The sequence below is a fragment of the Triticum urartu genome, chromosome 6 (genome assembly GCF_003073215.2).
Source record: "Triticum urartu cultivar G1812 chromosome 6, Tu2.1, whole genome shotgun sequence".
Classification (NCBI taxonomy): domain Eukaryota; kingdom Viridiplantae; phylum Streptophyta; class Magnoliopsida; order Poales; family Poaceae; genus Triticum; species Triticum urartu.
The window spans coordinates 65,260,788-65,391,587 of record NC_053027.1 but is presented as its reverse complement, the minus strand read 5'-3'; the positions used below and the strand labels follow the sequence as shown (position 1 = coordinate 65,391,587).

The following is a 130,800-nucleotide window of genomic DNA, read 5'->3' as shown; positions in this document are numbered from 1 at the left end:
AAAACCGATAAAGAAACAAAAAAAAGGATGAAAACCATGAAAGAATAAAGAAGATGGAACAAAAATAGGAAAATAAAAAACAGTGGGAACGGAGAAAAGAAACAAAGAAAACTAAAGAAAAACAAGAAATGAAGAAAATAACCAGTAAACACCGAGAAAGAACGAAGACAACCGTTTAAAAACAAAGAAAATAGAAAACCAAAGAAAACCATGAATAATCAAAGAAACTGAAAGAAAAAAATAATAGAAAAAGATAAATGAAAGAAAAAACAGAAGAAAACTAGATCAAAAGAATTCGAGCGACCAGAACCAGCAACCGTAAAACACAGCAAAACCGATCGGCTCAGAAACAACGGGAGACGGGAATATTCGCGCGAGAGCTGCTTTCTCCAAGGTCTCCAGATGGACTGCGAGCAAACTCGCAGCCACGCTCGCTGTGGCACGCCCCGACGCGCGGCTCACTCGCATGGCTTTGGGCCGGCCCACCGCAGGACGTTGGGCGCATTTTTTCATTCTTTTTCATATTTTTTCTTTTCTTTTCTTACAAAATTCATAAAATGTTCACCAAGAATTGATAAATGTATAAGAATTTGAAAATGTTAATGATTTCAAAAAATGTTTACGAATTCTAAAACTTATCATGAGTTTGAAAAAAAAATGTTTCTGGTTTCAAAAATTGTTCATGAATTGGAAAAATGTTCACGAGTTTGAAAAATTTCGTGATTTCAAAATATAAAAATGGACAATGAAAACAAAAAAGGAGCAGGAAAAGGATTAACTAGAATAAAGCCTAACAAAAAGACATGGCCAAGTGTAAATAGACTGAAAAAAAGCATAAAATGGGACGGCCCATATAACTGTGCACCAAGTGTTCGGTATGCATTACGTCGCTAACCAAAGACCTACACGGTGAATATGAAGCGCCAGAGTGGGGGTGGCGCAGCAACACAACAATTATCATGTACATGAAACTATGGGATCCATGGTATAATTTCCTTTATATATTTATGTTTGTACAATGATTTCGCTCTTCATTTTTAGGATTCCCTGGTCCCCGATGCACCGACGTCAGTGGTACAAGGAGAGGCAACATGCCAGGAAGAGTGGAAGTCTACCAAACTCCAGTGAAGAGTCAGAGAATTCGAATTATCAAATTCCATATCTCGGTCGGACGCATGTTCAAAAAGCGACAACAATGCACCCTCGGGATCGACATCACTTGCCTCGGAATCACCCATCACACTATAGATAAATGATGTTGCATTGAGTCCCCCCCCCCCCCCCCCCCCCCCCCCCACACACACACACGCAAAATCATCGCCAAATCACAAACATTGCACATTTGCCAACAAATTTCTACGGCCACCTCAATTCAACCGAATAAAAGGCAAAGGATTATCTTTTTTACATCATCGCCATTTCTGGTCTGACATGGGACTGGAAGGCGCTCTAGTTTTGACCATCAGCCGCCGGCCCAGTAGTGTCGTGAACATTGATTTATATCTTCAACATTTTTTAAAATTTACTCAAAAGGATAAGCATTGTATGAACATTTTCCTAAAAGTCATCAGCATAATTTTAAAAGCACCTGAAGATTTTTAAAATTTCATGAATAATTTTTGAAATGGTAAAATATATTTTTCAAAAATTTTAAACTAATGTTTACATTTTTATGAACATTTTAGAAATGTCATGGACATATATTTAAACATTTGAGAATTTTAAAACTTTTATATTTTTTGAAATGTTTTTTTTCAAAACTGAATGAACAAATTTTGACATTCCATTATTTTTTTCAATGCGAGTAAAAACATAAGTTGGAATAAACCTAGAAACAAAAAGATAATGCAAGAAGAAAACAAACTACATTTTTTTTGTACAAAGTGTGTAACTAACATCGCAGAAAACCGATGCTAAGGAAAAACATTGTACACGGTACTGTGGGCTGGCCCACTAAGAAAACTCTGTCGGCAAGCTCAAACTCTGGCTCGCTACAAGAGAAACCTCAGAGCAACTAACTTTTCCCTCAAGTTAGGGTTTCCTCTCCTCTCGGGCGGCGACGGCGGTCGCTCCCCGTAGAGAACCAACCCCCTCCGACGTACCTACCGTCGCTGATCGGAGCCTGGTGCCCCGGCAGTACGGGGGCGGTGCAAGCGGTTGGGAACCCCCCGCCCGCGATAGTTTTCTCACGGGCAAGAGATCCAATGGCGTCTATGGCTTCAGGGTCGGGGGTGCCCGATCTGGAAACCATGATGGAAGAGCTCGGGTTGAACGAAGAGAATATTCAAGATGTGATTGTTGAGGATGACGATCTACCGGAAGAATCTGTCAGATGGATGGCGATTGCTAGGGTACATACAGATAAAACTTACAGTCAGTACTGGTTCTACCGCAATATGAGGGCCGCGTGGGATCTTGCTCGAGAAGTTAAGATCCGCCCGCTAGAAGATAATCTATATACTATGCAGTTCATGTGCCTCGGTGACTGGGAGAGAGTCATGGAGGAGGGACCCTGGTAATACAAAGGTAAAGCAGTGGTGATCGAGCCCTATGATGGATTCACTAGGCCGTCGGCAGTCGCGTTGGACAAGATGGAAATCTGGGCCCAAATCCATGATTTCCCAGATGGCTATTTCCCCTTGATCAAATCACTAGCAGCCACCATTGGTGAATACATCTACCATGAACCGAGGTCTCAAGACTTCGAGGGGAACTTCGTGCGAGTCCGAGTAAAGATTAATGTTACCGAGTCTCTGAAGAATGCAGTCTCGATCGTCAAGAAGAAGAAACGGGAGATCTTCCGAGTAAAATACGAGAGATTACTGGACTGGTGCGCGGTCTGCGGCCACCTAGGTCACATGCACAAAGAATGTGGGGATGGTGTCCATGCCCCCAAAGCCCTGGTTTTCAAAGAGTTGCGTGCCTCTTGGTTCCGAGGTCCTGGTCAGGGTCCGGGTGAGGGCAAAGCTGGTCGTGGAGGCAGAGGTACAGGTGGCAGAGGAGGCCGTTTAGGTGGCCGTTCGAGTGGGCGCTCCGAGGGAGGCCGAGGCAACATGACAGACTCTCTTGGCGCATACCATGTTCAAGTGGACCCGAGCAGGATGGCTAGTGATGCAGACATGGAGGAGGTTAATAGAAAAAGGAATGCGGGAGCTGAGCTGGGCGCTAAGGGTGCAATGCCTCAACAGATTTTTGAAACAGCAGAGACCAACACCAGCTCACTTGCCATTGTTCCGGTGGGCTTGACGGGTGCGAGTCCACCACCGCGAAGGGACCTGAAGAGAACCAAGAAGACGGGTGAGGATTCCGAGGATGTAATCTCAACAGTGAAGAATTTGGCGGGCTCCTTCGAGGAGCACTGCCGTGCCCAATGAGTGCGCTGTGTTGGAACTGTCGGGGCGTGGGCAGTGCCGCGACAGTTCGAGAGGTTCGCGAGTTTGCGAACAAATTTGCCCCTACCCTCTTATGTATTGTTGAAACTCAGCTAGAAGGCACGAGGGTAGAAGCGCTAGCAGGCACCTTTGGGTATGATAATAGCTTTGCGATTGATAGTCGTGGTAGAAGTGGAGGTATTGGAATTTTTTGGAACAATGAAATAAAATTGGAAATTCTTGGTTATTTGGATTACCATGTTGATTGCTCGGTTGAGGAGGTAGGCCATGATCCATGGAGAGTTACAGTGGTTTATGGTGAGGCGCAAACACATCTTCGTTATAAAACATGGGATACCTTGAAAAATATCAGTACTTTGAGTAGCCTCCCTTGGCTCTGCATTGGTGATTTTAACGAAGTTTTGCGTCCGGATGAACATGAGGGGGTGGGAGAAAGGAGCAACGCACAGATACATCACTTTCGTGACGCGGTTGACGTCTGCATGTTGCTAGACATAGGCTATTCGGGCCGTTTCTGGACTTTTGAAAAGAAAGTTAGGGGAGGATCCTATACTAAGGTCCGGCTGGATCGTGCACTTGCCAATGCGGACTGGAGAGCAAGGTTTCCTCTTGCTGATTTGACACACCTCACAGCAGCCTCTTCTGACCACAGTCCTATTCTGATGCGTTTGAACAAAGAGCAGCCCAGCGTACGACAACCAAAACCCTTCCGATATGAGGTAATGTGGGAAGGACATGAGTCGTGGAGCGACACCATTAATTCAGCATGGACAGATGGGGGGTCAGCAATAGAGCGGAGGAGTTGCGGGCTAAACTGCAAGCAATATCTCATGATTTGGGGAGCTGGAACAACGATACCTTCGGGAACGTTAGGAAAGAGATAAAAAAAGCTGAAAACAGAGCTGGAGATGCTTCGCGCTGATCCAAGTCGAACGGCTCCTTCCCATGTTGAGCAGAAGATAAACGAAAATCTAGTTGAACTGTACCATCGGGAGGAGATTCTATGGAGGCAGCGGTCCAGGATAGAGTGGCTAATGTCGAGCGATAAAAATACAAGATTTTTCCACCTGAGAGCCAGCATTCGGAGAAAGAAGAATATGATAAAGGCCCTACAAAATTCCCTTGGTGTCATGTCAGATGATCCGGAGGAGCTGAAAGCATTGGTACAGGAATTTTATGAAACTTTGTACACTTCATAGGGTGTGAACAATATGGAAGCGGTCCTCAACTGTGTACGAACCGAAGTTACCAATGAGATGAACGAGTTACTCACTGCACCGTACAAGGGAGAAGAAGTTAAAGCAGCCCTTTTTCAGATGTTTCCCACCAAAGCACCGGGACCTGATGGATTTGCAGCTCATTTCTATCAGCACCATTGGGATCTTTGCGGTGCCGAGGTTACAGAGGCAGTCCTCAGGATAATTCGGGGAGAGGATAGCCCAGAAAGCATAAATGACACGGTACTGGTCCTTATCCCTAAGGTAATGAACCCTTCCATGCTCACTCAATTCCGACCAATCAGTTTATGTAACATGTTATATAAGATTGCATCCAAGGTGATTGCGAACAGACTGAAGCAGATTCTTCCGAACATTATTTCATAGGAGCAATCGGCCTTTGTGCCAGGCATGAATATTACAGACAATATCATTAGTGCATACGAGTGTCTTCATTTTATGAAACGCAGCCAGGCCAGGGCCAACTCCTTCTGTGCCCTAAAACTCGATATGATGAAGGCATATGATCGGCTAGAGTGCGAGTATCTACAGGCAATGATGATAAAACTTGGCTTTGCTACATCATGGGTCCAGATAGTAATGAACATGGTGAGGTCAGTTTATTTTTCAATGCTCTTTAATGGTGAGAGACTCGACACCTTTTACCCATCCAGAGGTATACGGCAGGGAGATCCGATATCCCCATATCTCTTTTTAATCGCAGCAGAGGGCCTTTCGTGTCTACTGAAATCCAGTTCCTTGTCATCTCAGTTAGAAGGGATCAAGGTGGCAGCCACGGCTCCAGTCGTGAACCACCTCCTTTTTGCCGACGATAGCCTGCTGATGTTTAAATCGAGTGTTGAATGGGCTGTTGCAGCATCAAACTTGTTGGAACGCTACTGTATGGCATCAGGACAGCGAATAAATCATGAGAAGTCTTCCATCTTCTTTAGCAGAGGTTGCCCTCAGGCCATGAGAGACAGTATCAAGAACACTCTGAACGTGCATAATGAATCTATAAGTGACAGGTACTTGGGGATGCCTACTGATGTTGGGCATGCAAAGAATGGCACTTTTCGGTATTTGAGAGACCGGGTGTGGGAGAAAATTAGAGGGTGGATGGAAAAACTTTTGTCTGCAGCAGGAAAGGGGTGCTCATTAAGGCAGTGGCGCAGTCTATCCCGATTTTCTCTATGTCATGTTTCCGCCTCCCAAGGGGATTATGCGAGAACATCACCTCCCTGATCAGGCAATTTTGGTGGGGAAGCAAGCAGGGGAAGCGCAAGCCAAATTGGGTAGCCTGGGACGAGATGACAAAGCCAAAACACCTTGGTGGGCTCGGTTTTAGGGACTTGGAGATCTTTAACCTTGCCCTACTGTCGAAACAGGCGTGGAAGTTGCTTCAGAACCCCATGTCGCTTAGTACCCGCATCCTCAAGGGTGTCTATTTCCCAGAAGACTCTCTGTTTGCAGCTCGGCTGGGCAGTCATCCATCACAAATTTGGCGAGCTATCTTGGATGACCGTGACATAATGGTGCAAGGACTAGTGAGGAGGATAGGAAACGGGGAAACCACGGATATATGGCATGATAACTAGCTACCCCGCACGGTGATGAAGAGACCGATAACATCTCTGGCCCATGATCCACCTCATCTAGTCTCAGAACTCATCAACCACACCACAGGATCTTGGAATGAGCCGCTGGTTCGGGCAACCTTTATTCCAATCGATGCGGAGACAATCTTAAAAGTTCCTCTTTGCACTAGACAAATTGAGGACTTTTGGGCTTGGAGTGAGGACATGAGGGGTATCTTCACTGTAAGAACTGCGTACCGTATGATTCAGCAGAAGAAACTAAGCAGAGAGGCATGGCTGTATGAGCAAGGAGGGTCATCTCATTCACTTGGAGATAGCGAGGGCTGGACTAAGCTTTGGGGGATTAGAGTACCCTCGAAGCTGAAAATTTTCCTATGGAGATTTGCGAAGAACACCACCCCGACTGCGGCACTTCTGCATCATCGTAATATGGTAGATACACCTGCGTGTTGCCTTTGTGGAGCTGAAGATACTTGGAGGCATGCTCTGCTTAATTGCACAGTATCCCGAAGCACTTGGGCCATGTCCTCTGAGCAGATCATCGATGTGGTGAGTAGGAACGAAGAAACTGATGCAAAGAGCTGGCTTTTTGCCATGCACAATGCTCTACCGCATGAAGAGTTTACTACCCTGGTGGTTACACTATGGGCTTTGTGGGTTGCTCGACGCAAGGCGATCCATGAGCACATTTACCAGAGTCCTTTTTCAGTCCATGCTTTCGTCCAGTCTTATATAAATGAGCTCAAGGCTGTTCATTCGGAAACGGCGAGGCAACCTGGCGCTCCTGTGCAGCGACCAACGGGCTGGATCGCTCCACCGGCGGGGCTGACAAAAATAAACGTTGATGCTGCAGTGGGGAGGGGACGGAAACATGGAGCTGTTGCGACGATATCGAGAGATAGCACTGGCCAGTTTTTGGGGGCATCGACTATGGTCTTTGGTGGCATATCTGATCCAGCGACACTCGAATGCATGTCGGTCAGGGAGGCACTAGCCCTCGCTGATGATCTGAATGTTACAGACATAAAAGTGGCATCGAACTTGAAGGTGGTGGTTGACGACATCCGAGAGAAGAACCCAACGGAGTATGGAGCGGTTATACATGAAATAATAGAGCATAGTTCATATTTCCACTTTTGTAATTTTTGTCATGAATTTAGGAGCTCGAATATCGAGGCTCACAAGCTCGCGAGGCATGCTTTATCCCTTCCGGCTGGCTGACATGTTTGGTTGGGCCAGCCGGACGGACTCTCTTTCGTCCATGTAAACATTGTGACGTCATAAATAAAGCTTCGGAGTTTGTCTCAAAAAAAAAACTAACTGGAGGTGCGAAACAACATGAGGTGGGATGGTTAAAGGGACTGTGGTATCCTCAGCCCACCAGAGTTTAAGTCCTGATGCTCACATTATTTCTAGATTTATTTTAGAATTTATGGCGATGTGCTTTTAGTGGAAGGAGATGCTCCCGTCAACGACGAGACGCTTACGGTGGCTTCGAAAATCTCGAGATGATATGCCAGCTAAGTCTCTCGAAGGTGCTCATAGGGATAGGGTGTGCATATGCACGTTCATAGGGGTAAGTGTATGCGCGTATGTATGAGCGTTTGTGTCTGACTGTATTGAAAAAAAAGCAACTAACCGGAGGTAACCTTTTGTGGGGGCCTTCAGGGTCATTTTGATGGCTTGAGAGCATGTCAAGTGGTATGTTTAGCCGCGTCACATGTCACGTGCTGGGTGTTTGCTCTGTTTTTTTCTGTACGTTTTTTTGAGGGTTTTAGATGGGTTATTTTCTAGTTTTTTTTTGTTTTTTGATTGTTTTTGCCCGGTTTTTCCTAGGTTTTGAAGGACACAAATTGCTTATCTTCTGTTCTCAGAAAAAAATTATTCTTTCACGAATGTGCTTCTTATATCGCAAAAAATAAGAGTGTGCTTCACAGAAAAGGATAAAAAAAATGTGTTTTCACAAGAAACATATATTTGCTTCTTGTGGAGGCACAAATTTATTTCCGTGAGAAGCAAATCTTGGAAAGGAAATATCTGTGTTTTCACAAGAAGCATAGATTTGCTTCATGTGGAGGCATATATTTACTTTCGTGAGAAGTATAGATTTGTTTCCATGAAAAGCATAATTGTGCTTCAAAATGGAAGAAGGTGAAAACCCCGCAACCATACTTCCTGCTTCGGTTTTTTTCTAACTTTTCTTGTCTTTTATATTATTTTGATTGCTTGTTTTTATTTTTGTTTTTATTAGGGTTTTTCGTAAGTTCATCGTAACCTATTAACGTGGATTTAGTTTTGAAAATCTCGACAAAATTATATCCATCATGAGCTAAACGCAGGGCTCATGCTTGAGATGTCCATATCGCATCGATGCACTGTTCAGTCGCTGATCCCTGATTGGTTCGTCGGCTCTCTTTGTTATTGGTCCATGTCATCCCGCAACGAGAGACTCGGGTACTCCTCCAGATACGCTCCACCCCCAACTCACTTTTCCAGTTTTCCTCCCCACGCACGCCACCTTCCTTTCTCCTCTCTTTCTCTTATTTGCTCACGGAAAATGGGACGGCCTCCTCGAGCCATGAGTGTGTCCATCGCGCCGAAAAGGGAGGAGCTAGGGTGACTAGGCGTAGTGGATGTGGGGTGCTTCTTCTAGCGCCATTGCCGCGTCTGCAGGGGCGGACAGGGGCGGAGCTATGTAGAACCCTGCAGGGGCCATCCCCCCCCCCCCCCCCCCACCCCCCCCAACCTTTGTAAAAAGCATGAAGAAATGTTTTAGGGCTGCTCAAATTGGAACAAAATGAGCTTTTAGCCCCTTCAAACATCTATACTTTGATTTTGCCCCCCATGAATATAATGTCTAGCTCCGCCACTGCGCGTCTGTAGCAGCGGCGGGGTCCTTGGCCCGTTTGTCTTCGTCTCGCTGCTCATTGTCCAGAGGTTGCACGCAGAGGGGACTACTTGTGCTCGCCCTACCTTGCCATCCTCCGGCGCCAAACCAGCTCCACCATTTTATGGTGAAATGGCGCTGATCGCTCATGGTGTGTTCGATGAAATGATTTTGTTACTTATTCTGGGAGGCTCGCCTTGGCGAGTTGGCGTTCGGGATCATCGCCGCGCCCATCCGCGTGTTCAAGAAACTTCGGGGTGTGTGCTGGCTCGCATCCGATCCACGTGAAGTCCTGACGCTGCAGCACCTTGATCCTGACATGTTATTTCTTCCATTGTTGTTGCAGGCGCTCGCTGCTCATGTGTGGCGGCGGACGCGATGGTTTCCTTCGACATGAATGACCGCACGAGTACGTGAATCTGCAACTGCCCTTCTCCCTCTCTCTTTCCTGTGCAATTCATGATTCATGCGTTGCGACTTGAAATATAGGGAGGTGTTTGCTCTCTGGTGTGCCCTACAAACTTTTTGTATCAGATTTGGCCCCTTCTGCTACTCTAGTATTCACATATTGCTTGTTACGAATTCTGCTCAGCTTGATGAATGGCGTTTTGTTTTGATCATGATGCAAGGTTCTAGCTTGTCTAAGAACTGGGATTTGGGCAAGCAGATTGGTAATGAACACAGTGTCCTTGTGGATTGTGGGGATGTGCATAAGCCCTTTGGGGACAAGCGTGTACTGCAAGGCGTCAGCTTCAAGGTGAGTCCTGGTAGGAGCCTTTGCATTTCTTTTTCACCTCTTGCTGATTGTTCTGACTCCATACCTGTCACGCTGCATCTTCGTTACTAGGTTTCCGTTTGCATGTTCAGATTATTGCTAATAGTGCCTAAATTCTGAACTTCTCTAACTGTTGATATTAGGAGCCAAAACAAATTTGCTTCAGTCTGAAACATGTTTGTTTCTTCCCTACATTTGGTGTAATATATAGTGCGCGCCTGTTAAATGATCCAGCAGGGATTTTTCAAGATATGCTGGAGGTTGTAACGAGAGACATAATGAAGGACCAACTTCCTAGGTACAGATGGTTTTTTAAGCACGTACAAATATCATTGACGATGATGTATTGTACCCCGCCAACTTACTGTTTAGAGCTCACCCAATGAGGAGCTTGTATTTTTTTTTTTTGGTTTGTCATTACTTCTTTTACAACATGACACTATTTTCGGGTCATGATGCTTTTTTTGTTTTTGCGAGGATCGTCTCACACCACATCACATGATGCTGATGTTGCCATTGTTCTTTCTTTTCTGAAGAAGAGACGCAGCCATTTGTCTTGACGAACAAGGCATATTTTAGCATCACTTTGTTGGGAGGAAAGACATACATAATGGCCACGTGCTGCGAGTTATCTTGAAGAAGAAGAAATATTTATCCTGTAACGAATCACGTTTTGTGATCGGAAGAGGAAAGGCCTAGGAATACCAGCAAGAAACAGATCTACAATGATTCTTTGCCTCCCTCGATTTGGTCCCGAAGTAGGGGCGAGCTGGTAGGCATCCATGGAAGGCAGGGGCAGCGACCCACCATATGAGCTACCGTCATCTGCATCATTGCGTTGCAAGAGTGAGCAGAGTCCAGAGAGGTGGCAACGATGGCGGAGGCCGTCATTGGGGCGCTGGTGGGGAAGCTGCAGGAGCTGGCGATGAGCGAAGCCCGGGCAATGGTGGCGGTGAACGAAGACATACGGAGCCTCCGGGACAAGCTCATGTGGATGCAGGCCTTCCTCCGCGACGTCGAGCCACGGCGGCGCCTACAGAACGACGAGCTCATCAGGGTTTGGCTCATTGGCTGCAACAGACCCGCAGCGCGGTCTTCGAGAGGATGCCGTCGACCAGTACATCCTCCAGGTCGACCTCTCCAGGTGTGTGTGCTTTGCTCGCCGCTCCAAATTAAACCGCCCGGCCCTTTCCATGCAAAATAAAGAAACTACATAATCCCTCCGTTTTTATTTATTTACTCTGCATATTGAAGTTGACTGGCAAGTTTGTAGAAAATAATATGAACATTTACAGTAACAAATCTATATGATGTGAAAATATATGCAATGATAAATCTAATGGTGTTGATTTGTTGTTGTATTGGTTAATATTTTTATTTATAAACTTTGTCAAAGTTTACAAAGCTTGACTTTGACCAAAGCTAATATACGGACTAAATACAGTAGCGCCAACACCTAGCTCGAGATGGCCCCTCTCGCTGATCTCCTTGCCCAGTCATCTCCGCTTAGATTCCGGTAAGGGGCGCCCTCACCAAGGGAACGAGGGGGTTGCCCTAGTCGACACATAATAAGGCGGCTGTGGCACTGTACCGCGGGAAGGGTTGGGCGGCAACAACACTGCTACGCGTCAGTGACGCTAGCCTCGGTGGTGATGCAATGGTCGGGAGAAAATAAAGGAGGTAGCGGCCCGTACCGCCTCCGAAGAGACTAGTCAAATAGGTCTACGTGATGTGGTAATACATGATTGGACTCCTCTCCTCCTCTCCCGTGGCGCTCCCGCGGGTGCCGGGGAGGAAACCCTAGCCCCTAGCCGAGCTTCCCCACCTCTCCCTCCCTTCCCTCGCCACCGCCGGTGGTGCGTGCTGAAATTTGAGATGGGCTCTAGGTCCATATAGCAATTTCTGAAAAATCTCTAAGGGCCCATGTGGGTTATATGGCACTAGGTGTAGTGGGAAGTTTAGTCCCACCCCGGAAGTGGAAGAGGAGTTGGACCTCCTTATAAGGGTTTCTCTTCTACATGCTATTGGAGCTTGAGAAGAGAAGAGGCCCTCGCACACTCCTCCTCCGCCGCCCGCCTCGCCACGCCGCGCCGCGCAACGCCGCGGGTTGGGGGATTGAGCCGAGCCGAGCTCACACCTATGCGCTTATTTTTGCCAGTCACTAACGGAGAGTTCTCTGACAGCTGGGCCACGATCTGAGACGTCATATCGTGGGTTGTCACGGACTCGGACGTGGGTCGAACCCACGTCTCTCCACGCGACTGCGCCTATATAAGTGTGCGGTGTCTCCTAACCCTAGCCGCCACGAACAGATCACATCTTCTCCATGTGCACGCCCACCGTCATTCCTTTGCTGCTGCTGCCGCCGGTGACTCCACCCCGTCCGCCGCGTACACGGTCGATGGGAGAGCAGGTCTCCGAAACCACGCCCTTCTGGTTCCTGTACGGGGTGAGGGGCGAATAGGTTTTTGGGCAGCGATTACGCGGCTGCTCGCTTCCGATCATCTACTTCTTCTACGTCTGCGGCGCCTTCATCATCACCATATCCACCGATGCCGAACATGCCGCCGCCGAGAAAACTGAAGCCGACAAGAAGGCCGCCGAGGACGCCGCTGCTGCCCCCAAAGCCGCGGCCTCTGCATGGCCTACTGGAGGGTATAACTCGTTTATCCTGCTCCTACTGTTTTCTGTTTTAGCCATGCTAGCGTTATACGTAGATCTTTCTGCACTTAGCGTAGTATGTGCTAGCTTGACTGAATATCAGTATATGTTTATTTGTGTCAATGCCATGCTAGTGATTTACTCGTGGATTAATTTAATCGAGAAATTGCCTATTTACTCAATAATCCAAAAACCTATTATATGTAGGAATTTTTCGGCAAGTGGCTTTGCCGCTGCACTAAAACCGGATAAGTTTACCGGTTCATATTTTAAGCGTTGGCAGACTAAGACCACTTTATGGCTTACGGCTATGAACGTGTTCTGGGTCACCGGTGTCTCCACGGGAACGATTGCTCCTGAACAGGAGAAGGCGTTCAAGGAGGCCACCGTTGTGTTCCTTGGAGCAGTTCTTAGCGTGATCGGAGATAAACTGGTCGACGCATATTTACATGTGCATGTCGCCAAGGACTTGTGGGAGGCGCTCGAATCTAAGTTCGGGGCAGCCGATGCCGGGAGCGAGATGTATATTATAGAGCAGTTCCACGATTACAAGATGGTTGAAAACCGTCCTGTATTGGAGCAGGCTCATGAGATAATATGCATTGTTAAGGAGCTTGAACTTCTTAAGTGCGAGTTACCGGGCAAGTTTGTCGCGGGCTGCATAATCGCTAAGCTCCCTAATTCCTAGAGGAACTTTGCCACCACTCTGAAACATCAGAGGCGTGAATTCTCTGTGGAGGATGTCATTGGCCATCTGAGTGTTGAGCAGAATTCAAGGGCAAAGGACTCGCACGGAAAAGGGGCCGAAGGGACTTCTGTCGCCAATATGGTGAACCAGAAGAACTTCAACTCCCACAAGCCCAAGGGAAAGAATGGTGTCCAACACAATACCGACTTTAAGAAGAAGGGTCAGAAGACTTTCAAGAAGAACAAGAAGGATGAGGACTGCTTTACTTGTGGTTCGATTGAACATTGGGCCAACAAGTGCCCAAACAAGTGCAAGAAGTCAGGACAGGACTTCAAGTCCGTCAACATGATTGTGGACAACAATGAGAATGGGGCACCTGGGTACGGTAATTTATTTACTGTTTTTTCAGTGTTCCAGCCCACCGATTGGTGGGTGGACACAGGTGCATGTGTACATGTGTGTGTGCTGACATTTCATTGTTCACTTCTTACCAGGTCACAGGCCACGGGTCCGTATTGATGGGGAATGGTGCGCGTGCTTCTGTTCATGGTGTTGGCACGGTCGATCTGAAGTTTACTTCGGGAAGGATCGTGCAGCTGAAGAATGTGCAGCATGTCCCCGCCATCAAGAAGAACCTCGTTAGTGGCTCCCTTCTATGTAAAGAAGGGTTTAAGTTGGTTTTCGAGTCTAATAAATTAGTTGTTATGAAATATGGACTCTTTGTTGGAAAAGGTTATGAAAGCGGAGGGATGTTCCGCCTTTCCCTCGCAGATTTTTGTAATAAAGTCGTGAACCATATTCATTCGAATGTTAATGAATCTAAAGTTTGGCATTCACGTCTTTGTCACATTAGTTTCGGTGTTATGACGCGGCTAGCCAAGTTGGATTTAATCCCGAGTTTCACCTTAGCCAAAGGTTCTAAGTGCCTTTCATGTGTGCAAGCTAAGCAACCTCGCAAGCCTCACAAGGCCGCGGAGGAAAGATACTTGGCACCATTAGAACTCATACATTCTGATCTTTGTGAGATGAATGGTGTGTTAACTAAAGGTGGAAATAAATACTTCATGACATTGATAGATGACTACACTAGATATTGCTATGTGTATCTGTTAAACACTAAAGATGAGGCTCTACACTACTTTAAAATCTATAAGGCAGAAGTTGAGAATCAACTTGAAAATAAAATTAAACGAGTCCGGTCAGATCATGGTGGAGAGTACTTCTCGAGTGAGTTTGATTTTTTCTGCGCGGAACACAAGATTATTCATGAGAGGACGCCTCCCGATTCACCCCAGTCAAATGGGGTTGCCGAGCGGAAAAACCGTACTCTAACTGATTTGGTTAACGCCATGTTAGATACATCGGGTTTATCCAAGGCATGGTGGGGGGAGGCTATATTGATGGCATGTCATGTCCTGAATAAAGTTCCGACAAAGAATAATGAGATCACTCCCTATGAGAAATGGGCAAAGAGAAGGACAACACTCTCGTACTTGCGTACTTGGGGCTGTTTGGCGAAAGTCAATGTGCCGATCCCCAAAAAGCGTAAGCTTGGACCAAAGACTATGGACTGCGTTAATTTGGGCTACGCTAAGAACAACGTTGGCTATAGATTTCTAGTAGTGAAATCTGAGGTACCTGACCAGAAGGTCGGTACAATTATGGAGTCTAAGGATGCTACATTCTTCGAGGATATTTTTCCTATGAGAGATATGCAAAGCACTTCTAGACAGGAATCTGAGGAGACTCCTAAACCTGCCAACCCTATGGAATATTATGAACAAACACATGATGAAAATCCCGAGGAGGAAGACGAGGAAACCCTTGGTAGGGGCAAGAGACAAAGGACTGCAAAGATCTTTGGTGATGATTTCTTCGTGTACCTCATGGATGATACTCCTACTTCTATTTCAGAAGCGTATGCCTCTCCAGAAGCTGACTACTGGAAGGATGCGGTCCGTAGAGAGATGGATTCCATCATGGCTAACAGGACATGGGAGATCACTGAGCGTCCCTATGGTTGCAAACCATTGCGATGTAAGTGGGTGTTCAAAAAGAAGCTTAGGCCCGATGGTACGATTGAAAAGTACAAGGCTAGGCTTGTGGCCAAGGGTTATGACCAAAAAGAAGAGGAAGATTTCTTTGATACTTATTCACCTGTGGCTAGACTGACCACCATTAGAGTATTACTCTCGTTGGCGGCCTCGCATGGTCTTCTCGTCCACCAGATGGATGTTAAGACGGCTTTTCTGAATGGAGAGCTAAATGAGGAAATCTATATGGAACAACCACATGGCTTTGTGATAGATGGTCAACAAAGAAAGGTGTGTAGGTTGCTGAAATCTTTATATGGCCTGAAGCAAGCACCTAAGCAATGGCATGATAAGTTTAATACAACTCTGACATCTGTTGGTTTCGTTGTTAATGAGGCTGACAAATGTGTACACTATCGCCATGGTGGGGGCGAAGGAGTTATACTGTGCTTGTATGTTGATGACATACTGATATTCGGAACCAACCTCAAAGTCATTGAGGAGGTCAAGTCGTTTCTGTCTCAGAACTTTGAGATGAAATACCTTGGTGTGGCTGATGTTATCCTGAACATCAAGCTACTAAGAGATAATGAGGGTGGGATTACACTTCTGCAATCCCACTATGTTGAGAAGGTGTTGAGTCGTTTTGGATATTCAGACTGCACACCATCGCAAACACCATATGATCCTAGCGTGTTGGTTCGAAAGTCCAAAGGCACGGCTATAGATCAATTGAGATACTCTCAAATCATTGGTTCACTGATGTACCAAGCGAGTGCAACGAGGCCTAACATCGCGTTTGCTGTGAGCAAACTGAGCCGGTTTGTTTCCAAACCGGGTGATGTACATTGGCATGCTGTTGAAAGAGTTATGCGCTATCTGAAAGGTACTATGAACTATGGACTTCACTATACTGGATACTCGTCGGTACTTGAAGGGTATAGTGATGCAAACTGGATCTCTGATGCTGATGAGATGAAGGCCACAACTGGGTATATGTTTACTCTTGGAGGTGGCGCTGTTTCCTGGAAGTCTTGCAAGCAAACGATCTTAACGAGATCGACTATGGAAGCAGAATTAACAGCATTAGACACATCTGGTGTCGAAGCAGGATGGCTTTGAGATCTTTTGATGGACTTGCCATTGGTTGATAAACCGGTTCCGGCTATCCTTATAAACTGCGATAATCAAACTGTCATCACCAAGGTGAAAAGTTCAAAGGACAACATGAAGTCCAACAAACACATACGAATGAGATTAATGGCTGTCAGAAAATTAAGAAACTCCGGAGTGATAGCATTGGAGTATGTCCATACGGCTAAGAATCTGGCAGATCCCTTTACAAAAGGGCTATCACGTGTAGTGATAGATAATGCATCAAGGGAGATGGGTATGAGACCCACATAAGTTGCCATGGTAGTAACCCAACCTATGTGATCGGAGATCCCGTGAATTAGGACCTGGGAAAACAAGCCAGTGGTGAACTGAGGAGAGTAACTATACTAACCCACTCCGTTGGAGATGCAATACTCTTGATACTGTATGGTAGGATGACTACTATCTTAATGTGTTCCGAAGCTTATATAAGCAAGATGCTATCCTACACAGCGATCTTTGGAGGAACACACCTATATGAGCCCGACTGCTGGTCACAGTCTATGAGATTGGGGTGATGTCTAGTAAGCTCATGAATAGGCTAGGAGTGTGACTTATATGCTCCACCCGAGGGGTCAGCCTTCGGCAGCCTAGTACTAGTAAGACATGTGGTGAAACTTCTTTATGCGAAACTGACAATTCAAGGCATAGTCCATTGTTCAGTTGTGAAGCAGTGTAACTACTTGCTCTAGGTGAAGCTCAACCTTAACAGGTCTTCACTGAAACACTGGTATATCTAAACAGTAATTGGATCAGAGGACACAGTGGGCCCTCGAGATTTGGTGGGGGATTGCTGAAATTTGAGATGGTCTCTAGTCCCATATAGCAATTTCTGAAAAATCTCTGAGGGCCCATGTGGGTTATATGGCACTAGGTATAGTGGGAAGTTTAGTCCCACCCCGGAAGTAGAAGAGGAGTTGGACCTCCTTATAAGGGTTTCTCTTCTACATGCTATTGGAGCTTGAGAAGAGAAGAGGCCCTCGCGCACTCCTCCTCCGCCGCCTGCATCGCCACGCCTTGCCTCGCCTCGCCTCGTCACGACGCGCAGCGGGTTGCGGGATTGAGCCGAGCCGAGCTCACACTTACGCGATTATTTTGGCCAGTCACTAACGGAGAGTTCTCTGACAGCTGGGCCATGATCTGAGACGTCAGATCGTGGGCTGTCACGGACTCGGACGTGGGTCGAGCCCATGTCTCTCCACGCGGCTGCGCCTATATAAGTGTGCGGTGTCTCCTAACCCTAGCTGCCACGAACAGATCACTTCTGCTCCACGCGCACGCCCACCGTCGTTCCTTTGCTGCTGCTGCCGCCGGTGACTCCATCCCGTCCGCCACGTACATGGTTGACGGGAGAGCAGGTCTCCGAAACCACGCCCTTCTGGTTCCTCTACGGGGTGAGGGACGAATAGGTTTTTGGGCAGCGATTACGCGACTGCTCGCTTCCGATCGTCTACTTCCTCTACGTCCACGGCGCCTTCATCATCACCATGTCCATCGACGTCGAACGTGCCGCCGCCGAGAAAGCTGAAGCCGACAAGAAGGCCGCCGAGGACGCCACTGCTGCCACCAAAGCCGCGGCCTCTGCATGGCCTACCGGAGGGTATAACTCGTTTATCCTGCTCCTACTGTTTTCTGTTTTAGCCATGCTAGCGTTATACGTAGATCTTTCTGCAATTAGCATAGTATGTGCTAGCTTGACTGAATATCAGTATGTGTTTATTTGTGTCAATGCCATGCTAGTGATTTACTCGTGGATTAATTTAATTGAGAAATTGCCTTTACTGAACAGTGCATTGGTGGGCGAAGCCCCTCCAACGTCGGCTGGGGCGGGCCTCTCTTCTTCCCCCTCTCCGGTGGTGTGCGGCGCGGGCCGGGGCCAACGGGGGTGGCGCGTCACTGAGAACGGCGCGCAGCGGCGCGACTGCAGGAGTTGTTGGGACGACGGCCCTCTAGTGATGGTGCGAAGGGCTATGGGCGGCGGTGCGCGCCGTGGCTGGGCCCGCGGATTGGGGGGGGGAGATCCCTCCCCCCGTCGTCTCTCGTGCCTCCGCCCTCGGTGTCTGCGTCGATCCCGTGGGTTGGGCGCCAGATCCGGCCTCCCCGATGTTTGGTGGTGCCGCTCGTAGCCCACAACGGGCTAGTTCGTCGGCGACCAGGGGCTCCAAGGTGGGGCCTTTCCGTCCTTCCGGTGTTAGCGTGATGCTTGGGGGTGGGGCGGGTTGGGAAGTGGCCCGTGGTGGCCGCTGCGTCGGCCGTGGATGGCTCCATGGTGGCTTGGCATGTTGGCTACGACGGCGGCTGGCGTGTCCTGGCGTCGGTTTGTCCGTAGGGTGTCGGCCTTCGACCCTCCTCGTCGTCGTCCGGACGCTTCGTCCGTCGAAGGGTTGGCCTTCTCCCAGCTGCGGTCCATGGCTCGTCTCGCGCTCGGTTCGCAACACCGAGCTCGTCTCGCACACGGTGTCGCGGGACTGAGCTCGTCTCGCACACGGTGTTGCAGGACCGAGCTCGCCTCGCGCCCGATGATGCAGGACGGGTCGATGGAGGCCAGTTGTGGCCAGCCTATTGGGTCTCGACGCCCAGGGGTGCGAAAGGGGGGACCTTTCCGCTCGTCTCTTTGGTTGGGGTAGCGGAAGGTCTCGGGTGAGGTGGTGTCAAGGTCTTGGATGCCGGGGCGGCGGCCCTGGTGGTGGTTGTGCGGTGCTCTCGGGAAAAGGCCATGTCGTGGTGTTGCTCGGTGGCCATGGCCGTGTGGGCGGCATAGTCGTCGGGGTGTGGCGTTCGGTGGCGGTGAGTTTTGGCCAGGGTGAAAACCTGTTCTATTTTCGGACGGACCGGCGGCAGCGAAGCTCGTTCCCTTCTTAAAGGCGTCGTCGCGGCTCTCATTGCTCGTCGTGCAGCTTTGGGGGAAACTCTGATCATTGGATTAGGCGGTGGCGGCGCTTCGGTGTCATATCCTTCCTGAAGGCACCGCCTTGGAGCCCACGATTCGTCGTATGCAGCTTCATCTCTTCTTGGCGGTAGTGCTAGGGATGGTGTTGCCGTGCTCACCGCCGATGTATCATGCCTTGGATGTGTGCATGTGTTGTGATGGCGTGCGTTTGTACCAGTTGATGATCATGGCTTTATATATAAAACGAGGCGAAAGCCCAGGCCCGTATGTGGACAGGTGCAGCCGGAGCAGCTACACAGGGCCCCCAAAATCTGAGGGGCCCAATTATTATTATTATCATCATCATCATTATTATTATTATTTAGCTAATCAGGTATTAATAAGAGACTAAGCAAGTTCTGGCCCAACTTGCTGATGTGAGCCCACGACACAAGTCATGTCACGGTCTCACTTTCACGGGACTCGAAGGAGTCTGCATACGCTCCAGTCCTTCGTCTCCTCCCTCGATTCTTAGAGCATCTCCAACAGCCGCCCAACGCGTGGCGCGTTAAAAAGCAGTTTGCGGCGCGCCCATCATCTGGAAAAGCGCGGCGGGCAGCGCTGGCTCCAGCAGCCGCGCTAAAATTTAGCGCGCGCGCATAACTCCAGCAGCCGCGCTAAAATGCAGCGCGCGCTATCGTGCGCACATTGCATACATATTTTTAAATATAATCGATACAAATAAAATTCATAGATAAAAATGATACATAGATATTTTACATAGTTCCACAGCATAGATAGATAAAACTACGATGCAACAACATAAACTACTAGATAGCGCAACTAGATAAACTACAACCTACTCCCAGTCGTCATCATCATCATCGTCATCCTCGCTAGTCTGGTCCGAGGTATCGAGCCACATGTCGTCCCAACGAGGATCATTAGCCGAAAAGATCAACTGCCCATCATTTTCAACGATCTCGCACTGCAATAACGCCAGGGCCCATTCGTCCTCCTCGGCGATGAGGAGGCGGCACTGCCGCTCAGCGTGCTCCACACGGTCTTGTGTCATGATAAGACGAGGCAGAGGGGCGACGTCCAGCGCCTGCTGGAGCGTGTAGACGTCCTGGAAGTTCATCTGCGGGCGCGGCCTGCCTAGGCGCCACGCCGCCGTGTCGTACGCGCAGACGGCCTCGTGCACCATCTCGAAGGTGCCGAGGGTGAGCCGGACATCGTCGGACCAGATTTCGGAGTAGTACGAGCCGTTGGGGCGCTAGCGGACGCCGCGTGTAACACCCCGGATATGACTTTCCAATATGTACTCCAACTCTTGCCGTTTCCGGCGTTAAGTTATTTTATTTTCTCGGGTTTGAATTTTTGTCTCCGTGTGTTGTTGTCATTGTCATGCATCTCATATCATGTCATCATGTGCATTGCATTTGCATACGTGTTCATCTCATGCATTCGAGCATTTTCTCCATTGTCCGTTTTGCATTCTGGCGCTTCGTTCTCCTCCGGTGGTCATTTCTACCTTTCTTTCGTGTGTGGGGATTAAACATTTCCGGATTGGACCGAGACTTGCCAAGCGGCCTTGGTTTACTACCGGTAGACCGCCTGTCAAGTTTCATACCATTTGGACTTCGTTTGATACTCCAATGGTTAACCGAGGGACCGAAAAGGCCTCGTGTGTGTTGCAGCCCAACACCCCTTCAAGTTGGCCCAAAACCCACCAAAACCCTCTCCATCATCTAGAGCGTTCGATCACGATCGCGTGGCCGAAAACCGCACCTCATTTGGACTCTCCTAGCTCCTCCTATGCCTATATATAGGTCCTCCTCCGAAATTCACGGGTCTCCCCTCCCCCCTAAACCCTAGATCCACTCCTCCGCGCGGCCGGACACGTCTGCCGGCCGCCGGACACTGTCCGCCGCTCGCCCGGACCAACCAGGGCACACCACGTCAGCCAGCCGCGCCCATTTCGCCGCCCCCGCGCCGCCGGCCCTCCCGGGCCCATGCGGGGCCCTCCCGGCCCAGTCGACCGCGCGCGCCCCGCGCCCTCTTCTCCCCGCGCTCCGGCGGCCACCACCACCGACGCCCACCGGCCGCCGTGCCGCCGCAGCTCCCCATCGCCGGCCGCTGCCTCCTCAAGGTCGCGCCACCGCGATGCCGCAGCTCCCCATCGCCGGCGCCGCGCCACCCGGAGCTCGCCGGCCCATCTCCGGCGTCCTCCACCTCCTCCCCGAAGCTACTCTGGCGGGCTACAGGGTTTTCCGGCCGACCTCGAATTCCATGCATGTTCTGGATCTGGATCTGAGATCCCCTCCTCGGTTGACCTTTGCCCCGAAACCCTAACTATTTTTCATATTTCATCGTGCCGTAACTTTGCATCCGTAGACCCGTTTCGGGCATATAGCGTATCAAAATGTTCATCTCAGAGAGTACATAATTTCATTCCATTGCATCATTTTCATTTGAGTTTATCTTGATGCCCGAAATGCTGTTAGAAGAGGGCTACTTGAGATAATTGTCAGATCTGCTACTCCATTTAGATTTTTGTCATTTTTGCCATGATTATTGTGTGCATGATATGCCCATAAGCTCTACATATGTTTTGTTAAGGGTTTTGCCATCTTTCCAGAGGTGCAACCCATGTATTTTTGTGATGTGTGTGGTGACTACCACGAGCTTGCAAAGTGGTGCACTTGGTAATGCTGATTTCAGGGACTTAGCATTTCCACTGAGTCCTTGAGCTATTTATCTCATATGGCCATATGTTCATGTTGTTTCCTAGTGATCCGTGCCTCTTTTGAGGATGATCAGTAAGGGTGTTTTGTTAATCTTGTAATGCTCTATCCATCCATGTCTTTGTTTGCAATTATGGAGCATCCTAGCTTGAGTCAATCGAGCTCTACTTTTCTACTTCGTGAATCTGGGTAGATTGTCTACTTGTTAGCAATTTTGCCAATGATGTTGTAGTTGATCCATGCATGCTATGCTATTGTTCGTGCCATGTCTAGCTTGAATTTTGTGTATTCTTGATGGTTGTATGCTTATCTTTTCATGAATTGCTCCGTAGTGAGTGCATCGAGCTCGTAAACATGCCTACTTGATATCTGTTTTCAGCATGCTCCAGTTTTTCACTAAGTCTGAGAACTGATTATGTTTTTGCCATGTTCACATGCTTGCAATTGTATTTTTTGATCCCTTTTGGCTCAAGGTCACTAAGGGACTTTTGTTAAGCTATTTGAGTAGCTCCATGCCATGCTTTACTTTGCCATGTTCAGGTCCTGTAGCATATAGTTTTGTTGCTCCGAAGAGTGCTATCTGATCTGAATTCCAGACAAGTGTTAATTTCACTAAGTCTGAGATCTGTTTACCATATGCATTTTTGCCATGCTTGTTTGAACCTGTTAATGGATGAATTGGACGTAGCTCAGTGCTAGACTTTTGTTAAGCATCTTGAATACATCCTTTCCATGTATTTTGATGCCATGTTTGGGTGTTGTAGCTTGTTCATCTCATTGCATTTAGATGGCTACTTGCTGTAAATCGCAGACCGGTGTCATATTCGAATTGCTTGCCATTTCCAAACCGTAACTCCGATTCCGGCGTTCTTTATATCGTTTTCAAGCGATTTCATCTCATATTTCTAGTGGCATACTTGGATTCCCAAGTTGAGGCCAGGTTCATGCATCCCTTGTCAAATTTTGCATATGCATCCCGCATCGCATCCCGCATGGCATACCATCCTTGCATCATATTGTTTGATCCTTGCTCGTGGTTGATTGTGTCCTTGTTGCTTGTTTGTTTTGTTTGGGTAGAGCCGGGAGACGAGTTCGCTAACGAGGATCCCGTTGAGTTTGCTTTCGAGGATCCAGTCAACTCTGACAACTTTGTAGGCAAGATGATCATACCCTCGAAATCACTACTATCTTTGCTTTGCTAGATGCTCGCTCTTTCGCTATGCCAATGCTACGATGCCTACCACTTGCTTTCAAGCCTCCCAAATTGCCATGTCAAACCTCTAACCCACCATGTCCTAGCAAACCGTTGATTGGCTATGTTACCGCTTTGCTCAGCCCTTCTTATAGCGTTGCTAGTTGCAGGTGAAGCTTGGATGCCGTTCCTTGTTGGAACATTATTTACTTGTTGGGATATCACTATATTATCTTGTTATCTTAATGCATCTATATACTTGGTAAAGGGTGGAAGGCTCGGCCTCTCGCCTAGTGTTTTGTTCCACTCTTGCCGCCTTAGTTTCCGTCATATCGGTGTTATGTTCCCGGATTTTGCGTTCCTTACGCGGTTGGGTTATAATGGGAACCCCTTGACAGTTCGCCTTGATTAAAGCTTTTCCAGCAATGCCCAACCTTGGTTTTACCATTTGCCACCTAGCCTCTTTTTCCCTTGGGTTTCCGGAGCCCGAGGGTCATCTTATTTTAACCCCCCCGGGCCAGTGCTCCTCTGAGTGTTGGTCCACCTCGTCAGCCGCCGGTGGCCACCAGGGGCAACTCTGGGCTGGCCTACCAGAAGTTTGGACAATCTGAGTGTGCCCTGAGAACGAGATATGTGCAGGTCCTATCGGGATTTGTCGGCACATTCGGGCGGTGTTGCTGGTCTTGTTTTAACCTGTCGAAGTATCTTGAAGAACCGAGATACCGAGTCTGATCGGAACGTCTCGGGAGGAGGTCTATTCCTTCGTGGACCGTGAGAGCTTGTCATGGGATAAGTTGGGACTCCCCTGCAGGGATTTAAACTTTCGAAAGCCGTGCCCGCGGTTATGTGCAGATGGGAATTTGTTAATGTCCGGTTGTAGATAACTTGAACCTTAACTTAATTAAAATGAGTCAACAGTGTGAGTTACCGTGATGGCCTCTTCTCGGCGGAGTCCGGGAAGTGGACACGGTGTTGGAGTAATGTTTGCGCAGGTTGTCCTTTAGTTTTTCGCTCGCGCTTTGCCTCCTCTTCTCGCTCTCTTTTGCGAACAGGATAGCCACCATATATGCTAGTCGCTTGCTGCAGCTCCACATATATTTACCTTGCCATACCTATTAAGCTTAAATAGTCTTGATCGCGAGGGTGCGAGATTGCTGAGTCCCTGTGGCTCACGGATTACTATTACACCAGATGCAGGGCCTGATGATTCCGCTCCAGGTGACGCGCTTGAGCTCAAGTGGGAGTTCGACGAGGACTCTCAACGATACTATGTTTCCTTTCCTGATGATCAGTAGTGGTGCCCAGTTGGGGGTGATCGGGACCGTGTCGCATGTTGGGTTATCTTTTATTTTTGGCGCCGTAGTCGGGCCATGAGTGTTTGGATGATGTAATGTTATTTATGTACCTTGATTGACGTGGCGAGTGTAAGCCAACTATATTATCTCCCCTTTGATTATCTATATTACATGGGATGTTGTGAAGATTGCCTAACTTGCGACATATGCCTTCAATGCGATTATGCCTCTAAGTCGTGCCTCGACACGTGGGAGATATAGTCGCACCGAGGGTGTTACAAAGTTGGTATCAAAGCCTTCCCCGACCTTAGGAGCCCCATTGGTTGATCGTTTTTAGCAGCCGAGTTGTGTCTAGAAAAATGTTTTGAGTCATTTAGGAATTATATATCAGAGAGTTTAGGAATTCTTTTTACTTCCCAGTCTCCTCATCGCTCTGGTAAGGCATCCCGACGTAGAATTTTGACTCTTCTCTTCTCAAATTTTACTAAAATTTTTTTTAGGATCACGCGGGTATCTTGGAATCGTTCCGATGGTTTTATGATGAGAACATTGTCTTGGTGCGTCCTGTCAGGGGTTTTGTGGAAGTGTCCCGGGGAGTTGAGCTCTGAGGTGTTATCGTCATAATTTTATCGTTGCAGTTCTGGAATACCTGAGTTTAGTACACCGACATCGAAAATCTCTTTTATGCAGTTCGTTGGTGAGATAACCTCGACGCCACCCAGTACTGGGGCGGGAGTTCGGGAGTATCGCCATAACTTGTATAACGGATGCTTTTCGAAGGTTGAGGTAGATGGTTTCCGAAGTTTTCTCGGTTATGTGTTGAAGGATGGATACAGCTGGATGTAGGATTTGCTAGATTTGGGTGAGATATTATGCTTCCCCTGTATCCCCAACACCTGATTGCATAACCGAAAAGGTTCGGGAGTTTCATAGGTGGGAATTCAAGTAGCTCTAGTTCTTCTTCCACGGATATTTGGTTTGAGATTGGGATTTCTTACCGAGTATTCGTTCTTGATCCGTACCTTGTTTATTTACTTCTCTACCTTAATTCTACGTGGCTTCTCAATTTATGGATATGTGACCATTTCAAGAGGAATGCATTCGTTCATTTTGTTCGGATGTGAAGACTATATGTTGCAATTTTCATTCCGTTGGATTCAGCTTCAATATTTGTCTATCAATGTGCTAATGGATGTCAACCTCTTCAGGATGGCTCCTCCAACGCGCACGACTCCGAATCCTAATCCGCCACCACCTCCACCTCCTCTGGAGGCGTGGCAAGCTGTGATGGCCGCAACCAATGCAAACACACAGTTGATCATGCAAATTCTTCAAGAGCGTAATCAAGGCAACCAAGGGAACCAAGGCAACAATCAGAATTACTTTGCTACACTCAACCAGTTCCTTGCTAACGGGCCAAAGACTTTCACCAATTGTGTTGAGGCAACCGATGCTGACGATTGGCTTGTGGATCTGTGCAAGCATTTCGAGTGCAGTAACGTCAGGCCTAAGGACTTTGTCAAGTTCGCTTCCTTCCAACTCAAAGATCAAGCTGCAGAATGGTTCCAGCAGTACAAGGATTCCAGAGGTGGACGTGTTATCACCTGGGATGAATTCCGTCAAGATTTCAGAGCTCACCATATCCCTCAGAGCGTGGTTGAAAGCAAGCGTGAGGAATTCCGCAACCTGAAGCAAGGCTCTTTGTCTGTCTATGACTACAACAAGTTGTTTCAGAAGCTCGCCCGCTTTGCTAAGCAGGACGTGCCTGATGAGAAGAGCATGATATACCAGTTCAGGGGTGGTCTCAGAGAAGAAATTCAGCTCGCTCTTGTTCTCTTCGAGCCCTTGAGGTATGATGAGTTCTACAACATGGCATTGAAACAAGAGGCCGCTCAACTGAGGTGTGATGCTTCCAAGAAGCGAGTCAGAGATGTTACTGCTTCCTCTACTCAAGTGGCCAAGCAACAGAAGTATTGGCTTCCTCCTCCTCCGTTCCGTCAGCCGTATCAGCAGAAGAGCAAAGGTGGCAGTGGATCTTTCCCCCCCCCCCACCCCCGCCTTTAGAAAAAAAATTCGTCTCAAGCTCCAAGATCGAGTGCTCCGTATCACCGCCCGCTTTCAGAGGTCATGTGCAACAAGTGCCAACAGAAGGGCCACTATGCCAACAAGTGTTTCAACCAGAGGCGTCTTCCTCCTCCTCCTGTTAGATCGGCAAGTACAGTTGTGGTCAAGCATAACCCCAAGCACGCCAAGGTCAACTTGATGAATGCAGCTCAGGCAGAGGATTCATCAGATGTCATCATGGGTAACCTTCCAGTTAACGATATTCCTGCAAAAGTTCTTTTTGACACTGGTGCATCGCATTGTTTCATATTGAAACCTTTTGCATCTAAGCATGAGCTGACTTCCCAAGTTATGCATAGTCCGTTAGCAGTTGTCTCTCCGGGTAAATGTTTGCTTGCTAACCACGAGATTCCGGATATTTCTATCATGATGGGTGATTTCAAGTTTCTGGCTTCTCCGATGGTTCTTGGTAACTCGGATATTGATCTTATTCTCGGAATGGATTGGCTTTCTAAGCACAAGGCTCAGCTTGATTGCGCAGCCAGGCAGACTCAATTGACTCATTCGTCTGAGGATGTAATTGTCTTTGCCGCTCGGGATAATACCATCCGTCTGTTTTCCCTCAATGAGAAGGGTGAACTGGATGCTATCTCGCAAATTCCAGTCGTTTGCGAATATCAAGACGTCTTTTCAGAAGAGCTTCCAGGAATGCCTCCGCACCGTCCAGTTGAATTCGTCATTGATCTTGAGCCCGGCACGGAACCTGTGTGCAAGCGTCCTTACAAGCTCGGACCTGAAGAGTTGAAGGAGCTGAAGAAGCAACTCGATATTCAAGAGAGAATGGGTCTCATCCGGCCTAATTCTTATCCGTGGGGTTGTGGTGTTCTTTTTGTGAAGAAGAAGGATGGAACGGACCGACTTTGTGTTGATTACCGTCCATTGAACAAGAAGACCATCAAGAACAAATACCCACTTCCCAACATCAATGAGCTGTTCGAACAACTCAAAGGTGCCCAAGTATTCTCCAAGCTTGATCTCTGTATGGGTTATCATCAGATTCGAATCTGTGAGCAAGATATTCCCAAGACGGCCTTCAGGACAAGCTATGGTTCATATGAATACACTGTCATGTCTTTTGGCCTCGTCAACGCTCCTCCGACTTTCTCTCGCATGATGAACTTCATCTTCAACGCCTACACCAATGACTTTGTTTTGGTCTATCTCGACGACATTCTGGTTTTCTCGAAGAACAAGGAAGATCATGCCAAGCACTTGCGTTTGGTACTCGATAAGCTCAGAGAACACCAGTTCTACGCTAAGTTCTCCAAGTGCGAATTTTGGCTCGATGAGGTTCTTTATCTTGGTCATATCATCTCTGCCAAGGGCATTGCCGTGAATCCTGAGAAGGTGTCTGCAATTGTGAATTGGGAACCTCCTCAGAACGTGAAGCAACTCCATAGCTTCCTCGGTCTCGCAAGCTACTGTCGAAGATTCGTTGAAAACTTTTCTAAGATCGCGAAGCCTCTCTCAAATCTTCTCCAAAAGCACGTCAAGTACGTTTGGTCTCCGGAGTGTGACATTGCTTTCAACACTTTGAAAGAGAAATTGATCACTGCTCCAGTTCTGACTCCGCCTGATGAATCCAAGTCATACGAGGTCTTTTGTGATGCCTCTCTCCAAGGTCTTGGCGCAGTGTTGATGCAAGAGAAGAAAGTTGTTGCTTATACCTCTCGCCAGTTGAAGCCTAATGAGAAGAACTACCCCACTCATGATCTCGAGTTGGCGGCAGTTGTGCATGCTCTTTTGACTTGGAGACATCTCTTATTGGGAAGAAAAGTGGACATTTTCACTGACCACAAGAGTCTCAAGTACATTTTCACTCAGCCTAATCTCAACCTCAGGAAAACTCGATGGGTCGAAATGATTCAAGAGTATAATCCGAGTATTGAGTATACTCCAGGCAAGGCCAATGTGATTGCTGACGCATTGAGCAGGAAGGCTTACTGCAACAGTCTTATTCTCAAGCCTTATCAACCCGAGATTTGTGAAGCTTTCCGCAAACTTAATCTGCAAGTTGTTCCTCAAGGTTTCCTCGCCAACCTTCAAGTCTCTCCTACCTTGGAAGACCAGATTCGCCAAGCCCAGCTTCTTGATGCTATGGTGAAAAAGGTGAAGATTGGGATTGCCAAGAGTCAACCCAAGTACAAGTGCTACCGCCTTGATGACAAGGACACTCTCTTCTTTGAGGATCGTATTGTCATGCCCAAAGGTGACCTCCGTAAATTGATCATGAACGAGGCTCACAATTCTCTCCTCTCCATCCACCCTGGGAGTCCGAAGATGTATCAGGACCTCAAGCAGGCTTATTGGTGGACTCGAATGAAGCGCGAGATTGCTCAATTCGTGAATGAGTGTGATGTCTGCAGAAGAGTGAAGGCAGAACACCAAAGGCCAGCTGGTCTCCTCCAACCTCTTGCCATTCCAAAATGGAAGTTTGACCACATTGAAATGGACTTCGTGACTGGGTTTCCAAAGTCCAAGCGTGGCAATGATGCTATATTCGTTGTCATCGACAAACTCACCAAAGTGGCTCACTTTCTACCTATCAAAGAGTCAATCATTGCAGCTCAATTGGTGGAACTCTATACCTCTCGAATTGTCTCTCTGCACGGTATTCCACAGGTGATCTCTTTAGACCGTGGCAGCATCTTTACCTCCAAGTTTTGGGATTCTTTTCAGAAGGCCATGGGCACCAACATCCGCTTCAGCACAGCTTTCCATCCTCAAACTAGCGGTCAAGTCGAGCGTGTCAACCAGATTCTTGAAGATATGCTTAGGGCTTGTGTGATCTCCTTCGGCATGAAGTGGGAGGATTGTCTTCCTTATGCTGAATTCTCCTACAACAACAGTTTTCAAGCAAGTTCGGGCAAAGCCCCATTTGAAATTCTGTATGGCAGGAAGTGCCGTACCCCTCTCAACTGGTCCGAAACCGGTGAACGTCAGCTTTTGGGAAATGACTTAATCACAGAGGCAGAGGAAATGTGCAAAGTCATTCGAGATAACCTCAAAGCAGCCCAATCCCGCCAGAAGAGCTACTATGATAGTAAGCACCGTGATTTGGCTTTCGAGATCGGAGATCATGTTTACCTCCACGTCTCTCCTATGAAAGGTACTCGCCGCTTCGGTATCAAAGGCAAGCTTGCCCCTAGATACGTGGGACCTTTCAAGATTGTCAGCGAGAGAGGCGATCTCGCCTATCAACTCGAGCTTCCTTCAAACTTTGCAAATGTTCATGACGTGTTCCATGTCTCTCAGCTCCAAAAGTGCTTCAAGACTCCTGACCGCACCGTCAACTTCGAGGACATTGAGCTCCAAGAAGATCTATCCTATCGTGAGCACCCTGTTGCTATTCTCGAAGAGACCGAACGCAAGACTCGCAACAAGTCAATCAAATTCCTCAAAGTCAAGTGGTCACACCATTCCGACTGTGAAGCTACCTGGGAACGCGAGGATCACCTCCGTTCTGAGTACCCGGCGTTCTTTCAGTCCTAGATCTCGGGACGAGATCCTTTCGTAGTGGTGGAGTGTTGTAACACCCCGGATATGACTTTCCAATATGTACTCCAACTCTTGCCATTTCCGGCGTTAAGTTATTTTATTTTCTCGGGTTCGGGTTTTTGTCTTCGTGTGTTGTTGTCGTTTTCATGCATCTCATATCATGTCATCATGTGCATTGCATTTGCATACGTGTTCATCTCATGCATTCGAGCATTTTCCCCGTTGTCCGTTTTGCATTCCCGCGCTTCGTTCTCCTCCGGTGGTCATTTCTACCTTTCTTTTGTGTGTGGGGATTAAACATTTCCGGATTGGACCGAGACTTGCCAAGCGGCCTTGGTTTACTACCGGTAGACCGCCTGTCAAGTTTCGTACCATTTGGACTTCGTTTGATACTCCAACGGTTAACCGAGGGACCGAAAAGGCCTCATGTGTGTTGCAGCCCAACACCCCTCCAAGTTGGCCCAAAACCCTCTCCATCATCTAGAGCGTTCGATCACGATCGTGTGGCCGAAAACCGCACCTCATTTGGACTCTCCTAGCTACTCCTATGCCTATATATAGGTCCTCCTCCAAAATTCACGGGTCTCCCCTCCGCCCTAAACCCTAGATCCACTCCTCCGCGCGGCCGGACACGTCCGCCGGCCGCCGGACACTGTCCGCCGCTCGCCCGGACCAACCAGGGCACGCCACGTTAGCCAGCCGCGCCCACTTCGCCGCCCCCACGCCGCCGGCCCGCCCGGGCCCAGGCGGGGCCCTCCCGGCCCGGTCGACCGCGCGCGCCCCGCGCCCCCTTCTCCCCGCGCTCCGGCGGCCACCGCCACCGACGCACACCGGCCGCCGCGCCGCCGCAGCTCCCCATCGCCGGCCGCCGCCTCCTCAAGGTCGCGCCACCGCGACGCCGTCCGCCGCGCCGCCGCAGCTCCCCATCGCCGGCGCCGCGCCGCCCGGAGCTCGCCGGCCCATCTCCGGCGTCCTCCAACTCCTCCCGGAAGCTACTCCGGCGGGCTACAGGGTTTTCCGGCCGACCTCGACTTCCGTGCACGATCTGGATCTGGATCTGAGATCCCCTCCTCGGTTGACTTTTGCCCTGAAACCCTAACTATTTTGCATATTTCATCGTGCCGTAACCTTGCATCCGTAGACCCGTTTTGGGCATATAGCATATCAAAATGTTCGTCTCAGAGAGTACAACATTTTATTCCATTGCATCATTTTCATTTGAGTTCATCTTGATGCCCGAAATGCTGTTAAAAGAGGGCTACTTGAGATAATTGTCAGATCTGCTACTCCATTTAGATTTTTATCATTTTTGCCATGATTATTGTGTGCATGATATGCCCATGAGCTCTACATATGTTTTGTTAAGGGTTTTGCCATCTTTCCAGAGGTGCAACCCATGTATTTTTGTGATGTGTGTGGTGACTAGCACGAGCTTGCAAAGTGGTGCACTTGGTAATGCTGATTTCAGGGACTTAGCATTTCCACTAAGTCCTTGAGCTGTTTATCTCATATGGCCATATGTTCATGTTATTTCCTAGTGATCCGTGCCTCTTTTGAGGATGATCAGTAAGTGTGTTTTGTTAATCTTGTAATGCTCTATCCATCCATGTCTTTGTTTGCAATTATGGAGCACCCTAGCTTGAGTCAATCGAGCTCTACTTTTGCTACTTCGTGAATCTGGGCAGATTGTCTACTTGTTAGCGATTTTGCCAATGATGTTGTAGTTGATCCGTGCATGCTATGCTATTGTTCTTGCCATGTCTAGCTTGAATTTTGTGTATTCTTGATGGGTGTATGCTTAGCTTTTCATGAATTGCTCCGTAGTGAGTGCATCGAGCTCGTAAACATGCCTACTTGATATCTGTTTTCAGCATGCTCCAGTTTTTCACTAAGTCTGAGAACTGATTATATTTTTTCCATGTTCACATGCTTGCAATTGTATTTTCTGATCCCTTTTGGCTCAAGGTCACTAAGAGACTTTTGTTAACCTCTTTGAGTAGCTCCATGCCATGCTTTACTTTGCCATGTTCAGGTCCTGTAGCATATAGTTTTGTTGCTCCGAAGAGTGCTGTCTGATCTGAATTCCAGACAAGTGTTAATTTCACTATGTCTGAGATCTGTTTACCATATGCATTTTTTCCATGCTTGTTTGAACCTGTTAATGGATGAATTGGCCGTAGCTCAGTGCTAGACTTTTGTTAAGCATCTTGAATACATCCCTGCCATGTATTTTGATGCCATGTTTGGGTGCTGTAGCTTGTTCATCTCATTGCATTTAGATGGCTACTTGCTGTAAATCGCAGACCGGTGTCATATTCGAATTGCTTGCCATTTCCAAACCGTAACTCCGATTCCGGCGTTCTTTATATCGTTTTCAAGCGATTTCATCTCATCTTTCCATTGGCACACTTGGATTCCCAAGTTGAGGCCAGGTTCATGCATCCCTTGTCAAATTTTGCATATGCATCCCGCATCGCATCCCGCATAGCATACCATCCTTGCATCATATTGTTTGATCCTTGGTCGTGGTTGATTGTGTCCTTGTTGCTTGTTTGTTTTGTTTGGGTAGAGCCGGGAGACGAGTTCGCTAACGAGGATCCCGTTGAGTTTGCTTTCGATGATCTAGTCAACTCTGACAACTTTGCAGGCAAGATGATCATACCCTCGAAATCACTACTATCTTTGCTTTGCTAGATGCTCGCTCTTTTGCTATGCCAATGCTACGATGCCTACCACTTGCTTTCAAGCCTCCCAAATTGCCATGTCAAACCTCTAACCCACCATGTCCTAGCAAACCATTGATTGGCTATGTTACCGCTTTGCTCAGCCCCTCTTATAGCGTTGCTAGTTGCAGGTGAAGCTTGGAGGCCGTTCCTTGTTGAAACATTATTTACTTGTTGGGATATCACTATATTATCTTGTTATCTTAATGCATCTATATACTTGGTAAAGGGTGGAAGGCTCGGCCTCTCGCCCAGTGTTTTGTTCCACTCTTGCCGCCTTAGTTTCCGTCATATCGGTGTTATGTTCCCGGATTTTGCGTTCCTTACGCGGTTGGGTTATAATGGGAACCCCTTGACAGTTCGCCTTGATTAAAGCTTTTCCAACAATGCCCAACCTTGGTTTTACCATTTGCCACCTAGCCTCTTTTTCCCTTGGGTTTCCGGAGCCCGAGGGTCATCTTATTTTAACCCTCCCGGGCCAGTGCTCCTCTGAGTGTTGGTCCACCTCATCAGCCGCTGGTGGCCACCAGGGGCAACTCTGGGCTGGCCTACCGGAAGTTTGGACAATCTGAGTGTGCCCTGAGAACGAGATATGTGCAGCTCCTATCGGGATTTGTCGGCACATTCAGGCGGTGTTGCTGGTCTTGTTTTAACCTGTCGAAGTGTCTTGAAGAACCGAGATACCGAGTCTGATCGGAACGTCTCGGGAGGAGGTCTATTCCTTCATGGACCGTGAGAGCTTGTCATGGGCTAAGTTGGGACTCCCCTGCAGGGATTTGAACTTTCGAAAGCTGTGCCCGCGGTTATGTGCAGATGGGAATTTGTTAATGTCCGGTTGTAGATAACTTGAACCTTAACTTAATTAAAATGAGTCAACAGTGTGAGTTACCGTGATGGCCTCTTCTCGGCAGAGTCCGGGAAGTGGACACGGTGTTGGAGTAATGTTTGCGCAGGTTGTCCTCTAGTTTCTCGCTCGCGCTTTGCCTCCTCTTCTCGCTCTCTTTTGCGAACAGGATAGCCACCATATATGCTAGTCGCTTGCTGCAGCTCCACATATATTTACCTTGCCATACCTATTAAGCTTAAATAGTCTTGATCGCGAGGGTGCGAGATTGCTGAGTCCCTGTGGCTCACAGATTACTATTACACCAGATGCAGGGCCTGAGGATTCCGCTCGAGGTGACGTGCTTGAGCTCAAGTGGGAGTTCGACGAGGACTCTCAACGATACTATGTTTCCTTTCCTGATGATCAGTAGTGGTGCCCAGTTGGGGGTGATCGGGACCATGTCGCATATTGGGTTATCTTTTATTTTTGGCGCCATAGTCGGGCCATGAGTGTTTGGATGATATAATGTTATTTATGTACCTTGATTGACGTGGCGAGTGTAAGCCAACTATGTTATCTCCCTCTTTATTATCTATATTACATGGGATGTTGTGAAGATTGCCTAACTTGCGACATATGCCTTCAATGCGATTATGCCTCTAAGTCGTGCCTCGACACATGGAAGATATAGTCGCATCGAGGGTGTTACACCGCGGTAGCCCGACGCTCCTCGGCGGCGCGGCAGCATGGTGGCGCGTCGGTGGCGGGGCGCTGGAGCGGCGAGGAAGCAACGAGGAAGCGGGGAAGGCGCGCGTGGCAGCGAAACAAGAAGAGAGTGTGGAATAGCCGGGTGGCGAGCGCCGCAATTTAAAGGCGCACCGAAAACGGTGCGCCAAAAATAACGCGCGAGCTGCTGCCTTTTCCCTGACGCGTGCTAGTTTTTCGTCACCGCTGGAACGCGCGAAAACGTTCCGCACGCGTTAAAACTCAGTTTACCGCGCACGTCTTTTGGCGCGGCGGTTGGAGATGCTCTTAGTGGATTCACAATTTTTTGAAAACAGAACGATTGATGGCTATGAACTGCTGGTTCATTTGGCTACTACGGTGCTACCTCAGACTTTCTTTTCTTTCTCTTCGTCGAGGTGCAGAGCAATCAGAGTCCTATGAGCCATCGTTTCTTGTGCATCCCTCAACAATCAACGGTAGGTCATTTGTCCCTTTTGTTTTGTATACCCCTGTTCTTAAGTTAATTTGCTGCTCTTTCATGAATTTATTCATCAGGCTTGCATTATAATTTTCGGAGATGTCTTTCACATAGGCACGGTTCTAAGAGTACAAGATACTAAATTAATAATTCAAAGTAATAAAGATTTTATTTTGGCCTTTAAATGGAGCCTAAATTGTGATTTTGCACCGGAGCCCGGATTTCTGAGGTACGGCCCTGCGAAAACCATTTTGGGTAATAGGTCTACGTGGATTTCTCTTGCCCAGCAGCTCTGACCAATGGGCACCTAGCCAGCTAGGCTCACTTCTTATATTAGTTAATCCTAGTAGCTTGAACTTTTGTGTGCTCTCTAATATAACAAATTTAAAAGATGATTCTTGATGGTACGAATTGTATATAATCTCTTGCCAAGGCTGCGGACACCATGGATAACGCTAGCCAAGTTGTTGTAGAGAAGATGACAGTTTATTTTTGGTAAATAAATAATAATAAGATAAACTTTGGAAGGAAAACATAGTTAATTCTAATCACTTTTATCTTTTTGAAGTATAACATAACCAGAAAATGATTTGTTTTCCCAATTATTTACATTGTTGTTGTTTCCAACTGTGGTTCTAATCCGCTTTCAAGTGGACTATAAGATTAAGAAAAAAAACAAATAGTAATATCGATAAAAGGTTGTTGGTCAAACAGAATTATGATAATCGACCACAATGCCAAATTGAGCCTAAAAATGTTTTTTTTTCTCGAATACATTCGATGACATGAGCAGAGAATAAATCCCATGTATGCTTACACATTCCATGACATGAGCAGAGAATACAATCCCTTGTCTTGCGGACACCAACTAGATATACATGATAATATTTATTTCTAGATATACATGAAGATTTTTGAAATAACTCCCGAAATATAAAAAATGCAAAAAAAACTACAATGGAATAATAAATGCAGATCTAGAAAAATAAGCAATTTTTGCATTGAGAATCTAAAATAAATAAAATTGGAAGAATAGTGTATTGTTTCCTCCAAATATGATAATGCAACTCCTAAACACAACTTCTCCGCAGCAAATTAATCCATGTACGGAAATAATACTACTATGACTACATCTATAATCATTTTAAGGACGTTTGGCATTTTTTAAAGGTGCATCCGGTTCTTGAAAAGGAAAAGAAAATGTTAAAATTGTCATATTCTATAGACAGATGAACCATAGTTGTAATTTAGAATTATTTCATTACTAAATCACTCAAATTACAATAGAATTTGGTATTAGACCGTGTAAATTTATCAGGGCCGGCCCTGGGGCATGGGCAGAGGGGCGACGGCTCAGGGCCCAGGCCAGAGGGGGGCCCATGATGTAGTACACATATAGTATAGCCCAGCAAAAAAAATAGACAAGAGAAAAATTATGAGAGAAAGAAAACAAGATGGGCTCGGCCCATCGGATCGCCTGGTAATGCATAGCGAAACGTCGCGCACGCAAGTCACAGCCGCTCGATGCACGCGTACGTGTGAAACAAATCAATCGGAATGTCTGGCTTTTCCTTTCTTCTCAAAAATAAAAAATCTGACTTTTCCCATTCGTCACTCGTCGGTTCTTCTTCGTCGTCTCATCAACCCGTCGCTCCGTCGTTCCTCGCTCGGTGCCTCAGCCGCTCATTGCCGCCGCGGCACGCAGCAATCCGACAACTCGGCTTTCCAACAATACGGCAATACATATGTATGCGAACGCAGGTCCGTACCCAATATTCATGTTCGGATGTTCCTGATTTATTCATCCATCCCCAATTTCAGTAGTTTCTTTAGTACGTATATTAAACTATTCATCCACGATTCATCCCATGAAGTATCTAATTTTTTATGTATAATTTTCTAATTCAATCTTTCATAGTATGTATTCAACCATCCTAATTTTTTGTCATTCTGTGTACATGTCTAGGGTTCTGATCATACGATCTATAAATTTCCAATTCGTTGTCTACTCTTTGCTTCGTAATATTAGGACATTAGTATGCCATGTTGCCTAAGAAGTATTTGTCGGGTGCTGAAAAAAGAAAAAGAAAGAAAGAAATACATCTGAAAATCCAACCACTGAAGGGTTCTTTGACAAAGTATTTTACATCTTCAAGTATTGTTGATGTCAGTGAAGAACATAGGCAAGGAACTAATCCCGAGCATGAAAATTCAGATGTTAAGGTCAATGAAGATTGTGAAAATATACAGAGGAGATAATAAATTTGTTTCCTATTTGAGGTAATCATGTCATGTTTGTTTTATTTTGCATTGTCCAACAACTATTGTAGTCAAATTTCAAACTAAAGATGTGTGGTTGAAAATTTAGTTTTAGTATTATGCAAATGAAGTTATATATATGTATCACGCAAACACACACACACACAGTCTTAGGACTTAAAGGGCCCATGTCGTCGAGTTCGCCTAGGGCCTCCCGAAACACCGGGCCGGCCCTGAAATTTATTGCATAGCTTAACCACTAGTAATATTTTAGCTATGCACTTTAGAGGCTTCTATTCTATGGTAACTGCAAGAACAAATAATAAGCCTGCCGCAGCTCAAGTGGCCCAAGTCAGGACGTATTATAAGCAAGACACCTAGGTTCACTCAAGTTTTCTACTCAATATCAGGTGTATTATCTATAGCAAAGCACACCCCTCACACAATACATACGAGCAGGGTGCTGATTTTGAACCTCCCTAAAATTTGTCCAGCTTTAGCCATGGATTACTTTTAGTTTCTTATTTGCGCGTGCATTCTCAAAAGATCAGTCACTCGGTGATTGACATATAAATAATAAGGCTATATGAACATGATGGCAAATTAAAGGTGATTTTGGAGCTTTCAGATAATACATGTCGTAGATATGCTCAAACACAACTGTAAGACGATGTTATTAATTTAACTTTTTTCCTTCTAAGATACCCAAGCTGGACTCGTGCTACCCTCAAGTTCTTTGCCAGCTTCACCACAGAAGTGCGCGTGCGGCGCAATCTTTCTAGCAGGATCAAATCAATCAATACAAGGCTAGAGGGCATCATCGCGAACAAGGACAGATACAAAATTGAGGATGCATCTGCTGTGTCAGTTGTGACCTGGAGACCATCCGCTGACACCTCTACTAGTACCGAGAAGATGTAAGTAAATATTTTCTACTCATACATATAGTCAACCATGTATCCCATGTGTGTGTCTTGGTTTTCTTATTTTTCTAGTACTGCAAGAAACATTACCTCATAATAACTAACATCATGTGTCCGAAGCATTCAAGGAGCACCAAAAGGTGTGCAATTTGTTGTGTTGATTAACAATGAAACTTCCATTCCAAGAAAGAAGAATATGTAATGTTTATTCTTAAATTGATGTGAGTGGAGAAGATGTAAACTAATTCATAAAATTAAACTACAGGGATAAAATTGTGCTACCAATTGTGGCACGACAGACGCAGCTAGATGATCTGAAGAAATATTTAGAGGCAGGAACTGACACAACAAGACCAGAAGTGATCTATGTGATAGGCAAGAGTGGTGTGGGCAAGACAAAGCTTGTGAGGAACATGTACGAGGAGTACTGGACCAAGAATCACTTTGATGCGCAGGCTTGGGTGAGCTTTGCACCAAATCTAAGTGCCTCCAACATCCTGAAGTTGATCATTCAGCGTTTGAAAGAAGACAATGTTACATGCTCCAGAGGGGAGGCCCGTAAGAATCTAAAGGAAGAGTTAGAAAAAGGAAAGTACTTGCTGGTTATAGATGGTGAAGTCAGCAGCACAGAGTGGAAAAGCATACTAAATGCCCTTCCAGACGGCATGGCAGGAAGCAAGGTAGTGCAAATCACACAGACCAAACCAGAATCATCACCTTCGACCTTGTAGCCCATTGAACTTGAGGATCTCAATGAAGATGAGGCCACCAACCTATTCCTAAAGACACTTTTCATGAAGGAGAAAGGTAAAAAGTACAGGAAAACCGTGAAGGAGGCTGTTGGAAAGAACCACTACGGAAAAGACATCTTTGAGATTACAGGTGGTCTGCCACTTGCAGTTGTCCTTCTATCTGGCCTTTTAAGAACCAAGGAGTATCCTGGAGAATGGGAGAAAGTGTTTGACTACCTCAAGAACAACGCCATTCAATGGAAGCGCCTCGACATCGTATTATCCATGTGCTTTGATGACCTTCCACATCATATGAAATCTTGCTTCTTGTATTTTGCTGCCTTGCCTGTGAACACACTTATCAGGGCACGCAACTTAGTGTGCATGTGGATGGCAGAGGGATTTCTGAGACCAAAAGATGGCAAGCAATGGAGAAGGTGGGTGAACAGTACTTGAAAGAGTTAATTGCAAGGCGGTTAGTGAACCTTGCACCAATGGAGTATGAAGCTTCTGAGATGAGCGTGTGGCCATCCAGACAAAAGTCCATGACTTCTTGCTTCATGAGGCGCAAGAGGCAAGCTTCGTGGATGTCCATGGTGGGGATGACCTCCGTATACTGTCCAATGCATGCCTCCTTTCCCTCCAGAATCATAGGGACAAGTATGCTGCTCTCGCCAACCATTATTTGCCCAAGCTGCGGTCCATCTTGTCAAACTTTGAAGAAGAAGTGGAGGCTAGGAAGGAAGAAGACCAGCTAGGTACCGTCGAGAAGGAAGAAGACCCTCTGGATACCGAGGAGAAGGAAGAAGAGAAGCAAAAACAACAAGCATGCCCTTGTCTCCATCACTCAAGGTCAAGGCCCACAGCCGACTCCAAGGAGATCATACTCATCAAGTATGCCATACGGCAACTCTTGCAAGGATCTGAGTACCTTCGTGTCATCAACCTGCATGGCCTTGAGATTGGAGACACGCTACCATCTGATATTGGAAATGTGGTGCACTTGCAATACCTCGGCATCACCTTCCGCTCTTTGAAACAGATACCTGTTAGAAGTATAATTATGTTTAAGTTAGAGATTAGGAGTTAGAGATAGAATATGATTAAATCGTGTACGACTTGCCCTCTACTCCAAGTCTCTCTCCCTTATATTGTACTCTATATATACCCCACACTTGGGTTAGATCAATACAACATAGAACAACAGAAATATTAGCTATCCTATATTTTCTACATGGTATTAGAGTGGTTTGTCCAACGACGCCGATCCTAGGACCTTCCTCCACTTCCACATCGCGCCGCCCCCGGGGAGATTAATCTCCTCTTCCCGGGGGCGCGGCATCCGTTCAATCAAAGATTAGACCGGTCTCATAATTTAGATCCAATTTTCAATTTCTTCAGCAGTAGATCAATTTCAGGTTTAGAAATTCTCATTAGATTAGTTTTTTCATTAGCCACCAAAAGAATCCGGTGATCCTTAGATGCAATACGTCCGGCGTAGGCATCCATCCGGATCGCATACGCGGATCTCCCGGCGGCTGCATCTGCATGGACTTCTTCGTCCGATCTGATCAAGCCGTCACCGATAAACCAGGAAGCGGCACACTCATGCGGCGCGGCAGGCTCGGGCTCTACATCGCTAAACTGCCCAGCTGCCACACGTACGATCCGATCAGCGCCTTGCTCATGCAGGCGATCTCCACACCGACGGCGCCCGAGGTACTTCACGGGCTGTCTCCGGGCATCAGGAGGGACCATGCACCGACACCGGGAGGGCGGCGGCTTCCCGATCCACCCAAAACAAGAGGAACATGCCGTCCATGCATGTTGACAGTACGTGAGCAAAGACGAGCCAAGTGCAAATACAATTAACGATCGTCCATGTTCAAATCTCCATGCAGATTCACCAGCCTCGTCACGGACTCCACACGGACTCCACGATTGATGGTGCAGCTCCAATCAGTTTTCCGTCCATGCGACTACGGCACACAGCAGCCGTACGGCTTGTACGCGTACGTGACTACAACGCACCGGCCGAACTCGTCTACATCGACATTGATCCGCTACTTCTGCATCGAGCCGGCTGACCTGCACCGACTGCAATCTTCGAGCCACGTCCAATAACCGCTGCACCAAGCTATCTTCGGTGAGCGATCTACATCGACCCGCGCCACATCATCGAGCTGTACGTCTACATCATGCCCAAGAGAAAACAAAAATCTTCATCGAGCACATGTACGAGAAGCGACTATGACATGCACCGTCCACATGCCAGACCGGTGTGGAGAGAGATGCAAGTCTTCATCGACCTCTCCGGCGCGACACGGCATCGACACATCGTCGTCACGAGGGACGCCTTCAAGCGACATCATCGTCGATACGCTGTTGCAACGCCATAGCCGACACTTCATCGCCAAGATCTCCATCAACATGGTCTTCACCAGCATCATCGTCAACACACCGCCGCCGCCGCCTCGTCCATAAGATGGACACCTAGCGTCCTCTGACGGACTTTTCTGCAAGGCGCGACCTCGACGACAGCAATGACCGCGTCACGACGACGGCACGACCGCATCGACACGGCGTCACTACAGTGACGACCCTACACGGCCACACGGTTCTGGCAAAACCGATGTGTGCTCGATGGGCTTCCTCCGATCTTGGCAAAATCGGTGGACTCATCGCCGACGGCACCCTCTGACATCCACAAGGTGCATCGTCCATGTCTGCAGCTCCGTCAGAGCGCATTTTTTTGCGCCTCCGGCTTTGTGCGGCTTCATCATCCACGATGACCACACCATCGACCATGACTACCTCGACCACGGCTACATCATCATGATCGGCTACCTCGACATCAACATACGGGGCTGCGTCTACAGCAACTCATCGGCAACAACTCCAGTCAACAGCGTCCGCCTCGTCATTTGCGTCCACGACGCTCCCACTGTGACTGCGGGAGGGAATAGAGGGGAAGGAAGGAAGGCACCAGAAGGGGACGCAGTCACCGCCTTAACTGCCGACGCATCAGAGACGCAGTTGATGATGGCGTAGCGGAGAAGACGACAAAAGAGCAAGACTTCAAATTCAGTCGTAATCGTCCGCTTCACTCCCGCTACGACTGAGGGGGAATGTTAGAAGTATAATTATGTTTAAGTTAGAGATTAAGAGTTAGAGATAGAATAGGATTAAATCGTGTACGACTTGCCCTCTACTCCAAGTCTCTCTCCCTCATATTGTACTCTATATATACCCCACACTTGGGTCAGATCAATACAACATAGAACAATAGAAATATTAGCTATCCTATATTTTCTACAATACCACCATCAATTGGAAAGCTCACTGGCCTCCAAACACTAGATGTCTGAGACAACCAAGTCACGACACTCCTCGAGTCGGGCGCCTAACGCAGTTGCAGACTCTAGAGAGCATAGAGCCAGATCAAGTTCATGGCTGGGGTAGAAGAACCCTGGAGAAGATGATACAGCTTCAGTCCTTGTACATATGGAAGCTTCCCGAAAGAAATGCTAATGCCTTGACTGATGTATGCAAACTCAAGTACCTCATGCTCCTAAGCATAGAAGGTGAAAGCATTACCTCCAATTTGTTCACTGTTTCCAACCTTCCGCGACTCCAGGAAATGAGACTAAAGGGGGTGATTGTGCCGCCAACACTGCCAGAGAGCAGTGGCTTCTATCTCCCAAACTTGACAAAACTGTCTTTGGAGCAGACAAAGGTGACGAAAGAGTTCATCAATAAGCTAGGTAAACTGCCCTTTCTTGCCACTCTTGCCCTAAACCATGACTCCTATGAAGACAAAGATTACCATATTGTATTGAAAAGTGGGTTCCAAAGTCTCAACGAGTTGGTACTGGATGTGGCGTTGAAGAAGATCGAGATAGGGGAGTCAGTGTTTCCTCAGCTTATGGTTCTGGAGGTTTTCATCTACTCAGATGATATTTGTGCCGTCATTGATGGTAACAGATATAACATTCGAAAGCTAATCAAGGCAAATGGTATCCCTGAAGGAAATATGCCCAAGAGGCAATAATAAAGTTATTATTTATTTCCCTATATCATGATAAATGTTTATTATTAATGCTAGAATTGTATTAACCGGAAACATAATACATGTGTGAATACATAGACAAACAGATTGTCACCAGTATGCCTCTACTTGACTAGCTCGTTGATCAAAGTTGATCAAAGATGGTTATGTTTCCTAACCATAGACATGAGTTGTCATTTGATTAACGGGGTCACATCATTAGGAGAATGATGTGATTGAAATGACCCATTCCGTTAGCTTAGCACCCGATCGTTTAGTATGCTGCTATTGCTTTCTTCATGACTTATACATGTTCCTATGACTATGAGATTATGCAACTCCCGTTTACCGGAGGAACACTTTGTGTGCTACCAAACGTCACAACATAACTGGGTGATTATAAAGGTGCTCTACAGGTGTCTCCAAAGGTACTTGTTGGGTTGGCGTATTTCGAGATTAGAATTTGTCACTCCGATTGTCGGAGAGGTATCTCTGGGCCCTCTCGGTAATGCACATCACTTAAGCCTTGCAAGCCTTGCAACTAATGAGTTAGTTACGGGATGATGTATTACAGAACGAGTAAAGAGACTTGCAGGTAACGAGATTTAACTAGGTATTGAGATACCGATGATCGAATCTTGGGCAAGTAACATACCTGTCGGTGTCAAAACCGGCGGATCTCGGGTAGGGGGTCCCAAACTATGCATCTAGGCCGGATGGTAACAGGAGGCAAGGGACACGAAGTTTTACCTAGGTTCGGGCCCTCTTGATGAAGGTAAAACCCTACGTCCTGCTTGATTAATATTGATGATATGGGTAGTACAAGAGTAGATCTACCACGAGATCAGAGAGGCTAAACCCTAGAAGCTAGCCTATGGTATGATTGTTGTGCTGTATGTTGTCCTACGGACTAAAACCCTCCGGTTTATATAGACACCGGAGAGGGTTAGGGTTACATAGAGTCGGTTACAATGGTAGGAGATCTGTATATCCGTATCGCCGAGCTTGCCTTCCACGCCAAGGAAAGTCCCTTCCGGACACGGGACGAAGTCTCCAATCTCGTATGTTCATAGTCCAGGAGTCCGGCTGAAGGTATAGTCCGGCCATCCGGACACCCCCTAATCCAGGACTCCCTCAGTAGCCCCTGAACCAGGTTTCAATGACGACGAGTCCGACGCACAGATTGTCTTCGGCATTGCAAGGCGGGTTCCTCCTCCAAGTACTTCATAGAAGATTTTGAACACAAAGATAGTGTCCGGCTCTGCAAAATAAGTTTCCACATATTGCCATAGAGAGAATAATATTTACACAAATCTAATCTGCTGACGTATTCTGTAGTGTGACATCACACCATGGCCAAGCCTTTATTCGAATCGTTTTATTGTTCCACCTCCGCGTGTCACGCGAGGCGGTTTCCTTGGCACGTCTTGTTAAAGCAGAGATCGTGTCCCCTTATTCCGGGATTCTCATCAATACGGGCGTGGGTAACCGAACCGCTTCTAGGACTCCTAGACTATAGGCAAGTCCAAACGGCCACCTCAAGTGCTCAATCGAATCCTTCCCCCACCTCAAGCTCAAACACCCAAAGTTCAGGTCAGGTGCTCCGAACCTTCAATCATGTCCGGATCTAGCCTTCAAGGCCGATGGGTGCCTTCCTCCGTCACGGAAGAAGATATTAAAAAGTTGAGGGAGGCCAGATATCTGACCGCCGAGGTTTCACATCGGCTGCCTGCTCGAGGGCAGGCCGTCCCCTCCCCTGAACCCAACGAGAACGTCGTGTTCGTCTCCCACTTCCTCCGAGGTCTAGGCCTCGCTCTGGATCCTTTTGTCAGGGGTTTGATGTTTTATTACGGGCTAGATTTCCATGATCTAGCTCCGGACTCCTTTCTTCGTATTACGACATTTATTGTCGTGTGTGAAGCCTTCCTCCGGGTTACCCCTCACTTCGGCCTGTGGCTCAAGACCTTTGAAGTAAAGCCGAAGATGATTGAGGGGCAACATGCGGCGTGTGGAGGTGCCTCAATATGCAAGATGACGGGAGCTCCATGGCCCAAAGGTTCCATTCAGAGGTGTCTGAATTGTGGCAACAGGAGTGGTTCTACATCACGGCTCCTAGAAGTGCCAAGTGGGCGGCCGCCCCTGTTTTCCGCTCGGGCCCTCCACCACAGCTGATGTCATGGATCAGCAGAGGCTGAGCTGGGGTCCAGCCAAGGACGTGCCTATACTGCAAAGCCGCATTCGAGATCTCTTCAATGGAGATTTTAGTTGGTTGCGGTATACAAGTTTATGCTGGTTCGTCAAGTCCGCCTTGCAAACGCCGGCCCCTTCACTTGTGGGAGTTCAATCCAAGGACGCGTGTCATTCAATTTCCTCGGCCTGACGCACGAAGAGATGTACCAGTCATTCTTTGGACCTCAGGTAAGAGTGTCCGGAAATCACGAGGACGTGGGCCTGAGCAGTAACCGCGCCGCCGAACAGGTAGGGAATCTTCCGGCCGAACATACTATCTCTCATTTGTACGAAGTTATTTCTTGAGAGTTTGCTTTTTGACCAGGACTGGATAACAAAAGCGAAGTTGGTTCGGTGTTCGTCCCCCTCCCTGAGGGTTTGGACAATCCGGTATTGGAAAAAGATGCTCCAGGTCGCATCTTGCCCGGAGCCCTTGAAGGAAGATACTGGGAAGGATAATACGGGCGGACGCGGGCCCTCAACACTGCCCATTCTTACCGAGGGAGCGAGCGTCTCCATGAAGGAAGATGACCGGAGGAGGAAAAGGACTGCGCCCGGAGATTCGGAAGCCGAAGCTTCCAAACGGGAGAAGAAGTCTCCCACAGAGGGTCCTACCTTGGGGGGTGCTTTTGTCGCACAAAGTCCATGGGGGGATCAATCCTCCGGCGAGTCGTAAGTGAACCGAAATACTTTAATAGTACAGGAATCCCATCTTTTTCTTCTGAGAAAATAACCACCGCCTATATCTTTGCAGTTCGGGCCTTAGCCCCTCTCAAATGAGTTTGTCTTCGGGGGATCTTCTTCCAGAGATGATGGAGAGCGAAACGCCTCCTCCGGACTCCTCCGCTCCGGAAGCGGGCGACCCCGAAGTGTCGTCGCGGAGGGCCTCTCCGAATCCGGTGAGCTCCGCTCCGGAAGCGGGCGACCCCGAAGTGTCGTCGCGGAGGGCCTCTCCGAATCCGGTGAGGCCAGAAGATAATCCCATCGACCCCTGAAGCTCCTAGTGTCTGGCTCCCAAAGAGAGCAGACAAAAGTGTCTGGCACCGTCTGGTGTGCGATCGGATGTTCTAAGGGAGTTGGTGGGGCGAGCAGCCATCTCAGATGAACACCGTATGCTGATGAATACGATGATGGAGAGAATTTCGTCCGCCGAAAGCGGATTGCATGAAGCTTTTATGAATCTTCTGACAGGCTTTGAGGTACATAAAATAATGTATGATAGTCCTGCACATGCTAGGTGTGCCCTGTATAGATAGTAGCCCCTGAGACTCTGGTTGTCGTCGGAAACGACAGTGAACAGAGGATCATATTCCTAGGTAATAACCATACTGCCTCTATGTGCAGGTGATGGAAGCTCCGGTGGCTAGCCGGACTAGCGAGTTTGCCCATTTAAAACGGCAGTTGGATGTGGCAGACACCGACATCGAGCTTGTTAACAAAAGGCTTGACGAGGCACATGGTAAGTGTCATTATCTGGTAGACACCACATAGTAAGAGCAGCATGATGCCAGTATCTTTAATATGTTGTGACTGCAGATGGAGCTGCCACTGTTCAAGCCTTGCGGGCAGAACCTTCCCGAGCTAAGGAACAAGCGAGGTTTGGTAATGCGGCTGCTTTGAGGGCGGCCGAAGAGTTGAAAGCTGAGAAGGCCGCGCATGGCGAGAGCCGAGATAAGATGGCCATAGAATTAAAAGCCGCCGCCGACCGTTGCCGGGTTCTTGAAAAGGAAAACCTAGCGAAGGCATTGGACTTTGAGAAGGCCGCTGCGACGAGAAAAGACATCCACTCTGCTATGAGGGTGAAGAAGGAGGAGCTGCGGGAAGCCGGGGATATTGTAGCTGGGAAATCCTTTATGTTGCGGAGGAAGTTCGGAGATCCACGGTATGCCCCTCTGGATCGGCTGTGGAGTTCGGAGGATGTGTATATGAATTTGGTGGCGAGCGCTGCCGATGCGGTCAAGTACTTCCAGGGTCAAACGGACCATGAAGTGGACCAGCTGTTTTGGACACAATTCCATTCTCCCGAGCGTCCGCTTTCATTGACTGACAGATTAGTCGAATGGGCCAAACTGAATAAGTTGTCCGGACTCGCCATGAGGTCTATTCTAGATCAGCTATGGCCGGAAAGGCCAAAACTGAACAGCTATTTCAGCTTGGTGCAGCAGTTCCTTGACGTGGTGCCGCGCATTAATGCGATGAAGAGGTCGGCATGCATAGAGGGATCACGGATGGCCTTTGCCCGTGTTAAAGCATACTGGGCGGAGATGGATGCTACCACTGTTGCAGCGCGGGATTCGGCCAGAGGTCGAATGGCTGCTGAGCACTGCTTTGAAGAAGTTCTTGAGGGTGCTCGTTTGATAGAGACCCAGTGCTCAAAAAATATTATGTTTGAGTGATATGTAATCTCATTGTAAGAGAAATGCTTTTATAAATTTTGTAAGTCTATTTTTATACTTTTTCCTGAAAGTAATATGATGCCTCCTGGGCGGCCGTTTATGTATACATGTGTATAACCTGAAAGATTGCAGCCGTCGGCTTCAACCCCCACGCATATAATGCGGAGGTGCTCGCAAAAAACACGCGTTGACACTTAACCCAATGTCTTGGTCCTATTAAGGAGGTGATAGCGGAGCGAGCGAGGCAACCGGACCATAATGCTTTAGCACTTTCACTTAGCCATAGGAGTTTGACAGTGGAGCTACTAGATAGCCCCTGGTGGCTCCGCACTCTCCCGATCTCGGGGTGCGTACATGCCTGGCCGGAAAACGGCCCTTCGTTAAGGCGGAGGAATTCTAACATTCCAACAAGTCATCGAGTGGTTGACCAGTCTCACGCTATATCATGACAGTCAGTTTTCGGCTTTCTCTACTGAGGTGCTCGTCCGGATGAACCAGGGCACAATCGCAGAAGTTCTCCTGGTGCTACCTTAGCCGGTAAAGCGGAACGTAAGGTACCAAAACACAAGAGCCGTGCAAACCCAACATTTGACCAAAGACAATGATTCGGAGCTGATGCATATAGGATCAAACTCGCGACGCCGAACACTCCCTAAGGTATTCGGTCTTTGTGGTATAAACCGGGCCTAAATAATGGCCTTTGTAAAAAGCCCCTTGTGTCCAGGTACGTACATTGTTCTGGCGTGGCCACATGCCAAGACGTGAGCATCCTTTGCAACGGTGGATATGTATCAACAAGAGACAGTAAAAAAGGTTTACGCAGGGTCTTAATCTAAAAAGAATCCTTGGAGCGGGTCCCTGCTGCACGTCTGCGCCTGTGTCTCCGTTGTGCCGTATCCTAGACGGGTGTAGCATGATGATCGTCTGTAAAAGAGAGGAATTTAGGTGAAGAAGTTGTCATGCAAAAAGATAGTTTTTAAAGAAACCATGTACAATTCAAGATGAGAAGAAATTGCCACTTGTCTGCGCATGTTGAGCCCCTTGTATTGACAAATATGGTGTGGCCATTTATTCGGTATAGATAGCGGCGCCGGACTTGATTAGTTGTGTCTGAGGTCTTGACGACCTATTGGATGCTTTTGCTGGTCCGGGCGCCTTTAGTGTGCGTCTGCCAAGGCAGCCGCACTCTCTTCGGCGCGCAGAGATCGCTTGATATTTCCTTTCACTGAAATGATGCCACATGGACCGGGAATCTTGAGTGTGAGGGAGGCGTAGTGTGGTATTGCATTAAAGCGAGCGGAAGCTTCGCGTCTGAGCAGTGCTTGATAGCCACTTTGGAACGGAGCGATGTGGAAGGTTAAATGCTCACGACGGAAGTTATCGGGGGAGCCGAATATAACTTGTAGTAGGAGGGAGCCCATACAACGAGCCCCTGGGCCTGGCGTTACTCCTTTAAAGGTAGTATTTCTATGGCTTGTTGGGTCTAACCCCATCCCGCGGATTGTATCCTGATATATTAGGTTTAGACTGCTGCCCCCGTCCATCAAGACTCGTGTGAAGTGATATCCGCCAATTACTGGGTCTAATACCAGGGCAGCCCATCCTGCGTGTCGGATACTTGCCGAGTAATCGCGATGGTCGAAAGTGATCGGTTGAGACGACCAGTGGTAGGACTTTGCGGTGATAGGCACTTGGGTATATTTTCCTGGGAGTGCCGCGTTGTTTTTTCCCTTGATCACGCGTAACACGTTTGCTGTTTTGACTTTTGGTGGAAATTTCTTTTGTTCCCCAGTGTCTTGCTTGGGAGGCTCGTCCTCGTCTTCACTTGGTGTGTCCTCCCCCTTGTGTACGGCGTTGAGCTTGCCGGACTGCTTGAAGACCCAACATTCTCTGTGGGTATGATTAGCAGGTTTACCAGGGGTACTATGGATCTAACATACTTGGTCCAGAATTTTGTTGAGGCTGGATAGTTCATCCCTGGTGCCTTTGGAGGGCGGCTTTTGCTGACCTGGCCGAGAGCTTTTGAATCCGGCGTTTACTACTGTGCCCTTCGTGCTGTCTTCTTTATTCCGGCGTTTGTTATTGCTGTTGCACCGTGATTTCCCGTTTCCATCTCTAGCTTCAGATGTACTGGGGTCGCTGGTGCTGCATCTGGCTAGCCAGCTGTCCTCACCCATGCAAAAGCGGGTCATGAGGTTTGTTAATGCGGCCATCGTTCTTGGCTTATTTTGGCCAAGGTGTCTGGCGAGCCATTCGTCACGGACGCTATGCTTAAAAGCTGCCAAGGCTTCGGCATCCGGACAGTCGACAATCTGGTTCTTTTTAGTAAGAAACCTGTTCCAAAGCTTTCAGGCTGACTCTCCGGGCTGTTGAGTTATATGACTCAAATCGTCCACATCCGGGGGTCGGACATAAGTCCCTTGAAAATTTGCTCGAAAGGCGTCTTCGAGCTCTTCCCAACTTCCAATGGAGCTTTCGGGGAGGCCTTGAAGCCAGTGACGAGCTGACCCTTTGAGCTTGAGGGATAAGTACTTGATGGCGTGGAGATCATCTCCTCGAGCCATATGGATATGAAGGATGTAGTCCTCAATCCAGACCCCAGGGTCTGTTGTTCCGCCGTATGCCTCTATGTTTACGGGTTTGAATCCCTCTGGAAATTCATAGTCCAGCACCTCATCGGTGAAACATAGGGGGTGTGTGGCACCCCTGTAGCTGGGTGTACCACGTTGTTTGGATGTTTGTTGTGTTGCATTGTATGCTGGGGCGCGCTTGCGTGGTCCATAGATGGATCTTGTTGCGCCGTCCTTTGGGTGCGAGCCCTCGCATGGGTCGCGTGTTGTATTGTGGGTGGCGTTGTATGCCGCTCTGTGTTGGTAGAGGGGTCGTCTATCCGGCCAGGTGGCTGCTTTGATATTTGGTTGTGGGGGGGTCTGAGGCCTCCTCATCGAATTCAAGTTGCAGCTTCCGCTTTGGGTAGCTCTTGGATGGGCGATTGTCGCCGTACCTCGTTGCTGTGTTGAGTATTTTACTCCATCTGATTTGGAGTGTGTCTTGTGCAGCCTTGAGCCTTTGCTTCTGCTTTTTAAGACTCCTCGCGGTGGCAACAAGCCTTTTACGGGTATTCTGCTGCTCCGGGTGCCTGTCCGGCGTTATGTCGTCCGGACCATTATCCTTGATAGAATTTGTTTGTTCGGTTTGATTATCCGGATTGCCGTTGTCCGGCAGTGGTTCGCCCTGCTCCAGCGCTGGGTCTGTGTGATCGTTATTTCTGTCGAGGCGAGATTTGGGGCGGCGCTTGCGTCGCCACTCTGACTGCTTCTCGAGGGAACAAGCCTTCGGTGCGTACTTCCGCTCCTCGTCGTCATCTTTTGGTGCGTCCACCATGTATACGTCATATGCCGAGGTGGCTTTCCCGGGCCCAATAGGCGCTGGTTCTTCATTGTCTCTTTCATCGGCGTCCATACCGTCGATGTCTTCGGAGTCGAAGTCGAGCATGTCGGTTAAATCGTCGACAATGGCTACAAAGTGGGTGGTGGGTGGGCTTTGAATTTCTTCATTGTCCGTATTCCAAACTTGCTGACCGTAGTCCGGCCAGGGTTCTCCTGATAAAGAGAGAGACTTTAGTGTCTTTAGAATATCGCCGAAAGGCGAGTGCTGAAAGATGTCCGCGGCAGTAAATTCCATGATCGGCGCCCAATCGGATTTGATCGGCAGGGGCGCGGAGGGTTCGGAGTCCGGAGAGGAGTCCGGCTCCTTGGAGTCACGAGTCTCGCGGAGTGCGGGGCTGGTGTTCGGCTCAATCGCCATTGGGATCGCAGCCCCCGAGGTGGCGTCCAACCACCCATCCTCGATCGGCGTTGGCTCCGAATTAAGGGTCGAAGCCGATGCGGGTGCGGCCTCCAGGGCACTGTTCGGCGGCAGAGCTAGATCATGCTCGTCGTGACAGTGCGGCACGGTCGGCGGTGACTCGAGTCCGTCGAAGATCAAGTCCCCGCGGATGTATGCTGTGTAGTTTAAACTTCCAAATCTGACCTGACGGCCAGGGGCATAGCTTTCGATCTGCTCCAGACGGCCAAGTGAATTGGCCTGCAGCGCGAAGCCGCCGAAGACGAAGTTCTGCCCGGGGAGGAAGGTCTCACCCTGGACTGCATCGCTATTGATGATAGTAGGAGCCATCAAGCCTGACGGCGACGACACAGAGGAACTCTCAATGAAAGCACCAATGTCGGTGTCAAAACCGGCGGATCTCGGGTAGGGGGTCCCGAACTGTGCGTCTAGGCCGGATGGTAATAGGAGGCAAGGGACACGAAGTTTTACCCAGGTTCGGGCCCTCTTGATGAAGGTAAAACCCTACGTCCTGCTTGATTAATATTGATGCTATGGGTAGTACAAGAGTAGATCTACCACGAGATCAGAGAGGCTAAACCCTAGAAGCTAGCCTATGGTATGATTGTTGTTCTGTATGTTGTCCTACGGACTAATACCCTCCGGTTTATATAGACACCGGAGAGGGTTAGGGTTACATAGAGTCGGTTACAATGGTAGGAGATTTGTATATCCGTATCGCCAAGCTTGCCTTCCACGCCAAGGAAAGTCCCTTCCGGACACGGGACGAAGTCTCCAATCTCGTATGTTCATAGTCCAGGAGTCCGGCTGAAGGTATAGTCCGGCCATCCGGACACCCCCTAATCCAGGACTCCCTCAATACCGATGACAAAGGGAACAACGTATGTTGTTATGCAGTTTGACCGATAAAGATCTTCGTAGAATATGTAGGAGCCAATATGAGCATCCAGGTTCCGCTATTGGCTATTGACCGGAGACGTGTCTCGGTCATGTCTACATAGTTCTCGAACCCGTAGGGTCCGCACGCTTAACGTTACGATGATAGTTATATTATGAGTTTATATGTTTTGATGTACCGAAGGTTGTTCGAAGTCCCGGATGTGATCACGGACATGACGAGGAGTCTCAAAATGGTCAAGACATGAAGATTGATATATTGGAAGCCTATGTTTGGATATCGGAAGTGTTCTGGGTGAAATCGGGATTTTACCGGAGTATCGGGAGGTTACCGGAACCCCCCGAGAGGTAAATGGGCCTTAGTGGGTCTTTACGGAGAAGAGGAGAGGCGGCCAGGGCTGGGCCGCGTGCCCCTCTCCCCCTAGTCCTAATAGGACAAGGAGAGGGGGGCAGCGCCACCCTTTCCTTCTCTCCCTCCTCTTTCCCCCTCCCGAATCCTATTCCAACTAGGAAAAGGGGGGGAGAGTCCTACTCCCGGTGGGACTAGGACTCCTCCTGGCGCGCCCTCTCCATGGCCGGCCGCACCCCCCTTGCTCCTTTATATACGGGGGCAGGGGGCACCCCATAGACACAACAATTGATCAAGTTGATCTTTTAGCCGTGTGCGGTGCCCCCCTCCACCATAGTCCACCTCGATAATACTGTAGCGGTGCCTAGGCGAAGCCCTGCGTCGGTAGAACATCAACATCGTCACCACGCCGTCGTGCTGACAAAACTCTCCCTCAACACTCGGCTAGATCGGAGTTCGAGGGACGTCAACGGGCTGAATGTGTGCTGAACTTGGAGGTGCCGTGCGTTCGGTACTTGATCGGTCGGATCGTGAAGACGTAGGACTAAATCGACCGCGTTGTGCTAACGCTTCCACTTTCGGTCTACGAGGGTACGTGGACAACACTCTCCCCTCTCGTTGCTGTGCATCACCATGATCTTGCGTGTGCGTAGGATTTTTTTTGAAATTACTACATTCCCCAGCAGTGGCATCCGAGCCAGGTTTTATGCGTAGATGTCATATGCACGAGTAGAACACAAGTGAGTTGTGGGCGATATAAGTCATACTGCTTACCAGCATGTCATATTTTGGTTCGGCGGTATTCTTGGATGAAGCGGCCCGGACTGACATTACGCATACGCTTACGCGAGACTGGTTCTACCGACGTGCTTTGCACACAGGTGGCTGGCGGGTGTCAGTTTCTCCAACTTTAGTTGAACCGAGTGTGACTACGCCTCGTCCTTGCGAAGGTTAAAACAGCACCAACTTGACAAACTATCGTTGTGGTTTTAATGCGTATGTAAGAACGGTTCTTGCTAAGCCCGTAGCAGCCACGTAAAACTTGCAACAACAAAGTAGAGGACGTCTAACTTGTTTTTGCAGGGCATGTTGTGATGTGATATGGTCAAGACATGATGCTAAATTTTATTGTATGAGATGATCATGTTTTGTAACCGAGTTATCGGCAACTGGCAGGAGCCATATGGCTGTCGCTTTATTGTATGCAATGCAATCGCCCTGTAATGCTTTACTTTATCACTAAGCGGTAGCGATAGTCGTGGAAGCATAAGTTTGGCGAGACGACAACGATGCTATGATGGAGATCAAGGTGTCGCGCCAGTGACGATGGTGATCATGATGGTGCTTCAGAGATGGAGATCACAAGCACAAGATGATGATGGCCATATCATATCACTTATATTGATTGCATGTGATGTTTATCTTTTATGCATCTTATCTTGTTTTGATTGACGGTAGCATTATAAGATGATCTCTCACTAAATTTCAAGATAAAAAGTGTTCTCCCTGAGTATGCACCGTTGCCAAAGTTCGTCGTGCCCAGACACCACGTGATGATCGGGTGTGATAAGCTTTACGTCCATCTACAATGGGTGCAAGCTAGTTTTGCACACGCAAAATACTCAGGTTAAACTTGACGAGCCTAGCATATGCAGATATGGCCTCGGAACACTGAGACCGAAAGGTCGAGCGTGAATCATATAGTAGATATGATCAACATAGTGATGTTCACCATTGAAAACTACTCCATTTCAAGTGATGATCGGTTATGGTTTAGTTGATTTGGATCACGTGATCACTTAGAGGATTAGAGGGATGTCTTTCTAAGTGGGAGTTCTTAAGTAATATGATTAATTGAACTTAAATTTATCATGAACTTAGTACCTGATAGTATCTTGCTTGTCTATGGTTGATTGTAGATAGATGGCCCGTGTTGTTGTTCCGTTGAATTTTAATGTGTTCCTTGAGAAAGCAAAGTTGGAAGATGATGGGAGCAATTACACGGACTGGGTCCGTAACTTGATGATTATCCTCATTGCTGCCCAGAAGAATTATGTCCTGGAAGCACCGCTGAGTGCTAGGCCTGCTGCTGATGCAACTGACGATGTTAAGAACGTCTGGCAGAGCAAAGCTGATGACTACTCGATAGTTCAATGTGCGATGCTTCACGGCATAGAACCGGGACTTCAACGACGTTTTGAACGTCATGGAGCATATGAGATGTTCCAGGAGTTGAAGTTAATATTTCAACCAAATGCCCGGATTGAGAGATATGAAGTCTCCAATAAGTTCTATAGCTGCAAGACGGAGGAGAATAGTTCTGTCAGTGAACATATACTCAGAATGTCTGGGTACCATAATCACTTGACTCAGCTGGGAGTTAATCTTCCGGTTGATAGTGTCATTGACAGAGTTCTTCAATCACTAAGCTATAAGAGCTTCGTGATGAACTATAATATGCAAGGGATGGACAAGATAATTCCCGAGCTCTTCGCAATGCTAAAGGCAGCGGAGGTAGAAATCAAAAAGGAGCATCAAGTGTTGATGGTCAATAAGACCACCAGTTTCAAGAAAAAGGGCAAAGGGAAGAAGAAGGGGAACTTCAAGAAGAACAGCAAGCAAGTTGCTGCTCAGGAGAAGAAACCCAAATCTGGACCTAAGCCTGAGACTGGGTGCTTCTACTGCAAGCAGACTGGTCACTGGAAGCGGAACTGCCCCAAGTATTTGGCGGATAAGAAGGATGGCAAAGTGAACAAAGGTATATGTGATATACATGTTATTGATGTGTACCTTAGTAGAGCTCGCAGTAGCACCTGGGTATTTGATACTGGTTCTGTTGCTAATATTTGCAACTCGAAACAGGGACTACGGATTAAGCGAACACTGGCAAAGGATGAGGTGACGATGCGCGTGGGAAATGGTTCCAAAGTCGATGTGATCGCGGTTGACATGCTACCTCTACATATACCTTCGGCATTAGTATTAGACCTAAATAATTGTTATTTGGTGCCAGCTTTGAGCATGAACATTATATCTGGATCTTGTTTGATGCGAGACGATTATTCATTTAAATCAGAGAATAATGGTTATTTTATTTATATGAGTAATATCTTTTATGGTCATGCACCCTTGAAGAGTGGTCTATTTTTGATGAATCTTGATAGTAGTGATACACATATTCATAATGTTGAAGCGAAAAGATGCAGAGTTGATAATGATAGTGCAACTTATTTGTGGCACTGCCGTTTATGTCATATCGGTGTAAAGCGCATGAAGAAACTCCAAACTGATGGACTTTTGGAACAACTTGATTATGAATCACTTGGTACTTGCGAACCGTGCCACATGGGCAAGATGACTAAAACGCCATTCTCCGGAACTATGGAGAGAGCAACAAATTTGTTGGAAATCATACATACAGATGTATGTGGTCCGATGAATGTTGAGGCTCGTGGCGGATATCGTTATTTTCTCACCTTCACAGATGATTTAAGCAGATATGGGTGATACGTCTCCAACGTATCTGTAATTTTTTATTGCTCCATGCTATATTATCTACTATTTTGAATGTTTATGGGCTTTATTATACACTATTATATCATTTTTGGGACTAACCTATTAACCCAGAGCCTAGTGCGAGTTTCTATTTTTACCCTATTTTAGGGTTTCGAAGAAAAGGAAAATCAAATGGAGTCCAATTGACCTGAAACTTCATGGAACTCATTTTTGGAAGGTAAGAAGCCCAGAAGACTTGGAGTGCATGTCGGGGGATCTGCGAGGAGGCCACGAGGCAGGGGGGTGCGCCCACCCCCCTGGGCACGCCCTCCACCCTCGTGGGCCCCTCGTGGCCCCCCTGACGTACTTCTTCCACCTATATATCTCCATATACCCTAAAAACATCCGAGAGCACAATAGATCAGGAGTTCCGCCGCCAGAAGCCTCCGTAGCCATCGAAAGCCAATCTAGACCCGTTCCGGCACCCGGCCGGAGGGGGCAATCCCTCTCCGGTGGCCATCTTCATCATCCCGGTGCTCTCCATGATGAGGAGGGAGTAGTTCTCCCTCGGGGCTGAGGGTATGTACCAGAAGCTATGTGTTTGATCTCTCTCTCTCTCATGTTCTTGAGGTGATACGATCTTGATGTATGGCGAGCTTTCCTATTATAGTTGGATCTTATGTTTCTCCTCCCCCTCTACTCTCTTGTAATGAATTGAGTTTCCCCTTTGGAGTTATCTTATCAGATTGAGTCTTTAAAGATTTGAGAACACTTGATGTATGTCTTGCCATGGATATCTATGCTAACAATGGGATATCACGTGATGTATGTTTTGGTGATCAACTTGCGGGTTCCGCCCATGAACCTATGCATAGGGGTTGGCACATGTTTTCATCGTGATTCTCTGGTAGGAACTTTGGGGCACTCTTTGAGGTTCTATGTGTTGGTTGAATAGATGAATCTGAGATTGTGTGACGCATATCGTATAATCATACCCACGGATACTTGAGGTGACATTGGAGTATCAAGGTGATATTAGGGTTTTGGTTGATTTGTGTCTTAAGGTGTTATTCTAGTACGAACTCTAGGGCTGTTTGTGACACTTATAGGAATAGCCCAATGGATTGATTGGAAAGAATAACTTTGAGGTGGTTTCGTACCCTACCATAATCTCTTCGTTCGTTCTCCGCTATTAGTGACTTTGGAGTGACTCTTTGTTGCATGTTGAGGGATAGTTATGTGATCCAATTATGTTAGTATTGTTGAGAGGACTTGCACTAGTGAAAGTATGAACCCTAGGCCTTGTTTCAACACATTGCAATACCGTTTACGCTCACTTTTATCATTAGTTACCTTGCTGTTTTTATATTTTCGGATTACAAAAACTATTATCTACCATCCATATACCACTTGTTTCACCATCTCTTCGCCGAACTAGTGCACCTATACAATTTACCATTGTATTGGGTGTTGGGGACACAAGAGACTCTTTGTTATTTGGTTGCAGGGTTGCTTGAGAGAGACCATCTTCATCATACGCCTCCCACGGATTGATAAACCTTAGGTCATCCACTTGAGAGAAATTTGCTACTGTCCTACAAACGTATGCACTTGGAGGCCCAACAATGTCTACAAGAAGAAGGTTGTGTAGTAGACATCAAGCTCTTTTCTGGCGCCGTTGCCGGGGAGGTTAGCGCTTGAAGGTATATCTTTAGATCTTGCAATCGAGTCTTTTAGTTTCTTGTTTTATCACTAGTTTAGTTTATAAAAGAAAATTACAAAAAATGGAATTAAGTTTGTCTCATATGGTTCACCTTTTTAATATCTTTCGTGAGTATGATGGAAAGGAAAATTGTGCCAATGTGTTAGAAGAAGAATGCATTAAAATTTTTGGCACTAAATATTTGAATGATGAGCATGATTGCAATGTTGTTAGTATGAATTCCTTGAATATCCATGATGCTAATGATATGAAAAGCCACAAGCTTGGGGAAGCTATGTTTGATGAAGATGATATTTTTTGTTCCCCAAGCTTTGATGAGAAAATTTACTATGATGAAAGAATGCCTCCTATCTATGATGATTATTGTGATGACACGTATGCTTTAAAGAATAATAATAACAATGAAACTTGTCATCTTGATCTTAATTTTCAATCACATGCTAGTTATTTTGTTGAGTTTGCTCCCACTATTATTCATGAGAAGAATTTTGCTTGTGTGGAGAGTAGTAAATTTTCTATGCTTGTAGACCATGAAAAGAATGCTTTATGTGATAGTTATATTGTTGAATTCATTCATGATGCTACTGAAAATTACTATGAGGGAGGAACATATGCTTGTAGGAATTGCAATAATATCAAGTTTCCTCTCTATGTGCTTAAAATTTTGAAGTTATGCTTGTTTTACCTTCCTATGCAAGTGGATTCTTGTTCCCATAAGTTGTTTGCTCACAAAATCCCTATGCATAGGAAGTGTGTTAGACTTAAATGTGCAAGTCATATTCTTCTTGATGCTCTCTTTATGTTTCAATTCTTATCCTTTATGTGAGCATCATTGAAATCATCATGCCTAGCTAGGGGCGTTAAACGATAGTGCTCGTTGGGAGGCAACCCAATTTTATTTTTATTCCTTGATTTTTGTTCCTGTTTAGTAATTAATAATTCATCTAGCCCCTGTTTAGTAATTAATAATTATCTAGCCTCTGTTTTGGTTGTGTTTTTTGTGTTTAATTAATGTTTGTGCCAAGTAGAGCCGTTGGGAAGACTTGGGGAAAGTCTTGTTGATCTTGCTGTCAAAAACAGAAACTTTAGCGCTCACGAGAAATGCTGCCATTTTTATCTGGATAGTGATATTTAGTTAATTCTTTTTGCATATGATTAATAGAAAAATTCCTCAGGTGCAGCAATTTATTTTAGAATTTTTGGGGTTCCAGAAGTTTGCGTTAGTTACAGATTACTACAGACTGTTCTGTTTTTGACAGATTCTGTCTTTCGTGTGTTGTTTGCTTATTTTGATGAATCTATGGCTAGTAAAATAGTTTATAAACCATATAGGAGTTGGAATAAAGTAGGTTTAACACCAATATAAACAAAGAATGAGTTCATTACAGTACCTTGAAGTGGTCTTTTGTTTTCTTTCGCTAACGGAGCTCACGAGTTTTCTACTTTAAGTTTTGTGTTGTGAAGTTTTCAAGTTTTGGGTAAGGATTCGATGGACTATGGAATAAGGAGTGGCAAGAGCCTAAGCTTGGGGATTCCCAAGGCACCCCAAGGTAATATTCAAGGATAGCCAAGAGCCTAATCTTGGGGATGCCTCGGAAGGCATCCCCTCTTTCGTCTTCGTTCATCGGTAACTTTACTTGGAGCTATATTTTTATTCGCCACATGATATGTGTTTTGCTTGGAGCGTAAATTTATTTTGTTAGGATTTTCTTTCTGTTATTTAGAACAATAGTATTCATCTTTTATTTCAATAAAAGTGGCATTGATAGTCTTTACTATGCCTATGTTACAAGTCCACATGTTGCTGTTTGAAAACAGAAAGTTTACCGCTGTTGCAATAATTCCCTAGAAAATTCAGAATGAGATAAAATGTTGAAACCTTTTTAATATTAATATCTGATAAATTTACTACAGCGGGAATTTTATTTCATAATTTTTGGAGCTAGGGAAGTATGGATGTTGCTGCATTCTTTACAGACTGTCCTGTTTAGGCAGATTGCTGTTATGTTTGCATTGTTTGCATATGTTTGCTTCTTTAATGATTCTATTTGAGGATACGACTATTAAATATGAAGAGGCATTCAGTATGCAATGTTGAATAATAATTTTAGTGATTTGCTACAGTAGAGTATGATAAGGTTTTTGCAATGGTTTATACTAACTTATCTCACGAGTCCTTGTTGAGTTTTGTGTGGATGAAGCTTTTGATATTTAGGGAGACCGTGATATGAGAGGAATTAAGGAGACACAAAAGCTCAAGCTTGGGGATGCCCAAGGCACCCCAAGATAATATTTCAAGAAGTCTCAAGCATCTAAGCTTGGGGTTGCCCCGGTTGGCATCCCACCTTTCTTCTTCAACAATTATCGGTTAGTTTTGGTTGATCCTAAGTTTTTGCTTCTTCACATGATGTTTGCTATTATTAGATGTCATTTTATTTTGTTTTGCTTGCTGTTTGAATAGAATACCAAGATCTGAAACTATTAAATGTTAGAGAGTCTTCACATTGTTGCATAATTATTCGACTACTCATTGATCTTCACTTATATCTTTCGGAGTAGTTTGTCATTTGCTCTAGTGCTTCACTTATATCCTTTAGAGCACGGTGGTAGTTTTATTTTGAAGAAATAGATGAACTCTCATGCTTCACTTAGATTATTTTGAGAGTCTTAAATAGCATGGTAATTTGCTTAAAATCCTAATATGCTAGGTATTCAAGAATAATAAAACTCTCTTATTAGTGTGTTGAATACTATGAGAAGTTTGATACTTGATAATTGTTTTGAGATATGAAGATGGTGATATTAGAGTCATGCTACTTGAGTAGTTGTGAATTTCAGAAACACTTGTGTTAAAGTTTGTGATTCCCGTAGTATGCACGTATGGTGAACCGTTATGTGATGAAGTCGGAGCATGATTTATTTATTGATTGTCTTCCTTATGAGTGGCGGTCGGGGACGAGCGATGGTATTTTCCTACCAATCTATCCCCCTAGGAGCATGCGCGTAATACTTTGCTTTGATAACTTGTAGATTTTTGCAATAAGTATATGAGTTCTTTATGACTAATGTTGAGTCCATGGATTATACGCACTCTCACCCTTCCACCCTTGCTAGCCTCTCTAGTACCGCGCACCTTTCGCCGGTACCATAAACCCACCATTTACCTTCCTCAAAACAGCCACCATACCTACCTATTATGGCATTTCCATAGCCATTCCGAGATATATTGCCATGCAACTTTCCACCGTTCCGTTTATTATGACACGCTTCATCATTGTCATACTTCTTAGCATGATCATGTAGTTAAAATTGTATTTGTGGCAAAGCCACCGTTCATAATTCTTTCATACATGTCACTCATGCATCATTGCACATCCCGGTACACCGCCGGAGACATTCATATAGAGTCATATCTTGTTCTAAGTATCGAGTTGTAAGTAAATAAAAGTGTGATGATCATCATTATTAGAGCATTGTCCTAGTGAGGAAAGGATGATGGAGACTATGATTCCCCCACAAGTCGGGATGAGACTCCAGACGAAAATAAATAAATAAAAGAGGCCAAAGAAGCCCAAATAAAAAAAGAAAAAAGAGGCCATAAAAAAAGGAGAAGTCCCAAATAAAAAAATAAAAAATGAGAGAAAAAGAGAGAAGGGGCAATGCTACTATCCTTTTACCACACTTGTGCTTCAAAGTAGCACCATGATCTTCATGATAGAGAGTCTCCTATGTTGTCACTTTCATATACTAGTGGGAATCTTTCATTATAGAACTTGTCTTGTATATTCCAATGATGGGCTTCCTCAAAATGCCCTAGGTCTTCGTGAGCAAGCAAGTTGGATGCACACCCACTAGTTTCTTTTGTTGAGCTTTCATACACTTATAGCTCTAGTTCATCCGTTGCATGGCAATCCCTACTCACTCACATTGATATCTATTGATGGGCATCTCCATAGCCCGTTGATACGCCTAGTCGATGTGAGACTATCTTCTCCCTTTTTGTCTTCTCCACAACCACCATTCCATTCCACCTATAGTGCTATGTCCATGGCTCATGCTCATGTATTGCATGAAGATTGAAAAAGTTTGAGAACATCAAAAGTATGAAACAATTGCTTGGCTTGTCATCGGGGTTGTGCATGATTTAAATATTTTGTGTGGTGAAGATAGAGCATAGCCAGACTATATGATTTTGTAGGGATAAGCTTTCTTTGGCCATGTTATTTTGAGAAGACATAATTGCTTAGTTAGTATGCTTGAAGTATTATTATTTTTATGTCAATATGAACTTTTTTCTTGAATCTTATGGATCTGAATATTCATACCACAATTAAGAAGAATCACATTGAAATTATGGCAAGTAGCACTCCGCATCAAAAATTCTGTTTTTATCATTTACCTACTCGAGGACGAGCAGGAATTAAGCTTGGGGATGCTGATACGTCTCCAACGTATCTATAATTTTTGATTGCTCCATGCTATATTATCTACTGTTTTGAATGTTTATGGGCTTTATTATACACTTTTAGATCATTTTTGGGACTAACCTATTAACCCAGAGCCTAGTGCCAGTTTCTGTTTTTACCCTGTTTTAGGGTTTCGAAGAAAAGGAAAATTAAATGGTGTCCAATTGACCTGAAACTTCACGGAACTCATTTTTGGAAGGAAAGAAGCCCAGAAGACTTGGAGTGCACGTCGGGGGATCTGCGAGGAGGCCATGAGGCAGGGGGGCGCGCCCACCCCCCTGGGCGCGCCCTCCACCCTCGTGGGCCCCTCGTGGCCCCCCTGACGCACTTCTTCCGCCTATATATCTCCATATACCCTAAAAACATCCGAGAGCACAATAGATCGGGAGTTCCGCCGCCAGAAGCCTCCGTAGCCACCGAAAGACAATCTAGACCCGTTCCGGCACCCGGCCGGAGGGGGCAATCCCTCTCCGGTGGCCATCTTCATCATCCCGGTGCTCTCCATGATGAGGAGGGAGTAGTTCTCCCTCGGGGTTGAGGGTATGTACCAGAAGCTATGTGTTTGATCTCTCTCTCTCGTGTTCTTGAGGTGATATGATCTTGATATATCACGAGCTTTGCTATTATAGTTGGATCTTATGTTTCTCCTCCCCCTCTACTCTCTTGTAATGAATTGAGTTTTCCATTTGGAGTTATCTTATCGGATTGAGTCTTTAAAGATTTGAGAACCCTTGATGTATGTCTTGCCGTGGATATCTGTGGTGACAATGGGATATCACGTGATTCACTTGATGTATGTTTTGGTGATCAACTTGCGGGTTCTGCCCATGAACCTATGCATAGGGGTTGGCACATGTTTTCGTCGTGATTCTCCGGTAGAAACTTTGGGGCACTCTTTGAGGTTCTATGTGTTGGTTGAATAGATGAATCTGAGATTGTGTGACGCATATCGTATAATCATACCCACGGATACTTGAGGTGACATTGGAGTATCTAGGAGACATTAGGGTTTTGGTTGATTTGTGTCTTAAGGTGTTATTGTAGTACGAACTCTAGGTCTGTTTGTGACACTTATAGGAATAGCCCAACGGATTGATTGGAAAGAATAACTTTGAGGTGGTTTCGTACCCTACCATAATCTCTTCGTTCGTTCTCCTCTATTAGTGACTTTGGAGTGACTCTTTGTTGCATGCTGAGGGATAGTTATGTGATCCAATTATGTTAGTATTGTTGAGAGGACTTGCACTAGTGAATGTATGAACCCTAGGCCTTGTTTCAACACATTGCAATACCGTTTACACTCACTTTTATCATTAGTTACCTTGCTGTTTTTATATTTTCAGATTAAAAAAACTATTATCTACCATCCATATACCACTTGTTTCACCATCTCTTCGCCGAACTAGTGCACCTATACAATTTACCATTGTATTGGGTGTGTTGGGGACACAAGAGACTCTTTGTTATTTGGTTGCAGGGTTGCTTGAGAGAGACCATCTTCATCCTACGCCTCCCACGGATTGATAAACCTTAGGTCATCCACTTGAGGGAAATTTGCTACTGTCCTACAAACCTCTGCACTTGGAGGCCCAACAATGCCTACAAGAAAAAGGTTGTGTAGTAGACATCAATGGGTATATCTACTTAGTGAAGCATAAGTCTGAAACATTTGAAAAGTTCAAAGAATTTCAGAGTGAAGTTGAAAATCATCGTAACAAGAAAATAAAGTTTCTACGATCTGATCGTGGAGGAGAATATTTGAGTTACGAGTTTGGTCTACATTTGAAACAATGCGGAATAGTTTCGCAACTCACGCCACCGGGAACACCACAGCGTAGTGGTGTGTCCGAACGTCATAATCGTACTTTACTAGATATGGTGCGATCTATGATGTCTCTTACAGATTTACCGCTATCATTTTGGGGTCATGCTTTAGAGACGACCGCATTCACGTTAATAGGGCACCATCGAAATCCATTGAGACGACGCCTTATGAACTGTGTTTTGGAAAGAAACCAAAGTTGTCATTTCTAAAAGTTTGGGGCTGCGATGCTTATGTGAAAAAGCTTGAACTTGATAAGCTCGAACCCAAATCGGAGAAATGTGTCTTCATAGGATACCCAAAGGAAACTGTTGGGTACACCTTCTATCACAGATCTGAAGGCAAGACATTCGTTGCTAAGAATGGATCCTTTCTAGAGAAGGAGTTTCTCTCGAAAGAAGTGAGTGGGAGGAAAATGGAACTTGATGAGGTAACTATACCTGCTCCTCTATTGGAAAGTAATTCATCACAGAAACCAGTTTTTGTGACGCCTACACCAATTAGTGAGGAAGTTAATGATGATGATCATGGAACTTCAGATCAAGTTACTACTGAACCTCGTAGGTCAGCCAGAGTAAGATCCGCACCAGAGTGATACGGTAATCCTGTTCTGGAAGTCATGCTACTAGATCATGATGAGCCTACGAACTATGAAAAAACGATGGTGAGCCCAGATTCCGCAAAATGGCTTGAGGCCATGAAATCTGAGATGGGATCCATGTATGAGAACAAAGTATGGACTTTGGTTGACTTGCCCGTCGATTGGCAAGCAATTGAGAATAAATGGATCTTCAAGAAGAAGACTGACGCTGACGGTAATGTTACTATCTACAAAGCTCGACTTGTTGCGAAAGGTTTTTGACAAGTTCAAGGGATTGACTACGATGAGACTTTCTCACCCGTAGAGATGCTTAAGTCTGTCCGAATCATGTTAGCAATTGCCGCATTTTATGATTATGAAATTTGGCAAATGGATGTCAAAACTGCATTCCTGAATGGATTTCTGGAAGAAGAGTTGTATATGATGCAACCAGAAGGTTTTGTCGATCCAAAGGGAGCTAACAAAGTGTGTAAGCTCCAGCGATCTATTTATGGACTGGTGCAACCCTCTCGGAGTTGGAATAAACACTTTGATAGTGTGATCAAAGCATTTGGTTTTATACAGACTTTTGGAGAAGCCTGTATTTACAAGAAAGTGAGTGGGAGCTCTATAGAATTTCTAATATTATATGTGGATGACATATTGTTGATTGGAAATGATATAGAATTTCTAGATAGCATAAAGGGATACTTGAATAAGAGTTTTTCAATGAAATACCTCGGTGAAGCTGCTTATATATTGGGCATCAAGATCTATAGAGATAGATCAAGATGCTTAATTGGACTTTCACAAAGCACATACCTTGACAAAGTTTTGAAGAAGTTCAAAATGGATCAAGCAAAGAAAGGGTTCTTGCCTGTGTTACAAGGTGTGAAGTTTAGTAAGACTCAATGCCCGACCACTGTAGAAGATAGAGAGAAAATGAAAGATGTTCCCTATGCTTCAGCCATAGGCTCTATCATGTATGCAATGTTGTGTACCAGACCTGATGTGTGCCTTGCTATAAGTCTAGCAGGGAGGTACCAAAGTAATCCAGGAGTGGATCACTGGACAGCGGTCAAGAACATCCTGAAATACCTGAAAAGGACTAAGGATATGTTTCTCGTATATGGAGGTGACAAAGAGCTCATCGTAAACGGTTATGTTGATGCAAGCTTTGACACTGATCCGGACGATTCTAAATCGCAAACCGGATACGTGTTTACATTGAACGGTGGAGCTGTCAGTTGGTGCAGTTCTAAACAAAGCGTTGTGGCGGGATCTACATGTGAAGCGGAGTACATAGCTGCTTCGGAAGCAGAAAATGAAGGAGTCTGGATGAAGGATTTCATATCCGATCTAGGTGTAATACCTAGTGCATCGGGTCCAATGAAAATCTTTTGTGACAATACTGGTGCAATTGCCTTGGCGAAGGCATCCAGATTTCACAAGAGAACCAAGCACATCAAGAGACGCTTCAATTCCATCCGGGATTTAGTCCAGGTGGGAGACATAGAAATTTGCAAGATACATACGGATCTGAATGTTGCAGACCCATTGACTAAGCCTCTTCCACGAGCAAAACATGATCAGCACCAAGGCTCCATGGGTGTTAGAATCATTACTATGTAATCTAGATTATTGACTCTAGTGCAAGTGGGAGACTGAAGGAAATATGCCCTAGAGGCAATAATAAAGTTATTATTTATTTCCTTATATCATGATAAATGTTTATTATTCATGCTAGAATTGTATTAACCAGAAACATAATACATGTGTGAATACATAGACAAACAGATTGTCACTAGTATGCCTCTACTTGACTAGCTCGTTGATCAAAGATGGTTATGTTTCCTAACCATAGACATGAGTTGTGTTGGGGAACGTAGCCGAATTTTAAAATTTTCAACGCATCACCAAGATCAATCTATAGAGTCATCTAGAAACGAGGGAGAGGAGAGTACATCTACATACCTTTGTAGATCGCGAGCGGAAGCGTTCAAGAGAACGGGGTTGATGGAGTCGTACTCGTCGTGATCCAAATCACCGATGACCTAGCGCCGAACAGACGGCACCTCCGCGTTCAACACATGTACGGTTGGGAAGACGTCTCCTCCAACTTGATCCAGCAAGGGGGAAGGAGAGGTTGATGAAGATCCAGCAGCACGACGGCGTGGTGGTGGAAGCAACGGTGATCTCGGCAGGGCTTCGCCAAGCTCAGGGAGAGGGAGGAGAGTCATGGGAGGGAGAGGGAGGCACCAGGGGCTAGGGTGTGGCTGCCCTCCCTCCCCCCACTATATATAGGACCCCTAGGGTGGGCGGAGGCCCTAGGAGATGCAATCTCCAAGGGGGGCGGCGGCCAAGGGGGGTGGAGTGCCCCCCAAGCCAAGTGGGGCGCCCCCACCCCTAGGGTTTCCATCCCTAGGCGCAGGGGAGGTCCATGGGGGGAGCGCACCAGCCCACTAGGGGCTGGTTCCCCTCCCACTTCAGCCCATGGGTCCCTCCGGGATAGGTGGCCCCACCCGGTGGACCCCGGGACCCTTCCGGTGGTCCCGGTTCAATACCGATTACCCCCGAAACTTTTCCGATGGCCGAAAATTGACTTCCTATATATAAATCTTCACCTCCGGACCATTCCGGAACTCCTCGTGACGTCCGGGATCTCATTCAAGACTCCGAACAACTTTCGGGTTACCGTATACTAATATGTCAACAACCCTAGCGTCACCGAACCTTAAGTGTGTAGACCCTACGGGTTCGGGAGACACACAGACATGACCGAGACGACTCTCCGGTCAATAACCAACAGAGGGATCTGGATACCCATGTTGGCTCCCACATGCTCCTCGATGATCTCATCGGATGAACCACGATGTCGAGGATTCGATCAATCCCGTATACAATTCCCTTTGTCAATCGGTACGTTACTTGCCCGAGACCCGATCGTCGGTATCCCAATACCTCGTTCAATCTCGTTACCGACAAGTCACTTTACTCGTACCGTAATGCATGATCCCGTGAACAACCACTTGGTCACATTGAGCTCATTATGATGATGCATTACCGAGTGGGCCCAGAGATACCTCTCCGTCATACGGAGTGACAAATCCCAGTCTCGATTCGTGCCAACCCAACAGACACTTTCGGAGATACCCGTAGTGTACCTTTATAGTCACCCAGTTACGTTGTGACGTTTGGCACACTCATAGCACTCCTACGGTATCCGGGAGTTGCACAATCTCATGGTCTAAGGAAATGATACTTGACATTCGGAAAAGCTATAGCAAACGAACTACACGATCTTTAAGCTATGCTTAGGATTGGGTCTTGTCCATCACATCATTCTCCTAATGATGTGATCCCGTTATCAATGACATCCAATGCCCATAGTCAGGAAACCATGGCTATCTTTTGATCAACGAGCTAGTCAACTAGAGGCTCACTAGGGACGTGTTGTGGTCTATGTATTCACACATGTATTACGATTTCCGGATAACACAATTATAGCATGAATAATAGACAATTATCATGAACAAAGAAATATAATAATAACCATTTTATTATTGCCTCTAGGGCATATTTCCAACAGTCTCCCACTTGCACTTGAGTCAATAGTCTAGTTACATTGTGATGAATCGAACACCCATGCAGTTCTGGTGTTGATCATGTTTTGCTCTAGGGAGAGGTTTAGTCAATGGATCTGCCACATTCAGGTCCATATGTACTTGACAAATATCTATGTCTCCATTTTGAACACTTTCACGAATGGAGTTGAAGCGACGCTTGATATGCCTGGTCTTCCTGTGAAACCTGGGCTCCTTGGCAAGGGCAATAGCTCTAGTGTTGTCACAGAAGAGAGTCATCGGGCCCGATGCATTGGGAATGACTCCTAGGTCGGTGATGAACTCCTTCACCCAGATTGCTTCTTGTGTTGCCTCCGAGGCTGCCATGTACTCTACTTGACATGTAGATCCCGCCACAACGCTTTGCTTGCAACTGCACCAGCTTACTGCCCCACCATTCAAAATATACACGTATCTGGTTTGTGACTTAGAGTCATCCAGATCTGTGTCGAAGCTAGCATCGACGTAACCCTTTATGACGAGCTCTTCGTCACCTCCATAAACGAGAAAGATATCCTTAGTCCTCTTCAGGTACTTCAGGATATTCTTGACCGCTGTCCAGTGTTCCATGCCGGGATTACTTTGGTACCTTCCTACCAAACTTACGGCAAGGTTTACATCCGGTCTGGTACACAGCATAGCATACATGATAGACCCTATGGCCGAGGCATAGGGGACGACACTCATCTTTTCTCTATCTTCTGCCATGGTCGGGCATTGAGCCGTGCTCAATCTCGTACCTTGCAATACAGGCAAGAACCCCTTCTTTGACTGATCCATATTGAACTTCTTCAATATCTTGTCAAGGTACGTACTCTGTGAAAGACCAATGAGGCGTCTCGATCTATCTCTATAGATCTTGATGCCTAATATGTAAGCAGCTTCTCCAAGATCCTTCGTTGAAAAACACTTGTTCAAGTAGGCCTTTATGCTTTCCAAGAATTCTATATCATTTCCCATCAACAATATGTCATCCACATACAATATGAGAAATGCTACAGAGCTCCCACTCACTTTCTTGTAAATGCAAGCTTCTCCATAAGTTTGCGTAAACCCAAACGCTTTGATCATCTCATCAAAACGAATGTTCCAACTCCGAGATGCTTGCACCAACCCATAAATCGAGCGTTGGAGCTTGCACCCCTTGTCATCATTCTTAGGATCGACAAAACCTTCCGGCTGCATCATATACAATTCTTCCTTAAGGAAACCATTAAGGAATGCCGTTTTGACTTCCATTTGCCATATCTCATAATCATAGAATGCGACAATTGCTAACATGATTCGGACGGACTTCAGCTTTGCTACGGGTGAGAAAGTCTCATCGTAGTCAACCCCTTGAACTTGTCGATAACCCTTAGCGACAAGCCAAGCTTTATAGATGGTCACATTACCATCCGCGTCTATCTTCTTCTTAAAGATCCATTTATTTTCTATGGCTCGCCGATCATCGGGCAAGTCAGTCAAAGTCCATACTTCGTTTTCATACATGGATCCTATCTTGGATTTCATGGCTTCCAGCCATTTGTCGGAATCTGGGCCTGCCATCGCTTCTTCATAGTTCGAAGGTTCACCGTTGTCTAACAACATGATTTCAAAGACAGGGTTGTCGTACCACTCTGGTGCGGAACGTGTCCTTGTGGACCTACGAAGTTCAGTAGCAACTTGATCTGAAGTTTCATGATCATCATCATTAACTTCCTCTCTAGTCGGTGCAGGCACCTCAGGAAAAATTTCCTGAGCTGCGCCACTCCCCTGTTCAAGAGGTAATACTTCATCAAGTTCTACTTTCCTCCCACTTATTTCTTTCGAGAGAAACTCTTTCTCTAGAAAGGATCCATTCTTGGCAACAAAGATCTTGCCTTCGGATCTGAGGTAGAAGGTATACCCAATAGTTTCTTTAGGGTATCCTATGAAGACGCATTTTTCTGATTTGGCTTCGAGCTTTTCAGGTTGAAGTTTCTTGACATAAGCATCGCATCCCCAAACTTTCAGAAACGACAGCTTAGGTTTCTTCCCAAACCATAATTCATACGGTGTCGTCTCAACGGATTTCGACAGAGTCCTATTTAAAGTGAATGCGGCAGTCTCTAAAGCATAGCCCCAAAATGACAGTGGTAGTTCGGTAAGAGACATCATAGATCGCACCATATCCAATAGAGTGCGATTACGACGTTCGGACACACCATTACACTGAGGTGTTCCAGGCGGCGTGAGTCGTGAAACTATTCCACATTTCCTTAAGTGCGTGCCAAATTCGTGACTCAAGTATTCTCCCCCACGATCTGATCACAAGAACTTGATTTTTCTGTCACGTTGATTCTCAACCTCACTCTGAAATTCCTTGAACTTTTCAAAGGTCTCAGACTTGTGTTTCATTAAGTAGACATACCCATATCTACTGAAGTCATCACTGAGGGTGAGAACATAACGATAGCCACCGCGAGCCTCAACGCTCATTGGACCGCACACATTAGTATGTATGATTTCCAATAAGTTGGTTGCTCACTCCATTGTTCCTGAGAACGGAGTCTTGGTCATTTTACCCATGAGGCATGGTTCGCACGTGTCAAATGATTCGTAATCAAGAGACTCCAAAAGTCCATCTACGTGGATCTTCTTCATGCGTTTGACACCTATGTGACCAAGGCGGCAGTGCCACAAGTATGTGGGACTATCATTATCAACCTTACATATTTTGGTATTCACACTATGAATATGTGTAACATTACGCTCGAGATTCATTAAGAATGAACCATTCACCAGCGGAGCATGACCATAAAACATATCTCTCATATAAATAGAACAACCATTATTCTCGGATTTAAATGAGTATCCATCTCGAATTAAAAAATCCTGATACAATGTTCATGCTCAAAGCTGGCACTAAATAACAATTATTGAGGTTTAAAACTAATCCCATAGGTAAGGTTAGAGGCAGCATGCCGACGGCGATCACATCGACCTTGGAACCATTCCCGACGCGCATCGTCACCTCGTCCTTCGCCAGTCTCCGCTTATTCCGCAGCTCCTGCTTTGAGTTACAAATGTGAGCAACCGCACCGGTATCAAATACCCAGGAGCTACTATGAGTACTGGTAAGGTACACATCAATTACATGTATATCACATATACCTTTAGTGTTGCCGGCCTTCTTGTCCGCTAAGTATTTGGGGCAGTTTCCGCTTCCAGTGACCACTTCCCTTGCAATAAAAACACTCAGTCTCAGGCTTGGGTCCATTCTTTGACTTCTTCCCAGCAGCTTGCTTACCGGGCGCGGCAACTCCCTTGCCGTCCTTCTTGAAGTTCTTCTTACCCTTGCCTTTCTTAAACTCAGTGGTTTTATTCACCATCAACACTTGATGTTCCTTTTTGATTTGCACCTCCGCTGATTTTAGCATTGAATATACCTCAGGAATGGTCTTTTCCATCCCCTGCATATTGAAGTTCATCACAAAGCTCTTGTAGCTCAGTGGGAGCGACTGAAGGATTCTGTCAATGACCGCGTCATCCGGGAGATTAACTCCCAGCTGAGTCAAGCGGTTATGCAACCCAGACATTTTGAGTGTGCTCACTGACAGAACTATTTTCCTCCATCTTACAACTGAAGAACTTGTCGGAGACTTCATATCTCTCGACCCGGGCATGAGCTTGGAAAACCATTTTCAGCTCTTCGAACATCTCATATGCTCCGTGTCTCTCAAAACGCTTTTGGAGCCCCGGTTCTAAGCTGTAAAGCATGCCGCACTGAACGAGGGAGTAATCATCAGCACGTGACTGCCAAGCGTTCATAACGTCTTGGTTCTCTGGGATGGGTGCGTCACCTAGCGGTGCTTCTAGGACATAATCTTTCTTGGCAGCTATGAGGATGATCCTCAGGTTCCGGACCCAGTCCGTATAGTTGTTGCCATCATCTTTCAGCTTGGTTTTCTCTAGGAACGCGTTGAAGTTGAGGACAACGTGGGCCATTTGATCTACAAGACATATTGTAAAGATTTTAGACTAATTTCATGATAATTAAGTTCATCTAATCAAATTATTCAATGAACTCCCACTCAGATAGACATCCCTCCAGTCATCTAAGTGAAACATGATCCAAGTCAACTAGGCCGTGTCCGATCATCACGTGAGACGGACTAGTCAACATCGGTGAACATCTTCATGTTGATCGTATCTTCTATACAACTCATGCTCGACCTTTCGGTCTTCCGTGTTCTGAGGCCATGTCTGTACATGCTAGGCTCGTCAAGTCAACCTAAGTGTATCGCGTGTGTAAATCTGGCTTACACCCGTTGTATTCGAACGTTAGAATCTATCACAGCTGATCATCACGTGGTGCTTCGAAACAACGAACCTTCGCAACGGTGCACAGTTAGGGGGAACACTTTCTTGAAATTATTACGAGGGATCATCTTATTTAAGCTACCTTCGTTCTAAGCAAATAAGATGCAAAACATGATAAACATCACATGCAATCAAATAGTGACATGATATGGCCAATATCATTTGCTCCTTTTGATCTCCATCTTCGGGGCTTCATGATCATCGTTGTCACCGGCATGACACCATGATCTCCATCATCATGATCTCCATCGTCGTGTCTTCTTGAAGTTGTATCATCATCTATTACTTCTACTACTATGGCTAACGCTTTAGCAATAAAGTCAAGTAATTACATGACATTTATGTTGACACGCATGTCATAAATAAATTAACATAACTCCTATGGCTCCTGCCGGTTGTCATACTCATCGACATGCAAGTCGTGATTCCTATTACAAGAACATGATCAATCTCATACATCACATATATCATTCATCACATCCTTTTGGCCATATCACATCACACGACACATGCTGCAAAAACAAGTTAGACGTCCTCTAATTGTTGTTGCTATAGGTTTTTACGTGGCTGCTATAGGTTTCTAGCAAGAACGTTTCTTACCTACGCCAAAACCACAACGTGATATGCCAATTTCTATTTACCCTTCATAAGGACCCTTTTCATCGAATCCAATCCGACTAAAGTGGGAGAGACAGACACCCGCTAGCCACCTTATGCAACTAGTGCATGTCAATCGGTGGAACCAGTCTCACGTAAGTATACGTGTAAGGTCGGTCCGGGCCGCTTCATCCCACGATGCCGCCGAATCAAGATAAGACTAGTAACGGCAAGCAAACTGACAATATCCACGCCCACAACTGCTTTGTGTTCTACTTGTGCATAGAAACTACGCATAAACCTGGCTCATGATGCCACTGTTGGGGAACGTAGCAGAATTTTAAAATTTTCTACGCATCACCAAGATCAATCTATGGAGTCATCTAGCAACGAGGGAGAGGAGAGTACATCTACATACCCTTGTAGATCGCGAGCGGAAGCGTTCAAGAGAACGGGGTTGATGGAGTCGTACTCGTCGTGATCCAAATCACCGATGACCTAGCGCCGAATAGACGGCACCTCCGCATTCAACACACATATGGTTGGGAAGACGTCTCCTCCAACTTGATCCAGCAAGGGGGAAGGAGAGGTTGATGAAGATCCAACAGCACGACGGCGTGGTGGTGGAAGCAACGGTGATCTCGGCAGGGCTTCGCCAAGCTCAGGGAGAGGGAGGAGTGTCACGGGAGGGAGAGGGAGGCGCCAGGGGCTAGGGTGCGGCTTCCCTCCCTCCCCCCCACAATATATAGGACCCTTAGGGGGGGCGGCGGCCAAGGGGGGTGGAGTGCCCCCCAAGCCAAGTGGGGCACCCCCACCCCTAGGGTTTCCAACCCTAGGCGCAGGGGAGGCCCATGGGGGGCGCACCAGCCCACTAGGGGCTGCTTCCCCTCCCACTTCAGCCCATGGGGCCCTCCGGGATAGGTGGCCCCACCCGGTGGACCCCGGGACCCTTCCGGTGGTCCCGGTACAATACCGATTACCCCCGAAACTTTCCCAATGGCCGAAAATTGACTTCCTATATATAAATCTTCACCTCCGGACCATTCCAGAACTCCTCGCGACGTCCGGGATCTCATCCGGGACTCCGAACAACTTTCGGGTTACCGTATACTAATATCTCAACAACCCTAGTGTCACCGAACCTTAAGTGTGTAGACCCTACGGGTTCGGGAGACACGCAGACATGACCGAGACGACTCTGCGGTCAATAACCAACAGCGGGATCTGGATACCCATGTTGGCTCCCACATGCTCCTCGATGATCTCATCGGATGAACCACGATGTTGAGGATTCGATCAATCCCGTATACAATTCCCTTTGTCAATCGGTACGTTATTTGCCCGAGACCCAATCATCGGTATCCCAATACCTCGTTCAATCTCATTACCGGCAAGTCACTTTACTCGTACCGTAATGCATGATCCCGTGAACAACCACTTGGTCACATTGAGCTCATTATGATGATGCATTACCGAGTGGGCCCAGAGATACCTCTCCGTCATACGGAGTGACAAATCCCAGTCTCGATTCGTGCCAACCCAACAGACACTTTCGGAGATACCCATAGTGTACCTTTATAGTCACCCAGTTACGTTATGACGTTTGGCACACTGAAAGCACTCCTACGATATCCGGGAGTTGCACAATCTCATGGTCTAAGGAAATGATACTTGACATTCGGAAAAGCTATAGCAAACGAACTACACGATCTTTGAGCTGTGCTTAGGATTGGGTCTTGTCCATCACATCATTCTCCTAATGATGTGATCCCGTTATCAATGACATCCAATGTCCATAGTCAGGAAACCATGACTATCTTTTGATCAACGATCTAGTCAACCAGAGGCTCACTAGGGACGTGTTGTGGTCTATGTATTCACACATGTATTACGATTTCCGGATAACACAATTATAGCATGAGTTATAGACAATTATCATGAACAAAGAAATATAATAATAACCATTTTATTATTTCCTCTAGGGCATATTTCCAACAAGTTGTCATTTGATTAACGGGGTCACATCATTAGGAGAATGATGTGATTGACATGACACATTCCGTTAGCTTAGCACCCAATCGTTTAGTATGTTGCTATTGCTTTCTTCATGACTTATACATGTTCCTATGACTATGAGATTATGCAACTCCCGTTTACTGGAGGAACACTTTGTGTGCTACCAAACATCACAATGTAACTGGGTGATTATAAAGGTGCTCTACAGGTGTCTCCAAAGGTACTTGTTGGGTTGGCGTATTTCGAGATTAGGATTTGTCACTCCGATTGTCGGAGAGGTATCTCTAGGCCCTCTCGGTAATGCACATCACTTAAGCCTTGCAAGCATTGCAATTAATGAGTTAGTTGCGGGATGATGTATTATAGAACGAGTAAAGAGACTTTCTGGTAACGAGATTGAACTAGGTATTGAGATACCGATGATCAAATCTCGGGAATGTAACGTACCGATGACAAAGGGAACAACGTATGTTGTTATGCGGTTTGACCGATAAAGATCTTCGTAGAATATGTAGGAGCCAATATGAGCATCTAGGTTCCGCTATTGGCTATTGACCAGAGACGTGTCTCGGTCATGTCTACATAGTTCTTGAACCCGTAGGGTCCGCATGCTTAACGTTACGATGATAGTTATATTATGAGTTTATATGTTTTGATGTACCGAAGGTTGTTCGGAGTCCCGGATTTGATCACGGACATGAGGAGGAGTCTCAAAATGGTCGAGACATGAAGATTGATATATTGGAAGCCTATGTTTGGATATCGGAAGTGTTCCGGGTGAAATCGGGATTTTACCGGAGTACTGGGAGGTTACCGGAACCCCCGGGAGGTAAATGGGCCTTAGTGGGCCTTTATGGAGAAGAGGAGAGGCGGCCAGGGCTGGGCCGCGCGCCCCTCCCCCCTAGTTTGAATAGGACAAGGAGAGGGTGGCGGCGCCCCCCTTTCCTTCTCTCCCTCCTCTTTCCCCCTCCCGAATCCTATTCCAACTAGGAAAGGGGGGGGAGAGTCCTACTCCCGGTGGGAGTAGGACTCCTCCTGGCGCGCCCTCTCCATGGCCGACCGCACCCCCCTTGCTCCTTTATATACGGGGGCAGGGGGGCACCCCATAGAAACAACAATTGATCAAGTTGATCTTTTAGCCGTGTGCGGTGCCCCCCTCCACCATAGTCCACCTCGATAATACTGTAGCGGTGCTTAGGCGAAGCCCTGCATCGGCAGAACATCAAAATCGTCACCACGCCGTCGTGCTGACGAAACTCTCCCTCAACACTCGGCTGGATCAGAGTTCGAGGGACGTCATCGGGCTGAACGTGTGCTGAACTCGGAGGTGCTGTGCGTTTGGTAATTGATCGGTCGGATCGTGAAGACGTGCGACTACATCAACCGCGTTGTGCTAACGCTACCGCTTTCGGTCTACGAGGGTACGTGGATAACACTCTCCCCTCTCATTGCTGTGCATCACCATGATCTTGCGTGTGCGTAGGATTTTTATGAAATTACTACGTTCCCCAACAGTCCCTATTGTGGTTGATATCCTATCCTAGATGAAGGTCCGTGCATCAACAAGGGGAGCTGTTGGAAGTCAATTATGAGGTTTATAACATGTGCGCGTGGTGTCCCTACAGTTGATGTAAATTTGTAATTTGTTGATCGTGTGTGTGCCTCTTCCTGTCTATGTATAACGTTGTGTGTACGTGTGGTGATTGTAGCTAGGCTTGTGATTGGTCAACGTTGCAGCCAGCATTTCAATACCACCTATAACTATGTAATAAAGTGGCCAAAAACTGGTTGACAATCCTGTTCAATGTAAATGTATGATTGAGGATGTTAAATGAAAATGGATTATATAGTCTTTCACATTTGATCCTAAACTGCTTGCTTTACTTTACCTTACTTCCCTCACATTTGATGCTGAACTGATCACAGACAGCAAAGCATCATATCCCTCCCACCCTCTCTCAACAACAAAGCATGTTTCTTTGTAAAGCCAAAGCCAAACCTGATAACTTTCGCCTGGCTGCTTTACTTGGCTTTATCCTCTATCTGAATCTTTCTCTTTCTGGTGGTTGGTTGGTGTAGGCCAAAGTTGTCTGCAAGGCACGAAAGAACCCAAAAAAAACAAGGAGCAGTGAATGGGAAAGAGGACAGGATGCTCAACAATGGAGACTAGGGCCTTTTTACCCTGTTCTACAGTGAGTTGATTCTACTTAACTTCAACTGCAAGTCAGCAATAATTAACATTAGATGTTTGTGATCGATCAGTTTTTTCAAGCTACATAACTAGAGCATAACACTGAGATGCGATCGAGGTAGCTTAATTATCTACATGGTTGTACTCCTAGTAGAGTACATATACTACCTAATCGTTCCAATCTATTCAACCAGCAAAGCAAATCCATCAATTATTTGACAGATGAACAATTCATCAATTAATAATTCCATCAGGATGAGCAATTAATTAAGTAGCACAAACAGAACAGAGCAGAACAGCACAATCACGTACTAACATCACATTGAACGGTAGTACTAATTCCACAGCCAAATCAGGCGAGGCTCGCAAGGAAATGATCCACATGCACACTGACGCGAGCTTCCAACAGTGAGGATTCCATTACTAGTTAGGCATGTGATGGGGATAAGCAGCAAGCAATTAAACCCTCTGTCCAAACTAGTGGCTGGGGCGTGCCATTGGCACGCCTCCTAAGCGTTCATGTGCGCACTTATCTTGCTTATGCACGTCCGCCGGTCTAGTCTGATCCATGATTAGACAAATGTCTTCTTCAATAGTAGACTATCCAGGACAACCCTAGTAAAAGGTAGATTTGAAAGAACTGCAGTTGCCTAGGACAATCCTCTGTTCTTCAACAGTTGACAAAATGCATGCCAAGCTTCTATCACAAAAAATGATTGGTACCAACCACCAACATACTTCAATATGATGATGGGTACCATGTTCAAAGTCAGAATCATCAACCATCCTTTCTAATGACTCAATAACCAATACTGAGTCTCCAACATGGACATCATTGACAAGAACTTGAACTATTATTGCATCCAAATTCAAAATACAATCTGAAGGAAGATCATCGCCCGATGATGTAACGACTAGCCTCGACTGAGGAGATAAGAGTGACTGCCATATAATATGAGACATAGTTAGTTGTTATATTAGTTATATTGGTCAAGAGATTATAGACAGGTATGCTAATGAAAGTATCAACCTTCTTATTTTATCTTCTAGGAATGCAAAAAGTAAACGTTGCACGTGTTCATCATACAATGCACAGATATGTACTCACAATGAACTCATTCATATCGCTAGATGCCTTAAGCCTAGCACTTTCCTCGGGAGATCCGCCCAGAATAACAAATCCAAGAAGCATCACCTGCATGGTACAAGATGAATTCCTTCAAAAAACATTCTTAAAACATAGTTCAACTTTTGTTTGATCAACTGCTAGATCAAATGAAGTAATGTGGAAAACAGAAACAGGGTTTGTACGTTGAATGATTCAATTATATAGTGGTTGGATTGTTAATAAATATGCCTAAAATATAAATGTTGGGAATTGGCAATGATTTTGTTAATAAACTGAAAAGCAGAGCAACTTTATTAATGGGAAGTAATACAGTGCCAGAACACAAGAGCAGGTGGTAGCAAGTACATAGGAGTTCTATTTTCATGCATGGAAGATTGCTCACCGGTTCATCGAAGAAGATTGAATTCCATGCCAATTCAGGGTTTAGCAAGGAAACCTTCATACAAGAAAATCTATATCAGACTATTATTAGTATTCTTGTGTGTCTGAAAAACAGCCGCTATAATTTTACTTACTGCACTAATAGCAAATGCAGTTGCAGACCCTACAAGAGAATTCATGTTGGGGGAACCTTGCTTGAATGCTCTAAGGCAATCTAAAAGTATCTATGAGAAAGAGTTGCATTTACCACAATGTGAGGAAGAATTAATAAAATACCTGAATAGCACAGTGCAAGACCATGCTGGAAATCGGTTTCAGTGTCAACTTGAATTTTGTTCTTAAAAAGCAGTTTTCTTAACCCTGAATAAAGAATGCACAATCCCTAGACTCTGTCCTTATTTCTCTGTTTCTTAGGAGGAAACGAACAAATGTCTCTTAAGATACCGCCATACCAAGCAAAAGCTCATGAATCAAAAACCAATATTGTACTAACGATAACTAAATGTAGAGCCAAAGTTTGAAACATCTTGTGTCGGCACTTCAGACACCCTACCTGGTGAATACTATGTTTTTTATCATACATACAAACTAATTATATATATGTGGTAATGCATCTACCAGTCACTATCCTTGTGGAAACATAACTAGACCCTTCGTCCCACATTATAAGATCGTTTTTCAAGCTATGTTAGCTTGAAAAATTGAAAAATTATCTTATACTGTGGGACGGAGGGAGTAGTAAACAACAAGTACACTAAGATGATATTGGAGCCAAGTATACCTCTTCCAGGCTCTTCTTCTGCAGACCCTCCCATCTATCAAATTAGAAGTTTGGGCTCAGGGGTGAGGATGGCGGCGGCGGCACTCCGTCCCACGAGCCTCCACCATTGGTCTGTCTGTGCATACTTTCTGTGCCTTCCACTTGTTCTGATTCTGATTCTGCTTCGGAGGCTGGAACCACCTTAATCGATGCGTCAAACATCACCTTGATATTCTGCACCATGCAAACAAAAAAACAATCATCACTAACTGAACTATGCGTCTATCCTTGCACTATACTGTAAAAAAACAAGAAGATTTTGTCAACTTTTACCTGCTATGTTTTTGAGCTGCACTCAATGTAGGCCGTCCCGCCAATTACCTTCTTCAGCTCTTCATCCTACAATCAATACAAAGATGAGATCATTGTCTTGCCCCCAAATGCTGGGAAGTGCCAAACAAAAGCATATGCAATTTACTTTTTAAAGAAAAAACAGAAACATCTAAAGGTTCTGAGTACCTGAGTGGTGGAAATAGGAACTGCTCTAGGGTGATCCACAAAAAACTGTTTGCCATCCCGCAGATTGATACGTCTCCAACGTATCTATAATTTTTGATTGCTCCATGCTATATTATCTACTGTTTTGGACATTATTGGGATTTATTATCCACTTTTATATTATTTTTGGGACTAACCTATTAACCGGAGGCCCAGCCCAGAATTGCTGTTTTTTGCCTGTTTTAGGGTTTTGAAGAAAAGGAATATCAAACGGAGTCCAAACGGAATGAAACCTTCGGGAACGTGATTTTCTCATCGAATACAACTCAGGAGACTTGGACCCTACGTCAAGACATGTAACAGGAGGCCACGAGGTAGGGGGGCGCGCCTACCCCCCCAGGCGTGCCCTCCACCCTCGTGGGCCCCCTGTTGCTCCACCGACGTACTTCTTCCTCCTATATATACCCACGTACCCCCAAGCGATCAGATACGGAGCCAAAACCCTAATTCCACCGCCGCAACTTTCTGTATCCACGAGATCCCATCTTGGGGCCTGTTCCAGAGCTCCGCCGAAGGGGGCATCGATCACGGAGGGCTTCTACATCAACACCAAAGCCCTTCCGATGAAGTGTGAGTAGTTTACCTCAGACCTACGGGTCCATAGTTAGTAGCTAGATGGCTTCTTCTCTCTTTTTGGATCTCAATACAATGTTCTCACCCTCTCTTGTGGAGAACTATTCGATGTAATCTTCTTTTTTGCAGTGTGTTTGTTGAGACTGATGAATTGTGGGTTTATGATCAAGTCTATCTATGAATAATATTTGAATTTTCTCTGATTCTGTTATGTATGATTGGTTATCTTTGCAAGTCTCTTTGAATTATCAGTTTGGTTTGGCCTACTAGATTGATCTTTCTTGCAATGGGAGAAGTGCCTAGCTTTGGGTTCAATCTTGTGGTGTCCTTTCCCGGTGACAGTAAGGGCAGTAGCGCACGTATTGTATTGTTGCCATTGAGGATAACAAGATGGGGTTTTCTTCATATTGCATGAGTCTATCCCTCTACATCATGTCATCTTGCTTAAGGCGTTACTCTGTTTTTAACTTAATACTCTAGATGCATGATGGATTGCGGTCGATGAGTGGAGTAATAGTAGTAGATACAGGCAGGAGTCGGTCTACTTGTCTCGGATGTGATGCCTATATACATGATCATACCTAGATATTCTCATAACTATGCTCAATCCTGTCAATTGCTCAACAGTAATTTGTTCACCCACCGTAGAATACTTATCCTCTCGAGAGAAGCCACTAGTGAAACCTATGGCCCCCGGGTCTATCTCTATCATATCAATCTGCTACTACTTAGTTATTTACTTTGCTATTTACTTTGCCTTTATTTTACTTTGCATCTTTATCATAAAAATATCAAAAATATTATCTTATCATATCTATCAGATCTCACTCTCGTAAGTGGCCCTATAGGGATTGAGAACCCCTATTTGCGTTGGTTGCGAGGATTTATTTGTTTTGTGCAGGTGCGAGGGACTCGTGCATAGCCTCCTACTGGATTGATACCTTGGTTCTCAAAAACTAAGGGAAATACTTACGCTACTTTGCTGCATCATCCCTTCCTCTTCGGGGAAAACCAACGCAGTGCTAAAAGAGGTAGCAAGAAGGATTTCTGGCGCCGTTGCCAGGGAGGTTCGTGCAAATCAAGATTTGACTCCCGACAACGAGCCATTTCTGACGCCGTTGCCGGGGAGGTCTACGCAAAAGTCAACATACCAAGTCCCATCACATACCCTTATCTCCCGCATTACATTATTTGCCATTTGCCTCTCGTTTTCCTCTCCCCCACTTCACCCTTGCCCTCTCTCTTCCTATCCTCCCTCTATTTGCCTCCTTTTGTTCGCTTGCTTTCTGTTTGCTTGTGTGTTAGTTTGTTTGCTTGTCATTATGGCTAGTCCCTTATCTTCTCCGTTGTCTCCCGAGAATGAAATTCTAAATTTTAAGCAAAGGGAGGGTGAAAATCTAAAAGATGCCTGGTATAGAATTTGCAATGCTCAAAATAAATCTACTAGGAAGCAATCAACTACCATTCTCCTTCACAATTTTTATGTAGGCATTACTCCTTGGCACCGTTATGTTCTTGATACTATTACCGGAGGGAACTATTTCGGTAGCCATACTTTTGATTCTTATAATGCTATGTTAGATTTATTTGGCTCACCCCCTCTCTTGGTTAATGGAACTATATTAACTTTGGAACATGTAATGCAAAGGCTTGAAATTATTGAATGCTACCATAGAATTGATCGAAAATTTGGATAAAAAGATCCACAGCCGAATCTCTCAATATGGATCTAATGTAGGAGTTACTTTGAAAAATATTAAAGAAAAGGAACCCATAGTTAATGAGGAAATAAATCACGATTCCGTTAGGATCGATAAACTTGAGAATATTATTACCAACTTGGGAACCGCTTTTTCTTCTGTAAAGAATACTCCGAGTCCTTCCACTAAAGTTGCCAAACTTATGTACGTTCCTAAAAATAAGGGTGAATCATCTAGTAAGGAAAATGCGGATCTCAAATCTATAAGTGTTCATCCCAATCTTTTCGCTATCATTAAGGAACCATTTGTTACAAATGAATTTTCGATCTTGTGCCTAAAAGCTTGATAATTGATAAAAATAAAGAAATTCCTAAAGATGGTAGATGCCTCATTGAAGAATTGCCTACCAAAGATGGCAATACCTAGATCTATTCTTGCTTGTTATGCCTAGCTAGGGGCGTTAAACGATAGCGCTTGTTGGGAGGAAACCCAATTATATTTTTATTCCTTGCTTTTTGCTCCTGTTTAGTAATAAATAAATTATCTAGCCTCTGTTTTGGTTGTGTTTTTTGTGTTTAATTAATGTTTGTGCCAAGTAGAACCGTTGGGAAGACTTGGGGAAAGTCTTGTTGAACTTGCTGTAAAAAACAGAAACTTTAGCGCTCACGAGAACTACTGCCATTTATATTTGGAAAGTGATATTTAGTTAATTCTTCTTGAAGATGATTAATAGATAAATTCCTCACGTCCAGCAATTTATTTTAGAATTTTTGGGGTTCCAGATCTTGCGCTAGCTACAGATCACTACAGACTCTTCTGATTTTGACAGATTCTGTTTTTCGTGTGTTGTTTGCTTATTTTGATGAATCTATGGCTAGTAAAATAGTTTATAAACCATAGAGAAGTTGGAATACAGTAGGTATAACACCCATATAAATAAAGAATGAGTTCATTACAGTACCTTGAAGTGGTCTTTTGTTTTCTTTCACAAACGGAGCTCACGAGATTTTCTACTTTAAGTTTTGTGTTGTGAAGTTTTCAAGTTTTGGGTAAAGATTTGATGGATTATGGAATAAGGAGTGGAAAGAGACTAAGCTTGGGGATGCCCATGGAACCCCCAAGATAATCTAAGGACACCTAAAATCCAAAGCTTGGGGATGCCCCGGAAGGCATCCCCTCTTTCGTCTAGCTCACTAGCTCATTGATCCGCATTATTATTGATCAATGATATAAGGAAATAAATAATAACTTCATTATTGCCTCTAGGGCATATTTCCTTCAGCTTCATCAAGCTAACCACTGGACAACAAATTCTTGCAGCCACAGGAAGAGATAGCAACAACAACATCTACCCCATAGCCTTTGGTGTGGTTGATAAGGAAGATTCAGATAGTTGGACATGGTTCCTAACCCAGCTAACATGTTGCATTGGAAGTGGAAGCAAATTTGGAACCTACACCATTATTTCGGACAGGCAAAAGGTATGCACCCTATCTTAGCCAGTAGTTTAGATATATATTGTTATTAGTAGCTTTATTTCTTTTTGTTCATGACCATGGTTATTAATTTACAATCAGGGTCTTCTTAAGGCTATAAATGAGGTGTTCCCTAATTCCCCTCAGAGATACTGCCTCAGGCACATATATGCAAACTTTCAGTCAGCTGGTTTCAGAGGAGTAGAACTAAAGAAGCTAGTCGATCAAGCTAGCTACTCATTCACCAAACATGGTCATGAATTAGCAATGGCAGAGCTTAAAGCAGAGTGTGAGGATGCCTGGAAGTGGCTTAAATTTTTTCCAAAGGAGACTTGGTGTAGGTCTGCAATGGATTACAATTGCAAAACTGATCTTGTTGTCAACAACCTTAGTGAGGTTTTCAACAAAATGATCCTTGATGTTAGGGCCAAACCAATTAGGAGAATGTTTGAAGGAATTAGGACTAAGCAGATGATCAAAAGGCAGAATACTAGGGAAAAAACAGAGAACAGCAGGTGGATGATCACACCCAACTATTCAGAGAAACTAGAGGAGAATAAGAAGTATGCCAAATTTTGTGAGGCACATAAGGCTGGTGCTGACATTTGGCAAGTGTCTAGTAAGGAAAATCACTACTATGTGAACCTAGCTACTAACTCATGTGACTGCAGGAGGTGGGACATGACTGGTGTGACATGCAGTCATGCAATAGCAGCAATGAGCAAGATTCACATGCACCCAGAGGACTATGTGCATGAATTTTTCAAAAAAAACACTATATATTGAAGCATACAAAGACATAGTGTACCATGTCCCTGGTCCTGAATTCTGGTCTAACACCCATACTCAGGATATTGAGCCCCCAGTGTTCAAAGAAAAACCAAGCAAGAAACAGACAACTAGGAGAAAGGGCCAGTTTGAGGTGCCTGCACCAAAGGACACAAGCAGAATGGGAAAAATTACATGCAGCAATTGTGGTCTACAAGGCCACAGATATACAAACTATGGGAAAGATCTAAAACCTAGTCTTGAGATGAGAAAGAACTTGCACCAGGTCTTGAGATATACAAAGCAATTACATTCTTTGTTTAATTATTTTAGGTGTGGTACATTTACTAACTGGTTCCTCTAAAAACTTAATTCTGTCATGCAAGAGAATAATAGAGAAATTTTCAGGGGTTCCACTAGTGCTACACATGTGCCTCCACAACCACCACATCAACACCAAACTTCACAGATGCCAGCCTCATTTTCTCCACTTCCTAAAGCAATGAGGAACAGAAAAACAACAGCAACTTAGAGAGGTTCATCATCAACGGTATCAGCAGGAGCAGTCAGGTCTTCACCAGCACCTCCAAGAGGACCAACATCAACAAGAGCTCCAAGACCATTCAATGCACCAAGAACATCCACCGGAGAACCTAGGATATTAATAGGCAAGAGGAGGAGGAAACCTCCTGGGAAGTTTGCACCTTATTTCAATGCTAGTGGAAACCATTGAAACTCTGTGCTGCTACTTGAAGTTTGTGTGCACCTATAAGTTTGTGTTCTACAACTTTATTTGGATTGTATGCTACTAAGTTTGTGGTTTACAACTTGATTTGGACTGTATGCTACTATGTGTGTGTTGTGCTACCTGAATGTTGAATGTATTGTACTGAATGTTTTAATTTGTTTTAATTTGCCATTTCTACAGTTCAGACATGTTCATATTTAGGTGCATGTGTAGAAAAGTTTTTTTAGTTTTGTTTGTTTTAATTTGCCATATGTATAGTTCAGAAATGTTAATATGAAGCAGAAGTGACTGACATATTAATTTTAGAAAACCAAAAATAGTTTGGCCTGGGGCTCGAACCCAGGACCAGTGGGTAGTAACCATGCGTTCAATACCAATGGGATAGTGCTAGTGATCTTGTTTGAGTAGCATTCGCAATTTTAGTTATATTTAGTTAGGCACGCACTATGTTGAGAGTGTGTTGCGGCCGGCAGCGTGGTGAACGTGTGTTTAGTATAACTCGTCGTTTCGGTTTCTCAGACTTTAATACGTGTCCACCCACCGCTCACTCACCCACTCATCGTCCGCACCGCCCACTCCACTTCCCCCTCTCTCCTGTTGAAACCACCACCGACAGCCACCCCCACCGCCGTCGCCATGGACTGGCAGCTGGCCATCGAAGAGCTCGCCGGCAACAACTAGGAGTTGCGCACACAGTACAGGGAGATCGCGCGCTGGTTCCCCAGTCTGGCCATGCTGAGGAACCATGCCCACGACCCGGTGAAGGTGATGACAGCTGTTGAAAGGCAGCGTGCCTTCCCTGCCGGCCGTACCATCCCGCCGGCGACAATTCTCCTGTGGGCGATGCACGAGGTGCAGCGCTCCCCCGACCCCAGGCAGCGCACCCGTTGGTGGATGTAGCGCTCATCCACCACGCCGCCGGCCACCGCGGATGACATCACTGACGTCGTCCTTGCTCTCCCAGCCCCCATCAACAACGCCTACTAGGAGAGGCACACTCTACGGGTCCTCGGGCCAGACGAGGTCTCTGACACTGAGTCCTCTGACGACTACTACTCTGACGACTCTGACGACTACTCCTCTGACGACGAGGTGGACGAGGTCGTCGTACTCTCCTCCAACGACGAGCCTGATGTGCAGCTCCTGGCGCCCGTCCTCAATGACGTGGAGGGGCAGAAGAATAGCCCAATTGATGTGGATAAGCTGCCGGAGGTTGCCGACAACCCAGAGCTCGTCGTCGTGAAGCAAGAAGAGGAGGGCGGCGGTGAAGATGTGGTAGAGCCAGCGCTGACCAAGAAGAAGAGGGCGGCAGTGAACAACAATGACGCGCGGCGCTCCCAACGCCTGAAGATGCTGAAGGAGGAGGAGTGACATGCTGTCTTCAGTTTCATCAGTAGCAGAAAAAGTTCAGTTTCGTTAGTATGTTAGTATGCCAGCAGTATCAGTTCTATCTATGTCAGCTCTATCTATGTCAGACTATCTATGCAGGTACTATCTTTGTATGCCAGCAGTATGAACTTGCTATCTATGTTCACTATCTACTTGCTATGTACTTGCTATCTATGTTCAGTTCTACTTGCTATCTACTTGCTATCTAATTGAAGTATATTACTACTGTCAGTGTTATCATTTCCAAGTATGTCACTACTATCAGTCAACTAGGATATATATGCAGATATTGGCTACACATAATGTATGCACAGTAAAACATCCTCATCATAGATACAAGTCTTACTTACTTATAGCATGAGTACTCACTTAGGATAGTAGGTCTTAACATAAAAGTCATTACATCATAGATAAACCACCTGCTTCTTAAAGCATAACAGTTCCTCCCTCATAACATCTTGATTCAGGTTCTGAAAGCACATGAAACTTACCCAAAATATACACCTAACATGCATCACATTCCAAGGCCAGCTATATATATAGACCTACTAATTACTTAACCAACACAGAAACCACTTTACTCATTCATTATTGCCTTGGTCCTCTCCATCTTATCTTTGCTGGCATGCCCAGCATTGAGCAGATCAGCAATAAGATACTCCAGCTTCTTCTTCTCTTGCTTAAGTAGGTCCCTGTCCCCCTCCACTTCCTTCATGGCCTTCCTCATGTTCTGAATGATATCTACTTGGCTTTGAAGAATGCACCTTTGCTCCTTGGCAAGCTTCAACTTTTCCATACTTAACTCAATTTTTGCCTGATCCTCAAGTTGCTTCTTCTTCTCATTTAGGACATTGATTGCCTGACTGGTATAGTCCATGTCATGAGACATCTTGCCATCTTGATAGTCAAAAATCTTGGACACATCTTCCACCAACTGGCTGTAGTTGTTTGACAGGAACTCAATTTCCTTCTTTTACTTGCCCACCTCTTTCTCATGAGCTTGTTTGTCCTTCACCCTACCCAAGTTCTGCTCATGGTACATGACCCAAATCCTTCCTAGGCACCTTTGTAGAATCTCTGGCCAAGAACCATCTACCCACTCCACCACACCACAGTTGACACCTTCATCCTACAGAAGCAATTCTTTAAAATTAGGCACCAAGCACCTTACTAACAAACTTAGTACATATAACTCAAGTCATTTAAGTGGAATCCTATGCTTACTTAAATGCTCTCTGAATTCACCTAACATAATTCTTTCAAACTAAGCACACATCATCTTATTTAGCAGCAAAGATAAATTCAGCTAACTCTGTTCTTTTCAGTTAACAGATATATTCAGTTAACAGCTAACAGAATTTCAGTTAACATGTGTTCTCAGGTTCAGTCATTTATTTAATCCAGTTAACTCAAGATCTACTTTCACATATATCCTGCACTTTTCAGTTTTAGTTCTAAACACAACACACATCTCTGCACAAATGAATACCTGCTGCACCAGAAAATCACATCTCCACCAGCAAAGCAAATAAGTGTTCAAGATTTAATACCTGGCTCACGGGACAACCCATGAATCGCCTCCCTGTCAAAGCACCTTCAAAAGTTACCATTTTCTTCGGCCTCTGATGATGCATCATGGACGTCGGCTCAGATTCAGTGTAAGAACCACAGAAAGATGGTTCCACTACACTGTCAGGGGTTTCCTGCAAAAGAAATTTCGAATCAAACCAAAAGCAACTTGGAATCTTCAATTTGGATGAACTAACCCTAACCCTAACTTTGTTCCACCATTACACACTTACAAAGAGCTGAGGATCCATTGAAACCATGCAGATGTCCTCGTCTGAGCTCTCATCGTCGTTCCAGGAGGGCATCCTCGAGTTCTACCGGCAGCAATGGCGGCGGCGATATGCTCAGAGCACCAGTGAGCGAGCGAGGAGGGAGGGGATGAGCGAGTGGCTGAGGTTGCTTCCCACTTATTGGACCACCGACAGGTGCCGTTCCACCTGCGGACGCGCCGTTAACGGCCTTCAACGCGCGGTGGGCGTCGGTTCGCCAGTGTGGCAACTGATTCGTGGGCCCAACCGGTCAGATTCGGGGTTAGCGCGGCCGACGCGAGTGCTTTCGTGACTTGATAGTTTTTTGCCACGGTTTAGGACAAATTTGGTAGTTTTTCGCACAAAATCGTAGAGTGGTAGTTTTTCGTCACGTTTCCGTCAAATGTGGCAGTTTTTGGATAAATACTCGTCGCGACGAGAGCGAGGAAGACCAGGGGAGGTTGCGTGCCGTGAGGATCGAGTAAACGAGGAAAAGTAGAGATGCGGTGTATCTGAGAAAGCTATTCCTCCATGTCAAGATCCAGCCGCATCGCTCCCTCCCGTAAATCGCCACAGTAAAATCACTTAGGTGGCTAGCGCGAACGAGCGCCCTTTGCACGATTGTTAATGGGTTTCATGATGATGTCCTGATTTATAATACTGGAGTTGAGCAGCCAACGATTTTGGGGATCTTTTCTGGGACTCGTGCCTTCAGCACTCTCTCTGATTGAGCCAGCGCGCTGGGCTGGGCTTTTTGGGCCCAATCAACCGCGCTGGGCATTCTCTTCGTTCAACTGAAAAACAACGGATTCTCAAAAAAAAAACTGAAAAACAACGACCCCTAAAAAAACTGAAAAACAACAAGCTGCTCCCTTCTTGTCTCAAAAAAGAAAAACAAGTTGGTCCCTCCATAAAAAAACAGTGCTCTTTACACAAACTTAATGGCTTCAAAAAATAATTTGTATAAAAAATGGTGACCAACCAAAGATAAATGTAAGCTAAAATTTTCTCTCTAATTGAGCCAGCGCGCTGGGCTGGGCTTTTTGAGCAACTGAAAATTAACCGCGCTGCGCTATTCAGTTGCTCCCTCTTCGTTCGACTGAAAAACAAACAAGTTGCTCCCTTCTTGTCTCAAGAAGAAAAAACAAGTTGCTCCCTCCATGCAAAAAAAAAAAAACTCAGCGTTGTTTACACAAGTTGATAAGAAACAAGTGCTCGCTCGATGTAGATCTGTAGCCTAGAAAGAATAGAAGAGAATGATGCGCAAGTCATTATTAAGGATAATAAATATCCCAAGGTCAAGAATTTCAAACTCTGCAGTTTGGATGAGCTTGGGAGGGAAACAATTTGCTGCAGCTCCTGCTCTTCTCCTTCTTCATCATGCACCACCCGCCTGGGATTGGAGTCCCATCCAGCAAAAAATCCAAGGTTGCCTCTGACATATAATTCTCTGAGCTGTCCCCCGGTGGCCCTTGCATCTTAGATCCTCTCCGCACCGCAACAATTCTAATTGGGTGAGAGACGTGAGGTCTGAGAGGGGCTCCACCGTCCCCAGGCCTTGGAAGACATTGTTTTGTAACCTCTAAGTTGTCGTCCCTCTGTAGTCAAGACTAAGGTATTGCAGAGAGGATGGAGAAAAGCAGTATGCAAACGAGCTCTTGGCAGACAATATCTTGGGGCTGCCCCTAATTCGTAACCTCTTGTGGGACCGCGAGGCTTGGAACCACCCTCCCGCTCCTCTGGCAGGAAGATAACTTGAAGGGAGGTCTATGAGGACCATAGGCTGCTTCCATTCCACATCAACCTCCCCTGGCCCAACCAAACCACCTAAATTATCTATATCATCTCTTCAGTGAGGTTAGCATCAAAGGTGCTTCCACTGCAGAGGTGGGCAGTTCTTCACAGTTTTGCCAATGTTGAGGATATCGCTTATCATTAGCATCTTGGTTGACTGGGATTAGAGATTGATTGGAAACAATACGATTAATAGATTTTGTCGGTTGACTATTAGTTAGCCATTTTTTTATGAATCCCAAGTCTCCAGCACTAAAATATATTATATTAAACAAAAACAATATTGGACAGAAGTGTTACCTTGCTTCCTTGCCTTTGAATTCATGTACAATGACAAACAAACATGGTAACTGTACATATTACATAACAAGATCCGTAAAACATAAATAAATATAGTTCTTGCACACATAATTCTAAAAATACACCCGATTTATCGGTATATTCCCGATAAATTGCCTGCCAGAGCGATAAATTGGTCCAAACAGTAAATGGTGATGATTGGCATATTCTTATCAGTCACCCGTCAATTAGAGATAAATCCACTGTTCAAGATATCTTCCGATATTCCGATAAATCGGCCGATTTATCGGAATATCGGAAGATATCTTTATCGCTTACCGTTGTGTGACCGATAAGATAAATCAGCCAAAATGGCAATAAATCGGCCGATATGCCAATAAACTGGCAGATTTACCCCTTATCATGGGTCGACCGATAAGTTTCCGATAAGCGATATCCCCAACATTGGATAAATCAAACAATAAATCACTAAATCGGCTGATTTTTTGAATAGTGATGTTAGCAACGCAAGCCCTGTGAGTTTATTGGACGCTACCACCTTATCTAGGATCCGACTTGCCTGCTCCCTTCCCATGCTCTCACCCGTGCTCCCACTCCATCCTACCACTGTCTTTTTCTCTTTTTTCTTTCTAATCTAATCATCTCCCCCCTGATTTTAAGGGGTGGGGCCGGGCCTTATTTTGTTTCAATCAAATTATGCCACGTATACGGGAGCACGAATGGGAGCACGCTGGGGGAGTAGGCAAGTCTCGTCCCCTTATCTAAGCTCTACAAATCACATTTTCCAATAATTTCTAAGTCTAAATTTCTAATCCAAAGTAGTGTGATGTTCAGTACTCAAACTTCACTAGTAGCTTTACGTTAGTTATCTTTGCAGAGTTTTTATCCAGGGGATATAAGCCACTAACAAGAGTTCTGGACACTGTAGATGGCCAAATGGGTCGTGCTTGGTGGGCCGGCCCACGAGCACGCCGGCACGGCACGTGACGGTCCAGGCCTGACACGGGCGGTCGTGCCTGGCACGCAACACACGCAGCACGCCTTGGGCACTGCCTAGGCCGCCAGCTTCAGCACGCGGGCTAGCCCAGCCCGACAAGATTAGTCATGTCTCGGCATGGCACAAGGCACGCGGCACGACACGCCTGACCTGTCTCGATCGATGGGGGAGCGGGGGGTTGTCGACCGTTGCAAGATAGCGGCGGGAGGACCGGGGCGCAGGGGGTTGGGGCCGGGGGCGTGGAGGAGCCATTGAAGGGGTTTAGGAGGGGTTTTGGCATGTTTTTCTTTAAAAATTCACATCTTCGAATTTTTTATTGTTGGAGTGTCAAATTTGTCTGAAAATTGAATATTTCCCCCAGCCCCCTATAAATAGGGCTGCCCACCCCACATATTTCTCACACTCAAACATGGATGACCACAATGATCTTACCTTCCCACTCTCCGATTTTGGTCTTGGGGATATGGAGTATAGCCCTACCCTCCTAGCTAGCTCTGATCCCACTACCAGTCCAAAAATGTGTATACGAAAAATGTATGGCGTGTATTTGAAATAATGTTCGATGTGTATTTGAAAAAAATGTTTGAAATGTATGTTTTAGTAAAATTCAACACAGATTCAAAAAATGTTCATGTATTCAAAAATATATTCAAGCTTCTATATGAACAAATCTCGTATTTGAAAAATGTACAACATGTATTAGTAGGGACATATGCCTTGGCAATATCCACTATGTGCAAGATCACATGACTGCTCATCCGGAAGTGACACTAGAAAAAGCCTCATGAAGTATCAAGCTCGGTTTGGAGTTGTCGTAGTAGAGATCTCATTGGCCATTTATCCTATACAGGCACAATTATCCTTTCCAGTATTGAACCTTGAAGTTGAGAACATGCTCCCCTTTCTCTATTCTCCAAGGATGCTCATCATCATCATCATCATCATGTCATCATCTTCATTGTGATCAATGTGCGAATCCAATGAATCTATGAACACGTTGAAAATTAACTCATGAAGCTTTGTGTAAGAAAACTCATCATGCAACGAATCCACATCTGTCCTACAACTGAGCAAAAGTATCTAAAAACAGCTCCGACGTTGTATCAAACACATGGCAGGCGAGATATATGTCTGGCGGAGTAACACGTACAGGGGTGGCAAGGGCGTCGGAAAGGGATGGCGGCTGGTTGTGGCAGCGCTGTCAGTCGGGGACGATGGAGGATCTATGGTGAGACGACGACAGAGGTAAGCCAGGGGCGGCGGATGATGATAGAATTGGGACGAAGAGGGGCAAATCGGCCGAGGGATTTAGCGTGCGACTGACATGTACATGTCGGGTGCGTCTGGGCGCGTGGCCCCAAATCTATCCCAATTTTCTATGAACTTCGTCAAAATTTGAAAAGAAATTAAGTATGCATGATAATTTAACAAATTATGGGGGGGGGGGGGGCACCTAATATTAACACAATCTAAACTACTCGGTTATAAGTTCGAGTAGTACTCAGCCAGTACACGAAACCGTATTTAGCTCTTAACAGATCCGATAGCCGTGTATGGCTTGGTTGGTTGCCGGTGTGTACCAACCGTGATTGTTTGTGTTACTACCTGTATAAATCAAGCCTAGACAATATAAATACCAAACCCAGGACAGCGTCTGGGTACGGCGGCTCGAATCAATCGAGCTTTCTCGTCTTCAGCAACTTTCCAAGGCACTCGATCGTCCAAATAGACAACCATGAAACTGTCGTGGAGCAAGGACCTCGAGGTCGACGAGCATGAGTTCGTCATCCCGGAGCCCGGCCGTCGCTACCGCGTCACCAAGGTCTTCGTCGTCGACCCAATGAGCGCCGGCGACGAGGACGTGACCGTCTCCATCGAGGCCGGCGACCACGAGCTCGTGCTCGGGCCGATGTCCGCGTATAGTCCGGACGCCGACCTGCGGTCCGTACTGGCACTGGACGAGGCGTTTTGGCTGGACCGGTGGGACGACTCCGCCATGAAAACGGTCGTTCGGTTTGAAGGCTACGTTCTCACAGAACCGGACGACGAGGATCCGGTGCCGGCCGAGTCCATTGACGAGCTTGTCCAGCTCCACGGCGAGACTTCGGAGTCCGAGGACGACGACGAGGGGTGCTCGGACGAGGACAGCGAGGTCGATGTGCCGCTCAGCATCCATGGACAAGATGCCAGGACGAGCAGCAGCCCATCATTGTACACTCACGTCCTGCCAGAGGTGGCGGCGAAGCGTGGCACCGCCACTGGTCGTTCTCCCACAAACCAAACAGCGCGCGTTGTTTCTCCACCGGCTACGGAGAGGAGCTTTTCTCGGCGACCTTACTTCTATCGTTGATGGGGTCGCATCCATGTCGTTAATTTGGTCTCGGGGAGATAACCGAAACTTCCCAAGCTTTCATTCGATGTAACTTTGCTTCCACTCCAGTTATTATAAATATTATTGTAATATGCCCATTCTTGGTAGGGGTTAATGAAGTTGTGATGCAAGCGGATACATTTACCCAAAATTAGACCGAAGTTTGATCTATCGAGCCGTATTCCCTGTGTTCTTCCGTTTCTCCGCAAGTTGAAGGGCTTGGCAACATTAGTTTACCATGCTAATATTTCATCGCTTTGTCTTGCCAATATACCCCTGCGAACCTTTCCAATGTTCATGTATAGTATATAGAAGGATCATCGTTCATGTATCCATTTTGCTAATTAGTTTCGTACTTCATCGATCATAGAACACAACAACTACAACAAGCACCGAAATTCACCGCAACATGTCGCATGTGTGTTCGTAGCAAACCACGGGAGCTTGCAGCATGTCAAAACCAAGTACACAACATCGAAACTCACCAACATGCCGCCTGTGAAAATTTCCAACGTATGATCTTTCGGGGAAAACAATCCTAGTTATGTAGTACATAGAAGGATCATCGATCATATGTATCGAGTTTGCTAATTGCTTTTGTACTTGATCGTTCATATGTATCCATCTTGCTAATTAGTTTTGTACTTCAACTGGCACCAAGTATCGAAATTCACTGCAACATGTCACATGTGTGTTTGTAGCAAACCACGTGAGCTTGCAACATGTCAAAACAAAGCACACAACATTGAGACTCCCCGAAATCACTAATCCCAGACCATCATACAGGAGCTCAATGGGAAGACAGGGGGGCAGCAGGGGATCGGGACCGTCCCAACATCCTGGTTTTACTTGTATGGTGCATGAGCGGTAACACCCCTTGCACCCCCCCCCCCCCCCCCCCCCCCCCCCCCCCCCCCCCCGGGGCGCCGCGTCCCCTAAAAAAGGGAAAATTTGGGTAGTTGGGTAGTCCTATCATTGACTTCATTGATTGTGCTCACCGACAACAAATTTGGCTAGCCAAATCTCAAACCACCGTCTTTCCCCGACCTCAACACCGGGGACACCATCACGAATAGCTATATCGTGAACTCCACTACCTTCTGACCATGGTAGACATGAGATATGCACATAGTGGAGGAGACATTTTAATAGAACGATGTAGGAAGGGAAGGCTCGTTGAGATTATTGAGGTGCTAGACAGAATGACCGGTTCTGGGAGGGACAAACTACCACAAGAAGCGAACATATAGGAGCACCGAGCAAGAGTGCCTAGTCGATCCAATCGGTCAGGCGAAGCAAATCGTTTTCCTAGCAAAATTGGTTAAACTGGCTACTAGGAAGTGGTAGCTAGAATCACTAAATTAAAATTTCAAAACAATGATAAATAACCGAAACTAAATATCCTGTGAGCGCAATTAACAAAGTTGAGCACGTAGGGGAACCATTACAATAGATGCACTCAACCCTTTGGATGCACTGTCATGAAAACTCTCCAAAGAGTGACCTGATCATATCCTACACTAGCCCCATGGCACCATGAACCACATGTCGACAATAGTAGAGCAGTTGTTTTCTTGCACCATCACCCCTTGGCTCTCGACCCTCAAGCCTTCGACCTTGATCGAATGGCTAACAGATACGACATTAGATCCGTTGAACACCAGCTCCCCCGAAACCTGAACACATGCTCCAACCGGCATGATGAGAATGCTGAAATTTGAGATGGGCTCTAGGCCCATATAGCAATTTCTGAAAAATCTCCAAGGGCCCAGTGGGTTATATGGCACGTGTAGTGGGAAGTTTAGTCCCACCCCGGATGTGGAAGAGGAGTTGGACCTCCTTATAAGGGTTTCTCTTCTATATGCTATTGGAGCTTGAGAAGAGAAGAGGCCCTCGCACACTCCTCCTCCGCCGCCCGCCTCGACGCACCGTGCCGCGCCGTGGGTTGCGGGATTGAGCCGAGCCGAGCTCACACCTACGCATTTATTTTTGCCAGTCACTAATGGAGAGTTCTATAACAGCTGGGCCACAATCCAAGACGTCGGATCGTGGGCTGTCACGGAATCGGACGTGGGTCGAGCCCACGTCTCTCCACCGTCGTTCCCTTGCTGCTGCTGCCGCCGGTGACTGATACGTCTCCAACGTATCTACTTTTCCAAACACTTTTGCCCTTGTTTTGGACTCTAACTTGCATGATTTGAATGGAACGAACCCGGATTGACGCTGTTTTTAGTAGAATTACCATGGTGTTATTTATGTGCAGGAGCAAACGTTCTCGGAATGACCTGAAACTTCACGGAGCCACTTTTCAGAAAATAAGAAAAATACCTACAAAAGAGGAAGGCCAGGGGGCCCACCACCTCTCCACGAGGGTGGGGGGCGCGCCCCCTACCTCGTGGGCCCCCTGTTGCCTCTCCGACTCCAACTCCAACTCCATATATTGAGTTTCGGGGAGAAAAAATCAGAGAGAAGAAATCATCGCGTTTTACGATACGGAGCCGCCGCCAAGCCCTAAAACCTCTCAGGAGGGCTGGTCTGGAGTCCGTTCGGGGCTCCGGAGAGGGGAATCCGTCGCCATCATCGTCATCAACCATCCTCCATCACTAATTTCATGATGCTCACCGCCGTGCGTGAGTAATTCCATCGTAGGCTTGTTGGACGGTGATGGGTTGGATGGGATCTATCATGTAATCGAGTTAGTTTTGTCAGGGTTTGATCCCTAGTATCCACTATGTTCTGAGATTGATGTTGCTATGACTCTGCTATGCTTAATGCTTGTCACTAGGGCCCGAGTGCCATGATTTCAGATCTGAACCTATTATGTTTTCATCAATATATGAGTGTTCTTGATCCTATCTTGCAAGTCTATAGTCACCTATTATGTGTTATGATCCGTTAAGCCCGAAGTGACAATAATCGGGATACTTACCGGTGATGACCGTAGTTTGAGGAGTTCATGTATTCACTATGTCTTAATGCTTTATTCCAGTACTCTATTAAAAGGAGGCCTTAATATTCCTTAGTTTCCGTAAGGACCCCGCTGCCACGGGAGGGTAGGTCAAAAGATGTCATGCAAGTTCTTTTCCATAAGCACGTATGACTAGATTCGGAATACATGCTTACATTACATTGACGAACTGGAGCTAGTTCTGTGTCACCCTAGGTTATGACTGTTACATGATGAACCGCATCCGGCATAATTCTCCATCACCGATCCATTGCTTTTGAGCTTTCCATATATTGTTCTTCACTAATTTACTATTCCGTTGCTATTGCTATCATCACTACAAAATACCAAAAACATTGCTTTTACTACCGTTACCTTTTGTTACCGTTACCACTACTATCATATTACTTTGCTACTAAATACTTTGTTGCAGATATTAAGTTTCCAGGTGTGGTTGAATTGACAACTCAGTTGCTAATACTTGAGAGTATTCTATGGCTCCCCTTGTGTCGAATCAATAAACTTGGGTTGAATACTTTACCCTCGAAAACTGTTGCGACCCCCTATACTTGCGGGTTATCAAGACTATTTTCTGGCGCCGTTGCCGGGGAGCATAGCTCTATTCTTTGAGTCACTTGGGATATATATTTGCTTATCATTATGAAGAACTTGAGAGATCCAAAAACCAAGATCTATCCCTCAACTACGAGGGGAGGTAAGGAACTGCCATCTAGCTCTGCACTTGATTCACCTTCTGTTATGAGTAAGTTTGCGACACCTACACCTGCTTCTGCTATTCGTTCTGATATGTCACATGTTATTGATGATGCCACTTCTGTTATGCATGATACTTATGATGAAACTACCTCTATGCATGATACTACTGTGCCACTTAGTGACTTTCTTGATGAACAACTTGCTAGGGCTAGAGAAATTGAAAATATTGAATCTGATGATACTGATGAAAGTGATGATGAAGAATCACTTGTTATTCCTAAGGGTTATGTTTTTGATCAAGAAGCTTCTTTAGCTATTCTAGCTTGCAAAAATAGAAATGAACTCAAAAGGTTATTAGCTAAATGGAGTAAGCATTATCTAAATGCCAGAATGAAACCTGACCCTACTTTTGCTACTTTACCTATCTTTGTTACTGATAATGATTATGAATTCTCTGTTGATCCTGATATAATTACTTTGGTTGAATCTGATCCTTTTCATGGTTATGAATCTGAAACTGTTGTGGCACATCTTACTAAATTGAATGATATAGCCACCCTGTTCACTAAAGATGAGAGAACTCATTCCTTTTACATCCTTAAAATATTTCTGTTCTTATTAAAGGGTGATGCTAAGATATGGTTTAATTCTCTTGATCCTGGCTGTGTGCGTAGTCCCCAGGATATGATTTACTACTTCACTGCTAAATATTTCCCTACTCATAAGAAACAAGCTGCTTTAAGGGATATATATAATTTTGTGCAAATTGAAGAAGAGAGTCTCCCACAAGCTTGGGGGAGGCTTCTCCAATTACTTAATGCTTTGCCTGATCATCCTCTTAAGAACAATGAAATAGTTGATATCTTTTATAATGGACTAACCGATGCCTCCAGAGATTACCTGGATAGTTGTGCTGGTTCTGTTTTCAGGGAAAGGACACCGGATGAAGCTGAAATTCTATTGAATAATATGTTGACAAATGAAAATAATTGGACACCTCCGGAGCCAATTCCCGAGCCTATTCCTAAACCAACTCCAAAGAAGAGGGGTATTCTATTTCTCAGTCCTGAAGATATGCAAGAGGCAAAGAAATATATGAAAGAAAAGGGTATTAAAGCTGAAGATGTTAAGAATTTACCTCCTATTGAAGAAATACACGGTCTTAATTTACCGCCTATTGAAGAAACATATAATCTTGATCCATTACCTATTGAAGAAACTCATGGTCTTGATAACCCAACACAGGTAGTAAAGGTAAATTCTCTCTATATATATGATAAAGCTAAAATCCCATTTACTAAATTTGCTAGCCCATGCTTAGATGAGTTTGATAAATTTATGGCTAAGCAAGAAGACTTTAATTCTTATTTTGGTAGACAATTGAAATACAATTCAAATATGCTTGAACACTTGGGTGATTATATGGCTAATGTCCAAGGTGAACTTAAACTTATTAGTAAACATGCTTCTATGGTTACCACTCAAGTAGAACAAGTACATAAAGCTCAAAATGATTTGCTCGATGAATTGAATAGTAAATATAATGATAATGTTGTTAGAGTGGCTACTAGAACTGGTAGAATGACTCAGGAACCTTTGTATCCTGAAGGCCACCCTAAGTGAATTGAGAAAAATTCTCAGAGAAATAATATAGATGCACCTAGTTCTTCTAAAAAGAAGAAAAAGAAAAATGATAGGACTTTGCATGCTTCTAGTGATCTTATTACTGAAATACCTGAGAATCCAAATGCAATTTCTATTTCTGATGCTGAAACTCAATCTGGTAATGAACCTGAAACTAGTGATAATGTTAATGATAATGTTCATAATGATGCTCAACCTAGTAATGATAATGACATAGAAATTGAACCTGCTGTTGATCTTCATAACCCACAATCAAAGAATTAACGTTATGATAAAAAAGACTTTGTTGCTAGGAAACATGGTAAAGAAAGAGAACCATGGGTTCAGAAACCCATGCCTAATTCCTCCCAAACCATCCAAGAAAAAGGATGATGAGGATTTTGAGCACTTTGCTGAAATGATTAGACCTATCTTTTTGCGTATGCGATTAACTGATATGCTCAAAACCAATTCTTATGCTAAGTACATGAAAAATATTATTACAAATAAAAGAAAGATACCGGAAGCTGAAATTTCCACCATGCTTGCTAATTATACTTTTAAGGGTGGAATACCAAAGAAACATGGAGATCCCGCTGTACCAACTATACCATGCTCCATTAAATGAAACTATGTTAAAACTGCTTTATGTGATCTTGGAGCCGGTGTTAGTGTTATTCCTCTCTCTTTATATCGTAGACTTGATTTGAATAAGTTGACACCTACTGAAATATCTTTGCAAATGGCTGATAAATCACTGTTATACCTGTCGGTATTTGTGAGGATGTGCCTGTTGTAGTTGCAAACATTACTATTTTAATGGACTTTCTTATTCTTGATATTCCCGAGGACGATAGTATGTCTATTATTCTTGGAAGACCCTTTTTGAATACTACAGGGACCGTTATTGATTGCACTAAAGGCAATGTCACTTTTCATGTTAATGGTAATGAGCACATGGTACACTTTCCGAGGAAACAACCTCAAGTTCATAGTATCAACTCTATTGGAAAAATTCCATCAATTATATTTGGAGGTTTTGAATTTCCTCTTCGTACTGTCAAGAAGAAATATGATATTCTTATTATTGGGGTTGTGCATATCCCAGTTGAGGTAACATAGTGTTATTCGAAATTTCTCCGGTTCCATGTTATTCGGAATGAGTTCGTTAACAAGACTTGATCGACCTTGTTAGTGGATTCCTTTTGATGATCATAAGATGGATGAAACTAGAAGGCACAACCTTCTGTACCCCACTTTTACTTCCTGTTATTTAAATTAAATTAATAAAAATAAATATTTTTCTGTCTGTTATCTGATTACCCATGCAATATAAAAATACCTCGAAAATAAAAGTTCTTCAAATGCTCTGAAATTTAAATATGATTTTTTCTAGAATATTTGAGAATATTTGGCACTAAGAACACAGCAGGGGGGCCAACCACCTACCCACGAGGGTGGAGGGTGTGCCCTACCCCCCTGGGCATGCCCCCTGCCTCGTGGGCCCACAGTGGCCCTCCTCCACTTATTCCTGCACCCACACACTTCATCTTCCTCCCACAAAGATGAATATCTAGCTCAAGCATGAGTTCTAGCTCATCTTGCTGCCATTTTCGATCTCCTTGCTCAAAGCACCTCTCACAAAACTTCTTGGGGAGATTGTTCCTTGGTATGTGACTCCTCCATTGGTCCAATTAGTTTTTGTTCTAGTGCTTTATTCATTGCAAATTTTTGTTGCTTAGGTGACCCTGTTCTTGAGCTTGCATGTCAAATTTATATGGTTCCAAGTAGTTTTGATGCATGATATAGGCTCTAGGCACTTGTAGGAGTAGTTGCTATCAATATTATTGAGTTTGGTTTACTTTTATTTTGAAGTTACTAAAAATTTCAGAATTTTTCAGAAAATGATGAGGAGACTTTTGAGGGGCTCATCGAGCCAAAGCTCGAAGGAAAAGGCACCAAAGCCTAAGTATAATCTGCCTCGCACCGCGGAGATTGGGGCGTGTGAATGGCCTTCCGATGATTTCTTGAGAGCAGCCGGGATTTATGAAGATTTTCATGAATTGGCTAAAAATGCAGGCCTCACCGCTTTCCTCCACGACCAATGTGATCAGTATCTCTTACTCACAAATACCTTTGTGCAAAACTTTTATTTTCATTCTAGGAACTCACCACCTACGGTGGAGTTTCATTTATATGATGAGCATAAGGAGATGTCACTTTATGATTTTTGTCGGATTTGTTTAGTCCCTTTTGAGGGCAAGACAGAAGAACCACATCGTGATGATGTGGAGGGGTTTATTGATACTATCACTGTAGGGGAAACAAGGAAGGTTTTCGATGCATGAATCACTAGCATACATTTTCCTGTTTTACGATATTTTGCATTATTTGCTAGTCGTTGTTTAATTGGTCGCGGAAACTGTGGAAACCTTAGTATCCCTGATATTATTATTTTGCTCCAAGGTTTATACAGTGATAACACTTTTAGTATGGGCGACATTATTGCTAAACGGTTAAGTTTGAACCGTACCAAGGGCCCCATCTTTGGAGGCATCTATGCTTCACGCCTAGCTGCACATTTTAACATACCTGTTAGGCATTATGAGAAGGAAGAAAAGGTGCTGCCTCGTGCTTATCTAGATTATAAAAGTATGGTGGCACATGATTTTATTGTTAAGAATAGGGAAGGAGAGCTTAAATATCAATTGTTCTTCAACAAACATCATCCTGAGACTATTACCCTGCCTGCTCCTTCTTTGTTTGATTTATCTTCAGGCACGTACCTTGTTCCGTTGAAGGCTATTCACGCCTACCAGAACCCTGCACCAGCCGTGGAGCCAGAGCCGGAACCACAAGTTAATCCTTCACGACAGTTTAACTATCCGTGGGATCCGGAGATGATTGTCAGTCAGTGGCAAGCAGAGTCTTCGTCTTCTTCTTCTCAGTACGACCCCAACTATTATTATGAATATCCGCCAGGCCAGCCGTGGCCATAGACCAACTTAGGCCAAAAGCCTAAGCTTGGGGGAGTACGTATTTCCCACCAACATTACATTTATGTTCACACACTCATTGCTAGATGTCGGTGCTCATACTTTTTCATTGTATCATCCATGCTAGTTTATTGTCCTTTTTATGCTTTCTTCTTGTGTGTTTAATAAACCTTAAGAAAAAACAAAAAAAATAGTTGTAGCTTTTAATCAGTTTAATAATTTCCATGCTTGTAGTAGTAACTAAAAAGAAAACCCGAAAAGATTTCCTGTTCTTCTTTTTGCTTCTTGGGAGCTTTCCCGTGTAAATAGTTTTATTTCTGTTATTTTCTTTGGGGGTCGATAGGAGAAGACCATAATTAAATTTTTGAAGTGGCTCTTATATGCATTATTGTTTATCTGACAAAAGAGCCCATATTGTCTTGTCTTCTCCTGTTTATTGAATGCCTGCAGATTCCAGTTTAGTCCAATGCATGTGCACTATTATTATTATTCACATCGTTCGGTCGTGCAAGTGAAAGGCAATAATGATGATATATGATGGACTGGCTGAGATGAGAAAAGCTGGTATGAACTCGACCTCTTTTGTTTTTGTAAATATGATTAGTTCATCGTTCCTGATTCAGCCTATTATGAATAAACATGTTTGAAGTGACAACTAGAGATCATAGTTTCTTATGCCATGCTTGATTAGCTATGAGTTATAATGGTTTACCTTGCGTGCCAACATGCTATTAAAATGGTTATGATGTGGTATGATAGGGTGGTATCCTCCTCTGAATGATTTAAGTGACTTGACTTGGTGCATGTTCACGCATGTAGTTCAAACAAAATCAACATAGCCTTCACGATATTTATGTTCATGGTGGATTATATCCTACTCATGCTTGCATTCGGTGTTGATTAATTTTAATGCATGTTCATGACTGTTGTCACTCTCTAGCTGGTCGCTTCTTAGTCTTTTGCTAGCCTTCACCTGTACTAAATGGGAATACTTCTTGTGCATCCAAACTCCTTAAACCCCAAAGTTATTCCACATGAGTCCACTATACCTACCTATATACGGTATCTACCTGACGTTCCAAGTAAATTTGTATGTGCCAAACTCTAAACCTTCAAATAAATATCCTGTTTTGTATGCTCGAATAGCTCATGTATCAACTAGGGCTGCCTGTATCTTCCATGTTAGGCTGGTTATTCTCAAGAGGAGTGGACTTCGCTCCTCACTCATGAGATAAATGGCTGGTCACCGGGATGCCCAGTCCCATGCTTTATGCAAACTAAATCAAAATAATTGCAAACAAAACTCCCCCTGGGACTCTTGTTAGTTGGAGGCACTCGTTGTTTCGAGCAAGCCATGGATTGATGCTTGTTGGTGGAAGGGGGAGTATAAACTTTACCATTCTGTTTGGGAACTGCCTATAATGTGTGTAGCATGGAAGATATCGCCATCTCTTGGTTGTTATGTTGACAATGGAAGTATACCGCTCAAAATATTATTCCACTCTATTTCAAAACCGAGCTCTGACACCTCTACAAATCTCTGCTTCCCTCTGTGAAGGGCCTATCTATTTACTTTTATGCTGAGTCATCATCCTCTTATTAAAAAGCACCAGTTGGAGAGCACCGCTGTCATTTGCATTCATTACTGTTAGTTTACACTGAGTATGACTTGACTGGATCTCTTTTACCATGAATTACAATGTCTAGTTAGTCCTCGGTCTTTAAAGGTGCTATGCATTTATGTTTTGCGGTCTCAGAAAGGGCTAGCGAGATACCATCTTGTTATATCATATTATGATTGTTTTGAGAAAGTGTTGTCATCCGAGATTTATTATTATGGCTCGCTAGTTGATTATGCTATTGATATGAGTAAACTTGAGACCTATGCGTTATTGCGAATGTGGTTAGTTATAATCTTTGCTGAAAACTTGAATGATGGCTTTACATATTTACAACAACAAGGGCAAACAGAGTTTGTAAAAAAATTTCTTTATCACTTTCAGTTTGTCAATTGAATTGCTTGAGGACAAGCAAAGGTTTAAGCTTGGGGGAGTTGATACGTCTCCAACGTATCTACTTTTCCAAACACTTTTGTCCTTGTTTTGGACTCTAACTTGCATGATTTGAATGGAACTAACCCGGACTGACGATGTTTTCAGCAGAATTACCATGGTGTTATTCATGTGCAGGAGCAAACGTTCTCGGAATGACCTGAAACGTCACGGAGCCACTTTTCAAAAAATAAGAAAAATACCTGCAAAAGATGAAGGCCAGGGGGCCCACCACCTCTCCACGAGAGTGGGGGGCGCGCCCCCTACCTCGTGGGCCCCCTGTTACCTCTCCGACACCTACTCCAACTCCATATATTGAGTTTCAGGGAGAAAAAAAATCAGAGAGAAGAAATCATCGCGTTTTACGATACGGAGCCGCCGCCAAGCCCTAAAACCTCTCGGGAGGGCTGATCTGGAGTCCGTTCGGGGCTCCGGAGAGGGGAATCCATCGCCATCGTCATCATCAACCATCCTCCATCACCAATTTCATGATGCTCACCGTCGCGCGTGAGTAATTCCATCATAGGCTTGCTGGACGGTGATGGGTTTGATGGGATCTATCATGTAATCGAGTTAGTTTTGTTAGGGTTTGATCCCTAGTATCCACTATGTTTCGAGATTGATGTTGCTATGACTTTGCTATGCTTAATGCTTGTCGCTAGGGCCCGAGTGCCATGATTTCAGATCTAAACCTATTATGTTTTCATCAATATATGAGTGTTCTTGATCCTATCTTGCAAGTCTATAGTCACCTATTATGTGTTATGATCCGTTAACCCCGAAGTGACAATAATCGGGATACTTACTGGTGATGACCGTAGTTTGAGGAGTTCATGTATTCACTATGTGTTAATGCTTTGTTCCGGTACTCTATTAAAAGGAGGCCTTAATATCCCTTAGTTTCTGTAAGGACCCCGCTGCCACGGGAGGGTAGGACAAAAGATGTAATGCAAGTTCTTTTCCATAATCACGTATGACTATATTCGGAATACATGCCTACATTACATTGACGAACTGGAGCTAGTTCTGTGTCATCCTAGGTTATGACTGTTACATGATGAACCGCATCCGGCATAATTCTCCATCACCAATCCATTGCCTATGAGCTTTCCATATATTGTTCTTCGCTTATTTACTTTTCCGTTGCTATTGCTATCATCACTACAAAATACCAAAAACATTGCTTTTACTACCGTTACCTTTTGATACCGTTACCACTACTATCATATTACTTTGCTACGAAATACTTTGCTGCAAATATTAAGTTTCCAGGTGTGGTTGAATTGAAAACTCAGCTGCTAATACTTGAGAGTATTCTTTGGCTCCCCTTGTGTCGAATCGATAAATTTGGGTTGTATACTTTACCCTCGAAAACTGTTGTGATCCCCTATACTTGCGGGTTATCAGTGACTCCATCCCGTCCGCCGCGTACACGGTCGACGGGAGAGCAGTTCTCTGAAACCACGCCCTTCTGGTTCCTGTACGGAGTGAGGGGCGAATAGGTTTTTGGGCAGCGATTACGCGACTTCTTGCTTCCGATCGTCTACTTCCTCTGCGTTTGCGTTGCCTTCATCATCACCATGTCCACCGACGCCAAACGTGCCGCCGCCGAGAAAGCTAAAGCTGACAAGAAGGCCGCCGAGGACGCCACTGCTGCCACCAAAGCCGCGGCCTCTGCATGGCCTACTGGAGGGTATAACTCGTTTATCCCGCTCCTACTGTTTTCTGTTTTAGCCATGCTAGTGTTATACGTAGATCTTTCTGCAATTAGCGTAGTATGTGCTAGCTTGACTGAATATCAATATGCGTTTATTTGTGTCAATGACATGCTAGTGATTTACTCGTGGATTAATTTTGTTGAGTAATTTCCTATTTACTCAACAATCCAAAAACCTATTATGTGTAGGAATTTTTCGGCAAGTGGCTTTGCCGCTGCACTGAAACCAGATAAGTTTACCGGTTCGTATTTTAAGAGTTGGCAGACTAAGACCACTTTATGGCTCACGGCAATGAACGTGTTCTGGGTCACCGGTGTCTCCACGGGAACGATTGATCCTAAACAGGAGAAGGCGTTCAAGGAGGCCACCGTTCTGTTCCTCGGAGCAGTTCTTAGCGTGATCGGAGATAAACTGGTCGACGCATATTTACATGTGCATGTCGCCAAGGACTTGTGGGAGGCGCTCGAATCTAAGTTCGGGGCCGCCAATGCCGGGAGCGAGATGTATATTATAGAGCAGTTCCACAATTACAAGATGGTTGAAAACCATCCTGTGTTGGAGCAGGCTCATGAGATAATATGCATTGTTAAGGAGCTTGAACTTCTTAAGTGCGAGTTATCGGGCAAGTTTGTCGCGGGCTGCATAATCGCTAAGCTCCCTAACTCCTGGAGGAACTTTGCCACCACTCTGAAACATCAGAGGCCTGAATTCTCTGTGGAGGATGTCATTGGCCATCTGAGTGTTGAGCAGAATTCAAGGGCAAAGGACTCGCATGGAAAAGGGGCCGAAGGGACTTCTGTCGCCAACATGGTGAACCAGAAGAACTTCAACTCCCACAAGACCAAGGGAAAGAACGGTTTCCAACATAATACCGACTTTAAGAAGAAGGGTAAGAAGACCTTCAAGAAGAACAAGAAGGATGAGGGCTGCTTTACTTGTGGTTCGGTTGAACATTGGGCCAACAAGTGCCGAAACAAGTACAAGAAGTCAGGACAGGACTCCAAGTCCGTCAACATGATTGTGCACAACAATGATAATGGTGCACCTGGGTATGGTAATTTATTTACTATTTTTTCAGTGTTTTAGCCCACCGATTGGTGGGTGGACACAGGTGCAGGTGTACATGTGTGTGCTGACATTTCATTGTTCACTTCTTACCAGGTCACTAGCCACGAGTCTATATTGATGGGGAATGGCGCAAGTGCTTCTATTCATGGTGTTGGCACGGTCTATCTGAAGTTTACTTCGGGAAGGATCGTGCAGCTGAAGAACGTGCAGCATGTCCCCGCCATCAAGAAGAACCTCGTTAGTGGCTCCCTTCTATGTAGAGAAGGGTTCAAGTTGGTTTTCGAGTCTAATAAATTAGTTGTTACGAAATATGGACTCTTTGTTGGAAAAGGTTATGAGAGCGGAGGGATGTTCCACCTTTCCCTCACAGATTTTTGTAATAAAGTCGTGAACCATGTTCATTTGAATGTTAATGAATCTGAAGTTTGACATTCACGTCTTTGCCACATTAGTTGCGGTGTTATGACGCGGCTAGCCAAGTTGGATTTAATCCCGAGTTTTATTTTATCCAAAGGTTCTAAGTGCCTTTCCTGTGTGCAAGCTAAGCAACCTCGCAAGCCTCACAAGGCCGCGGAGGAGAGACACTTGACACCATTAGAACTCATACATTCTGATCTTTGTGAGATGAATGGTGTGTTGACTAAAGGTGGAAAGAAATACTTCATGACATTGATAGATGATTCCACTAGATATTTCTATGTGTATCTGTTAAGTACTAAAGATGAGGCTCTACACTACATTAAAATCTATAAGGCAGAAGTTGAGAATCAACTTGAAAAGAAAATTAAACGAGTCTGGTCAGATCGTGGTGGAGAGTACTTCTCAAATGAGTTTGATTCCTTCTGTGCGGAACATGGCATTATTCATGAGAGGACGCCTCCCGATTCACCCCAGTCAAACGGGGTTGCCGAGCGGAAAAACCATACTCTAACTGATTTGGTTAAAACCATGTTAGATACATCGGGTTTATCCAAGGCATGGTGGCGGGAGGCTGTTGGAAATATGCCCTAGAGGCAATAATAAAATGGTTATTATTATATTTCTTTGTTCATGATAACTGTCTATTGTTCATGCTATAATTGTGTTATCCAGAAATCGTAATACATGTGTGAATACATAGACCACAACACGTCCCTAGTGAGCCACTAGTTGACTAGCTCGTTGATCAAAAGATAGTCATGGTTTCCTGACTATGGACATTGGATGTCATTGATAACGGGATCACATCATTAGGAGAATGATGTGATGGACAAGACCCAATCCTGAGCATAGCTCAAAGATCTTGTACTTCGTTTGCTGTAGCTTTTCTGAATGTCAAGTATCATTTCCTTAGACCATGAGATTGTGCAACTACCGGATACCGTAGGAGTGCCTTGGGTGTGTCAAACGTCACAACTTAACTGGGTGACTATAAAGGTACATTACAGGTATCTCCGAAAGTGTCTGTTGGGTTGGCACGAATCAAGACTGGGATTTGTCACTCCGTATGACGGAGAGGTATCTCTGGGCCCACTCGGTAATGCATCAACATAATGAGCTCATTGTGATCAAGTGGTTGATTACGGGATCATGCATTACGGTACGATTAAAGTGACTTGCCGGTAACAAGACTGAACAAGGTATTGGGATACCGACGATCGAGTCTCGGGCAAGTAATGTACCGATTGACAAAGGGAATTGTATATGGATTGATTGAATCCTCGACATCGTGGTTCATCCGATGAGATCATCGAGGAGCATGTGGGAGCCAACATGGGTATCCAGATCCCGCTGTTGGTTATTGACCGGAGAGTCGTGTCGGTCATGTCTGCATGTCTCCCGAACCCGTAGGGTCTACACACTTAAGGTTCGGTGACGCTAGGGTTGTTAGGAAGACTTGTATGTGATTACCGAATGTTGTTCGGAGTCCCGGATGAGATCCCGGACGTCACAAGGAGTTCTGGAATGGTCCGGAGGTGAAGATTTATATGTAGGAAGTTGTCATACGGTCACCGAAAAGGTTCGGGGGCATATCGGTATTGTACCGGGGCCACCGGAGGGGTTCCGGGGGTCCACCGGGAGGGGCCACCTCTCTCGGAGGGCCTAATGGGCTGTAGAGGAAAGGGACCAGCCATACATGGGCTGGCCGCATCCCCCCTTGGGCCCATGCGCCTAGGGTTGGGGGGGGGGGGAAACCCTAAAGGGGCGCCCCCCTTGCTTGGGGGGCAAGCCCCCTCCCCTTGGCCGCCCCCCTCTAGATCTCATCTAGAGGGGGCCGGCCCCCTTCCTCCTTCCCCTATAAATAGAGGGGCAAGGGGAGGGCTCCATACTACATCCAAGGCGCAGCCCCTCCCCTTCCCAACACCTCTCCTCCTCCGTAAGAGCTTGGCGAAGCCCTGCCGGAGTACTGCAGCTTCACAACCACCACTCCATCGTGCTGCTGTTGGAGCCCTCTTCCTCAACCTCTCCCTCCTCCTTCCTGGATCAAGGCACGGGAGACTTCCTCGCTCCGTACGTGTGTTGAACGCGGAGGTGCCGTCCGTTCGGCGCTAGGATCTTCGGTGATTTGGATCACGACGAGTACGACTCCATCAACCCCATTCTCTTGAATGCTTCCGCTCATGATCTACAAGGGTATGTAGATGCACTCCTCTCTCCCTCGTTGCTAGAAGACTCCATAGATTGATCTTGGTGATGCATAGAAAATTTTAAAATTCTGCTACGTTCCCCAACAAAGGTTATGTTGACGGCATGTCATGTCCTGAATAAAGTTCTGACAAAGGATAATGAGATCACTCCCGATGAGAAATGGGCAAAGAGAAGGACAACACTCTCGTACTTGCGTACTTGGGGCTGTTTGGCGAAAGTCAATGTGCCGATCCCCAAAAAGCGTAAGCTTGGACCAAAGACTGTGGACTGCTTTAATTTGGGCTACGCTAAGAACAGCGTTGGCTATAGATTTCTAGTAGTGAAATCTGAGGTACCTGACTAGAAGGTCGATAGAATTAGGGAGTCTAAGGATGCTACATTATTCGAGGATATTTTTCCTATGAGAGATATGCAAAGCACTTCTAGACATAAATCTGAGGAGACTCCTGAACCTGCCATCCCTATGGAATATTATGAACAAACACATGATGAAAATCCCGAGGAGGATGACGAGGAAACCCTTGGTAGGGGTAAGAGACAAAGGACTTCAAAGACCTTCGGTGTTGATTTCTTCGTGTACCTCGTGGATGATATTCCTACTTCTATTGCAGATGCGTATGCCTCTCCAGAAGCTGACTACTGGAAGGATGCGGTCCATAGCGAGATGGATTCCATCATGGCTAACGGGACATGGGAGATCACTGAGCGTCCCTATGGTTGCAAACCATTGGGATGTAAGTGGGTGTTCAAAAAGAAGCTTAGGCCCGATGGTACCATTAAAAAGTACAAGGCTAGGCTTGTGGCCAAGGGCTATGACCATAAAGAAGAGGAAGATTTCTTCGATACTTATTCACCTGTGGCTAGACTGACCACCATTAGAGTATTACTCTCGTTGGCGGCCTCGCATGGTCTTCTCGTCCACCAGATGGATGTTAAGACGGCTTTTCTGAATGGAGAGCTAAATGAGGAAATCTATATGCAACAGCCAGATGGCTTTGTGATAGATGGTCAGGAAAGAAAGGTGTGTAGGTTGCTGAAATCTTTATATGGCCCGAAGCAAGCACCTAAGCAATGGCATGATAAGTTTAATACAACTCTGACATCTGTTGGTTTCGTTGTTAATGAGGCTGACAAATGTGTATACTATCGCCATGGTGGGGGCGAAGGAGTTATACTGTGCTTGTATGTTGATGACATACTGATATTCGGAACCAACCTCAAAGTCATTGAGGAGGTCAAGTCATTTCTGTCTCAGAACTTTGAGATGAAATACCTTGGTGTGGCTGATGTTATCTTGAACATCAAGCTACTGAGAGATAATGAGGATGGGATTACACTTCTGCAGTCCCACTATGTTGAGAAGGTGTTGAGTCGTTTTGGATATTCGGACTGCACACCATCTCAAACACCATATGATCCTAGCGTGTTGATTCGAAAGTCCAAAGGCACGGCTATGGATCAATTGAGATACTCTCAAATCACTGGTTCACTGATGTACCTAGCAAGCGCAACGAGGCCTGACATCGCGTTTGCCGTGAGAAAACTGAGCCGGTTTGTTTCCAAACCGGGCGATGTACATTGGCATGCTGTTGAAAGAGTTATGCACTATCTGAAAGGTACTATGAACTATGGACTTTAGTATACCGGATACCCGTCGGTACTTGAAGGGTATAGTGATGCAAATTAGATCTCTGATGCTGATGAGATGAAGGCCACAACTGGGTATATGTTTACTCTCGGAGGTAGCGCTGTTTCCTGGAAGTCTTGCAAGCAAACGATCTTAACGAGATCGATAATGGAAGCAGAATTAACAGCATTAGACACATCTGGTGTCGAAGCAGGATGGCTTCGAGATCTTTTGATGGACTTGCCATTGGTTGATAAACCGGTTCCGGCTATCCTTATGAACGATAATCAGACTGTCATCACCAAGGTGAAAGGTTCAAAGGACAACATGAAGTCCAACAAACACATAAGAATGAGATTAAAGGCTATCAGAAAATTAAGAAATTCCGGAGTGATAGCGTTGGAGTATGTCCATACCGTTAAGAATCTGGCAGATCCCTTTACGAAAAGGCTATCACGTGTAATGATAGAAAATGCATCGAGGGAGATGGGTCACATGAGTTGCAATGGTAGTAACCCAACCTATGTGATCGGAGATCCCGTGAATTAGGACCTGGGAAAACAAGCCAGTGGTGAACTGAGGAGAGTAAATGTCGGTGTCAAAACCGGCGGATCTCGGGTAGGGGGTCCCGAACTGTGCGTCTAGGCCGGATGGTAACAGGAGGCAAGGGACACGAAGTTTTACCCAGGTTCGGGCCCTCTTGATGGAGGTAAAACCCTACGTCCTGCTTGATTAATATTGATGATATGGGGAGTAAAAGAGTAGATCTACCACGAGATCGGAGAGGCTAAACCCTAGAAGCTAGCCTATGGTATGATTGTTGTTCTGTATGTTGTCCTACGGACTAAAACCCTCCAGTTTATATAGACACCGGAGAGGGTTAGGGTTACACACAGTCGGTTACAATGGTAGGAGATCTACATATCCGTATCTCCAAGCTTGCCTTCCACGCCAAGGAAAGTCCCTTCCGGACACGGGACGAAGTCTTCAATCTTGTATCTTCATAGTCCAGGAGTCCGGCTGAAGGTATAGTCCGGCCATCCGGACACCCCCTAATCCAGGACTCCCTCAGTAGCCCCTGAACCAGACTTGAATGACGACGAGTCTGGCGCGCAAATTGTCTTCGGCATTGCAAGGCGGGTTCCTCCTCCAAGTACTTCATAGAAGATTTTGAACACAAAGATAGTGTCCGGCTCTGCAAAATAAGTTTCCACATATTGCCATAGAGAGAATAATATTTACACAAATCTAATCTGCTGAAGTATTCCGTAGTGTGACATCACACCATGGCCAAGTCTTTATTCGAATCGTTTTATCGTCCCACCTAGGCGTGTCATGCGAGGCGGTTCCCTTGGCACGTGTTGTTAAAGCAGAGATCGTGTCCCCTTATTCCGGGATTCTCATCAATACGGGCGTGGGTAACCCAACCGCTTCTAGGACTCCTAGACTATAGGCAAGTCCAAACGGCCACGGAGGGGACGCCTGATATGCACCCTCTTTATAAAGGGACAAGGCTTTTATTTTTTCACTCCCGTGCTCAATCGAATCCTTCCTCCACCTCAAGCTCAGGTCAAGTGCTCCAAACCTTCAATCATGTCCGGATCTAGCCTTCAAGGCCGATGGATGCCTCCGTCACGGAGGAAGACATCAAAAAGTTGAGGGAGGCCAGATATCTGACCGCCGAGGTTTTGCATCGGCTGCCTGCCCGAGGGCAGGCCGTCCCCTCCCCCGAACCCAACGAGAACGTCGTGTTCGTCTCCCACTTCCTCCGAGGTCTAGGCCTTGCACTGGATCCTTTTGTCAGGGGTTTGATGTTTTATTACGGGCTAGATTTCCATGATCTAGCTCCGGACTCCTTTCTTCATATCACGACATTTATTGTCGTGTGTGAGGCCTTCCTCTGGGTTACCCCTCACTTTGGCATGTGGCTCAAGACCTTTGAAGTAAAGCCGAAGATGATCGAGGGGCAACATGCAGCGTGCGGAGGTGCCTCAATACGCAAGGTGACGGGAGCTCCATGGCCCAAAGGATCCATTCCAGAGGTGTCTAAATTGTGGCAACAGGAGTGGTTCTACATCACGGCTCCTAGAAGTGCCAAGTGGGCTGCCGCCCCTGTTTTCCATTCGGGCCCTCCACCACAACTGCTGTCATGGATCAACAGAGGTCTGAGTTGGGGTCCAGCTAAGGACGTGCCTATACTGCAAAGCCATATTCTAGATCTCTTCAATGGAGATTTTAGTTTGGTTGTGGTAATACAAGTTATGCTGGTTCGTCAAGTCCAGCCTTGCAAACGCCAGCCCCTTCGCTTGTGGGAGTTCAATCCCGAGGGACTGCGTGTCATTCAAAATTTCCTCGGCCTGATGCACGAGGAGATGTACAAGTCATTCTTCGGACCTCAAGAAGAGCGTCCGGAAATCACCGAGGACGTGGGCCTGAGCAGTAACCGCGCCGCCGAACAGGTAAGGAATCTTCTGGCCGAACATACTATCTCTCATTTGTTACAAAGTTATTTCTGAGAGTTTGCTTTTTGACCAGGACTGGATAACAAAGGCGAAGTTGATTCGGTGTTCGGCCCCCCTCCCTGAGGGTTTGGACAATCCGGTATTGGAAAAGATGCTCCACGTCGCACCTTGCTCGGAGCCCTTGAAGGAAGATACTGGGGAGGATAATACGGGCGAACGCGGGCCCCCAACGCTGCCCACTCTAACCGAGGGAGCGAGCGTCTCCATGAAGGAAGACGACCGGAGGAGGAAAAGGACTGCGCCCGGGGATTCGGAAGCCGAAGCTTCCAAACGGGAGAAGAAGTCTCCCACAGAGGGTCCTACCTTGGGGGTGCTTTTGCCGCACAAAGTCCGCGGGGGGATCAATTCTCCAGCGAGTCATAAGTGACCCGAAATACTTTAATAGTACATGTATGCCCTCTTTTTCTTCTGAGAGAATAACCACCACATTTATTTTTGCAGTTCGAGCCTTAGGCCCTCTCAAATGAGCTCGTCTTCGGGGGATCTTCTTCTAGAGATGATGGAGAGTGAAACACCTCCTCCGGACTCCTCTGCTCCGGAAGCGGGTGACGCCGAAGTGTCGTCGCGGAGGGCCTCTCCGAGTCCGGTGAGGCCAGAAGATAATCCCATTGACCCCCGAAGCTCCCAATGTCCGGCTCCCGAAGAGAGCAGACAAAAGGGTTGGTAATGTGGGCAGAACTTGCCCGAGCCAAGGAACAAGTGAGGTTTGGTAATGTGGCTGCTTTGAAGGCGGTCGAAGAGTTGAAAGCCGAGAAGGCCACGCATGGCGAGAGTCGAGATAAGATGGCCAAGATGGCGATAGAATTAAAAGCCGCCACCGACCGTTGCCGGGTTCTTGAAAAGGAAAACCTAGCGAAGTTATCGGACCGTGAGAAGGCTGCTGCAACGAGGAAAGACATCCGCTCTGCTATGAGGGCGAAGAAGGAGGAGCTGCGGGAAGCCAGGGATATTGTAGCTGGGAAATCCTTTATGTTGCGGAGGAAGTCGGAGATCCACGGTATGCCCCTCTGGATCAGCTGTGGAGTTCGGAGGATGTGTATATGGATATGGCGGCGAGCGTTGCCGATGCGGTCAAGTACTTCCAGGGTCAGACGGACCGTGAAGTGGACTAGCTGTTTTGGACACAATCCCATTCTCCCGAGCGTCCGCTTTCATTGACTGACCAACTAGCCGAATGGGCCGAACTGAATAGGTTGTCCGGACGCGCCATGAGGTCTGTTGTGGATCAGCTATGGCCGAAAAGGCCAAAACCGAACAGCTATTTCAGCTTGGTGCAGCAGTTCCTTGACGTGGTGCCGCGCATTAATGCGATGAAGAGTTCGGCGTGCATAGAGGGCTCACGGATGGCCTTTGCCCGTGTTAAAGCATACTGGGCGGAGATGGATGCTACCACTGTTGCAGCGCGGGATTCGGCCATAGGCCAAATGGCTGCTGAGCACTACTTTGAAGAAGTTCTTGAGGGTGCTTGTTTGATAGAGACCCAGTTCTCAAAAAATATTATGTTTGAGTGATATGTAATCTCATTGTAAGCGAAATGCTTTTATAGACTTTTATAAGGCTATTTTTATACTTTTTCCCAAAAGTAATATGATGCCTCCTGGGCGGCCGTTTATGTATACATGTGTATAACCTGAAAGATTGCAGCTGTCGGCTTCAACCCCCACGTTTGTGAGAAGGAAGAGCGGAGAGGAGGCGGAGCTCACCGGGGGAGGCGCAAGGAGGCCCTGCGACAACTTAGTAGCAACAGAGGTGGCCGGAGTTAAGGAAGAGATCGGCGACCCGAGGAAGAAGAGGTGGAGGGGGGTGGAGGGGTCGAGCGCCGTCATGCCCTGGTTCCGCGGCTCGCCTGCCCGGTGTTGAAGCAGATTCTTCCCACCGCCTTGCCAGTCGCCTCGCACGGTGGAGCTCGAGCGGAGAAGGCACGGTGGAGTGTCACGGGTTTCTAGGGTTTCGAGGGCTGGGAAGGCGACGGAGGGGGTGGGTGGGTGCGGCGAAGGCGAGGGAGGGGTGGATTGGGAGCGGACGGCGATGGGGGGCAGGGCAGGGGCTGACTGGGGGCGGCGACGGAGACGGAGGTGCGGGGGCGGCGGTGGCGTGGGTCGGGGCAGCGGGGGGAATTAGCTAGGCGGGGCGAGGGAGAGGGACGAAGGGGATCTGGCGAGAGGGAGGGAATTAGCTAGGGGGAATCTTACTAATGGCGCACCCGCGGTCGGTGCGCCATTAGTAATTTTTTTTACACAACAATGGCACACCAGGCAGAGGTGCGCCATTAGTAATCTTTTTTTACATAGCAATGGCGCACCAGGCAGAGGTGCGCCATTAGTAATCTTTTTTTATATATAGCAATGGCGCACCAGCCAGAGGTGCGCCATAAGTAATTTATTTTTAGTTTTTGTTGCATGTAATAATTTTTTAGAAAATGAATATGAAACAGTAATATTTTTTTATAAAAACAGTAATAATTGTTGTTTAACAACAATTGTAGTCTACACTCTTTTATTATTTTTTTAAATGAAGAGGGTAGAGGAGGCGGAGCTCACCGAGGAGCGGGGGAGGGTGCGGGGGGTGCTCGTCGGCGGTGGTGGAGTGGGGGAGGGTGCGGGGGGTCATCGGCGGCTGTGGTGGAGCGGGGGGGGGTGCGGTGGGTCGTCGGCGGCGGTGGAGCTGGCGGGGGAAGGTGCGGGTGGGATCGAGATCGAGATGGAGGGGGAATCGAGATCGAGATGGAGGGGGATCGAGATCAAGTGTCCCCATGAATATTCAATATTTTATCATATTGAATATGAAAAAATATCATCAAATTTGAAAAAAAATTCATGAATTCAAAAAGTGCCCATGAAATTTAAAAATATTCATGATATCAAAAAGTGCCCATGAAATACAACCGAGAAATGAAGACTACGATTTAAATACAGTCGATCTTAGCTAGTTATCTGTTCATAATCTTCTTGCCCTTCTTTTTCGCAAATGGAGTTCTTCTATGGAACGGACGTCGTTTAGGTAGGGTGGTCCTGCTTCTTCTTGTGGTGTATGCTGCTAATTCATCTTCGTCGTCATGTTCGATCTTCGGGTCACCGTACTTGTCGAAGTCTTGCTCATTGGCTACTCCATCCATTCCGATGATCTTCCTTTTGCCTCTCCTCACGACAACACGAGTGGGCTTTGATGGGTCGGTAATGAAGAAGCATTGGTCCACTTGGGAAGCCAGTACCCATGGCTCATTTTTCGCGGTGACGTTTGCGCCCGCGGTCTTGGATTTGGCTTCGGGTATAACCATGGTGGTGAAATACCGGTCTTCTTTTAGGATGCTCTTGGCCCATCTGACACGGAACATCGGGACCTTCTCTCCAGCGTAGCTCAGCTCCCAGATCTCCTCGATCCTTCCGTAGTATCTGTCCTTGTCGTTACCGGTGTAGGATTCCATCGTTACCCCGGAGTTCTGATAACCATCGCTCTTCATGTCCTTGTCCTCGGTGTAGAATGTGTAGCCGTTGATATCGTACGCCTATAGGTCATCAGGTTGTGCTCGGCGCCCTATGACAAGGCGAATATGAGTTGTTCTTCCACGGAAGAATCCTCATGTAAAGGGTACGATAGAAGCTTCTGCTTGAACCAACGCGTGAAACATGAGTTGTTCTCTTTGATTATATCTCCGTCCGTCCTCTGTTGGCCTCGGTCATTGTACGTCTTCTCAATAAAGGTTTTGTGCTCTACCACCCAAGGATCGACCACGTCTATGTGTTGTAGCGCGAGTAGGTTTTCTCTTTCAAAGTCGGCAAGTCGACCCTCGAAGTTGACATGCATTTCGCGGCGACCCTCACGGTGACCCCATCCAGCGAGCCTGCCGAGGTGCCTGTTGACGGGCATACTAACGGGGTTCTCGATGCCTAGATAATTAGTGCAGTAGGAGATGCACTCTTCGGTCAGAAAGCCCCTGGCTATACTTCCCTCTGGACGTGACATGTTGCGAACGTATCCTTTGATGACACCATTCATCCTTTCGAATGGCATCATGCTGTGCAGGAACGTCGGCCCGAGTTGGATGATATCCTCCACGATATGGACCAGCAGATGCACCATAACGTCGAAGAATGCGGGCGGGAAGTACATCTCAAGCTCACATAGTATCACCACGATCTCTTCCTGTAGCCTTCTGAGTTGCCTCATGCCAACCGACTTCCGAGAGATGACGTTGAAAAAGTTTCATAGGCCAAATAGCGTTTCACGGACGTGCGCGTCCATGATCCCACGGATTGCAACTGGAAGTATCTGCGTCATCAGCACGTGACAGTCGTGAGACTTCATCCCGCTGAACTTCTTCTTTGCTGGGTCTAGGTATCTGCTTATCTTCCCCGCGTAACCGTAAGGAAGTTTTACTCCTATGAGGTAGGTGAAAAACTGCTCGATATCCTCCTAACTTAGAGTGAAGCACGCGGGAGGGTAGTCATTTCCGGTCTTCTTGGCCTTTTTGCCTTCGCGACGACTTTCTGTGTCCTGCTTCGCCTCATCATCATCATCATCATCATCATCATCATTAGCGTGAAGCTCCTGCCTGATGCCCATTGATTTCAAGTCTGCCCTTGCTTTCGGCCCATCTTGGGTACCAAGCAGACTCTCGCACACGTTCTTCGTGATATGCATGGCATCAAGGCTGTGAGGCACACGGTGGATCTTCCAGTACGGCAAGTCCCAGAAAACAGACCTCGTTTTCCATACCTTCAGTAGCGGCTCTAGCACCTTTCACTTCTTTCCCGGCTCTTGCGCCTTTTGCTTCTTTCCCGGCAGTGGGCAATCTTTCCAATTTTTCAACAGCCCGTCTATTTCCTCGCCGCTCCTCGTACGCGGGGGTCTTCGGAGTTCGGTTTCACCATCGAACAGATCCTTGCGTTTCCTCCACGGGTCATCGTCGCGAAGCCACCTTCGATGTCCCATGAACACGGTTTTCGAAGACCTGGGATCTCTATCTAGCTGGCGATACGTTGTGTCATCCATGCACCTGACGCATCCAGAAAATCCGTGGACCACCTGCCCCGTGAGATATCCATAACCGAGATAGTCGTGCACCGTCGTGAGCAGTGCGGCTCTCATAGGGAAATATTCTTTCTCTGCGGCGTCCCACGTATTGGCTGGCGTTTTCCACAGCGTGTCTAGCTCCTCTTTCAGCAGCCCCAGATACAGATTGATGTCGTTCCCTGGTTGTTTCGGCCCTTCAATTAGCATACTCATGTGAATGTACTTCCTCTTCATGCACAACCAGGGGGGGAAGGTTGTACATCCACACAAACACAGGCCAGGTGCTATGTGTGCTTCTCTGGCTGCCAAACGGATTGACTCCATCGGTGCTCGCGCCCAGCACGATGTTCCTTGGATCCTTCCCAAATTCTGGGTGTTCGAACTTCAACTCTTGCCACTGGCTCCCATCCTTAGGGTGACTCAGCATCTTGTCTTTTTTATTTATCTCCAGATCATTTGCGTCATCTTCTCACTTCTTCTCCTCCCTATCCGCGTGCCAACGCAGGAGCTTTGCTACCTTAGGGTCCGTGAAATACCGCTGCAGACGAGGAGTGATCGGAAAGTACCACACCACTTTTCGAGGAGCTTTCTTCCTCTTCTTGTATCGAGTGACGCCGCACACCGGACATATGGTAGACTCCGCGTGCTCGCCCCGATAAATGATGCAATTGTTCATGCACAGATGGTATTTCACGTGCGGTAAATCCATAGGACACACGACTTTCTTCGCCTCCTCGAAACTGGTCGGGAACTTGTTCCCCTTGGGAAGACGTTCGTGCCAGAATGACATGTTCTTGTGGAAGCATGCGTCGGTCATTTTGTGTTTTACCTTCATCTCCAAAGCCATGAGCATTGCTTTCAGGTGGGTATCCTCGGGTCTGCATCCTTCATACAATGGAGTAACCGCGTCTATCTCCAGTTGATCCAGCTTGGCTTTCTCTCAGGCGGCAGCTCTTGCATTATCCGTCTGCTTGAGAAGCAGCTCTTGAATATGAGGGTCCTGCACCCAGCCCATCGATGGTCCATCGTCGTCTGCTCCTCCGGCATCTAGATCTTCATGATCATGCCCTTCGTCTGCTCCGGCATCTTCCTCATCATCATGTTTGGCATCTTCTACATGATGACTGTGTACAGCATCACCGTCATGATCATATCCTGGAGATTCTTCGTCTTCTCGCCCGCCCGAGCCGTGGTGGTTGTCTTGCTGCCCTTCCTCATTTCTTGCCCGACCCCCATGGATGACTTCATAGTCATCTTCATCACCTTGCCATCGATAGCCATCCATGAAACCACGCAAGAGCAGGTGGTCCCGCACCTGCCCGGAATCCGGGTCCGCAATAAGGCTCTTCAACTTGCATCTTTGACACGGACATCTTATCTCCGTCTCGTTCTTTTGAAGCATCTTGGCCTTCGCGGAGCTCAAAAACCTATTCACAATGCCTTCGGTCATCGTGCGGACCATGGTCGCCTGCGGGGTAGAGCAAAACGATATTTTAGAACCAAGAAAAAATTTGGCTTGACTGTCCCTAAAAATAGGACCAAAAAGAATGCATCGTGCCAAAATTCTCGCCGAAACGGAAATGAATCAACATTCCGGCAAAATATTGGCAACTATCGCATTTCAAATACCGGTACCTGCAAACACAAACATATATGCAACACCACAAACATATGCAACACCACAAACATACATAGATCTAGCTAGGCCACAAAAAGTGCATGTGCACGTTGTTGGAGCGAGCTAGGGAGAAGAAAATTAGATCTACAACATGAAGATAGCTTTCCCCTTACTTACCTATCAAAAAAAGGTAATTTCAACACTTAATTTTGATGAATCTATGGTGCAAATGAGGTGAGGAGGAGGAGGCAGCCGACAAGCTTAGAGAAGGAGGTGGGGGGAATGAAGTGGGGAAAGTGAGTGTGTATATGGCTATCTAAAAATATCTAGCTGGTCCCAGGTTACTAATGGCGCACCACACAGACATGCGCCATTAGTAACCCAACATACTAATGGCGCACCACACAGACATGCGCCATTAGTAGTTTTGCAAAAAAGTAAAAAAAAATTATACTAATGGCGCACCGTGGCACAGTGCGCCATTACTAGTTTAAACTAGTAATGGCGCACTATGCAACAGTGCGCCATTAGTAGTTTTGCAAAAAAGTAAAAAAAATACAGTAGTGGCGCAATCTACGGCTGGTGTGCCATTACTAGTTGTAACTACTAATGGCGCACTATGCCCGGATGCGCCATTAGTATGTTTGAAAAAATGAAAAAAAACATTTTGTTACTAGTAGCGCACTGTGTGCCTGGTGCGCCATTAGTTTCTTCCACACTAATGGCGCATCCCCACAAGGTGCGCCATTAGTATATAGTAGTGGTGCACCACTTCTCTGGTGCGCCATTAGTGTCAATTCCATCTTTAGCCCTTTTCCTAGTAGTGTAGATGGCTTCTTCTCTCTCTTTGAATCTCAATACAAAGTTCTCCCCCTCTCTTGTGGAGATCTATTCGATGTAATCTTCTTTTTGCGGTATGTTTGTTGAGACTGATGAATTGTGGGTTTATGATCAAGTCTATCTATGAATAATATTTGAATCTTCTCTGAATTCTTTTATGTATGATTGGTTATCTTTGCAAGTCTCTTCGAATTATCCGTTTGGTTTGGCCAACTAGATTGGTAGTTCTTGCCATGGGAGAAGTGCTTAGCTTTGGGTTCGATCTTGCGGTGTCCTTACCAAGTGACAGAAGGGGCAGCAAGGCACGTATTGTATCATTGCCATCGAGGATAACAAGATGGGGTTTATTTCATATTGCATGAATTTATCTCTCTACATCATGTCATCTTGCTTAAGGCGTTACTCTGTTTTTAACTTAATACTCTAGATGCATGCTGGATAGCGGTCGATGAGTGGAGTAATAGTAGTAGATGCAGAATCGTTTCGATCTACTTGTCACAGACGTGATGCCTATATACATGATCATGCCTGGATATTCTAATAACTATGCTCAATTCTGTCAATTGCTCAACAATAATTTGTTCACCCACCGTAGAATACTTATGCTCTTGAGAGAAGCCACTAGTGAACCCAATGGCCCCCGGGTCTATTCTCATCATATCAATCTCCATCACTTTAATCTTGCTTTGCTTTTTTTACTTTGCCTTTACTTTTTACTTTGCATCTTTATACCAAAAATATCAAAAATATTATATCTATCAGATCTCACTCTCGTAAGTGACCGTGAAGGGCTTGACAACCCCTAATCGCGTTGGTTGCGAGTAGCTATTGCTTTGTGCAGGTACGAGGGACTTGAGCGTGGGCTCCTACTGGATTGATACCTTGGTTCTCAAAAACTGAGGGAAATACTTACGCTACTCTGCTGCATCATCCCTTCCTCTTCGGGGAAAACCAACGCAAGCTCAAGACGTAGCAAGAAAGATTTATGGCACCGTTGCCGGGGAGTCTATGCAAAAAGTCAACCTACCAAGTACCCATCACAATCCCTATCCCTCGCATTACATTATTTGCCATTTTCCTCTCGTTTTCCTCTCCCCCCAATTCACCCTTGCCGTTTTATTTGCCCTCTCTCTCCCTATCCTCCCTCTCTATTTGCCTCTTTTTTCCCGCTTGCTTTTGTTTGCTTGTGTGCTAGTTTTCTTGCTTGTCGTTATGTCTGAAACTGGGGAAGTTATCACCAATATGAGCGATAACAATATCATGGAAAATTCTGATGCTCCTGCTAAAGAACCTACCATCTTTCATACAAAAAAAATTCATGTTGGTAGTGGTAATATTATTGGAAAAGGAGTTATTCAAGATTTCTTTACTTGTGCCAGTGCTTTACCTTCTATGGGTAGTTCTATCCTTCACATAACTAGTAGTCTTGCGGACGCTATTGCCATGCTTGTAGTTGAACTTGAAAGACAATTCATGCACATGCATCCTTCCATACAAAGGATTTTTCTGGAATTTTCTAATATTGAGCATTCTTGTGTTAAGCGTGCCGCTACTATCTTTTTGGCTCATGAGTTTATATTCATAATAAGAGAAGCCAAAGAAATCTTTGTGCATTATAGGGTGGACGCTTGCCGTCCTCCCATAGAAACTATCCTCTTTGATCAAGAAGAAATAATGTGTTTTCAATCTCTAGATTATGTTGCTTTCAATGAAAATCTTAGAAGAAGGGTTCCTACCAATATTTTAGTTGATAGAATTTCTGAACTTAATGATGATTTGGCTATTCGAAATAATGAGCTAGGATATTCTCTTGAATATAGGCTTACAAAGTTCTGTCAAAAGAATGCTTATAATGATGAATTGGTTGTGCATTACGAAGGACCAAAGGAGGAACCTACACCTCCCAAGGTTCATCATGGAGACTTTTGTCCCGTTAAATTTAGTACTTTTGATTACTTTTGCTTTCCTCAAAGAAAGCTTGCTGCCGAACGTAGAGAATATGAAATGAGTTTCAATAATCTATCTTACCATTATGGCAATACCTAGATCTATCCTCACTTTTATGCCTAGCTAGGGGCGTTAAACGATAGCGCTTGTTGGGAGGCAACCCAATTTTATTTTTATTCCTTGCCTTTTGCTCCTGTTTAGTAATAAATAAGTTATTTAGCCTCTATTTTGGTTGTGTTTTTTGTGTTTAATTAGTTTTTGTGCCATGTAGAACCGTTGGGAAGACTTGGGGAAAGTCTTGTTGAACTTGCTGTAAAAAACAGAAACTTTAGCGCTAACGAGAACTGCTGTAATGTTTATTTTAAGAGTGATATTTAGTTAATTCTATTTTAACATGATTAATATATAAATTCCTCACGTCCAGCAATTTATTTTAGAATTTTTGGGGTTCCAGATCTTGTGCTAGCTACAGATTACTACAGACTGTTCTGTTTTTGACAGATTCTGTTTTTCGTGTGTTGTTTGCTTATTTTGATGAATCTATGGCTAGTAAAATAGTTTATAATCCATAGAGAAGTTGGAATACAGTAGGTTTAACACCAATATAAATAAAGAATGAGTTCATTACAGTACCTTGAAGTGGTCTTTTGTTTTCTTTCGCTAACGGAGCTCACGAGTTTTCTATTTTGAGTTTTGTGTTGTGAAGTTTTCATGTTTTGGGTTAATTCTTTTGATGGATCATGGAACAAGGAGTGGCAAGAGCCTAAGATTGGGGATGCCCATCGCACCCCCAAGATAATCCAAGGACACCAAAAATTCAAAGCTTGGGGATGCCCCAGAAGGCATCCCCTCTTTCGTCCACTTCCATCAGTAATTTACTTGGAGCTATATTTTTATTCACCAACATGATATGTGTTTTGCTTGGAGCGTCTTGTATTATTTATGTCTTTGTGTCTTAGTATGGCACAATCATCCTTGCTGTACACACCTTTTGAGAGAGCCATACATGAATTAAAATTTGATAGAATACTCTATGTGCTTCACTTATATCTTTTGAGCGTAGTAGTTTTGCTCTATGTGCTTCACTTATATCTTTTGAGCGTAGTAGTTTTGCTCTATGTGCTTCACTTATATCTTTTGAGTGTTATAATTTTTCTCTATGTGCTTCACTTAGATCTTGTAGAGCACGGTGGCGGATTTCTTTTAAAGAAACTATTGATCTCTCATGCTTCACTTAAATTATTTTGAGAGTCTCTTAATAGCATGGTAATTTGCTTAATAATAATATGCTTGGTATTCAAGATTTGTGAAACTTTCTTTTGAGTGTGTTGAATACTAAGAAAATATTGAAGCATGATAATTGTTTTGAGATATGGAGGTAATAATATTAAAGTCATGCTAGTTGAGTAGTTGTGAATTTAAAGAATACTTGTGTTAAGGTTTGTGATTCCCGTAGCATGCACTTATGGTGGACGGTATGTGATAAAGTCGGAGCATGATTTATTTATTGATTGTCTTCCTTATGAGTGGCGGTCGGGGATGAGAGATGGTCTTTTCCTACTAATCTATCCCCCTAGGAGCATGCGTGTAATACTTTGCTTTGATAACTTCTAGATTTTTGCAATAAGTATATGAGTTCTTTATGACTAATGTTGAGTCCATGGATTATACGCACTCTCACCCTTCCACCTTTGCAAGCCTCTCTAATACCGCACACCTTTTGCCGGTATCATACACCTACCATATACCTTCCTCAAAACATCCACCATACCTACCTATTATGGCAATTTCCATAGCCATTCTGAGATATATTGCCATGCAACTTTCCACCGTTCCGTTTATCATGACACACTCCATCATTTTCATATTGCATATCGCGGTACACCGCCGGATGCATTCACATAGAGTCATATTTTGTTCTAAGTATCGAGTTGTAATTGTTGAGTTATAAGAAAAATAAAAGTGTGGTGATCATCATTATTAGAGCATTGTCCCAGTGAGGAAAGAATGATGGAGACCATGATTCCCCCATAAGTCGGGATGAGACTCCGGACGAAAAATAAAATAAAAAAAGAGGCCAAAGAAGCCCAAATAAAAAGAGGCCATAAAAAAAGGAAAAGGCCCAAATAAAAAAATGAGAGAAAAAGAGAGAAGGGACAATGTTATTATCCTTTTACCGCACTTGTGCTTCAAAGTAGCACCATGATCTTCATAGTAGAGAGTCTCTCAGGTTATCACTTTCATATACTAGTGGGAATTTTTACATTATAGAACTTGGCTTGTATATTCCAATGATGGGATTCCTCAAAAAAAAATTGCCCTAGGTCTTCATGAGCAAGCAAGTTGGATGCACACCCACTTAGTTTCCTTTTGAGCTTTCATATACTTATAGCTCTAGTGCATCCATTGCATGGCAATCTCTACTCACTAACATTGATATCTATTGATGGGCATCTCCATAGCCCGTTCATACGCCTAGTTGATGTGAGACCATCTTCTCCTTTTTGTCTTTGAGGGAGTCCTGGGTTAGGGGGTCTCCGGACAGCCGGACTATCTCCATTGGCTGGACTGTTAGACTATGAAGATACAAGATTGAAGACTTCGTCTCGTGTCCGGGTGGGACTCTACTTGGCGTGGAAGGCAAGCTAGGAAATACGGATATGGATATCTCCTCCTTTGTAACCGACCTTGTGTAACCCTAACCCTCTCCGATGTCTATATAAACCAATGGGTTTTAGTCCATAGGACAACAACCACAGCATACAATCATACCATAGGCTAGCTTCTAGGGTTTAGCCTCTCTGATCTCGTGGTAGATCTACTCTTGTACAACCCATATCATCAATATTAATCTAGCAGGACGTAGGGTTTTACCTCCATCAAGAGGGCCCGAACCTGGGTAAAACATTGTGTCCCCTGCCTCCTGTTACCATCCGGCCTAGACGCACAGTTCGGGACCCCCTACCCGAGATCCGCCGGTTTTGACACCGACATTGGTGCTTTCATTGAGAGTTCCTCTATGTCGTCGCCGTTAGGCTCGATGGCTCCTCCGATCATCAACAATGACGCAGTCCAGGGTGAGACTTTTCTCCCCAGACAGATCTTCATATTCGGCGGCTTTGTACTGTGGGCTAATTCGCTTGGCCATCTGGAGCAGATTGAAAGCTACGCCCCTGGCCATCAGGTCAGATTTGGAAGTTTGAACTACACGGCCGACATCCGCGGAGACTTGATCTTCGACGGATTCGAGCCGCAGCCGGGCGCGCCGCACTGTCACGATGGGTATGACCTAGCTCTGCCGCCGAACAGTACCCTAGGGGCCCCACCCGCATCAGCTCCGACCCTTAGGTCGGACCCAACTGCGCCAATCGAGGACGAGTGGCTAGACACCGCCTCAGGGGCTGCAGTCTCAATGGCGATCAAGCTGAACACCAGCCTAATCCTCTGCAAAGCCCGTGACTCCAAGGTGCCGGACTCTTTTCCGGACTCCGAACCATCCGCGCCCCTGCCAATCGAATCCGATTGGGCGCCGATCATGGAATTCACCGCCGCGGATATCTTTCAGCACTCGCCCTTCAGCGACATTCTAAATTCACTAAGGTCTCTCTCTTTGTCAGGAGAGCCCTGGCCGGACTATGGCCAACAGGATTGGGATGCGTACGACGAAGAAATTCGACGCCCACCCACCACCCACTTCGTAGCCACTCTCGATGATTTAACCGACATGCTCGACTTCGACTCCCAAGACATCGACGGTATGGACGATGATGTAGGAGACGAACATGAACCAGCACCTATAGGGCACTGGAAAGCCACCTCGTCATATGACATATACATGGTGGATACACCCAAATAAGGCAATGGCGATGAGATAACGGAGGATGACCCCTCCAAGAAGCAACCCAAGCGTCGACGTCAGCGGCGCCGCTCTAAGTCCCGCCAAAGCAAAAGTGGTGATACCAGCATAGGAGATAATAACACTCTGGATAGTGCCGAAGACAACAACAGCCCCCTCGAGCAAGATTTAGAGCAGGAGGATGGAGAAGCCAGCCCTCCTGAGAGAGCGGTAGACGGAGAGGAGGAAGATGACAATTACATGACCCCTCCGAAGACGAGGCAAGCCTCGGCGACGATGAATTCGCCGTACCAGAGGATCCCGTCGAACAATAGCGCTTCAAGCGCCGGCTTATGGCCACGAGAAATGGCCTCAAGAAAAAGTAGCAGCAGCTTCAAGCTGATCAAGATCTGCTAGCTGACAGATGGACTGAAGTCCTCGTGGCCGAGGAATATAAACTCGAACGCCCCTCCAAGATTTACCCAAAGTGCAGGTTACTACCCTGACTGGAGGAAGAAGCGTATGATACGGCTGATCGGCCACCTCGTGGCCGCGATAGAGAGGCATTCCAGCCAAAAAATCAGCCTCCACCCCGATGCCATTCATATAAAAAGGCCTGGGGAGATACCCCAGACCTGCGGGACATATTGGAGGACAAAGCAAAGCATGCAATATCGATTTACGGATCACGAAGGCGCACCACTCTGTGAGACGATAAACGTCATGCCGGATACAGTAAAAGCAAATCCGGTCGGGCCGAACATAGCGAGCAAGACCCATTCGAGCTGTGTCGCGATATAGCCCAATACAGAGGCGCCGCACACCCCTTATGCTTCATAGACGAAGTAATGGATCATCAATTCACAGAAGGTTTCAAACCCGTAAATATTGAATCATACGACGGCACAATAGATCCCGCAGTATGGATCGAGGATTTCCTCCTCCACATCCACATGGTCCGCGGTGATGACTTACACGCCATCAAATACATCCCACTAAAGCTCAAAGGACCAGCGCGGCATTGGCTTAACAGCTTGCCAGCGGACTCCATTAGCGGTTGGGAAGTTCTGGAAACCGCATTCCTCGACAACTTTCAGGGCACTTATGTGCGACCACCAGACGCCGATGACTTGAGCCACATAATTCAGCAGCCAGAAGAATCGGCCAGGCAATTCTAGACTCGGTTCCTTACAAAAAAATCAAATCGTCGACTGTCCGGATGCAGAGGCCTTAGCGGCTTTCAAACACAACATCCGAGACGAGTGGCTAGCCTGAAACCTTGGTAAGGAAAAGCCAAAATCTATGGCAGCTCTCACGGCGCTCATGACCCGCTTTTGTGCGGGAGAAGATAGCTGGCTGGCTCGCAGTAATAACATATCAAAGAACCATGGTACCTCGAATACCAAGGACGACAATAGCAAGTCACGTCGCAACAAACATAAGTGCCGCATTAACAGCAAAAATACCGAGGATATGGCAGTCAATGCCGGATTCAAAGGCTCTAAACCCGGTCAGCGGAAAAAGCCATTCAAACAAAGTACGCCGGGTCCATCCAGCTTGGACCGTATACTCGATCGCTCGTGTCAAATACACGGCACCCCAGACAAGGCAGCCAATCACACCAACAGGGATTGTTGGGTGTTCAAGAAGGCCGGCAAGTTGCTTGCCGAAAACAAAGACAAGGGGCCGCATAGCGATGACGAGGGGGAATCATGGCAGCAACACACCGGAGGACAGAAGAGGTTTCCCCCACAAGTGCGGGCAGTGAACATGATATACGCAACCCACATCCACAAGAGGGAGCGGAAGCATGCGCTCAGGGACGTATATGCGTTGGAGCCGGTCGCCCCAAAGTTCAACCCTTGGTCCTCCTGTCCGATCACCTTCGATCGCAGGGACCACCCCACTAGTATCCGTCATGGCGGATTCGCCGCACTGGTCCTAGACCCAATCATTGACGGATTTCACCTCACTCGAGTCCTTATGGATGGCGGTAGCAGCCTGAACCTGCTTTATCAGGACACAATGCGCAAAATGTGTATAGAACCCTCAAGGATCAAACCCACAAAAACGACCTTTAAAGGCGTCATTCCAGGTGTAGAGGCCCATTGAACAGGCTCAATTACACTGGAAGTGGTCTTCGGATCCCCGGATAACTTCCGAAGCGAAGAGTTAATCTTCGACATAGTCCCTTTCCGACGTGGTTATCATGCGCTGCTCGGGCGAACCACATTTGCTAGATTCAATGTGGTGCCACATTACGCATACCTCAAGCTCAAGATGCCAGGACCTCGCGGAGTTATTACAGTCAATGGAAACACAGATCGCTCTCTCCGAATAGAGGAGCACACCACGGCACTCGCAGCAGAAGCGCAAAGCAGCCTCTCAAGGCAATCAACCAATTTGGCGCTTCAAAGCCCGAACACCTTCAAGCGCGCTCGGAGCAATCGGCAAATGGACCGCCTGGCATGATCTGAGCTCGGGTAGCAATACGGCGCCCACCCAAATCCCAACCCAACGGCAAAACTCGTGCAACGCGTACATAATTACGCACTAAAAATACCAGGGGCACAGATGGGGAGTGGGAGCAAAACTGCGGCACGCCCCAAGACGCGGCTTAAACCGCACTAGGGGCTTCCCATTTTGTAATTTTTCTCTTTTTTCAGGACCTTAATCTTTGGAAACACTGTCCGGCAGCACTATTGCCGAACACATGATGCAACAACCAAGGAGGCAACCAACTACGTCATACCACGGAATTCCCAGGTGGATTACAGCAATGAGTGAAACATTCGATTTCATATCATTCCTCAGCTTGCCCTTGGAAGGGACATAGTCCTACTCTTTGCTTATCGCACTACCTGTATCACTCTGCTTTAACGCGATCTTTTGACTAAACAATGCATGACATTACGACTATTATTGCATTCCAGTTTTATATATATATATATATATATATATATATATATATATATATATCCATGTGTTCATTAATGACGCCTTGCAACCGTACACTTTGGTACGGCCAACACACCAGGGGCTTACGTACCCCACAATACGGTGTGAAAAGTCCGAACACTTTCACAAGTGCGGCACCCCGAACTTATAGCATCATATGCATCAGCTCCGAATCATGTCTTTGGTCAAATGTTGGGTTTGCCCGGCTCCTATGTTTTGGTACCTTACGTTCCGCTCTATCGGCTAAGGTAGCGCTAGGAGAACTACTGCGATTGTGCCCCGGTTCTGCTGGGTTCAACACCTCAGTAGAGAAAGCTAAAACTGACTGTCATGATAAGGCGAGAGACTGGTCGCTGTTCGGCGAGGTTTTCGAGTCCCTAAAGACTTATGCCGCTTAGAGCGAGGGGCCGGCCTTGTCCGGCTTAAAGGCGTGTATCGCGCCTCTAATTCAGCCTTCTGAATACCAGGGGCTTCGCCGAAATTTAAAATTATAGAATTCTATGGCTAAGTGAG

The 130,800-nt window shown here is 45.8% G+C and overlaps 1 pseudogene; it reads left to right on the top strand.

Annotated features, from left to right (window-relative positions):
* Positions 1 to 10,414: 10,414 nt before the first annotated feature.
* LOC125516557 lies at positions 10,415 to 77,398 on the top strand (annotated as a pseudogene).
* Positions 77,399 to 130,800: the final 53,402 nt, after the last annotated feature.